Below are 144,179 nucleotides of genomic sequence, written 5' to 3' on the forward strand. Positions count from 1 at the left end.
AAGTTGGGATGACTGTAGTGAGAAATGAGAAGAATAACCTTATTCCTACACGAACAATCTTAGGGTGGCTAATGTGTATTGATTATCGGAAGCTGAAAGATGCCACCAGAAAAGATCTCTTCCCTCTTCCATTTATGGATCAGATGCTCGAGCGGTTAGCCGATCAATCATTTTATTGCTTCTTTGATGGCTATTTAGGGTACAATCAAATTGTTTTCGATCGTAAAGACCAAGAAAAGACTGCATTCACTTGTTCATTCGGTGTATTCGCTTATAGGAGAATACCATTTGGGCTATGTAACGCTCCAGCCACATTTTAGAGGTGTATGATGGCAATATTCACTGATATGGTGGAGAAATGCATCAAAGTGTTTATGGATGATTTTTCAGTGTTTGGCTCATCGTTTGACTGTTGTCTGATCAATTTGGAGTTAGTGTTGCAGTGTTGTGAAGAAACAAACTTAGTGTTGAATTGGGAGAAATGTCATTTCATGGTCCAGGAAGGAATTGTGTTGGGACATAAGATTTCTGTCAAAGGCATTGAAGTAGACAAAGCCAAGATCGATATCATAGAAAAATTGCCTCCACCAATCAATGTAAAAGGCATCGAAAGTTTCCTAGGACACGCTGGGTTCTATAGGCGTTTCATTAAGGATTTCTCAAAAATTGCAAAGCCATTGAGTAATCTACTCAACAAGGATGTTGTGTTTCAATTTGATGAAGAATGCTTGACAGCATTTGAAACTTTGAAGGATAGATTGGTGTCCGCCTCAGTGATTACAGCTCCTGACTGGAGAAAAGAATTTGAATTAATATGCGATGCAAATGACTATCCAGTTGGTTCAGTTTTGGGGCAGCGGAGGGAAAAAGTGTTTCACTCCATATACTACGCAAGCAAAGTCTTGAATGATGCACAGTTGAATTATGCTACCACTGAAAAAGAATTGTTGGCCATTGTGTATGCTTTGAAAAATTTTAGATCGCACTTGGTTGGATCAAGAGTAATTGTGTTTACAGATCATGCAGCCATAAAGTATCTTCTCATAAAGGCATACTCCAAACCAAGGCTCATCAGATGGATCCTCTTGCTTTAGGAGTGTGACCTTGTAATCAAAGACAAAAAGGGGTCAGAGAATTTAGTAGCTGATCACCTATCAAGGCTTATTAATGAAGAAGTAACACACAAGGAATTGGAAATTCGTGATGAGTTCCTTGATGAGTCATTGCTAGTTGTGAATGAGTGACCATGGTTTGCTAACTTTGCTAATTATAAAGCTGCAGGAATCATCCCCAAGGATCTGAATTGACACCAGAGAAAGAAATTCTTACATGATGTTCACTTCTATGTTAGGGATGATCCTTATTTGTTTAAAATTAGAGCTAACAATTTATTGAGGAGATGTGTGACCAAGGAGGAGTCTAGAAGTATATTATGGCACTGTCATAACTCTTCTTGTGGAGGTCAGTACAGTGGTGATAAGACAAATGCAAAAATCCTACAATCCAGGTTCTTTTGGCCTACAATTTTTAAAAATACACATGATCATATGTTGCATTGTGATCAGTGTCAGCGGACCGGAGGTATATCACGCAGGAATGAAATGCCTCTTCAGAATATCATTGAAGTGGAAGTTTTTTATTGTTGGGGTATCGACTTCTTTGGGCCTTTTCCTTCATCTTATGGGAATGAATACATATTGGTGGTTGTAGATTATGTGTCCAAATGGGTAGAGGCTATTGCTGCACCAAAGAATGATGCAAAGACTGTCATCAAGTTCCTGAAAAAGAATATATTTGCTCGCTTTGGGGTACTACGAGTCCTGATCAACGATGGAGGTTTGCACTTCTGCAATGCCCAACTACAGAAAGTGCTAGGGCACTACAATGTTACACATAAAGTGGTCTCACCTTATCATTCTCAAACAAATGGTCAAGCTGAGGTGTCCAACAGGGAGTTAAAGAAGATCTCGGAGAAGACTGTGGCGTCTACAAGGAAGGACTGGGCTGCCAAATTGGATGATGCTCTGTGGGCTTACCGGACTGCTTTCAAAACTCCTATAGGACTATCACCTTTTGAGATGGTCTGTGGGAAAGGCTGTCATTTACCAGTAGAGATGGAGTATAAGGCCTATTGGGCACTCAAATTTCTAAATTTTTATGAAGTCTTGTCTGGGGAAAAGCAGAAACTTCAGCTCTTGGAGCTAGAAGAATTGAGGCTCAATGCATATGAATCTTCCAAGTTGTACAAGCAGAAGATGAAGGCCTACCATGACAAGAAGTTGTTAAAGAAGAGTTTTCAACCAGGCTAGAAGGATTTGCTCTTCAATTCAAGGCTTAAGCTGTTTCCAAGTAAACTTAAGTCCAAATGGTCGGGATCTTTCATTATTAAGGATGTGAAACCTTATGGAGCAGTGGAATTGATGGATCCAACTTCAGATAATCCAGAGAAAAGATGGGTGATAAATGGTCAGAGGTTAAAACTGTATCATGGCGACAACATCAAGAGGCTAACTACCATCCTCAACCTGCAAGACCCTTAGTGGGTGTTCTTCGTCAAGCTAGTGACATTAAAGAAGCGTTTACTGGGAGGCAACCCAACTTTCTAACCCTTTCAACCATTTTTGTTTGTGTTATTTAATTATGTTGGTTTAGTTTCTTTAGGCTGTTTTATGGATGTAGTGCATAAGATTTAGGTGGTAATTGAATTCTAGAAGTTGGTGTTGGCTCATTGCATGCCTGGAGTTCTGGAATTGGCTGTAGGATAAGTCTTTGTTAAGACCTAACACATTCTCATCTCGCTAAGCGCATACTATACGTGATAAGTGCAAACTCCTTGCGCTAAGCGAGACATTCTCTCGCTAAGCCCCAAATTTCTCGCTAAGCATAAGAGTGCACTGAGCCCAAAAAACTTCTCTGGGTGGCTTTTAATGCAAATTGGGCTGAGCGTATCTTTCTCGCTAAGCCCAAAAACGTCTCTAGCATAATCTTTATGGCAATTACGCTAAGCGCACACCATGCGCCAAGCAACACCTTTCACTGCATCCACACTCATGAGATTTTAAGCCAACCAATTTCAAATCCTTAATTGACACAAGGCTCTTCATATTTGAAGAGTATCCTTGTGGAACTTTGAGATTTTTCAGACAATGACAATAACTTTTCTTCTCTGTCATTGACATTGTGTGACATGCTGGCGGCAAATATGTTCGATCACCTTGTGAAACTGGATGTAGCTAGTCTCGTATACCCATGTTGACCAAATCTTGACGACATTTCAAACAATCCTTTGTCTTGCTCTTAATGTTAAGAAGTGTGCCAATCAAACTATCACACACATTTTTCTCGACATGCATAACGTCCAAATAATGTTGTACATGTAGATCACACCAGTAACGAAGAACAAAGAATATTGACCTTTTCTTCCAAATGTTATTCCCAGATGCATCCCTTTTTTGTGTCTTACAAAAGGTAGTTACAATGTCTTTCACCTGATCATAAACTTCGTGTCCCCCTAAGGGTTTAGGCGCACTTTCAATCTGATTCTCTCCATTAAATGCTTTCTTCAATCGCCGTTACGGGTGATAAGGTTTAAAAAATCTTCGGTGTCTTGTATATACTGTCTTCTTTCCATGTTTCAGTTGGATGTAACTTGTTTTTTTCTCACAAATAGGACATGTGTGGTGTCCTTTCACACTATACCTGCTTAAATTCTCATAAGCTGGAACGTCATTAATGGTGCAAAATATCATTGCACGTAACCTGAAGGTTTTTTTAAGACTCCCATCATACACATCAACCCCGTCTACCCACAATTTTCTCAAGTCTTCAATCAATAGAGTCAGGTACACATCTATATCATTTCCTTGCTGTCTTGGACCAGCTATCATCATAGACATCATAATGTATTTTCACTTCATGCACAACCAAGGAGGAAGGTTGTAAATCATTAGCAAAACAGGCCACAAACTATCGCTGGTGCTCAAGTTACCAAAAGGACTCATTCCGTCTGAAACAAGACCAAGCCTTAGGTTTCTTGGATCCTTTCCAAATTCCGGATACAACCGATCAATTGTCTTCCATTGTGGATAATCAGCTGGATGTCAGAGCAACCCATCAATTATTCGACCATCTACATGCCATATAAGGTTTTTTGCATCGTCTGCATTAGCAAACATTCTCTTAAACCATGGTATTATTGGAAGATACCAACAAACCTTTGTTGGATGACTATTATTTGTGGTTGCATCATCACTGCTTTGGCCATTGTTCAGTTTGTAGCATGAGACCCCACATGTCGGGCAATTACGCATTTCTGCAAACTGATTTCTGTACAGAATACAATCATTATGGCATGCATGAATTTTCTGGTACTCCATATCCACAGGACATAATATTTTCTTTGCCTCGTAGTGACTTTTTGGTAACATGTTATCCTTAGGAAGCATAGTTTTCAATAACACCAGCAACTTAGTGAAGCTTTTTTCACTTCACCCAAATCTAGCTTTCAAGTTCCCCTAACCTAATACCACTGATAACTGAGTGAAGGTTGTGCATCCCAAATACAATGACATCTTTGAATCTATTTGTAATTTGCCATAATAAGGTGCATGAGCTTGCTGAAAACCCTCTTGCCCAAGATCACGTATCATGTCTTCCATACGATATGATGTTTGTACATTAACGGGGTCAGTGTTAGGGGCTGTTGACATTTATGGAAATTTACCATGCCATATCCAATTTGGGTAAGTCGGACTAAAGCCTTCACATATAAGATGTGATTTAATGTCCTCCAATGATTGACGTCTCCCATTCACGCAATTAACACATGGACACAAATATTTTCCACCTAATGATGCTCCATTTTCTTGCGCAAAATGCAAGAAACTTTCAACCCTATTTTGATAGTCATCACTTATGCGCGGTGCTTTAATCCAACTTCGATTCATGTTTTGTGGTCTTTGATACCAGCTACGTTAAGGTGTATGCATGAAAATCTCTTGTTTTCCATAAAAAGGTGAGGTCCCATTCAAGAACTCTTTTTTTTTTTACGTCATTCATGTGTACAAGTTAAGTATGTTATGGTAAATTTGATGAAATTTCGGCAGCATTTCGCATTGGTCTCCAAGTACATGAAATGAAAGCGGTCACATGAAATGACCATGATCAAGTATGCACCCGGAGAACAAAGCAATATGCACAAAACCGAAATTTCATCAAATATAACACAACATACTTAACCTATGTCTGTGAATGAAGTAATAAAATGAGTGTTCCCAAACTGTCCGAATGGACAATTCAAGATTCAATACAACGATTAATCCAAAATTTTTGTATTAATCATTGTATTGAATCTCAAACGAGAAACTAAGGTTCACTCATAATACATATAATTTTAATAGTAAACAACATTCATATATACACAAAAATCTAATATCCAAATAAGTGAGAGAATAACATACATACCTCGAAAGATGCTTGTGACTATAACTATCAAAGCGGCGATGGGAGCTTCAAATCGTATTAATTTAACTTCAATGAAGCAAAAACAAGATAAACACCCGTTCACTTCCTATGCCACTGAAATAGTCGTACCTACAATAAATTAAGAGGCGATATGAGTAGGTGAGAAACTTTAGCAGTAATTTTGAATAAATTGAAATGTAGCTCTTCATGTTTCTTCTTTATTTACTTGATTTGTATCATGATTTGCAGGTCTATTTAATTGTAATTTTCCCCTGTTTTTGTTTATGTCTCCAATTTATCATGTACAACTTTACCATGTTAACACCATTGCCCTATGCATATTATAATTATAATGGTTGCAACTTATGCCTCCATTTTTCGTTTATTTCAGTAGGGGATTGAATGTCAGCTTGTGTTCATTTCTATTATATACATACATTGCAGTGTTAGCAACACAAAAACAAAATAGAGGTCAATAGTGCTTGAAAAGGTAGAAACATTGATGGAAAATTAATGCCCACTGTTGTGAATTACATACTTAAGCTATACATGTGAATTGTGATGTTGGATTCATCTTTCAACTTCAAACCTCTGGGCCTTACACACTCAATTAAATAAGAAATTTCAAAGTTTTAGTCCATATATTGTACAATGGTTGGATTGGAACTCATACCCATTCTGCACAATATTGATTGTTGTAAGCAGCTAGGTTGTCAAAATATCTAATACAACAATCAATGATGTTATTCAAAAACAAAGCTTCAAGGTCCTTTCAAAACATCTGCTTCATACTGCACAAGTCCTAAAGGAATTGTAGCTTCGACACTTGAATGAGTCTGGAGCTGCGAGGCTTACTCTGGAGTCTCTTGAATCAAATGTCAAAAAGGCAAATAATTTGGTTCAGATGTTCATCAATCATGGCCGCTTCTACCTACTGATGAGGTGCAGATACACCGTCAAGAAAGTTCAACAAGTCATAAGGGACATTTGAATGTCTCTGCCTATGCTATATGTCACAAAACTGAAGTCCTATCAATAATTATTAATCAGGTTAGTAGGTTGCAAAATGAAATGAAAACGATAGAGTTTGAGGCTTCACAATCTCAACTTGCTATTATTCACAAGTTGAACCATGGAATTAGGGAGAAAAAACTGGATCAGGCTTTTGCAAATGACATGCTTGAGGAATTAGTAAAGGCAGTTGGGGTACCGGTCAAGGACAATGCAATCACAAATGTTGTGGAGATTTATGAGCACCCAAGGTCTTTGTTCTCTTCTTTCTTATTATCCTTTTCCTTAATTTTTTTGGTTCATAAATTGTTTGAGCAATCACTGTGCTCAACCCTCAAATAGAGCTTCTTACTAATGATTGATAAATTTATCAGTGGAGCTATTCATTTCATGGCTTCAAACAATGACTCTAGAGTTAGAGACTTTGATATGGAGAGATTTCATCTTTCGAAGCATTTCTACTTTCCTTGGCCAATAAATGTAAGTACTTCCACTTTGATTTTCCATGTTTTAAATAATAGGTATGCCATTTTTATTAGTATTGTTTTGATGGTTATATATATATTGCTTTATCAAGGCCTGGAATTTTGACAAATTATGAATTGGCATGACTTTATGGAAAAAAAGGCTCGGTTGTTGTTATGACTTTGCTAGTTTGCACTACTTTATTAATTATCAGGATACAAGAGAATGGGAACAATGATAGACGGGTAAAAACAAAATTATGTTTTATGAATGACAAATGCTTGATTACAATTTGATTTGAATTATGCCTAAGTTTATACATTTTTTTACCTCTATTCTTTTCCTTTTTTATTGCTTTGTAAAGTTCTAGTGTAGCATTTTAACTGTAGCATTATAGTTGTTGGGCTTTGTTGAACTGTTTGGTAATTGTAAGCTGCCTTTAATATTCCCCCCCCCTAAAAGAACAACTTTAATAATTTTATTTGTGAAACAAAAATATAATCTTGTTGTTCCTTGAAATCTAGTTTCTTTGAAGAATTTGCAGAAATTCAGTTTTTGAAACCTTGATTAGTGTTTTGATTTCACAGTGTTTTTCATGGTTGTCTGGACAAGTGCTTTAGAATATAATTTTGGTACCATTTAACCATCTTTTAGCCTGCATTTGTACATTTTGCTTCTAAAATAATTTTATTGTATATGTACTTGAATGTTGAAAGTTGAATATCCTTTTCTGGCCAATTGGGGTTGAAGTGGGTGTTCTTATGTTTAAACTCGGTGTTGTTTTTTTTTTAAGAAAGACATGTAGAGCAGCATGCCCGAGTATAATTCAGTTTAAAACTTGGTGTTAAAACTTAGAAGTATTATTATCTGGATGGGCAACCTACAACTATGTATGTACTAACCATAGAAAGGAGAATCCCTCATTTGGTGTCAATTTTCTTCATTCTTAAAACCTTTGAACCTTCCAACTCACATCTATATCTTACAAACTCCTCACAAAGACAAAATAGTGCCATAATGGGCAGAATAGATTCTCATGGTTAAAGCTTAAAAGGAAGACAAAATCGAGAACAAGTATACCTAAGGGCCATTTGCACATGTATATAACAAAAAATAATGAATTGGATTTGAGAAGGTGGACTGAAGGAGACATACATATGTATGAGAGATAGGAAAGTATGCTATCGTGAATTAGGATAGAATGGTGGAGGGAGAGTAACAAATGTAAATGTGGCAACAGGGTATTGGATGCAATGGTGAGAATAAAGAAAATGTGAATAAGGAGGAGGGAGGGAGTTTGCAATGTGGTTTAGTGACTCCACAACAATGAAAAAATACAAACAAGAAATCATTAACGTGGACTAACTCTAGCAAAAGCTACATAGGCATACTTAAACTTCCTTTGCTAATCTAAATAGTGTATTTATGGTATCCCACATACAGGACCTAAATAACAACCGCACCCACAACTAAAAAAACTGCTTTTTACTAATGCCAAACATGCACACGGTTTCACTTCCTTCTTTTCAGCCGAGTGCTATCAATGAGGGATGGCGGAACATGGTGGAAGGCCAAAATTCGACCATGTAAACATGCCATTGTGACTTATGATGTTGCCATGTTGGGATACCCTTCACAAAATGCCTATGGCGATTGGCAAAAAGTCAGCCATGCCATTCCACCATGGCAGCCCCATGGACGCAATTTAAAAACATTGTTTCAGCCTGCACTACAATAGTGGGGAGGTTATTGTTAACTTGGTCAAAACATTCCAACTCTGCCTTTTTTTCACGTTTCTTTTTCCTGAAATATGTTTGTAAGGGAAGTGTTATGCCATCACTCCCTCTTAGGAAAGACACCTTGTCCTCTATTAAACTTAAGAAGAGAGAGAGAGAGAGAGAAAGTAGTAAAGAGTAATTTCATTAATGTGAATATGAACTTGTGTAAAATGAGCCTAAGCAATGGAGAGGCTCTCTGATTGACTCATAACAGAAAATGTTATAGCTAACTGAATACATGTAACAATTATATCAGAAAGGTTTAGAACATGTAAGTGATACAATATATGTACATGCTCTAATACCCCCCTCCCCAAAGATCACACACTGAGTTTGGATCAATATGCCTCAAAATTGGTTGGAGAGAGATCCTTGGTAAACAAATTGGCACACCGTGCAGAGGCTGGGACATGATATATCTGGAGTTGCTTGCTGGGAACTTTCTCCCTAACAAAAAAGAGGTCTAGTTCTATGTGCTTGCTCCCCATGTGCAAAGTGGGATTGTGGGCCAAGGAAATTGTACTCAAGTTGTCACAAAAAACTTGAGGACTAATATGTTGCTCATGTGTACATTGAGTTTAGAGACAAGGGTTTGTAGCCGAATGAGTTCAGGAGCAACATGAGCTAGGCTGTGGTATTCATCCTCAATGCCACAACTTGTTGCTTCTGTTACCACCAAGATATGGGGTTAGGACTGAGAAAAAAACTCATCAAACACCTGAAGTGGAGTGCCTATGATCCAAATTCGAGGTTCAATTTGGGTCACAAAAAGCTTGAGAGTATGGAGAAGTAGAGGTAGATGGTCGTAGAACAAGAACCCAGGAGATAGTGTTGTCTAATGAAAGTCCAAAGTTCTGGACATGAATTAACAGACCTTATTGACTGAGAAGCTTAATTTGGGAGGCATCATAGGGGAAGATTCTGGTTTAGCTTAAGCTAAATTGGTCTTGCTCAAGAGGTCCCAAATGTATTTACCTTGAGAAAGCAAAAAAGAGTCATTGGCATTTTGACTTCAATGTCGAGGAAGTAATCAAGATCACCCAACTCTTAGAGAGAAACCAGAGTTCAGTCGTTGAGTGAGATGTCGAATGTGAGAGCTATGACTTCCAGTGATGATATCGTCCACGTAGACAAGTACATAAATAACAATAGAGTCTTTGGAATAAACAAAAATAGAAGGATATCACACTTTCATGTACAAAAGCCAAATTGAAGTAACATGACCTTAAGCCTATCAAACCAGGCTCCGATAGTATCATCCTACTTCCTACCAACCTCAATCGGCCGTTACATAAAACAAACTTAAATCACAAACTGCTACAAGATAGGATATATATTGCTGCAAGCTAAACCGGTTACAATATACTTTAAAATCTTCTATGGCCACTAAGTGACTAAAATAAATAATAAAATAATTTCCTTATGCATGTCAACATACTTGATTCATTTATTTTTGGTCTCAACAACTTGACGATGTTGATATGAACTACGAAGGCCACTTAACATGGAAAAACAAAAAGCATGAGTAATGCATGATTTAATAAAATAATTAATCCAACCTACAATTTGCTTTAATTCTGAACCCTAAATTGGGGTTGAGCTCTAGTAAGGATGTCACCACGGCGGAGCGGCACGGGAGACGGTGGAGCGGCCTGGGGTTGACGGACGGGACGATGATATGATTCACGGGAAACGACTAGGGCGCAGAGGTGTCGTTCTCAGGTTAGTGAAGGATGTCGCGCGCGAGTGAATGAATATGCTGGAATCAATAAGCAAACAAAGATGGGTTTTGGAAAAAAAAAAACGTCTTTGTACAAAAGCAAAAATTTACAAGTTTGCCATCGCTTAAATGTTTACGCATTATTTAAAGACGGTTATATACAAATGTTGTCGTTGTGTTCCTTTTTATTACAAAAATGCCACCACCAATCATTCTAAGACGATTCTTTAGAATCGTCTTAGAATCACCGACATAAATAATACATTTTTTAGTAGTGTAAAAAAAACCTTATACTTTTGGAGCATTCATTAATTAAAGGTAATATTGTTTTTTATTTGTAGGAATTGAACCAAGATATAAAAAGATTTACAACACTTATATACTCTATTCAATTAACTAAGTTAGACCCTTAGAAGAATATTATGCTCACTCTTAATTTGTTCTAAGTTCTAACACCTGCTTTGAAATTATTTAATGAAAAACAGATCACTACGTTCCAAAATCAAGGGACTACCACGAGTATCCAAACTAATGCTACATCAACCATCAACAACTTCTACAAAATTGGACACTTAAAAATTAAACCCCGCATAATTGTCATAATTTCAACCATTTTATACAGAGACTCTTGTATGGAGAAAAATAGCGACTCCAACCATTGTGACAGTGACTGATTTAGGACATGCAGTTGCGCATCTCATTCTCGCATGGGTAATGAATTTAAGAGGTGGCCTCGCAGTCTTTTCCGATAAGTCGATAACAATCATTTCATTTTCCATGTAACTTTCCACATGATAATTGAAGCACTTTCTGGCTATAGGTATAGCTAACAATTTCAGGCATATTTATGGCTCTAGGTATAGCTAGACACTTGGATGATGTGATTATATCACGTCTGCTTGCATCCCCGCAAGCAAATATGGAACTGCAATAAATACCATCCTAACTATATACCATGACAATGTGTTTTCAGATTTAGTTGAAGTGACTGCTTAGTCTAATGTTTTCATGCAATCCTTTTCTATGTATCCAAGTTAGAGTATTCACATAAAACAAAATTATTAGTGACAATTTCACCAGTAACTCATGGTGATGGTCTTATAGTCGAAGATACCAAAAATTGGGTATAGAATAACTAACCACCAAAACTGACTGAACAACTATCCAAAATTTGAGACCACTGGAACAAGAAATAAAAACTGTTGCAAGTGAGAATGCATGGCCAAAATCTGTTTGGAGAGGCGACAATTCGCACTCTTCACTGCGGCAGGTGAATACTACAGACAAGCGATCAAAACTTCGAAAAGAACAAAAGGACCGTTACATTATTCCGGGATAAGAAAATGATACAAAAATATGCATCATCCCAACCTTTAAAAAAATTCACTACTACGAAAGTGTGTTTTTGCGACAGGCGTTCTACGATGGTTCTTTCGGAACCGCTTTAGAAAACAAGGTAGTGGCACTTTTGTAATTATGTGTCTGAAAAAGCCTTTTACGATGCACATTCTAAGACGGTTATTGAAAACCGCCTTAGAATGTTGTTCCTTATAAAAAATTACGATGGGTTTTATTAAAAACCCATCGTTATCTCAATTGAATTTAAAAGCCCAATTAATATGAGTCCACGTGCAGGCAGCAAATTAACTTATGCGACCTCTCGAGCTCTTGAGCTTCCATGACCTCTTGAGCTTCCGTGAAGCCAGCTCGATCTCTCGAACTTTCGTGGCCGCCCTCCGTCAACAAGTTTTCCTTCCCTCGGTGAAGCCCTTCGTCGAAGTGCATCATCTCTCTCTCACTTGTGGCATCGTCTCTCTCATTGGGCAGAAACCCTAAGCCCCAAACGGGCGAAGGATCAGAAGCAGAGGCTCCACTTAGTTCTGTTATGATGCAGAGGCGCCGTAACTCTCTCTCTCTCACTCGCTCACTCACTCACTCACTTACTCACTCACTGCGTTGATTTTGTTCTTCACATGTTAGTACTTAATTTGTTAAAGTGTGTGTTGTGTTGATGATGTTGCATAAGAAGAAGAATGGCAGCGAAAACGGCAACAACAAGGAGAACGAAGACACCACCATCACCGATGTCTTGAAGGTCGAAGCGCACTACGACGGTTGCGCTCTCGTATAGCTCAGCTCTAACATACCTCCCGTATGTTATTTTCCCCGTTTCTGTTTGGGATAGGACTTGTCATTTTCTCTATATCTATCCTCTCACCATTATTGCCTCAATTTCATACTTTCTTTCATGATCACAGTTTAGGGACTGCAAATTCTCTGCTTCTGTACACATGGAGTCGGTGTCACGTGCTAATTTCTTTTCATTCGAAAGATTTTGGCTACCGTTTCAGGTACTTCTTAATTTAACTTCTCTCCGATTCCGCTTTCTATCGTTTCCTTTTCTCCTATGTAGTGGTAGCAGTAGCACTCTGTTTATTTGTTTATTTTTCATCCCCAAATTTCTGATAACAAAAAAGATATTAGTCTATTAGTAAAATCGAATGAGATGAGTCCGGCAGAGCATACTCTCAAAATCAAATAAAATGGTCCACAGAAGAATAAAATTCATAATTTCATCATTTTTTTTGTCAATTTTATAAATTGTTCATCTCACACAGTAGTATTTGATTTTTTTTAATAAAAATTCTGGTTAATTTTGTGTTGCATTAGTCATTTTTAATAAAAACACGGTGCCCGTATGGGCTGTTCTTGTAAGTGTTGTTTATGCTAAGAAAGCTTTATGGCATAGAAAGCTTTTATTTTGATGATAAGTTTAGATATCCTAAGAATTCTGCTCCTGGTCAACTCCCAAGAACAGTGGATGTAATTGCAGAAGACGACCTTGTTGATTTTTGCAAGCCTGGAGATCGAGTGGCAATTGTGGGGATATATAAGGCTCTTGCAAGGAAAAGGTAGTGTGAATGGAGTATTTAGGTAGCTCTAGAAAATATACTGACATAACTCCTTTGCACTTGCTTGCTTTCTTGAACAGAAACTTGATTGACTGATTTTCATGTAGGACTGTTCTCATAGCCAACAATGTTTCTCTTCTCAACAAAGAGGCTAATGTACCAATCTACAGTGTTGAAGATGTCAAAAACATTAAAGAGATAGCTGCAAGAGATGATGCATTTGATCTGCTAAGTAATTCACTTGCACCTTCTATATATGGGCATTCTTGGATAAAGAAAGCAGCGGTTTTGTTGATGCTTAGTGGGGTGGAGAAGAATTTAAAGAATGGCACTCACTTGTGAGGGTTAGAGTTTTATCTTGATCTCCTTTCTGTTAGTTTTTTTGTCAGCTCCTTTTCTGTTAGTTGAAGTTGGTATTATTGAAATCCAAGTTGGTCAACTCCTTTTCTCTTAATATAAGATTGTAATGCTAGTCTATCTTGCTTCTTTAGTGACATCAACATGATGATGGTTGGCGATCATTCGTCATGGACTATATATATGGAACTGTAAGTGGCATTGTGAGAGAAATTTGCTGTGAAGTTTAAACTTCCAAAGTTCCTGATATTGTACTGAACCTTTAATTTTTTTTCTAACTAGTGGCTTTTATTGTTCAATTCTACAGTATGATCCTTCATTAACTCCAACCAAAAATATCGGACTCCCAGACTCCTTGCTTTCTCGATTTGATCTACTTTTTATTGTGTTGGATCAAATGGATCCTGATATTGATCGTCGAATATTAGAGCATGTCTTTCGTATGCATTGATTTGGTTCTGCTGTTGATGGAGGTAGATAAGAAGTTTTCAAATGCTAAAGACATGCTTATACTACAAAATTCTTTTATTCTAATTAACTTGTAACAATGTAGGTGAGGCAGCACTTGATGGGAGCTCAAGATATGGAAGAGAAAATGAAGCTGATAAGGACTCATGTGTCTTTGTCAAATATAACAGAATGTTATAATTAAGTTTCTTAAAAAATTTATCCACTATATTCAACCTGAACTAAATGATGAGGTGATTTGCCTTTTTTGTTACTATTAGCAATTCCATTTTTCTTAATTTATAATGAATTTTTGCAGTTTATCCATGTTAATGGAATTTTGGTCTGCTATATGTTACAATTGCCATAGCTGAGTGCTTCTTCGGAAGTCTGATTGTTTCCAATGGTTGTTATGCTTCTGGTCCAATCCATTATTTAGAAACGTGACTAACTTCAATTTAACATCAGAAATTCAAGTTCAAATGCAAATGTTAGCATTGGGAATTGAAATTGACTCTAAACATTCAAGCCATTGTACAAAGTCTTTTATTGGAAATAAGATTCCTTTATTTCTTACTGTATTAAAATTTGAAAGATTGACCTCTATTCTTGTGACTGTTCTTTCACCCAATATGTATCTAACTTGTAGGTTTTATTGTATTTGAGTATTTTAGATTTTGATATTCCTTTTCCCATACTATCTTTCACCCTGTCACCACTGAGCTACAGGTAACTAACTCTACCTTCTTTCTTAACTCCCAATATCAATTTATCCATACTATCTTCCTTCTTCAGCTTCTGTTTCTCTTTATTTTTCTTTTTCTTCTTCTTTTTCGAATTGCCTTACAGTAGTAAGAAATAAAAGGAAAATTAAAATATTAATTCCTATACAAATTAAGTAATTGTCGGGTCTGATTTAGTGGGTGGTTAAGTTTCGTATGATGTTTGTAAGAAAATATCAATCCAAGTAATTTGTTTTCATCTAACTTTTCTTCTCAGCTTATGAAAATTATTTCTTTTTAACTTTATTCTAATAAAAAAAATGAAAAAGTGTTTGTTGTGCAGATTTAATTGGTTATTCTAAAATAGCAAAAATAAACAAGCAATTTTAAAAGTTGAAGAAAAAAATTATCAAATAATATTTTAATACATTTATAATTTGTTAGGCATGTACAAGTGGTATTAATTATTTTTTTTTTCATCAATAATTCTCTAAAACTGATTTCCAAATCTGAGTAAGTATATCAATTTTTTTTACACGCGGTTAGTTTTTTTTTTTATTAATTCAAATCAAGCAAGTCAACTATATTTCATAAAATAATTTTATCCAATCATAATTCAAGGTTAATTAATATGACTAATATATACAAAACTCGTGGGCCTTAATATCCTTAGAAGCCAGCTACTTCTATTTACACTTTCATATTATTTGCATTATTTTCTCTTTTTAATCTTTTCATTACAATATTATATCCATCACTTTATTTTCTCTTGATCTTTTCTTACTTTGTTTTCCGTAATTCCATCCAACTCCATCTTGAAGTGGACATAATTATTACTTAGAGTAATGATTGTGCTTCTTTTTTATTTATTTTTTCCTATGCCAACTTACTTAGAGTAATGCATGCAACAAGTACATATTCATTAACCGATAAAAAAAAAAGTCATCCATTAATTAATAAACTAATCAATTTTGTCATTACTTTTTAGTTACTCAATCCCACAAATTTTTTAGGGAACATTGTGGTTGAACATGATTATGCTGAGTGCACTGGATCTGCTATTCAAGCTTTAGTTTTGTTTAAGAAGCTATATCCAAGGCATAGGGAGACAGAGATAAAGAATTCCATTGCCAATGCAGTTCATGGTATGGAAGTTGGGGAGTTTGCTACATTTATGTCACTTGGTTTGCACTTCGTGGTCTTGCAGCGGCGGGTAAAACTTACACTGATTGTGTTGCCATTCGCAAAGCCGTTAAATTTCTACTTTCAACACAGAAAGAGGATGGTGGGTGGGGAGAAAGCTATCTTTCATGCCCAAAATAGGTTTGTAATTGAATGGTCATGGTAAACAGGATACTGTATGGTTTATTAAATTGTATTAAATATGCTTGTATGTATGTCTTTAACCTCATTTAGTTTGGATGAATAGAGCACATATTCTTTATGTGGGTTCAGAACATTTCACTTCTCTTCCCCTCGGTTTTAAATTTTAAGCTCTATTAGCTAATTCACTGTTTTTCGTTCACTTGACTTATCATGTGAAAAACTGACATGAGAACATCTATTTTTACATATTAAAATATGTGTTGGTTTTTAGTTTTTCTTTTTCCTTTCTTTTCTCCCTCTATTTTTTTTAATTCTTACTTAGGTGGCTAAATTACCTTTCTAATTAGACTCTATAATAAATTGAAAATATTTTTATTTCAACTATAAGGTACCAAAAGAATTCATTTAGTTTCTTTTTAATTTATTATTCAAATATGCTTTTCCATGGAAAATTTTAACAAATGTACTATTTAGAAATGGCAAATTTATGTTATGATGAACCCCTTCCATCTTTAAATCGTTAATCCATTGGTCATTTCCCTCCTGAACTCTATGCCAAACTCTCAAAATGTGAGTAGTTTGTGCATAGATCACCTTGCACTGCTTTGGCTTGCTCTCCCCCTATAGCCTCCCCGCAACAGGTTTTAGATCTCCTCCGGATCCAAGAAGAAAAAGGAAATTATAGATTTATGCAAGTCTAAATCATAGAGCTGAAGTAACGTAATTAAACGAAATGTAATTAAGATCTGTAAAGCTATGGGTTGGCAGACTAGAACAACAAGGAAAGCCTTTCCCACTATGGGAATTGATGCCATTTATTGTTTCCATTCCAAATCATTAGTTTGCAAGTGAAATTCTAAAACGTTGAAATTTAAAAACTAAGTAAATGCTTTAATTTTCCTAACGTGTCATAATACTGGAAAGTTACTATTTTTATTATCATAAAGCTTTTAGATCCTTTGTTTATTTTTTTAATGTTTTTGTGTCTACAGTAGTATTCAGTAAGTATTCCCTTCCTGATAAATAGATTTTTAAAGTATTTTTCTGATCTTGTTGTTCTTGCAGATCAACTTGATAACAATGACTTTGGTGGAAATAGCATTCCAGAATCTTATGGCAACATCTCAAAATTGTCAAAATTGTAAGTGCATTTTGTGATTCCATGTTTGGATGTACGATGCCAAACAAGTAGTGGAGCTTATGTGTTTGAGCCTTTATTTTAGTGTATGGTGTGAAATACCAGTCTACATGCGGTTCTTGTATATAGATCGTTCAATTAGAGAAAAACATTGGAAGGAGATTAAAAATAAAGGTCAAAACATTTAACTACAATTATAAATATTGCTTCTCATAAATGATATTTAAACAGTTCACCACTTTGTATAACATAAAAAAATGTCGTACATATTATATTTATTTCATTAATTCATACATATTTTCTTATGTTTTTATGATAGACATTTTTCAATTTTATTTTTTCTTCGTTTTCTAGTTTTTTGAATTTTTTTAAAGTTTTTTTAAAAGAACTGCAGATATAATGTTGTTATTGTCACTAACAAAGACATATGAAAAAAAACAATGATTCAACATCGGTTATTAGGACAACCGATGTTGAATTATGAATATCCTACATCGGTTAGCTGGAAAACCGATGTAGAATTCATGACATTCTACATCGGTTAATTAGACAACCGATGTTAAATTATGGAAATTTACATCAGTCCATGCCAAGGGACCGTAGTAGAATAGAAGCCAATCTACATCGGTCCAACCAAGTGACCGTTGTAGAATTCACACCATTCTACATCATTTCCCACAACCATCGTAAAACACCAACCCCTTTTTACATCGTCTTTTACAACATCGGTCCATAACCGATGTAGAATGACCGATTTAATCGATGTAGAATGCGCCTGCTGTAGTAGTGATTATTGCTAAAGGGATTCGCAACATGCATACAAAATTGAGATGATCCACGTTTGAAGCATTCATATCCTCACCTGTTCTCTGGTATATTCCCTTACAATTACAGGTACACTTGTGGGTGGAACCTGCTAAGTTTAAATTGTTAAATCTTCTACATTATCGTGACTAAGTGTTAAAAGTATAAAAGGAAAATGCTCCTTAAAACTACACAAAAAATGCATTTATTTAACCAGGGATAGAGGGCTTTATTGTTATGAGGATTAACCTGGTTTAGATTCTTGTTGCCCACTATTTTAATGTACCTCTTTCATCTATTATTTCTTGTTTTAATATTTAGGAGGAAGGATAAAAATAATTTTTTTATTATTTTTTTTATCCTTTCAAATTTCTTACTGTTATCGTAGTCCTGATTGTGTCATTCTACTAAAAAATTAAAAATGGTGAGACAGAACCATACTATACTAACAATCTAACATAGGGGTGCCCGGGACAAAGCATGCTCATAGGTATCTACTAGTAGCAACTAAATAAATCTTCAAATTCCAGCACTTACCATGCTATAATCTGTTATTATCATGGAAACATAATCTGAAGGTGTTGCATCATAGTTGGCATCAATAAGACAATGCAGGGCCAGACTAAGTAAATGACAATTTTGGCATTGAATTATGTAAATAAAAATGCCTCACATCTGGTTTAGAAGTTGTAGATTTTCCGTATTGGCCCAAGCTTCCAAGTGGTTGGCATCCTCTTTACTCTGAACTGTAGAAATGATGTTTGGATCACCTATAAGAAAATCAGAGATGCATCAACCTTTTTCCAGACATAAGGCAAGAGCTCACTATAAGGCTCATCATCTATCATTGTTTACATACCAAGTTCATTTATGCATATAGAATCATGCGGTACCCTTTCATGAAATTTATAAGCCTCACAACATACTAAAATAGGGACACAGAATGCAAGGGCAACCATTGCAACACAAGTAGTCCCAATTCCTGAATAAATTGTTCCATTAGACAACATTGATGAAGCACCCAGAAAGACTCGGGTAACTTCATTCATTATGTAGGAAACAACATTTATATGAGTGTATGTACAGATACTTGGTGAACAATCTTTCATTCAAAATTTTTCTAAAATTTTGTTAATATAGGTTTCCTGTGATAGACATAAAATACCTTCAGGTCTATCTCTATGAATCTTAATGTCAACGACATACGATGCATCACGCATATCCTTCATGTCAAAATTCTTAGAGAGAAATTGTTTCACCACATGTAACAAATCCTAATCATTGGCTGCAAGTAAAATATCATCTACATATAAAATAAAAAAACATATTTTACTCCCACTGACCTTGTGACATATGCATTGATCCATGGAATTTTCATGAAAATCAAATGAAGAAATTATCCCCATGAAACTTAAGATATCATTGACGAGAAGTTTGTTTTAAACCATATATAGATTTTTTAAGCTTACAAGCCAAATGCTCACCACTGCTAAAGGAGAAGCCTTTAGGTTGTTTCATATAAACCTCCTTCTCTAAATCACCATTAAGAAATGTTGTTTTCACATTCATTTGTTGCAACTCAAGGTCAAAATGGGCAATAAATGTCAAGATAATACGAAGAGAATCTTTCTTAAATACAGGAGAAAAAGTCTTTGTGTAATCAATTCATTCTTTTTGAGTAAATCCATTAGCAACGAATCTTGTCTTATATCTCTCAATGTTTCCTAATGAATCCCTTTTGGTCTTAAAGACCCATTTACAACCAATGGTCTTTGTCCTATTAGGCTACTCTACAAGGTTCCAAATTCCGTTACTCTACATGGAATTCATCTCACCATTCATGGCATCATACCATAAATTTGACTCTTTACAATGCATGACTTGATAAAAAGTTTTAGGATCATTTTCAAGTCCAATATTATAGTCAGATTCTTGCAAATATACAATGAAATCACTGGGAATAACTAATTTTCTTATTCTAGTAGATCTCATTAATGTTGCATCAATATTTTCTTGTGGATCATGTTGTTCAATTGGTTGTTCATCATTTTTTAGAATTTGATGATCAACTTGATCTACTGGATTATCAGCAACAGGTTGTGGAATGTCAGTAATTGATTGTTCATCATCCCTTTGAGCTTGAAGGGTATGAATTACAACCAATCTTTCACTTAATGTGGAAGGTTAAGACTCTATATGATCAATTTCAGAACCCAAGTCCCTCAATTGATCACTCCCACTGATCAAGTCATTTTCAAGAAACTTGGCATTTCTTGATTCCACAATCCTAGTAATATGATATAGACAATAAAACCTATAAACTTTAGACCTTTTGGCATATCTAATGAGATTGATTTACCTTTCTTCTCAAGCCATTCCTAGAATCTGGGGCAATTCTTCTTCATGTGTCTCTTCTTCTTACAGAAGAAACACTTTGCCACCTTCTTAATATCAGTTTGAGGTGGTACTCTACCATTCCCCTTCTAATTAGCTTGAGACTTAGTAGTTTTGTTCTTCCCACAAGCAGTTGTCAGCAATGCACTCTCAGTCATCTTCATTACAAGCCTTTCTTCTTTCTGAACACCAATGCTCATTATAATTCATTGATAGACCATTTGTCCTTATGTGTGTTGTAGGAAATCTTAAACGGTCCATATTCTGATGGAAGGATGTTCAAAATGAAATGCACCAGGAAGGACTCAAACATATCAACCTCCAATTTCTTAAATTAAGCCGAAATATCTCGCATTTGCATTATGTACTCACACACACCTTTTACACTAGTGAGCCAAAGAGAGAGGAAAACTTCATGATCAGGGTGCTTTCTAAAGCCTTATCTAAAGTGATGAATTGGTCATCAATAGCCTTAAGCAAGTCTCAAACCTTTTCATGTTGGTCGATAGAACTACGTATCACAGTCGAGATTTTGGTCTTAATGAACATGACAGTGAACCGGTTGGATCGCTCTCATTGCTCATATAGCGCAACATCAACTAGACTACTTTTATCATTGATTGTAGGTGGTTCGTCTTTTCTTATAGCATAGTCTATGTCCATCCACCCCAATTGTAGAAGAATTCTATCGTTCCATATCTTACCGTTATCTCTTTTTGAATTTGGGAACATAACATTGAATATCAGAAAAATTAATAGTTTGAGAATCTACAAAAATCCAAAGGCTTATGTAAAAATTTGAGGCATATTAATCTTTATGTTTTACCAATGTAAACATACTAGAAAATTGAATCTTGTGACATAAAAATTGCCCGTGGGCTAAATTTTTTAATTCAATAAGATACAATTAATGTTTATGATAGAATAATCAAATTGTATACTCAAATTTATGCTTTACAAGTACAACATGAAAATAATTTGATTTTCTATCGCAAATATTTACTTTATGATAAGACTGTCAAATTATATATTACCTCATGACCCCTGTGGGTAAATTATAAAAAATAATGACATTTTATCCTAATTAATTATACAAATATAATAAAAAGTGGGATAAAATTCATTATATAAATTACAATTAATCATCATATTATGTCTAATTCCTTACATAATCTTTAAACAACTTAATATATAATTTTAATCAAATTATAGATGTTGTGATTAATCCATAATTAATCAAAATTATAAAGATCACTTGAACATAAAACTTAGTCATATGAAAATAAATCATATTATGTACTTCAAGATTAAAATATAATACAATGATAAATAAAATTTTCATATATAATTACATAATTGAAACAAAATATTATACATAAAATAATTTTTTTTCAGAATATAATCATGCTTAAAATAAATCAAAACTGTACAAATTGTAAAAGTTAACAGAAAACACATAAGCATATATGGGAAAATGAATAAATATCAAAGAGCTTTAAATGGCCAGTGGCTCATGTGACATTTGGTAACTCTAACTCTAGGTCATTGGTTCAATACCTAAACAACACAAAAACCTTTCAACTTTTAAACTAGTGGAGCACTTGATCTTCTAAGTCCAAAATTATTACATCTTCCTTCCCAACCAATCTATTCGGCCTTGTTTTTGTGATTTGAGTTTCCCCTTGTTCGCAGTAAGACTCCTAGACCATCAATGATCGAGTTCATAGCGGTGGCAGCACTACGGAAGTAGCACGCCGGTGAGTCTGCACATGAGGGTCCGTTGGGTGTTAACATCTCGATGATTTCGTAAAGGGATTTTAGATCTCACCCGTGGCTTCAAGAACCATCATGACTCGGTGTTCTAGCCATGGCAAGAGAAGAGGGAGACGCAAAGGAGGGATTGTAGATTTCGTAAAGGTTTTGAAGGCTGTAGACATCCTTTTCTTACTTTCACATTTTACTGGTTGAAATTACAATTCATGTAGCTGGTAATTGCTTTGGTTCAACCAGTGAATAAAAGTTTTATTGGCCTATGGCATTGTTTATGATTCTCAATCTAAAAGAGAGTCATAAATAATGCTTTTTCTTTTGAAGAAAGTATGTTTAAGCGTGTAAAAGATATTGTTCTTAACGAGATGGTGGTAATGAGAAACTACCAAAGAAAACTTCAAAGAAATTGGGCAAGAGCTGGGCTTATTGAAATCATTAATATGTCATAGGACCACCACCTAATCTGGTATTTTCTTCCGTGGAAGACTACAAGCATGCTTTATTTGTTCATAAAATGATTATTTGTCGGGTTGACCCACTAAAATCTGCATTTTTTTAAATATCATCTCAATACTCATAAACTTCTATAGTTTAATTTTTTTTTTATTCAAAGGAACTATGTATGATATGTATTAAGTACTCATCTACTTTTTTATAGACAATTCTCTTGTTCTCAACAAATTCAACAAACAATCGTCAATATGACGCTTGATAACAAAATGAAATTTCTCAATACACAAACAAAAGACAATAATATTAAGAAATCAAATGCTTTAATCAATTATCAATATATCCAAAAACACAAATTAATCCTTCAACACAAGTCTACTATAAATTAGTCCTTAAAAGAAATGAAAATTAAATAATAAAAAAATCTAAAATGGTGAGTTGATCACAAGTCAATCTATTAAGCTAGAAACAAGCCAAATCAAGTGGTTTACTAGCTAATTAAGTGGGTAGAATTACATAACAATCCGCCCCATTATGTTTTACGAGTTATGTTGTTTGACTTGATGAGTTTAACTTTAACCTGTGTTTGTCACCCTTGTAATCATTTTTTTTAAATGATATCTATTATTCCTAAAAGAAGAAAATACTGAAGTGTGTATAACTTTGTAATATAGTTGTGTAAATTTTTCAATATAATTATATAGATAAATAAATAGATCATTAATAATAAAAGAAATGGAGAATGTTTAGAAAAATTGCTCCCAACTTTCATTTGGTATGATAATAACGAATTAGGGACATTAATTACTTTGATGACCAATTAAAAAAAATTAACAATTAAAACTGACCGATAAGAAAAACTTTGATGACCAATTAAAAGCTTCAACTTCACTAAAATAATATTTTGAGATATTCTTCTACTAAATTTTATTTAGATCATATATATCATTTTTTATGCTATACATTATTTTACAAGTTAAGAGATATTTATTTAGTTTTTTTTAATAACTATATTATAGAAGTACCTTTTAATGACGTTCTTAGTAGGTTTAATTTGTTGTATTTTTCACTTATATTATGCCAAAAACATATGCCATTTCTCATTTTTACTTTTGTCCACCGCATCATAGTTGGATTTGACTTTGACCTTACATCACTTGTCAAAGGCCAGGATTAGCAGGCCCATAGTTTTCTCTGGATTGAGGCTCTACTGCAATTCGTCTGCGGCTTACTGGACCTTACCAACATATTTAGGGTGATTCTATTTGATTTGTTTTTTCCACTTTACACCATCCAATTTTTAACATCTCCAAAAAAAAAAATTGAAATTATTTTTGTATATTTCAAAAATTATTTTCCAGATTGCAAAAAAAAATAAAAATGTACGTACATTGAGAGAAAATGAGTGAAAAAAATTCTTGCATTCTTATCCATACACGTTGCTGACGATTCATGTTTTCTTAAAGAAAAAATATTCACGATTTATCATTCATTCATCTTCTCTTCCATTACACTTTCACCTCATTTTTCTCTCTCCACATTTTTTAATTTTCTTCCTATCTCTCTTATTTTCATCCGATCCGCCCCATTTTGGGATGTACATGCATCATCGTTACTCTATCGTAAAATTCAATTTTTTTATTTTATTTTGACTAATGGATGCTTAAGAATAATTAAGTTTAGGAAAATAATATTTTACACCACTTTTCTATAGTTGACAACAAAACCCCATAAAATCTACTAATATTCAAATTTCAAACACATAATAATTGGATCCCTTATTCAGTTTTATTATAAAAAACATTAGACTTCATATGTATATATGCTTCACTCTGTAAAATTGTACTGGTGTACTTCCTGTCAAACTAGAATCTCTCAGTCATGATTGTAGCAAAGGGTCATGACGAGTAGTTTTGGCTAAATTAATTTTGGCTTTGCTAATAATGAATGATAAAGGAGATTTTCATCATGGCCTATATAGATAGCTAGGGTTAATGTTTCTAAATTTAAACTTATAAAAGGGTTGTACACCAAGACGTATGCTTTGGTCAAAATTGTCTGATAGTCAAAGAAAAATAAGCTACTATATATATATATATATATAATTGCTGTTAATTAATGTACAAGATGGGGTTCATATTAAATTAAATAAAGGACGTGCACGGTGGCTAGCAGCTAATTCTCGTTTTTTGTCAAAGTTACTTGTATATCAAATATATCAAATTAAGAAAGATAAGTTCTTCTACATCTACACCAAAAATAGGATTTATGAATATCATTTTTCTTAATTTTCTAGTTACGTTCGTATAATTTCAGGATTCGAAATAGCACAATTCAAGACAAAAACAAACACTTACAATTGTATACATGAGTGATTTCGAAATCTCAATATTAGCAAGCCCATACGAAAGTTATGTGGATTGAAAATCCATTGATAAACTTGGAAAACAAGGGAAATTTGTGTATAAAGGTGATTCTGGAATGCATTTTTACCAAGTCATAATTCGAGTAAAAAAGAGTACGTGTAGGTAAAAGTTAACCAAGGTGTGTAGGTAGGTAAGCTGGATTAGGTAAAGAGTGATAAATAACGTGGGGTAGCTGAGCTAGTGATCTTCACATTCTCCTAATTCACATGAGACCCAGAAAAATAGCTGAAGATAGGGATGGGTCATGAACTACGTCTAGCTTACACAAACCAATGAGACAGTGCTGCATACATGTAAACGTACCAATTTCGAAATTTCTGAAGAACATTAGTCAGAATAATATCTAAGAAGATGATTTTTACCCCCAATATAATATTAATAGCTTTGCCGTAGCTGTGTTCATCAGAACACCTTTGCAGGAAATTAATTTATATTTTATTCCTGTTATATACGGCCCAGAGAGAAAGAGAGACGTACAAATTCAGCAGCGGGGTATCTTCATGCCATGCACTGATCATCATTGTCAATGATGATATCTATAATAATTTTCTAAATTATAAACAACAAATTGCAAAAAACCAAAACTGGTTGAGTCTAGCTCAAGTTGTAACAAGCTGCTTGCATTTTTTAACTAAGTTGAAGGAGATTAACCATCACTTTGAATAATAGATATTTCGTACTATTATGATGGTAAACAAAATAATACAATAATAATTTGTAAAAACTACATCATAAATCATCCCCAAATTATATCCATCACTCTCTCTATCATGTATCAACACTAACTTTTTTTCCTATATATGGTATAGGGACCCAGAAACTTAGCTAGTAATGGTTGTTAGGTAGAGCATGCAGAAGAGATTACCAAAACATGCAGTAATCGGACACTTCTGCAAATAGTAAGTAACCTAACCTCATTTTCTATATACCTCTTACTGTTAGTACCCTCTTTGTTATCTCTGACTAGTGCTGAGGCTTAATTAGATCTTTATCTAAGTCTCACTCTCGCGAGGTTATTGCCACTGTTCTGCTTTCATACTGTTCTTTCCAGGAGTTTTACTTGAGGTTATTTACGTACAGCACCAGCTACTTCCATATACTGAATATTATGCCGCTTCTGTTCAGCAAGTTCTTCTTGTAGGTAAACTACAACATACGTACGTTTTAACTTCTTTCTCATTTAATTTGTTAATTTTCTTTGGTAAATTGTACGAGCTAATGAGATCTATCATCTATATATGTTTCAATATGTGTATATATTGTTCAAGAACTTTATTTCTTAATTTGTTTTGTGAGACTGTGAAGATCTAATCGTTGAAGCTATATATATATATATATATATATATATATAGCTAGATAATGTACTACATACTGGATGTTCAATCATGTTGCATTGTTTTACTTTGCCTCATTTTCTACTTATGGATGTGGTTTTACCAGGGTATTTTTTAAATCAATATGGGGATTGATGACAACTTCAGCTCGTTTCTTTGATTATAATGTATGAAATGTTAATCGATGAAGTAAAAACATTAGTTTTCAGTTTTCAGTATCAAGTGTGTGATAATGGATCCAAAAATACAAGCGGAGTTCTTATCCCCCACCCCCACCTCCCTGTATGAGTCTCTTTACTCTTCATTGATTTCATATGAGGATTCACAAGTTCATTGTCATTTTTTTTAATAAAAAAAACCCACATGTATGCATCCTCTAGGTAGTTCTAGGTCATCCCATGCCTATGATGTCAAGCAATCTTTTTGTACACATCATCTATTTAAGCTCTTCAATTCATAAGAAAAATTTAAGTAAAAATACTTATCATTTTTAGTCAAAGAAAAAAAATTATGAAATTGAAATAACTCATTTGGACCTTTAAAAGATTACACGGTACAATTGAATCAAATAAGTCCTTAAGAAATAAATATTCATTGATTATGTGTCAAGATTAATTGAAATTATAATAGCTCACTCAAGTTAAATATTATTATGAGTGATAATTTCTTTTAATTTTTAATATAATTATATACTCAAAATTTGAACTCAATAGTTGATACCACTTGTTGAATCAATATACAGTTTATCGTCATTCAAAAATAAAGAAAGGAACAATATTTTAATGTGAAAAATAAAAATTAAAAATTTAGAAATTATTTATATATTTAAATGATTGTATATATAATTTAAATAATTACGTGATTGCTAACTAATTTTAATTTTAACTATCCATACATATTGTTGTGTATTGCCCAACCTTATATTTTTAATTTAGATGATTATATATGAACATCAATATAATAATATATACATATTTTTTAAGAGAATAATACATACTCTTAATAATTGATACTTTTCATTGCTCACTATATTTTCTTCTTATTACATTATATAATATGTTGCATCTAAAAAAAATTATGTTCTATCTTTTCATCTCTTCCTTTGTAGATTAACCATTTAACCCAAAGTATCCATCTTGTAAAAAAAATATATCCATCAATAATTTTCCTTCTAATCACTGCGCAGACTCGATCTGTTATATTATATATGCTGTTATGGATTGATGGTATTTAAAGATCGATCTTCTAATTATTATGATTTTGTCTTACTTTCTTTCGTCACTAGCCAAACTGCAAATCTCTCTCTTACAACTTTTCAGGTGAAGATATTGACTTTTTGATGATAGAACGACGAGACAACAGGGAAGCGAGCCATGTATAAAGGTCACTGCAGCCATCTGGTAAGCAATGATTATCTTTTTTTTTTTTTTACTTAATTAAAAATACTTTATTCCATACTCATTTTCAGTTCAGTTTTTATTATACGTAAAATTAAACCCTTTTATGAATAAGAATCAAATTAAAAAAAAAAAGACAGGATGATATATGTATTAAATATAAAATACAGAATTATTTTAAAGACTTGGACGAGCAAATACTCTTTGGAACAATTTATACTGTTAAAATTAAAAACATCACACATATGGAAGAAAAGTTGAAACAAGCTATTTAATAATTGATATGTTGTGCACGTCAGGAGTTTGGTAAAGTTGTATGCTTTTATTACTGATTAACTGTCGCTGTCTCCGGTTTCCTACTTAATAAAATGTTAGATAAATTGAAATCAGTGTGAGTAAATTGTATTTTAGATTTTTAATTTATATTATAATTATAATAATATTACAATATTAGTTAATTAAGACCATGTTTTACCCCGTGTGATTTGGTTTTATATGTGCTGTTTATCGTAGTTCACTGTGTGTGTGATATTTTATATTGTACAAAGTACAATTAAACTGTGCATTTTGTATGGATGATGGTGGTTAGGTAGGATGCAATCCGAGCTAGCAATAGTAATCTAATGATTTTCGGTGACAATAAGATCATCTCGCCATCCTTACCTTTGAGTACCTAACATGCCTTCAATAGTACTGTACGTTTGTTGCAAACATAATATTTACCAATCTCCCTGTTCTAAATTAATATAGGCTAATGTTAAGTACGAATATCTTCATATATAGTGAAATTTTCACCCAAAAAAAAATCTTCATATATAGTGAAATCAGTCAATTTCTTCAAGCCTTCAACTCTCCATACTTAGCTAGTTTCTATATTCATGAATTATAATTTTTCAAAACAGCATCCTGGTAACACCGCATTCAGCCATATTTACACTAATTAAACCAACAAAAGAAGTATTATAAACAATCTGATGAAGATTGTCCCCGGTTTATATATGTATGTTAAGTACATTCCCACACTTCCCTACCCCATTTTACACATGCAAAATTGCTTTGCCTTAAACAGGATCTTAAATAGCTCTCTTACATGTGTAAAAGCAATTTAAATAGCCTAAGTCCTTAATGTTCTCCTTTATCATTAAGAGGATTGGTAAATCTGTATAGAGACATAAAAAGAAATACCAGGAAGTAAACCAAAAAAGAACATAAAGAGGGGCAAGCTTAGTTATGTAATTTGTAAAGAAACAAACGCTTGATGGTAATGAAAAGTAGTTTTGCTGTGAGGTATGCAACTAGAGTTCACATAAAGGTCTACAAACAAGCTAATACGTCTCAAACTGTGATATTATAACAGAATGATATATATTACTACTAATGTGCGTGTGTTAAAAGAGAGTACTTTTCTGTAGTAGTAGTATATCTACGTACCCTTCATGTTTTTAGTTTATGTACAGAAAATACTTAATTTGTTTGTGTCTTGTTTGGGTATTACTCTAGTAATAGTCAAATTTCTCTTTGATTATAAAAAACAGGTAGATTCTTTAATAGACCAAGTGTATTATTCAATGATTTATGATATAATGTCAAAAATGAGTATATAAGCACCAGTGTGCAAGTATGATGACCGTAAATCGGTAAGAAAAAAGAGAGTAAAATGGATGCCTCAAGATTGTAAGAGTACACTCCTTTTTGCATTCTAATTTTTGTTGTACACATACACTCTTTTTTATCTCTGGATACACTCTTTGGAGTGTCAAACAATTTTTTTAAAATTTTTATATCAAAGTGTATTGATAAAGTGATCATCATATAAAAAATTAATGATTTAAGATTTTACTTTAAGATGTGGTGCTAAGAATATTAATTGATGATAAGTCACTCTTGACTCTTTAATTGAAACAAATTTCGTGTTTTGAGCAGTGTTCACAATAAACCTTGATATTTTCTTTCTCTTGGATTTCAGCAAAACTTCAGATCCAGTTTTGAAGTGTACTGGCCTAAAATTCTGAGTTACAAACAATGAATGAGTGTTATGCATTGACATGAGCTCTACTTCTATCTATGTAAAAAAAAAAGCTTTATACTAGATATATATATAAAGAAAAACCTTTGTACTAGATTGAGTAGATTCTATTCTACCTATTTTCCAAACCTAGTGAAAGTTCTATCGCTTTTTAGGGTTGTCTAAAATATTCTATTAGACCTTTTTTGCTGGGATATCTAGAGAACATGTTTAGGTGACTGAGAATGTATATTGTATACACTGTTTTTTTCTCTTATAATTTCCTTACAGAAATGGACCTCTTTCTGTTTTTTTAGTCTGATGTGTGAATATATCTTTAGCGTAAGAAAATAAATAGTTAATAGAATACCTTTGTATGAGGCTAGAAAAGTTATAGGCACCCCTTTGAATGCTGTCTCTGAGCTTATTGGACGCCCAAGCTAATTTCTCCATCAAACGCAAACTATACTAAACTACAGGAAATCTTGATTGGAGAGTGGTATTGCTTTGTTAGAACTAGCATGCAGGGGAGATAGGCAAATAAATATATGGATTAATATTAGGCTTCCACTGATATAATTATTTTACTTAGATCTACAAAAACCAGACGTGGCTATAAATTTCTATATATGTAAAGACCAAAGAATTTATGCAGCTTATTGTATCAACCCCACAATTTAGTTTGTTACGCTAGGCCAAGTACTTAACAAGGAAATTTTAAAGTCCGCATTCAGAGTTCTTGAATGTGATCCAGATTCAATTAGTCAGACGGTGATTATAATTAATTTCTTTTTTATATAAGAAGAAAATTATAACATGAACCAGTTTCTGCCAGTAGGTAGAAAATCAGCATTATAGAAAATAGTCTGTCTGACCTGTCAGACAGTAAATTCTCTTAATTTGTAACATGAAATACAAATGCCTATAATCACTACATCAGTAATCTGCTAAAGCAATCTAAGTACATTTCACTTCTTGAAGTTACCAACCTATTATTAATGATTGGAAGAGAAATTAAATAAGATAAAGAAAGTGAATAGATCATTGCTGCTGTTGTAATGAGAAAGGGAACAAAATAAAGATTGAATAGTTGCATCTTGAGTTACCTCCTTAATTTCTTTCTCGTACTTAGTGAACAACCAGTCAAGGGTGTAGTACTTAATCAGATTGAATATATGATAATATTTATTTTGTTCACCGCTTGATATCGATCCATAAAAGTCTGATATTTTAAAAAAATTCTGACAAAGTCATTGTTAAGTCTTGAGTGCATGGACTCCGAAGTGCTAACCTAGTTATTATTTGGTTAGAATTACAAAATATGTAGCTGACAATATATCATAGTGGTTCATAAATTCAGTTCACTCTGTGAGAAAGAGATGTTGCAATAATTACGTACTTGATGCAGCCAAGTCTTACATAAGTTGCAAAGATAAAAACGAATGCAAACTTAAATAAATAGTTATGAGATCATCCTTCACCCTGCTCAATGTGCCCATCAAGAAATACATATTGCTGTCGATTTTTTCTAGCAATAGGTATCTTAGAATTCTAATGAAAAATAACTATTATGTATGGACTGTAGAGACAAATATCCTTCTTAATTTTTTAGTGAAAATGTGCCAATAAAATGAAGACTTATAATTTGCACATGGATTTAAGATGATTCACATGTAAGACATTGGTGGAAATATTTTTTTTTTGATAAACACAACTAAATTATGTTTTTTTTAGAGGAACAACTAAATTCTGTTAAAAATATCAAAATCATTTAATACTTGTTTTCTAAGTAATTGAAAAATTTGATAGTGTATTAAATTATTCTTAATAAATATACTTATGATACTTGTTAGCAAGTATATTAGGGTTGAAGTTTCTCTATTGCTTTAATTGGTGTATGCATTTAGCAAATTATCTTATACCACCAAGCCTTTGGATATTATATAAATTGACAATGATTAAGATGAATAAATTTATAATATGAAAACAAAAAGAATTGTCAGATGCTTTTAACTTGAACCTTTTAGAACAAAAGACTGTGTTTGAATGAAGAAAAAGATTGTTGAACAAAATTAAAAAAATATACAAAAAGAAGCTTACCTTGTGCAGATTAATTACTCTAGGTTTGGACGGCATTCCTGTGTGGTTTTTATTGTATCAGTTGTGAAATTTCTAGGTGGAAAATTTACATTCTTCCATGTGTGTTTCATTTATATTTAAGTGTTATACTATATATATGAATAGCTTTACATGAATTTATTGTCTGAAAATTTTGAAAATGGTTTCTTACAGCTAGGTTGATCGCTAAGGTAAATCAGCAGATGCATGCCTAACATTTATAGTTCAGTACTTCAATCAAAAGCAAAAAGATCTTGAATTTTCTTCTGCACATCCTTCTCCTCTTACAATGACCAAAGGATACAGCTACTTTAAAAGTTTCCAACAATTACTAATAAATATATATTGTTCATAAACTAATTATATAAATTAAAAACATTGAAACTTACTGGAAAGAAAGGTCGGTTATTGATAAATACAATAGACCCTTATATATAATATCAGCCACACTTAAAATATTGGTCAGAAATTATACACGCAGCATCCTTTTTTGCCAACTGTCACATGCCTTGGCTGAGATCTAGAGCAACAAAAAAATCAGTACATTGTAGAAAGGAAATATAGGACAGAAAAAGTTACAGGTAGAAAAACACAGAAAGATGCCTCCATGACCATGATATTCCTTGGCAAAACACTAGAGACAATCATCGGATAATACTGAAAACTAAGATATTAGCTTGGATGAGGATTGGTGCACTCCTCCCAAGATTTTCCAAAAATTTGAAGCCCTAAAATTCAAGACATATATAGGACTGTAAGTATCACAAAGATCACAAGCGGTTTCATGGGCTAAAAAAAATATCAGCTACTTGTTCATGAAAAAGAAAAACTTATGACTTACCTGTAGATAGATTCATGCTGGCTATTGCACAAAAGGTGGAGCGTCCATTAGCACCATTATTATTAGCTTCCCAATTTGGAGACAGATTGGGGAAGGAGTGGTAGTCACTGTTGTTTACACTTGCTTCCTTAGGGATCACAGCGTTTTGGTGATGAATGGAAGACATCAAAGTGTGTTTCAACTTTCTTCTGATGACAATGGATTCCTCAATAACATTGAAGTCATCATCTCTTGGCACTTCTCCACCCACATCTTGAGGATGAGGAGGCTGAAGGGGTGACCTTAATTGGTTCAGGATTTGAGGGTTTTCAGTTGCAGGGCATTTTTTCTTCAAGTCTTGCACCTTCCCTTCGCCACTTATGTTGCACAATACCTTGCTACTAGTCCTTTGCCTTGCTCTTGCCCTTGCTTTTTCCCTAGATTCCTTCATCTTTGCTTTAACACAATAAGCTGCAGGTTCTTTCAACTTTCCCTCTTCCAAATCTACCCCTTGTTGTTGGTGTAGGTCTTGGTGGATGGTAGAAACCACTTCACCATCCGAAGATGAGGAGAATTCGAAGCTATCAGCACTGTGCTTGCTTCGAGTAAGCTCCTTGATTGCCTTCTTGGACTTTGTGAAGAGCCAGTCAAGGGTGTTGCTGGCTTTGTCAAACCCTAACATGTCTTGAAGATCGAAGAACTTGCGTGCGATCTCAATGGACAACCTCACCCTTCTGTCCCTCAAACCCTGAGATGTGTGAATCTTGCTGTGCCTATCTTTTTTGGTTGCTTTCTTCTCTGGTTTATTGGTGATGCCATAAAGGGCACCACCGAAATCCTGATTCAGTATTGCACAATCTGCAACAGCCCAATTGGCTAGTGTTTCTGGGATTATTGGAGCATGGTAATGAGAGGGTATGTAGGTAAGAGCAAGTGGATCGCAAAGAAAGGTGTTGCTGGAAGAAGAATTTTCAGGATGAAGGAGAGTAAAAGAAGGGTAGGGTGAAGTGGAAGAAGACGATGAAGAAGGGAAACGAGGGTAAGAGCCTGAGGAGGTGTAATTAGTGGAAGGGAACATGTTTACATATGCAGATTTTGCTATTTCCAATGGGCAGAAACCCTAGACAGGTTCTGGAGAATAATGAGGACCACACCAAACACAAGAAGATGGTATCTTATCTATCTTCCCAGTTAGCTTCCTTAGCTCTAAGAATACACCTTTTTTTTTATACAATGTTTTTGTGTGTATATAAGGGAAATTAACTATTTGCTAAATTAATACTAAAAATCATCCGAGGGGGGGGGGAAGAAAGTGGTTTGAGAAAGTAATGATGGAACTGTGGTTTGCTTTGCACAGATTCCATTATACTGGCAATACAGCTCCATATTTATTTATCAGGGTGTGTGTGCTGGTCCAGGACCATGCTCGCTCAAAGGGGTGGGGTGGGGTCTGGAGAGAGAGAGAGAGAGTAACAGTAACACATAGGATAAGACACACATAATTGGTGGATTGTGTGCCTCATTATGTGGAAGCAACGTAAGCAAGAGAGGGTCAAATCATTCAGCTTTTGAGCCCGTTAATATATGTGTATACGTATATGGGTGATATGTGCGTTGGGTTTAGGGTTAAACGTGGTTTGTAGAGACTTTGAAGAAATGGGATAAAATTTAAAAGTAGGTTTAGGTAAACAATGATGATTTCCATTCATCTTTATTAGTCTATGTATATATACTATCGTTTAATCACGTATCTTTTGTTAATGCATGAAAAATTTGTTAAGTTTTACTGTAAGCATCTTAAAATTATATCAATAATTAATATTTTCTAAATAGTTGCACTACTAAAAAATACGCTTTTAACATTCATTATTAAAGACTTTTAACATCGATTATTAACCGATATTTAAACTATCAACGTTAATTTATCAACATTAACATCGATTGTTTAAAAATCTATGTTAAAATAACCAATGTTGTTTTACTCTTACCAACATCGATTTTTTTGAAAAATCGATGTTGTCAATAAACAAAACACAACATCGTAAGAAGAAAACATCGGTTTTTTTTTATTCTAAAAATCGATGTTGTTTTATGATTTAATTTTAAATATTGTATTTGTTTTTTTAATTAGCAACCTATAGTAATTTATTCTGATCACAACTTATCATTTAAAGTTGTATAAAAACGCATAAATCAGTCATGCACCAAAAGTTATAAACAAAGTATATCAATATATCATGTACCAAGGGTAATTATAAACATTTATAAACAAAATAATATATTATAAATAAAAATGTACAAATTGATAATATATGAGAGTAGTAATATACTTTAATTACAAATAAAGCCAGAATAAAACAAAGTTAGAAGTTGCATTTGCGAACTCAAATATAATTTGAGTTTCAGGAAAAAAATTTTGTGTTTGTGCAAAAGTCTTCCATTCATTTCCAATTTTTGTTGTCTTCCTATGATGATTATAAATTATTCTACACTCCATCCCTTCCAAGTTCAGATGAGTGAATCTTACAGTTTTTATAAATGAGTACACGGTACTTGACACATCCTGAAATGCAAAAGAAATTCATATTAGATAACTATAGTGGTACAAGGAGTGTCATTTAGGGAAAGCTTTTGGTTCAAAGCTGTTTTTGAAGATGGTGAGGAGAAAAACACTTTGTCTGGGTCAAGGTGACCTGACGATTTCTAGTGAGCCCGTAGAACTCTTTAAGTTGCGTCCATCCAACAAGTAGAGTTGGGCTCACCAAATCTTGGTTATATGTGACAGAGTGCATGTTGCCACTAGAGTGTAGTAAATGTCGTGTAAGCTCTAGTTCATCTTTCCATCTTATAGCAAATGACTTACTTCACCGTAAGGCTACATTTAACAAACAAATTAATATAAGCAAAAGTACTATTATATATCAAGTCATATTTATTTTAAAATAGTCTTAAAATAATTTATAACCTGATCAATAACATGAACATTGTTGAACATTTCATCTGATTCTTTGTTAACACTACTAGAAAATATAGATTTAACATCGCTAGGTTAACATCGGTTTTCGACAAAACCGATATTAACATAAACACGGTGACATAATTGTAAATAATGTGTATTAGTTCATATCGGTTTTCTGAAAAACCAATGTTAATGTATGATAAGTTAACATTGGTTTCTTCTAGAAAACTGATGTTAACGTTAACATCACTTTATTAACATCGGCTTTCAATGAAAAACTGATGTTGAACTTAAATTTAAAAATATCAGAACACGAGTCCTATTTTCCTCGCGCTCTCTTCTTCTTCGACTCAACTCTGTCTTCGCGGCTCTGCCTCTTCTCCGTATGAGCTCCGTCTTCGCGACTCTGCCTTTCTGTGAGTAGGTATTTTTTTGCTTATTTTTCAAATTTGTGTCTTTCTCTGCATCTTTTTGTGTTGAATACCATGGTTGAGTTTGGCTCACTTCGCATGGTTGAGGTTTTGCCAAGTGCCATGGCGGAGTGGCATGACATTGCCTCGACTATGGTGGCTGCAACATTCTTGGCTAGACCTCGCATGACTGAGTTTTGATAATTACATTTAGCATGTTGTTGTAGTAATAATGTTTGTGCAACAACATGTTTAGGCTTTAGTTATGTGGGTGTATGTTTCTCTTCTCTCTGTTTGCATAACATTAACAACCCCTCACTCAATCTTTTTTATTTCTAGGTAAAAAGTTTGAGTTAAATTGAGTAATTGAGTCTTGGTTAAAATATTTTTGGGTCTTACGTATTTGAAATATTGGGTTCTTCAATGTCTTTCACTACCTACTGTTGAAATTAGCATATGCATAAGTAGTATTACTGGGTTTTGATTGTATCCTTGCACTTTTATCATTGACAAACAAAAATGATCCATTGGTTTTATTTTATTTTTCAATTTTAATACATATATCAGCCTTTGTTGCTTGTCTGTTCAAGCTGTCATGGAAATTCTTGGTCTTCTACTTGTAGAATTTGGAATTCTCATAGGCTTCTAAACAGATCTCATCTAGCTCACTTAGTTGCAACTTCCTTTCCTCTCCAGCCTGATCAATAGAGAAGTTGTAGGTCTTTACAACCCAATAGGCTCTATGTTCTATCTCTACAGGAAGATGACATGTCTTGCCAAAGACAACCCGATAAGGAGACATTCTTATGTGTGCTTTGTAGGCAGTCCTATGCGCCCAAAGAGCATCATCCAGCCTGGTGCTCCAATCCTTTCTATTCGACTGCACAATCTTCTCTAAGATCCTTTTTATCTCTCTGTTTGAAATCTCAGCCTGCCTATTAGTTTGGGGGTGATAAGGTGTGGAAATTCTGTGCACGACCCCATACTTTTTAAGCAAGGCATACATGGATCTGTTACAAAAATGGGTGCCTTGATCACTAACGACGGCTCTAGGGACTCCAAACCTGCAAAACAGATTAGATCTAACAAAATCCACAACAACGTTAGCATCGTTAGTTCTGGTGGCTTTGGCTTCCACCCATTTTAAAACATAATCAACAACAAGGAGAATATAAACAAAACCAAAAGAGACAGGGAAAGGCCCCATAAAGTCTATACCCCAGACATCAAACACCTCACAGAACAACATGGGTTGTTGAGGCATTTGCTGTCTCCATGAAGGTGAGTCGCCTGCTTTCTGACAAGGCTCACAAGTGCTACAGATTCTCTACACATCCTTGAAGATGGTGGGCCAATAGAAACCACAGTCAAGCACCTTGCGAGCTGTCCTCTGTATGCCAAGATGGCCACCTGGTGTGGAAGAATGATATGCCCTAAAACTATACCGTGTTCTACAATGAAGTGACATTTTTCAAAATTCAGCACAAGGTTAGTTTCAATGCATCTATTAAGAACTTTATCCAGACTATCCAAACATGCATCAAAAGAGGATCCATAAACAGTAAAATCATCCATAAACACCTCTATGCAACTCTCTAAAAAATCACTGAAAATGATAAGCATACACCGCTGGAAAGTGCCAGGGGCGTTGCATAGGTCAAAGCGCATCCTCCTATAGGCAAAAGTGCCAAAGGGACAGGTGAATGTGGTCTTTTCTTGATCCTCAGAAGCAATATGAATTTGTAAATAACCAAAAAAACCATCAAGAAAATAGTAATGAGACATACCTGCCAAGCGCTCAAGCATTTGATCAATGAATGGCAGGGGAAAATGATCTTTTCTGGTTGCCTGGTTCAGCCTCCTATAATCAATGCAGACTCACCAACTGTTCTGCACTCTTGTGGGGATAAGATTATCCTTCTCATTCATGATCATTGTGAGGCCTATCTTCTTAGGAACCACTTGGATTGGACTCACCCACTAGCTGTCAGAAATGGGGTAGATGATTCCAGCTTGTAAGAGCTTGGTTACCTCCTTTTTCACCACATCTAGAATAACGGGGTTGAGTCGTCGTTGTGGCTGCCTCACTGGCTTAACTTCATCCTCTAAAAGTATCCTATGCATGCAGGTAGATGGGCTAATACCAGGAATGTCTGCTAAAGTCCATCCAATGGCTTTCTTGTGCTTCTTGAGCACTAGCAACAACTTCTCCTCTTGCTCAGCAGCAAGGGATGCAGAGATGATCACTGGAAAATTTTCCTTGTCCTCCAAGTAAGCATACTTGAGGTTTGCTGGTAAGGGCTTCAACTCTGGTGTGGGTGGTGGCTGAACAGTAGGAGACGAAGAAGGTTCCATAGCCTGTACCTCATAAAGCAAGTAAGAAGTATATGTACTTTATGCAACATGGTTAGTGCATTCTGACTCTAAAAAATCAACATCAAGAGGTACAACACCCAAAAATTCAAAACCTGACTCAAATTCAAATTTACTCTTAGCATAAAAATCAGAGACAGGATCAAATTCAAACTCAGATTCAGATTCATTGCATGAGGAATAACAAGTATGCAGATCAGATAAAAATGGATGTTTCCTACCATAAAGAGAATCAAAATCAAACACATAATCATCAACAATCTGATCAAGTATCTCAGCACGAAAAATAGATAGATCCTCAGAGGGGTGTTTGATGGCATCAAGAATGTTAAAATGAACAACAATATCACCAAATTCCATAGATAATGTGCCAGCATAAACATCTATCTTGGTTCAGGTTGTTTTCATAAATGGCCTGCCTAAAATAATTGGAACTAAACCACAGGAAAATCCCTCTTCCATATCAAGAACATAAAAATCAGCAGGAAAAATAAGTTCACCAACCCGAACCAACACATCCTCTATGAAACCTGCGGGGTAAGCAACACTTCTATTTGCCAAATGAATCACCACATCTATAGATTGCAAAGGTCCAAGAGATAAAGAATTGAAAATGGACAGAGGCATGACACTAACTGATGTGCCTAGATCTAGCATGGCATTCTCAAATTTGTTGTTCCCAATAATGCAAGGGACACAGAAAGTACCTGGGTCCTTACATTTCTCAGGAATGTGAGGAACAAATTTACTTATTAATGCTGACACATTTTTGCCCATGCTAATCCTTCCATTGCCTTTGAGCTTCCTTTTGTGGGTGCACAACTCCTTTAGAAACTTGGCATATCTTGGAATTTGCTTGAGGGCATCTAGCAGAGGTATGTTCACCTCTACTTTCCTGAAGGTCTCCAAGATCTCCTTATCCACTTCTTCCATCTTTTTTTTTGGAATTGCTCTAGGTGGAAATGGAAGAGGGACAGGAGGCTGCTGCAAGTCAAAACTACTAGAAGAAGGTCCACCTGCATGAAAAATTTTGTTAGCTCCCTCATGATCAGGAAGCTTTCTCTTTTGTGCAACTATCTCGTCCTATTTTTTTAGGTGTAGAATGAAGCTTGGCAGGTTCAGGTGCAGGTGTTGCTGCTGGTGGAGACACTTCAATTTGCTTGCCAGACCTCAAGGTGATGGCACTCACATTTTTCGGATTCTGCACAGTTTGTGAAAACAATCTGTCAGAATTTTGGGACTAAGCTTGGTTCAATTGAGTAGTCATCTGCCCCATCTGATTTGTCAGACTCTGAATGAAGGCTCTTTTTTCTTGTTGAAATTGCATATTTTGGATGGTAATTTGCCTCACTAACTCCTCTAAGGAAAGTTGAGGAGGAGCCTCGGTTGCTTGTTGTCTTTGTTGTTACTGCTGCTGCGTTGGAGGAAGAACATATGGCTTGCTTGGACCAACAGTATTCTGAAAAGGAGGGACAAACTATTCTTGTTGTGGAGGGCTTGCCCATCTCAGATTTGGATGATTCTTCCAACTTGGATTGTATCTGTTGCTTGAAAGATCATAATTATTATTCTGCTGTTGTTGGTTTTGCTGCTAAGGGGGTCTATTATAAATGTTTTCAGCATAAGCTTCAAGTTACTCATTGACTCCAGATTGCTGCAAAGAAGGACAAAGATTTGTATGGTGATCTGCAGAAGAACATAGACCACAAACTTTTGCAACAGGTGCAGATGTAGATTTCTGATTCATGGCAAGCTGAGTTACTAGGTTGACCAAGGCATCAAGTTTTCCCTCAAGCTTCTCATTTTCAGCAGATGAAGATGAATCCGTGGCCACCTCATGGACTCCTCTAAGGACAATAGCATCATTTCTTGCACTGAATTGTTGGGAGTTGGAAGCCATCTTCTCAATCAAATTCCTAGCCTCAACAGGTGTCATATCACTAAGAGCTCCACCACTGGCAGCATCAATCATACTTCTCTCCATGTTGCGAAGTCCCTCATAGAAATATTGCAGGAGTTGCTCAAAAATTTGGTGGTGAGGACAACTTGCACATAATTTCTTGAATCTTTCCCAGTACTCATACAAGCTCTCTCCACTAAGTTGTCTGATGCCTGAAATGTCTTTTCTGATGGCAGTGGTCCTAGATGCAGGGAAGAATTTCTCCAAGAACGCCCTCTTAAGGTCATCCCAACTGGTAATGGACCTGGGAGCAAGGTAATACATCCAATTTTTTGCCACTCTCTCCAGAGAATGAGGAAAAGCTTTTAAAAAGATATGATCTTCCTGGACATCAGGGGGTTTCATGGTGGAACAGACAATATGAAACTCCTTAAGATGCTTATGAGGATCTTCACCTGCAAGACCATGAAACTTGGGCAGCAAATGTATTAGTCTAGTCTTGAGAACATATGGAACACCCTCATCAAGATATTGAATGCACAAGCTTTCATAAGTGAAATCAGGTGTAGCCATCTTCCTAAGAGTCCTCTCACGAGGTGGAGGTTGAGCCATGTTCTCAGTATGAAAGTTAGTAGTCGAATACTCAAAATCAGAATGTTCAGAATCACCAGCAACAAAATACTCAGAATGCTTAAAATGCACAGAATGATCAGGATGCACACTATGCCTAAGTAATCTATGAAAAGTTCTATCTATTTCAGGATCAAAAGGTTGTAAATCACCAGGATTTCCCCTAGTCATGCACTATATGCAACAAATCATGTGTTTCTCAAACAAGCACCAGGGGAGGGTTAAAACTACAACTATAGTCAAACGATATCCAAATGAGCTGGAATTTTGTGAGCAACACCCTAAAATCATGAAAAGATAGCACAAAAATTTTCAGACAAAAATTCAAAGTCTAACTATGAATACTGCCTAAGGAAAGTTTAGAAAAATAGGACAATAATACTTGAAAAATAAAAAAAACTTGGTAAATTGCTGATTTTTTGAGTTTGGGAAGCCTCAACCGGCTAAAGCAGGTTGTCATAGTATGGGAAAATTTTTTCTACCCCAAATGCATATATAATAGTAGTCATTTTGATACCCGGAGCAAAAATTATGGTCGTTTTAAGTTTTGCTAAAAACAAGTTTCCAAATTTTTTGTCTCTCTCAAATACAGTCACACCAAGTGCTTCTGGTATTTTTCACACAAAATATGGACCAAAAGAACCCACCACACAAAAAATCAGCCAAAAATAACAACTCTAACTATCAAAACAAAAATCACCAATTAAATTGCAAAATCAGTCGCTAATTCTTAGTCGCTAAACACTGTTCATAGCATTACACAAAAAAATCAACATTACACAACATTACACAAAAAAATCAACATTACACAAAATCAGTCGCAATTTTGTGATCAACTGAAACAGGGAAGCGCTAAACAGGGGACGCGACTGAAATGCGAAACAGAACACTACACAAAACAAAACTACACACACTCACACACTAAACAACAGAGCTAGACTCTAAACAACTAAGCACTATTATGAACCTTTGGACCACTACTCCCCGACAACGACACCAAATTTGATTGAGGTCGTATCCGAATCAAATAAACATTAAAAATGCAGTATCTAGGAAGTGATCCTAGGTTGTCTCTCAGTGAGCAATGATAAACCAAACATTCATAACATATGTTAATCAAACAGTAACAAAGTGGGGGGGGGGGGTGTTTGTTTGTTTTTGTAAATTAAACAGCAAGCAAACTTGAATAAGAAAATAATAGAATTAAAATATGTTGTTTCCCCTTGATTCAAAAGCAAGTCTCTTATCCTAGATTACGAAAATTTATCCCTAATCAGTTCAATCACTTAATCCAACCCCAAATTAATTTACTAAGCAAAAATTAACATAAGGCTGTCATTATGTGATTAAGCAACACATACACCAATTATCACTCTCACATGTCCATTAAGCATGAACGAAATTGTTCATTAAGCATGAATATAAATTAAGCACAGAGACAATTAATCAAGCATTAAACATGCATGAATTAATAGCAACAAATACAAAGCAATTGGTGAAGGGGAAAAACTGAACAGAATTCAATAGTAATAACAAAACCTCAAAGAGAGTTGTGCTTGATCCTCAAGAGAAAATAACACTGGAAACTCAGCCTTCCATTAATCAGCAGAAAATGAAAACGAATTCAAGGGCAGAAGCAGAAAAATGAAATTGCAAATTGAGGCAGAAAATGAAATTTATTGCTACGTGAACAGTGTGCGTGAACAGTAACATGCAAAACCCTAAAATTCTTCTCCTATTTCCACAGTCTCCTCCCTACTAAAACCCTGGTGTTGTTATATATGCCCTCAGCCCCAAAGCTTATAAATCTGTTTTAAAGTCCAAGCCCAAAAATGAAATAAAATAAAACTAGGCCAAATAAAATAAAATTGGACAAAATAAAATAAAATTGTCTACTCTTTTCAAGTCCAAGCCGGTTCAGCCCAATTCCGGATCCAAGCCTAATTGCTTATAATTCTCCTGAAATTAAATTTAAAACACAAAATTAGTCAAGTAGGCCCAAATGATAAAACTGCATAATTAATTTGACAATTAAGGCTAATCAGTAATTAAAATGGTGACAAAAAAGGTTAAGAAATAGGAAAAAATAATGACACATCATAGGCCAAGAAGATACTGTGTCCGATGGGTATGGAGTATTAGAAGATTTATGCTAGCCCTAATGATTGCATATTGTACATACATGAGTTTCAAGAAATGCACAAATGCCCTAGGTGTGGGGTATCACGGTACAAAGTGAAGAATGATAACGAGTGTAGTAGTGACAAAAACTCAAAGAAGGGCCCCCAGTGAAGGTGTTGTGGTATCTTTTGATCATTCCAAGGTTTAAGCGTCTGTTTGCTAATGGAGATGATGCAAAAGACCTTACATGGCATGCAAATGGGAGAAACTGCGATGGAATGCTCTGTCATCCGGTTGATTCCTCCCAGTGGAAGAAGATTGATTGTTTGCATCCAGATTTTAGCAATGATGCAAGAAATCTTAGGCTTGGACTTGGCACTAATGGAATGAATCCATATGGCAGTTTAAGCACTCAACACAGTTTGTGGTCAGTTTTGCTAGTAATTTACAGCTTGCCTCCTTGGTTGTGCATGAAGTGAAAATACATGATGTTGTCTATAATGATATTGAGCCCAAGACAACTAGGATCGATGTTTATGTAAGTCCCTTGATTGAAGACTTGAAAAGGTTGTGGGACGAGGGGGTTTCATGTTTGATGGGTTTCGAAATGAGACTTTTGATTTGCGTGTAATGCTTTTTTGTACCATTAATGACTTTCCAGCATATGGGAATTTGAGTAGGTACAATGTTAAAGCCATCGTGCATGCCTCATCGGTGAAGAAGACACAAGCTGCATACAATTGCAACATGGTAGAAAAACAGTATACACTAGGCATCAACATTTTCTGAAACCTTATCACTCTTACCGACAATTGAAAAAATCATTTAATGGAAGTCAAGAGCATGAAAGTGCGCCGATACTGTTAACTGGTCACCATGTCTTTTAGCGGGTTCAACACCTGAATACTATATTTGGGAGGAAAAGGTCGATTTTGTTTGATCTTTCGTACTGGTCTGATCTAGATGTTAGACATTGTATTGATGTTATGCATGTAGAGAAAAAATTGTGATAGTGTCATTGGGACCCTTCTTAACATTCAAGGCAAGACGAAAGATGGTTTGAATACTCGTCAAGATCTAGCTGAGATGGGTATACGAGCCCAGTTACATTCAAGGTCTAATGGTAAAAAAATATTCTTGATACTTTGTCTAGAAAGGAGAAGATGAGTTTCTGTTAGTGTCTGCACCATGTCAAAGTCCTACAAGGATACTCTTCAAATACTAAGAGCCTTGTGCAGTTGAAAGATCTAAAATTGGTAAGCTTAAAGTCTCACGATTGCCACATCTTGATTCAACAATTGTTAGTCGTGGCCAAACGAGACATTTTTCCTAACAAAGTTAGGCTTGCCATAACTTGGTTGTGCTTATTCTTCAATGCCATATGTAGCAAAGTCTTTGATCCTATCAAGTTAGATGAGCTGGAAAACGAGCCTGCCATTATATTATGTCAGTTGGAGATGTATTTTCCTCCTGTTTTCTTTGACATCATGGTTCACTTAATTGTTCATCTGGTCAGAGAAATCAAATGTTGTAGTCCTATTTATTTACTGTGGATGTACCTGATTGAGTGATACATTAAGATCTTAAAAGGGTATACAAAGAATCTACACCGTCCGAAAGCATCTATTGTGAAAAGGTACATTGCAGAAGAAGCTATTGAGTTTTTTTTAGAGTACCTTGAAAAGGCAAAACCTGTTAGGCTTCCCGAGTCTCGGCATGACGAAAGAGTGGGAGGTAAGGATTAAAAAGGATTGTATGTTATCATTCCAAGTGTAGAAGATTTGCAACAAACTCATTTATATGTATTGAATAACAGTAATGAAGTTTTGCCATACATACTTCGCCATGAAGGTTTAGTGAAGGAAAGTAATCCAAAAATGTCGAAGAATAAGGTGTTGAAAGAGCATAACAAGACTTTCCTAAATTGGTTTAAGGATACAATCTTTGGTGACGATAATGCTTCTGAAATGTTGAGAAAGCTAGTAGATGGGCCTAAAAGAAATGTTATAACTTGGCAAGGATATGATATAAACAAGTATTCCTTCTATATAAAAGCACAAGACAAGAAAAGTACAATGCAAAATAGTGGGTTACCCTAAGGGCTGAATCTCAACACTTCGCTAGTGTACATGATGACAATCCCCGTGTAGCTTCTATCCCTTACTTTGGTTTTTTGAAGAAATTTGAGAGCTTAATTATGTCAAATTCATTATCTCTATTTTCAAATGTAAGTGGGTTGATAGCAATATTGGTGTGCGGACCGATGATGTAGGATTTATGTTGGTAGATCTTAAGAAACTTGCTTACCAAAATGACTCTTTCATCATGGCAAAACAAGCTAAACAAGTATTTTATGTTCAAGACCCTTGTGATGAAAAGTGGTAAGTGGTTATACACAGGAAGACAATTGGTTTTGATGTTGAAGATGATGATTCACTCATTGATACTTATATTAGTCCTTTGTCCACACAAATCTCGCCTAATGTCATCAGAGAAGAAGAAACTGACAACATTCATGCAAATCGTAATGATCATGATGAAGGAGAATTAATTAACATCGTCTAATGTAACTTTTTTTTATTATGTACTTCATTTTAGTCCATTCAACTGCATAAGCTATTGAGTTTTGTGATCATCTTGAAAATTAATGGTTTTTTTCTTTACAGGCAAATTACTACACCACCCAACTCTCCTCCTCCTCCTCCTACTGATGCAGCATCACATTCCCCTTCTACCTTGAAGCGGACAAGAAAAGCCACATGCCTGAGATCATTGGTTACTAGACCAGTTGGGGCGGAGAGACCCCTAGTCCATGTGGATCCTGTGACCGAGAAAACCGACGGTCCCCACAGAAAGAAATTAAGAACATATTTGGGGATCGTCACTTGTGATAAGGTGGATGTGACATACAGAGAATTGGAAACAAGTCCCTGCTGCCGAGAAGGATTTGATATAGGAGGATATTCAGGAATTTTACTTAAATGTTGCATGTTGTTGATTAATAATAAAATTGTAATTTAGTAACAATAAAATTTAATATCCCATTAATAATAATAAAATTTAAATGTGTCAGGCTGAATTTGATATCCCTGAAGCATCTGATTTGAAGACAAAAAAAGAAAATACAACATTAACAAAGAGAAGTGGACCCAATTTTGTCAAAACTGCCAAGACCCTTCGTGGGAGGTAACTTTGTGATTTTCATTGTTTTAAACTTTAAATTTACTTATTATTGTCAGTAATAATGATTTTGGATAAAGTTTAAGTTGTAAAGGATGTGCGAAAGAAGGCACGGGCCATTCATAAATAAAACACTTCCCCTCACATGTTATCTCGTGGGGGTTATGAATGTCTAGAAAATAAGTTGATGGAGGAGAAGAAAAGCAAACAACTGGATGAGCTGCTAAATCCGAAAGCACTGACACCATCATTGATCCTCCATCTTCTATAAAACGACACGTGAAGTGGAAGATGACTCGCACCAAGAAAACTGACCAAATGACGTCTGAGCCAGCAAAGGAAATTGATGACAAGATTGTAAGTCACTTTCAATTGTCAATTGCAATTATTTATATTTATTGTTTCATTGAGTAAACCAATAAATGTGTTTGTTACAGGATTCCTTGGAGGGAGCATGCCTTACAGGGTTCCTTTGTCGCCCATGGACGTCAGGATGTACTGACTGTTGTCATTGGGTGACCAGAACACTCTGGTCGTGTTCATGTTGCTGGAGCCAGTGTCACGATCAAACAATATTTTGGACCGGCTCTAAGGACCTCTCGCACGTCTTCGTTTATGGCTCCCAAAGCCTTGGAGCAGTTGACGCAAAAAATCAGGGACCAGCTGGAGGAGTCGATCACAAGAAAAGTGACTCGAAAACTAATGTTGTCCTTCAGCCATATACAATCCCAATTTCAATCGTTGATACAATCATAGGGACTCACAGTGCCTCCTGAGCCCGAGGTTGGTCCTTCAACTACTCATGTCAACACAAAGGAGAGTTGTGTTGATCCCTAAGGGAACGACCCAGACATGGGTGACTCAGAGAAATGTAGGTTGAACGTCGAAGAAAATCCTCCTCGCCTAGTTTCCCTAGGAAGACTTTATGAGGGATCGAGAACTGTTCACAACATCCCTTTGGGCAATGATCAACTCAAGGTTGGTGTTGAGGAAGTTAGAGATGCAGATGCTCATATTCCTATACCCACTCAAGAGGTTCAGTTAGTTGGGCAGACACTTAACACCTTTATTGCTTGGCTGACACATCTTGTGAAGCGTTTCTCAGAACATGTATTTCACTGTCACTAAATGTTTTTTTTCAATTATAGTATTCACTGTCATTAAATTATGTTAATCAACTGTGTTGGATAAACAGGGAGTTGTGGGACCGGTGAAACCTGCAGATAGGTCAGATCATGATGTCGATGATCCCCTATATCTGATGACATTGACCATCTCACAACTTTTTCTAAAGTCGTTGCAAGTTATGTGGGATGCTATCGTGTTTGGGTTGTTTGATGACAACTTCCCCTTGTACATAAAGCATGAAGATCTGTCTGAAATAGTACACGGTGGTCAATGTCTTAACATCTCTATTATACAATTGTGGATTTTGCAAGTCACTTTACATTATTTTTATTACCTAACTTATTGTTTTAAATTCATACATAATTTACTTTATTTTAACAACAATAGGCATATGATTGAGACAAGTCTGCGAGCGGGGAATTCCGATGTGTATGAATTCCTCGAGCCACAATCCATATAAAGATCTGGGCAATCACAATTTAAATTAGAAAGTTATATTAAGAACTAAATGTAGAATTCAAAGAGGGATGTGTACCTAGGAGCCTACTTAAATGGGTAAGTTAAATTGAACAAATGAATTTAAATAATGTATAATAGTATAATAACTTATATTTTTCTCCACTACAGTGCACATTGGCAAATGGTCGTCATTTTGCCTAAGAAAAATGTTGTCATCTAGTTTTGTTCATTGCACAATAGGCCAGACAACTACCTGAAAGGAATTATTAACAGGTTAGTTATATTTTTCAATACATTTACATTATCATTACTCGGAAACATCAATATTTTAATTGTATAATATGCATCCATGTTTGTATTGAACAGTGCTTTGAAAGGATTTGACGATAATCCACAAAGTAAATCCAAAGTTGCTGCTAGGTGGATTGTTGTTAAAGTAAGTCATTTAAACAATGCTTCTAATTATATTTTATTATTGTGTAGACTAATTTGTACTTAACATTGAATATCTAAATTTCATAATGTATTTAGTGTAATAGACAAAAAGGAAGGACCGAGTGCGGATATTATGTCATGCACTTGATGTCAACTATAATCTTAGGAATTTTCAAGAATAATTGGGAAACAGTAATTGTTTAATTCAAACGTATTTCATTTTGTTATAATTGGTATTATATATTATTAACTTATGTTTTATTATATCATGTAGTATTTCAATGATGCTAGACAATTGGAACCAGAGATATTGAAGGTGTTTCGCATCCAGTGGGCAAACTACTATTTGAAGGTTAAAATGAAACAATTAGTGTTTAAGTAATTTTGAAATTGTAGTTTAGTTAATTTACATTTTTTACAATTCATGTAATGTATGCACATTAAATATTCTTTTATTCATAGTAAATATTCAATTTTTATGGAATTTTTGCTAAAAATTGTCTGAAAACAGACTGAAATTTATCTGTTGTGATTCTACTTTTAAATTTGCAGGTTAATTTAGGATAATTAAAAAAACAGACAGTATATTAAAAAAATCCAAAAAACAACATCGGTTTTTAGTAAAAATCGATGTTAGTTTGGACTCACAACCGATTTTTAAAAAACCGATGTTGATTTGTACTACCCAACATCGATTTTTTTGAAATTGATGTTTTTCACAAAAACCAATGTTGGGTAGTACAAATCAACATCGATATATTCTAAAAACTGATGTTGTATGTATAAGTTAACATCGATTTTGGTATAAATCGATGTTGATTTGTGGATATTTGACATTTTTTTTATAATTCTCACTATACAACATCAGTTTTCAAAAAATCGATGTTGTCATTTTTATGTTAACATCAGTTTTCCAAAATCGATGTTAACGATATTACTTTCAATGTTAGTACTTTCAACATCAGTTACTAACCAATGTTGAAAGTCCTTAACAACCAATGTTAAAATCCTATTTTCTAGTAGTGTAATCTTCATCATTATGTTAGTCATTTTCTTTCAGTTCTGTTGATGTTCATTCGTGGTCGTTTAGAATATAAACATGACATTAATATGCATGATACATTTGACATACCAATATGATATTCCTATTTTGGGGGCCTAAGGCTGTGACATAATTCTCACTCCAGCACAAAGTCCCATTAACAAGCACATACACATAGAACCATGCAAACAAGAAACAAAACTGTGCAACCAAAGCCTATTTTCTAGTCGTATGTACATGAAGCTACTACCATATACATGACCCATAAGGCCACAACAAAAATAAAAAACAAACAGCAACATTACCTTAGCTTACGAACACAAGTTGCATTAGAGAATCACAATAACATTTACACCATTATCAATTTCAGAGACCAAATTTTTAGACATAAAGCAAACGCGTTGCGATGCCATCACCACCTCATCCATGTTTTGTCTTCTTGAAACCAAATAGGGATTATTTGTTGCGAGGTATGGAGAACATGAAATGCGGCTAAGGTGGTGATGATAGAATGTTGGAATGCGAGGAAGAGGGGGCACGAGGAAGAGGACGTGCTGACAAACTTACCTACTAATGGAGCAAACACGGTGAAAAGGCGCGAGGAGGCGAACAGACAAAAACACGAGGAAGAGTGCACGCGAGAGAAAATATGGCTCATAGAGGCACTTCAGATATTTTTAAATGTAAGTTTTAACATCGGTTTTTAGTAAAAACCAATGTTAACTCAATCATGTTAACATTGATTTTTCGAAAAATCAATGTTAACGAAGTCACATTATTTACAATTTTGCCATCACGTTTTTGTTAATATCGATTCTGTCGAAAATCGATGTTAAGTAACGATGTTAAATGTATATTTCGTAGTAGTGTTGACATTATAATTTTTTCACACTACTATGCATAGAGTTTAAACTTTATATTATAACACTTTTTGTAACTCTTATTTTATATTTTTTCTCTGTTATACAAGTATTTTTTATTTTCCCATATCTCTTTCTTAATTATAAAAGTAGCTATAAAATATTATTATAGCAAAAGTTTTTCTTTTATTTTTTTCCTTCACTTTTATTATATCTTTTTTAATATGTTTTTTATTTTAATTTTTTTAATTATTTTTTTAACTTGGATTGGAGGACATGCATGTTTACATGTCAAATATATATAAATTATACTTATATAAATATACAAATAAACATTAGTATTACAACTAAGCCACATATTGTAAAAAATAATGTTTTAAAAAAAGTTGTAGTTAAATTTTATTCAATAGCTTAATACAATACTCATGCATAAACTCTTTACATTTTTGTGCACTTCAAGAGTACTAAAATTAGTAATTATACAATTGATACTTTTACAATTTTTCCTTTATCAACCTCAAATGTGTTGAAAATCATTCTTAATGAAAGAAAGGGTGTGGCTACCGTGGACCAATCTTAAGTGATCCACCGGTAAACCACTTTATTTTACTGGTAATTCATAGCATAGAACATTGTAACTAGAGTTAGTTAATTGGTTAATTTCATGTAACTATCGTTAGTGGAGTTAGTTAAAAGTTAGTTATTCTTATAACTAACTATATAATTTGTTGTCATAACCAATTTCTGTAGGCCAATTCATTTTTTTATTCACTTGCTTTCTTCATCGTTTTCTTTCTCTGCAAGCTTCTTCCATAACTTAGCATTCATCCATGGAAGACATGTAGTTTATTATGGTATCAATGAAGAGCTCTGTTGTGCAACTCTTTGTTTTCATCCATTGAAGAACTCTATTGTGCAAATTTTTGTTTTCATTTCTTCTCTAGCTTCCTTTCGATTCCTTCATCATGACAGACAATTCATCAATGCAAGATCAATCTTTAAACATACATAGTCCATATTATCTTCATCCAGGAGAAAATCCTACAACAACATTGGTTTCTCCAGTGCTTAATTCAACAAATTACAACTCATGGAGTAGATCAATGCTTATTGCATTGAGTGCGAAGAATAAAAGTCAAATTTATCGATGGATCAATTCAAGGATATCCATCGAACCATACACTTCATACAACTTAGAAGAGGTGTAATAATAGGGTTGTTCTTGGCTTGTTCACTTAGTTTCACATTCGTTTAGATAGAGCATCCTTTGGATGGATGATGCACGAGACATATGGAAATATTTCAAATGGAGATATTTATAGGGGGATTTGCTGAAAATCTTAGAATTGCAACAGGATGTGGCATCCATCAGGCAAGGTGATCAAACCATAATTGATTACTTTACAAAATTACGTGTTATTTGGGATGAATTGGAAAGTTACAAACCTGATCCAGTGTGTTCATGTGATCCAAAGTGTATGTGTGATGTTCTCACTAGTGTTATGGAGAGAAAGAAAAAAGATTGGGTTATGCAGTTTCTTAGAGGTTTAAATGACCAATTTAACATGTTAGGTCCAATTTATTGATGATGGATCCATTGCTTAGCATAGCTAAAGTTTTCTCATATGTTCAACAAGAAAGACAACTAACGAATAATGATGTAATGGGAAACATGAGCTTGATAAATGCAGTTAATACCAATTCATCCAATTCAGGTAGCTCATGTACATATTGTGGTAAGGAGAATCATACTGCTAATAAGTGTTACAAGAAGAATGGTTTTCCTCAAAATTATTTTTCTAAAGGAGGAAGAGGAAACCAAGGTGGATTTGGCAGAGGCAAATCAAGGGGAAGGGGAGGCAAGCTTTGTACACATTGTGGTCTCACTAACCACACTGTGGATGATTGCTATAGAAAGCATGGTTACCTTCCTAGACACAAGTTTTATAAGTCCTAAGGATCTAACATCAATAATGTCAGTACTATGAAATGTTGGATCAAGTGGCATTGGAATAATTAAGAAGGGCGGGTTGAATTAATTATTAACGAACCTTTACTAATTAAAAAATCTATCCTTCTTAATGTTACCAAAAGTAAAAGCAATAATTAAAGTGCACATTGGAAATTAAAAGAGTAGGGAAGAAGAAGACAAACACAGGAGATTTATACTGGTACGACAACAACCCGTGCCTACATTCAGTCCCCAAGCGACCTGCGGTCCTTGAGATTTCTTTTCAACCTTGTAAAAATCCTTTTACAAGCAAAGATCCACAAGGGATGTACCATCCCTTGTTCTCTTTGAACAACCTAGTGGATGTACCCTCCACTTGAACTGATCCACAAGAGATGTACCCTTTCTTGTTCTCAGTCACAACAACCCAAGTAGATGTACCCTCTACTTGTACCACAAAGGATGTACCCTCCAATGTGTTGAGACAAAGTTCTCAGGCGGTTAGTCCTTTGAAACTTTGTGAAGGGGGAAACAAAAGAATTCTTAGGCGGTTAGTCCTTTGAAATCTTTTGTTTATGGGAAAGGGAAGAATCAAAAGAATTCTCAGACTGTGTCATTTTGAATTCTTTGACAAGGGAGAAGGGAGACACAAAAGAATTCAGGCGGTTAGTCCTTCGTTCTTTTGGAAAAGGGAGAAGAGAGACACAAAAAGAATTCAGGCGTTTAGTCCTTGGCGAATTCTTTTTGGCAAAGGGAGAAGGGAATGAAAAAGATGAATAGCACACGTTTTGTTTTCAAGGTTTGGAAAACCATAAAAATTTAGAAAGCTTTTGGCAAAGGAAGAAGAAGAATAAATTCAAGAGGATGCTTAAAGAGATTCAAAGGTTGTAAAGGATTGTAATGATTGTACTTAAAAATGCAAGTTAAGGACTAGCTTTTATAGATTCTTCATGTCTAATCAAGAAAACCATTAGAAGAGTTATAACCTTTAGAAAAACTTGAAAACCATTGGAAGAGTTACATCTTTTGATTTTTGTTCAAAACTTATCACTGGTAATCGATTACCAAATCATTGTAATCGATTACACAAAGCATTTTTGTGAAAAGATATGACTCTTCACATTTGAATTTGATTTTCAATGTTCAAACACACTGGTAATCGATTACCAATATATTGTAATCGATTACACCATTTTGAAATTGATTGGAACATTATAATTCAGTTGAAAGCTTTTTGAAAACAAAACTTGCCACTGATAATCGATTACAATAAACTGGTAATCGATTACCAAAGTGTAAAAACTCTTTGGTAAAAGGTTTTGTGAAAAATTCATATGCTACTCAATGTTTTGAAAAACTTTTAAGTACTTATCTTGATTGAGTCTTTTCTTGATTCTTGAATCTCGAGTCTTGAATCTTGTTCTTGATTATTCTTGATTCTTGATTCTTGAAAACTTGAAACTTGAAACTTCTCTTGAATCTTTCTCTTGATTCTTGAATTGTTCTTGACTCAATCTTGAAATCATTCTCATAGGCTTTTTGTCATCATCTTTGTTATCATCAAAACACCTTGAATCAATCTTGATTCATCATCATGAAGCAATGAAGCTTACTTCTACATGAAAGAAAAAGGTGATGGCTCAGCTCAAGAAAGAAACCAAGAAACACAAAATGAGGATGTGGAGTTAACCTCTCAACAGTACAAGGCTTTGATGGAACTACTACAATAGCAAAACATGAATCACAACAATTCACATGTGAATTAGATTGGTATTGTCAACAAAAAAGGTAGTGTACTGTCCATTACTTGTTGTGTAAGCAAGACCAATCAAGATGAGTGGATCCTTGACTCGTGTGCCACAAACCATGTCACAACCTTTCTATATTTGTTTTCCATATGCAGAAAGATAAATCTTGTGATTGTTAGACAACGTAATGGTCATAGTGTCACTGCAACTCATGCAGGCAGAATCCAGTTTTCTCAATTTTTATACCTAAAGGATGTTTTGTACATACCTAGTTTCCTATTCATTTTGATTTCGGTATCCAAATTGATATCTTTTTATCCTGTAAACTAATTTTCATAAATGACAAATGTTTCATACAAGATATGCATAACCTACATATGATTGGTACAGTTGATATATATGGTGGACGGTCTTTATAGACTTAAGATGGTTCCACTTAAGCCTAATAAGAAGTATAACTCAAATTCCGTTGATGTTTCTGTTAGTCCTAGAGTTTCTACTATCTCAACTTTTTCATGTAATAGGACACCCATAGATTTATGGCATTTCAGACTTGGTCATCCATCTTTTGAAAGATTGTTATTGTTAAAACAACCTTATCCCACTTTCACTTCTAATAAACAATTCATTTGTGAAACTAGTCATCATTTAAAATAGAAAAGATTATCATTTCCTAATAGTGATTCTCATTCTTCTTGTGCTTTTGCTCTTATATATGTGGATATTTGGGATCTTTGCAATGTAACTTCTTTGAATGGTTACAAATAATTTCTTATAGTAGATGCTTATTCTATATTTCTTTAGATTATCCTTGCAATGTAACTCCTTTTTAAAGAAATTTGTTGTCAATGTTGAAAGACAGTTTGAATTAAAAATAAAGGCCATTAGATTAGACAATGAATTAGAGTTCATTATGAAATATTTTTATAAGGATACTAGTATTATACATCAATGTTTTTGTGTTGAAACTCCCCAACATAATGTGGTTGTAGAAAGGAATAACCAACATCTATTAAATGTAACTTGATTATTACTATTTCAGTCCAATTTACCTCATATTTTTTGGTCCTATGCCTTACTCCATTCTACTATTATTATTAACCGTTCGCCAACTTTTCTTGGTAATAAAACTCCTTATGAAAAATTGTATGGAACCAACCTATGACATTGAATCCTTAAGAGTTTTTGGTTGTCTGTGCTTCTCTAGCACTTTAGAAGCTAATAGAAGAAAGCTTGACCCAAGGGCCGCAACTTTAGTCTTTTTAGGTTTCAAGCCACACACAAAAGATTATATCATTTTTGACCTTGAAACCAGAGCCATTTCTATCTTTAGGAATGTCATATTTTTTTAGGACTGTTTTCCATTCACAAGTTAGAATAAACCAAATCCTATTACTGTCCTACATGTGCCTACTTCTTCATTCCAGATCATTGATTAGCCTAATGATTCCCTTTTGGAGTCAAGAAGTGATTCTGTCAAGTTTGTACCCAATGATAATTCTAATTCTTCAACTCCTCAGCAGACCATTCATACACCCAGAAGATCCTTGAGAGAAATACATTGACCAAGTAAATATAAAGACATTCGTGTTACATATCCATCATCAATTGCTTCCAATCCCTCTATAGGTAATAGTCTGTATCCTCTTAGTTTTGTTCTTACTTATCATAGACTATCTCCCTCCTATCACAATATTTTTTCCTCTATCACACAAAGTGTTGAACCACAACCATTCAGTGAAGCATCTCGAGATCCTAATTGGATTGAGGCCATGAATGTAGAGATCAAAGCACTAGAACTCAATAATACTTGGGTTCTTACTGATCTTCCTAAGCACAAATCAACAATTGGTTGCAGATGGGTGTATAAAGTCAAGCATAGATCTGATGGTTCAATAGAGAAGTATAAAGCTAAATTGGTGGCCAAGGGATACACTCAAGTAGAAGGATAGGACTATCTAGAAACTTTGTCTTTAATGGCTAAACTAACCACAATGAGACTTTTACTGGCTTTAGCTGCCATTAATCAATGGTATCTCAAGCAATTGGATGTGAACAATGCCTTTTTAAAATGGCCAGACCAGGGCTGTTCTACAAGCCTCAAAGGTCATTATATGGTTTGAAGCAAGCTAGTAGACAATGGTATGCCAAACTCTCATCCTTTATGTTTTCACATGGATACAAACAACGTGCTTCTGATCACTCTTTGTTTATTAGACATGGTTCCAACAGAATTTTTGTCTTGTTAGTCTATGTTGATGACATTGTCTTATTAGGCAATGAATTATCTAAGATTCAAAGGATTACTTATTTGTTGGATGATACTTTAAGAATAAAGGACTTTGGAGATTTAAGGCATTTCTTGGGGTTTGAGGTAGCCAGAAGTTCTAATGGTATCAATCTTTGTCAAAGGAAGTATGCACTAGACATTCTTAATGATTCTGGCATCTTGGATCTAAGCTAGTGTCTACTCCTTGTGATTACACATCTAAACTGCATCAACACTCAGGACTTCCAATTTCAACATAGGAAGCATCTTCTTATAGGAGATTAATTGGGAGATTGATTTATTTGACTAATACTAGGCCAAATATCACTTATGCAATGCAACATCTAAGTCAATTTGTTGCTAATCCCACTTCTGATCATAAACAAGCTGCTTTTCAAATACTCTGATACCTCAAGAGGACTCTAGGTGCAGGGATTTTCCTGTCTGTTGCTAATTCATTTAAAGGGTGTTAGTGATTCAGATTGAGCTGGTTGCATTGATACTAAGCAATCTATCACTGGCTATGCTGTCTACATTGGTGATTTATTAATTTCATGGAAGTCTAAGAAACAAGCTACTATTTCTAGAAGCTCCACAGAGGTTGAATATCGCGCTTTAGCAAGTGCTACTTGTGAGCTACAACGGCTTACTTACTTGCTCGAAGAATTGAAGATCAAATTTCAGAACCCTATTGTCCTATATTGTGATAACAAATTTGCTCTTCATATAGTAGTTAATCATGTTTTTCATGAGAGGACCAAACACATTGAGATTGACTGTCATATTGTTCGTGAGAAAGTACTGAATGGTTTTGTGAAGCTTCTTCCTATTTCTTCTGCAAATCAGCTAGCAGACATTTACACTAAGGCTCTCATGCCTGGTGCATTTCAGTTTTTGTATTCCAAGCTATGACATTCCTAGCTTGAGGGGGAGTCTTAGCATATAACATTGTAACTAGAGTTGATTAATTGGTTAAGCTCATGTAACTACAGTTAATGGAGTTAGTTATCCTTATAACTAACTATATAATCTGTTGTAATAATCAATTTTAGTAAGCCAATTCATTCTATGGTGTTCACTTGCTTCCTTCATAGTTTTCTTCCTCTACAAGCTTCTTCCATAAGCTTAACATTCATTCATGGCATACATGGAGTTTATGAGTAATAGCAGGTATGTTAATCGGTTATCATATATTTGCATTAATCATTAAAAATAAATTTTAAAATAGTTAAGTAATTAACAATTAATTAAAGCTTTAATTGTTTTAATTTGAATTCTCTCTCTTTCATTCTCTCTGGACTCTTTCATTCCCGTTTCCTCTTTGGCACTGTGGTCAGCATCCCCTCTTTCCCCTTTTCCCTTTCTTCAGCAACAACACAAACACAAACACCAATAGAGAATCCAAAACACAACACACGCGCTGGAGTGTGACGATTTGTTGGTATTTTTTAATCCCTCTTTCATATTTTTTCTACTTTCTTCCTTCCTTTATCTTTCCTTGCTTTGTTTATTTTGCTCTTCTGTTACAGGGACGAACGCTACGGTGGGGCCGTGGTGCTTATGGGAACGGCACACCACTTGCGACAACGATTACTTTTTTTATTTTCTGATAGTGTTTTTTCTTGGATTAAAAGATAACCGGTACTTAACCTTTTATTGTAAGTAAAATAAAGTGATTAACCGGTTCACCACTTAAAACTGGTGCACGGTAGACACACGCTCAAAGAAAATCGGTAATCGTAAGAAATTGTATTCTTTTGACTAGGTCGTATTGTATCACCTACTGTCATTTTCAATCTAGCTAGAAAGCTCTTTCAATGCCTGACACACATACATTGCTTTGCTGTACAGCGGGGTGGGGGTTACTTCTTCCTTCTCTGCAGTCAACACAAATTACGAATATTTTAAGACTGAAATATATAGTCACAATAAGAAATGAATCAAATGAAATATACAGAGTAATACTTTTGTTTCCCAACATGAAATCAGAACTGTGCATTGGTAAATGGTACAAACTATAAATATGTTTGAGCGGATACAAAGGCTTTGATGCCATTGCACTAAAACCCAACTATCTAAATAAAGTAAAGGTATATATGAAGGATTTCAATTTTCATGTTACGTTTCTCCAAAGGCATCCAAAAACGGGATATAACGGTCTCGATCTTGACCTCATTCTTTTCCCTACCATTAGTAGTAAACTAGTAATCCCATTTTCACCATTCACTTCAGTGTTTCACTCTTCACTGTTAAGGGCATGCAGCTATCGCATGATTTTAGGGTAACAAAAAAAAAATTGTAATTTAAAACAACAGGTCATAATAGTAAATATCCATCAAGATATACATCTCTATCTTTCTTTTATATATATATATATATATATATATATATATATATATATATATATATATATATATATATATATATATATATATATTCAAGCTGTCAAAAAACAGTTCATTAATCATACATGACTATTTATTAAAATAACTTTGTGATAATCAACCATTAAAATATTTCTTAATATCCTTCCACTTATTTTTCAAACAATTAACCTTTTATAAAGTCTTAAAAACTTAAATCAACATATTTTAAAATATTTAAAATTATTTGAGTTACATAAAACTAGTGTATTAAGTAAACCTGTTTTTAGGTTTAAATTTTTTAACCTTATTTCTCCAAAACCTTACCCTAAATTTATCTTGATTTGTTGTCATGCCTAAATAATAGAAAAGTAAAACAAAATCGCTCCTTAAATTAATTTCTCTCTATTCGAGTGGTACTACTACTATTTATGAATCAGGAAAACCAAAATGTGCCCCTAGCTGATATGTAATGCTCAGCAGTGAGGCCTTTTTCAGCTTTTAGCTTTGACATTTTTATGTTAGGCTGATTGTTAAAAAGAACGTAGGAAAAAAAAAAGTGAAAGAGAAATAATAATGTATATTTTTAGTTAAAAATTGAGTTCAATTTCTTTTTTGTTTTATTTAATTTAAATTTAAATTTTATTTATTTATTTATTCATCTCAAACTTTATACACTGAAATAGATAGGATGAATAAGTATTGTTCCTTAAAAATACATAAAATAAAACTGGTTGGGTCCCTGATAACAACTCGACGTAATACAAATCGGATCATTGATACATGTTGAACCTAATTAAATGTGACCCATAATAAGTATGATCTCTTTTTAGGGCTGAATGACGTTGAAAATATACTACTACTCAATTTCATTGTCGGTAGCGGCGGGAAGGGCCCCGCTTCAATTTTTCTCTTTCAATTAAGGTTACTATACCTAACCAAAATAAGTAATTTCATTAAGACTGGCACATATCAAATCCTTATCATGGCAATGACTGATTTACAAAAGGTGCATTAAGACTGAAATACCTTACTCCTCTTCATTGGCGGATGCATGTATGCTGGGTGTAGGGGCAATTGTTTCTATTTATTTATTAATGTATATAAAAAAATTGTTCTCATAAAAAATTATATATTGTCTTTATTTGATTTTTTTTAACCTAAAGTCTAAATAAATATAAAACATTCAATATAAAAATTACATCTTCGAACCCAAATTATTTAATACAATTCTCATTATTGTTACAGTAACAAAAAAAACACGCACACACACCCCACACTCCTTAGAGAATATTGTTTTAGACACTAAATTAGTAACTTGTTGTACATGTTTGATTACAATGTGCATTGTACCTCACTACCATCTTTCATCTTAAATTATTCTTGTTACTTACACATTTTTATTCATTTTCCCTAAATCTAATTAGATTTAATTCTTAAACTTATTTAGTTATTCATGTTCACGAAATCACGATGGTCTCACTTATAGACGTGTGTGTTATGTGCATTGGTAGCATTGCAGTCTTTGTGGAATTGCAGTTTTTACGAAATTACGGTAAGATTTTTATAAAAAAAAAAGTATTTTATTCTTTTCAAATTTTGAATATAAATTATTGATGAGGCTTAACATAGTGTAAGGGGTTTTATTTGTAAGTAATAGGGAGATTAGCTTTATTTTGTTCTCTTTTTTTTACCTTAATTAACTTTATTTTTAGTATAGTATGCTAAAAATGAAGAAATTTTTAAAAAAGGAGTCCACAACACCATTAAAGTCATATGTGAAAAAAAGATTCTTAGAAGTTGATTTGGAATATTTTCATGCTAATCTAGGAGAGAGGAAACAAATATCATGTTATCATCCTAATAATTGGGATAACATCCGAAGAGTTTATTTGCAAAAAGAACCTTGTCAACCAAGAGAGCATGATTTTCCAAAACAACAATTTAAGACTCTAATTTGAAAGTTTAATCCTGATTGGTTTTTGAAATTTAGCAATTGGTTGGAATATAATATATCAAAAGATGCTACATTTTGTTTGTATTGTTATCTTATGAGACCTGGCATTAGAGAACAAAAAAATGTTGACTCATTTTGGGTTGACGATTTTTCATATTGGAAAAAAAAAGATAGGTTGAAAATCTCTATTGGAGAATTTGATAGTGTTTACAATCAAGCTTTGAGAAGTTGTCAAGCATTAATGAATAGAAAACAACCTATTAAAGTTGCTATTAACAGGCAACCAGACTTGGTGAAAAGAGAATATATTATTCATTTGAATATAGAAGTTGTTCCCACAAAATGCGTAAGAATTTGTTTTTTATTATTATTAATGAAGGAGTGACTCCAATGGCAGATCCAAAAAATTTCATATTGAATTTGTTAGAAATTATTTCTTGCCCCCACTAAGAAAAATTTATGGATTCACCACTGCTCCTTTTGGTATATAAATCCTTGGACTACATTTTATGATTATTTGATGTTTTGGGGGTATACTTTTTGGGATGACTCTATAAGTATGTAAGGAAGTTAGTACCGAGGCAATTTTTTTTTGCCTCTTATACTGTATACCTTGTACATGCTTATTTTTTTTAAAATTCTCTTTCTTATTAATGTGTGTGTGTGTGTGTGTGTATATATATATATATATATATATATATATATATATATATAAACAATTTTGCCTTCCAAAAAAAGGTAATTTCATTATCAAAATGGTATACTAAGGCATGATATTGGGGAAATGAATCCTAACTATATTGGCACCTCAATTCTTAAATTCAAAAGAGACACAACTAAAATATATTAATAAGCAAAGAAGGAACAAATACTTGGGGACTAATCCAAACCCAAGAAAGCAAAACCATTTGAACCTATAAGATGGGAGTCCTTAATTGCATGTACCTAAAGAGCTCATATCAATCAAAAGCCGATGGAAAATTCCACCAAGTGTAACCATTGTTCAGTGCATCAGATGACACCAACTTGTACAATTTAACCAACGATTCTGAAGACACCAGTTAGGGAACTGAACTGTCCAGGATTCACAAAATACATGTGGCACCCTACATGGCACTCTGAGATGCATGTCAACCCTCCACGCTAGTCCTGCAACAGGAACGCAAACACTCAGCCTTAGCAGTCGGTCTCCCTAACTGACAAGTTATTTCTAATCTATTAATATTTGAATATTTATATCTGTAGATGCAATTGGCTTTGATGTTTTGATGATGATCATGATGATGTGTTGCAATGATGCAAATGGGCTTTTCAAGATTAAAATTCAAGACAATACTTCAAGATTACAAGTCACAACATCAAGATGATCACTAGAATATTAGGAAGGGAATTCCTAATTGAATTAGCAAAGGTTTGGCCAAGTGATTTAAATTAAAAAGTGTTTCTCAAAGGTTTTACTCTCTGGTAATCGATTACCAGAGGATGTAATCGATTACCAGTGGCCAAATACGTTTTATAACAGCTACAAAAATTTGAATTCGAAATTTTAGACTGTGTAATCGATTACACAATTTTGGTAATCGATTACTAGCAGTTAGTAAACGTTTTAATTCAAATTTTAAAAGCTGTAATCGATTACACAATTACTGTAATCGATTACCAGACAGGATTTTCAGAAAAATAATTTCAAGAGTCACAACTTTTCAAAGGCTTTATTCATGACCACCAATGGTCTATATATATGTGACTTAAACACGAAATTGCTTAGAGATTTTCAGAACAACAAAGTATTTATCCTCTCAAAGAGAAAATTCATTTTATCCTCTTAAGAATTCATTGGCCAATTCAATTGCAATTCATTAAGGAATTATTTGAGTGCTCAATCTGTAAAATCCATCTCTTTCTAGAGAGATTTGTTCTTCTTCTTCTTCTCATTCTCTAAGGGATTAAGAGACTGTGAGTCTCTTGTTGTAAAGGATCTCTAAACACAAAGGAAGGATTGTCCTTGTGTGTTTAGAACTTGTAAAAGGAATTTACAAGATAGTGGAACTCTCAAGCGGGTTGCTTGGAGACTGGACGTAGGCACAAGGGTGTGGCCGAACCAGTATAAAACTGAGTTTGCATTTTCTCTTCCCTTAATCTCCTTTATTTATTATTGCTTTATATTCATATTCAAATTATTTCATTTGAATTAATATTTAAGAAGATTGTCATTAAGGGAATTCATAACTTGAGTAAAAAGTGAAATAGATTTTTAATTAGGGGAAACAGTTTGGAATATCTTAATTCAACCCCCCCCTTCTTAAGATATCTGAGGCCACTTGTCTAACAATATCTATTACCAGGTAGTTAATTATCTACAAAGTCACTCATTATCTACAAGATACAATTATCTTCTAACTTTTATTTATAAGCTACAGTTTATCTCTAACATTATCTGCAAGCTATCGGCTATTATCCATAAGTTGAGAATTATCTGCAAAGGCTATAACAGCTCCTACAAACAAGGACCCACAACTACGCTTCATTCCTATAAATACCAAGTTCCATTGAACCCTCATCACAATCCCACACACATCTATACACGAGCAACAAGTTTGTGCACATCTCTCTCTATTGCTCACTCGAGCTTCATTCAAGCATATACTTGCTTTATCTCCTAACTCATATATTTACTTGAGCGTTGGAGTCCTTTGTTTTGCAGGTCCCCCCCTCCTATACTCTCAACAATGGCCATCCTTAAAGCCGACTTGTGAAGTCCAAGAGCCCACTTTGGTCACGTCCACCTTGACGTGTCCTAGCTTCGGATTTTGGTAAGTATAGGGACCATATATATTTAATTTGAACATTTGAAAGCTTGAATAAAGCATACTTGAATTTGATTCTAACTAAAGACTCCTCCACCCTATTTTAGTTATTATTTCTATAACAATAATGGCAATCGAGATTTACAAATTGCAATTATATATAAATTCAATCAAACCTTCATCATTTACTACAGGTGTATTTTATATAATCTTATTGGATATATACACAATTGAAAAAAAATATAAATATCCCTCTTTCAAACTATAATCCATCACTTTGCAAAAGACTAGCTTTTTTCTATTACACTATACCTCATTGATTCAAATTATAATAAAATCTATATGCATATAATAAATAATAGGTTTAAATACATTTTTCGTCTTTTCAATTTAATGTTTTTTTTTCATTTTCATTCCTACAAAAAAAAATCATCTTAGTCCTTGCAAAATGTGTACGTTTTGTTTTTATCCTTAAAGTATTTTTGATAATGCTTTGAACAGTACAAAAATGTTTTGAAAAATGAAAAAAAAAACATTATCTAAAGTACTTTAAGGACAAAAAACCAAACAAACATATTTACAAGGACTAATATGGCAAAAAAATTGTAGGGATAAAAATGAAAAAAACTAAATTGTAGAGACACAAAAAATATTTAAGCCTAAACCATAAAAGGATAAATACAAATACCGCTCATGAGGTTTGTTAACATGACCACTATACCCCATTCTTAGACACAAATTGCATTCTTCCCATTTAGTAGATGCCATTCTTCCAATTATGCTTTTACTTACAAACTGTAACCAAACTCATCCACCTATATGGTTAGCAAAGTGACCCGCCTCATCACTACGATATCACTACTCTAAAACGTGTAAATTTTTCACGATACACTTTCATCAAACAACGCACAAATACTTAATTGAATATGTATGTATGTATGTATGTATGTTAACCCAATATACATTATTCACATGACGAAAAATAAATTAGTTCATACATATATTTAAATCTGTGATTTACATCCCCAAATAAAAAAAAACTACGAAACCAGCTACAGAGAAGTTGATTAACAAAACACAACTCTCTCCCAAAATAATCTCAACATCATAACGTTGGCTTGGTGGTTCCAACAAAAAGAATATCCCTTCATGTAATCTACTATTGTCCATTTTCTCCCACAAACGAAGGTTCGCGATCATTACAGGTACCAACTACATGGTACAAAATTGCAAGGGTGAGTTTATTATAAAAGAAACCAACAATTATCAAATGACTATAATTAGCAAGAGAAATAATAACTAGTACCATGGTCATACACAATTATCCATCAATTCAACATACACTTAACAACTATTCATCAACTTTTCCACAATTCCAATTAATCAGGCTTAGTATGATGCATACATATGACCTCGACTCTCAAATGCAATGTGATACCATTCGTCAGGAAATAGCCTAAGCGTGTCCACGCGACACTCACACTCAGGAAAATTAGGCAACAAGTGTCGAGGTCACCCTATCGTGCATAGGCACCTCCCCCCCCCCCCTCCCCCTGCCCCCCATTGTGATTAGCTTTAGTCACAAAGGAGTTCCAAACCAAGTGACATGCCCTTAAGTACAAGTATTTTCCCTCATGAAAAACTACAAGTACCTACTGACAAAGTTTATACTATTTTCATGTAGTATGAAGTATAACACATGGGCACCATCAATGTACTGACCATGGATAATTAAAGATTCTAAGTCATTCCTTCACTCCAGAGATGCTAACAACATCATCTCATGTCTATATTATCATAAACACCAACATCGTCTCATATCAGTTATGATCATTAATAACAACATCATCAATAATCACATTCCACACATACATACATATAAATTTCATGCCTAAAATTCACACTCCCTAGGTCTTTAGACAACATAAGTCTAATAAAATGATAATGCCATTTATCAATAATAGATGTATTGCATCTCATTAGTCAAAAACATTGTCTTTCTTGAAAACCAACATGCACATGGACAGACATACATTCTCATAATTGGCTTCCCTAACCCCAATTATGGTATCAAAGCCATAAATTATAATAAACTCCCCTCACCTATCATGAACTCTCTGTCAACTCCTCTCTCACGTTCACATTCGTCGATCCAAACATTAAGTTCTATATACCAAATCGAAGACAATTTAGTATAGGTTTCAAAAACAAGGTTAATATCAACATTTAGGGTCAAATACCCTTATCAAAATAAAAGGGGTTAAGGGGTGTTTCGAGTTCTACTACAAAGATAAGTCATTTTGAAATTCCGATCACGCCAATGTGATCGAGGTTTGACGAAGGTCACAAAAATAACATCAATTTTATAAAAATGTAACTTTTACAATGTCTCATTTTCAATGTATTTTCAAAGGAAGTGTAAAAATATCCTATTACAGTACCAAAAACACAAAGGATACTAAGATAAGCTCAAACTAACTAGGAAAAATGCATAAAAGTCAAGGTTACCTCAGAGAAACTAAGAATGAAAGGATTAAAAGCTTGCTTCTCTACAGAATCTAAGGATTCCGCTCCGATTAAAACATTCTTCTCTGTGCGGTGGTCTAGTGGCAAGCGATAGTGGGTTGTGGTGGCCACCGGTAGTCATGGGTGGTGGAAAAGGTGTTAAGGTTTGGGTGGGTGTTTGGAGAGAAGAAGAGTAAAAAATTGTGTTTTTCACACTTAAGAACATATTTATAATATGCAGATCTCACTTAGTGAGCTCATCTGGTTAAGAGAAATTCAACTTTGGGTTTGAGCGTAATTTCTCTTCTGGTTGGAATTATGCATAGTGCGCTTGTCTCACTAAGTGAGATGTCTAAAAGTGTTATTTTCCAAATCTCAACGGTCAAAGCATGAAGATGTGTGTTACAAACCTACAGTCCAAATTTTAAGGCGATCCAACAGTTAATAAGTCTGGGATCATAATTTTACTATAATAGATTTGGGTAAAACATGAAATCTCACAATTCCTTATGGGCATACACAATGTACTATTTTAAAAATGATTAAGGGGTATTAGCATAATGTATAAAGGAGTGTCAATGTATTGTTTTTGAAAAAAATTAAATAAATTTGTGTAAAAATAGTAAAAGGTAAAGTATTGCACTATTACAAATAAGGGATTCAATAAAGGTTATTTAGGGCCTTCCATGACGAATTTTAACCATCGTGGAAACCACCATCATAGAAAGTTCATCGCTTTCCACAACAGGTTTTAAACCGTTATAGAACATGTATTTTTTTATGATGTTTTTTAAAAACCGATGTAGAATTCATTGCGTTTTTACTTTAAGTCTTATTTATGTGTGTTTTATAATGATTTTCTTAAAAACCATCATAGAAAATACATGTTGTATGATGGTTTTTTAGAAAACCGTCATAGAAAATTCATGTTCTATGACGATTTATTAGAAAAGAGTTATAGAAAGTTCTTATTTCTATGACGGTTTTTAAGAAAACTGTTAAAATTACATGTTCTATGATGGTTTTTGGGAACCAATGTAGATTTGATTTTTTTTTCAAAAAAATTGTTGTACAGTCAACCCAACCTGTAGTTTAATATAGAACAGACGCAAGCAGACCATCACAAATAAATATTAAAGATACACCGAGATAGTCCAGACCAAATCATAAATAACTATTGATATTTACAACTAATTAATATCTCAATATCTAAATTACACTTAAGTTGTCAAGAACATTCTCAATATCTCAATAACAACAAAAAGGGTTTATTTGTTAATATAGACTAAACATCAAAATTATTCTACCGACTAAATAAGCAAGCAAACACTACACTACCAATACTAGATGAAAAGGTTTTCCCTACATTAAGACCATCTTTTAATATAGACTAAATGAGTTGCAAGTCCCTCAACCATATAGGTTTCAATTCTCTGAGAAGGCGCTCCCTGAATTGAGACCATCTGTTGGAGATTGTTTCTCATAGATGATCCTTCCACTTCATCTATTTTTGAAAGTGCAATTGCACATTCATAAAGCAACTTCTTGGGGTCTAAGAAATTTGTGATATTTCTTTGGTGATGACGATGTTGATATTGAAATATGATCCTGAGTTTGACTAATAAGCATCATGATGCCTTGTAGACATGAAAGAAGAATCAAATGGGTTATTGACAACCATAGAAGCTCCTGAACAGGCTTTGAGCTAGTAAGGAAAGTCTACATCAGGGTGAATTTAACTTCCAGAGATGTTTGAACTAGATGGTTATATCAGTTCTTTGGTTTATAAGTCATGGAAGTACTTCTCATAACTCTTGCCGGAGTAAGTATCAGTCATCTACATGCTCCTATGCTGATTAGGGCCAAAAATTTGGGAGGACAAGCCTAGACTACTGTTTGCAGGCTACATTGTGGCATATAAATCAACTATTGCTCTGCATCATGGACTTCTAGCATGTACAAAAACTATTTCCAAGTTAAAAAGTTGTGCATATAGTCATTTACCAGCCAATTCACACACATGGTAAAAAGAATTCCTAAGCAACTAAAATGTGAAATTAAAGCTGCATTTTACCAAGATTTCATTGTCAACTCCAAGCTATAGATAAGGAGTTCACATAATAAAAAATAATATGTGTGACAAGTAAACCTATTGAATATTTGATAATAGAGACTTACCTCATGAGTTTCTCAACACATGTAGCTACTGTTAAATAGTAATGAAGGATAGTTTGTTTCGTTAATAATAGCCATGAAGTTGTGACATGTAAAAATATGTATAGTTTTGTTTAAAAAAACATCACTCATGCTTGCACAAGATATATTAAGATCAAAACATTACATTAAATTGACACACAGAAGGAGAAAATAAAATGTGCTATGAGCCCTTCACATACAGTTTCAATAACCATAAAGTTTCAACTTCATAGAGCACTTCCCCGGGAGAGATTTTATCACCTTCTTTCTTCAACCATCTTGCAAGCAATTTTACCTTTCATATCATTGGGAAATAATTTAGGAGAAATCATGACCCATTATACAACAATTTCATAAGATTCAATAAAGTAGGAACATATGTCATTGTAGGTGAAAGAGAAGGCATTCCAATTTCCTGGTGTGGGGGAGATCTAAAATATATTCACTAGTGTTGGTGATGAAATCAAAAAGTACACTATTATTTATATTGATATTCTCAAAACTTTATCTCTTATAAAATAAAAGAAAAAGGAAGGCTTAATAAGGAGAGGTGTAAGACTGTTAACTTTTGGAAAGATACAATACCTGTATCTAAAAAATATATTATTAGGTAACAACCAATCACATGCATAGAATTTTCCATAAAGGACAGATACAAGGTTCCACACAACATGAATGGTACAAGGTTTTACATTTCTCAACTGCTGACAACTTAAAAAGAAAGGTTCACATTTAGTCGTGCAATGTTAGAGAAATGTAAAACCCTCCATTCTTGTATCTCCATAGGAAAAAAAAACTAAGGTTTTAGGAGAGTTGAACTTTGACATGGTGTTAGAACACCTATTACCAAGTGGTTAGGAGTGTGATTGTTCCACTCTAGTCTTCATAAATAAGTTAAATGTAGCATAAGGTAAAGCTTGTCTATGCACAGTGCGTTGCCATGTTTTATGCTAAAAGAGTTCTTGTGTAAGGGGGCACATTAGAGATATAAAACCATTCTTGTACCTTGACTTAACAACTTTTAGGGGACTTGGTCCTCGCTAAACCATGCCTCATATTATGAGATTATTATCATATTGTAAAAAAAAAAAAAAAAAACCCATTAAGAAAAGCCTTGGCTCATCCAAGGTCAAGGACATTGAGCACATTTCCTAGTAGTTAGAAACTAGGGTCACATATTTACTCAGGTAGCTATACATTTGCAAAGGCTTTTCTTAATGGGTTTTTTTTTGCTAGTGTTATTTACAAATAGAATAGGAAATGTGTATTACTTCATAAGATTCCAAGCATCACATAGGTATCCCAATAAAAAAAACTGCACATATTCCTAATGCATATTACTTCATAATATTAATATTTCACATACAAATAAGATTCCAGCAATTAAAATATAAACGACTAGTTAATAATTTTTATAAAATTATATATATATATATATATATATATATATATATATATATATATATATATATATATATAATAAAATCTAAATTGTTAACCAATAGTTACTGAAACATCTTAGTAATCTATGTCCATTTTTGCTAATTAAAGTAAATAAAGAGACTAATCTTAAGCTGAAACATAACTACGCATGTCTGAGCATAGCTACATATGCATGCCAGGTCAACCATTAATGCAAACTCATTGCATTTTCATTTTCTTGCCTTTAGCATGTTATAGAGCTCAAACCCAATGCTCAGACAGGTTCCAATGCGTAATCCTATCTGGCAAAAGTAACAAAACTAAGGGGAGTATGATTTTATAATAAAGAAGATGCAAAGATATGAGTTATATGATTAGGCTTTGATGAATCTCAGAGAGAGAATTTGAGGGTTAACTTTATATACAATAATCAAGAAATTATTTTGCTCCTAGTTTCAGAGATCGGAGTAAAATTATAGGTAGTGAACTTTAAGATGAAGTGCTCGAAAATAAGACCATCTATGGAATTTCCATTTTAAGGAGGGAGAAGCTATGTACCTTCTTTTGCTCGCGATGTGAAAAGGTCTATAAATGTTTCTCAAAAGTCCTAAAAAAATTACAAAAAAACTAAAATAAAATCAATAACTTGAGTTGTCAAGGCATATAAAACACTGCACATCCAAAACTGCAGTTATGTTAAAACAAAAATATTACTTTAGAAGATTAAACTTCAATTAACAAACTTTCAAACTCAATTTTTGTAATAACTAAAAGCGAATGATGATCCCAACTCGAAGGCCTTGTTGATTTCGATGATTGGTATAAACTAAAAATTAGGGAAAACATAGATGAAATTTATTGAAAGGTTGTAAATCAATTGACAAAATTTGCTATGACTTCAAAAAGGTCGAGTCCAGCCCCAATATAAACCAAATGAGTCCTATCAAATTCCTCCATAGTAGGACAACCTGAAATCAAATACAAATTTCATCACTTTGTACAACAACAAAAAAAAATCCCCATATATATGTGAATAAACTATTGAATTTTTTTCTTCTTCTAGAGATCACATATCACTTTCCACACAAAGTTCAATCTCGTCTTGATCATTCCCTGAAGAACTTCTTTGAAATCTCCTTCGAGAAGGAGTAAGAAAATTGCATAGATAACATCACCTTTGTCTCCTCCTCCTTCAATATCAAAGCCACTATGTGTTTCAACAAGCAAGAACTCCTTTAATAACCAAAACAAGCTTGTAGTTGCTATCTTTCGTGAGTCTTGTGTAAAATTCTTAAGGGGTTTCCTAGACTATCAATGATAGGAAACAATAGGATCTTGAAACCTATGGTTCTCACAAACAATTAATAAACAACAATAGATAATGATGTGTACCTTTCTCCATAGGAAGACTTGTACCTTTCTTCATAGGAACTTTTCTCCAGTGCACTTTGATTTCCTTGAAAGAGGAGAGAAATAAGATTTCACTTCCTTAGGCCTTTCTTTTCTGCCTCTCTCCATTCGTGATGACTATGGGTGAGAGAGAACACTTTCTGGTCAGGAAGGGGACCCTATTTCACGTTAGTGGGTATTAAGCCCATTTTATAACCACTACTCCCATCAAGTAGTAGTTAGTTCTAGAAACTTCTCCTATTAAGCTCAATTATAATTTAGCCCTTAATCGTTAATTATTTACTTATTAGTCTCTACATAAGTCACATGTCTCTCACATGAGACATTAATTCTTACATTCTCCCACTTGACTCATGTGACATTAATAAACATTATGAACTAAATAAATAAATAGATTAACTACCATAATGCGCATTAAAATTGACTAAATTGTTCTATACATTGGGTACATCATAATTTCATGATTAAGAATAGGAACCAATTCGAGTCATGGCGGTTGTATATCATCTAATCGACATAGTCCCTTCCATGTACTACAAATTAGTCTTCTCCTTAATATGACCATTAGTTAGGAGTACATAATTGGTCCAACATAATGTCTTCATTAAAGACAAAACCTGTTAACATTACTTTAACACAAACATGCATGCAAACATAGAGAACAAATAATCAGAAACATATCATAATTGAGCTCAAAGTGTCAGCAAAATTACATAAGGTAAATTACTCTTAATGATCATCAATAACAATAATGCCCATACTTTCAACATGTTCTATAATGTCTTGGACAATAATCCCTTATTCAAAGGGTCAACTATCATAAGGTTTGTGCTGATATATTCTATTGACACTCTTTGCTTCTAAACTTCTTCCTTCATGACAAAGTACCTCAATTTCATATACTTAGCACCTTTAGAGTACTTTTCGTTCTTACAAAAAATATTGTTGCGGAGTTATCACAATACATTTTCAGCGGCCTAGCAATACTGTCGACAATTCCAAGCCCTGAAATAAAGTTCCGCAACCAATTAGCCTGAATTGTAGGCTCAAAACATACTACAAATTCAGCTCTCAGATGCAACAACAACTGATGCATACAAAATTACTTTCATTTGTTTTCGTTCCATATCATTTCTAGGACATTATGCGAGACTAACTCTGTCTCATTTCTAAATTAGAATAGGCGATGTTAAACACCTTTCCATCTTGAATCTCTCTAGCACTTTATCGATATATATACTTTCTGAGATAAGCCTAATAATCCTTGTGATCTATTATGGAATATTTCTATCCCTATCGCATAGCTTACCTCACCCATATCTTTCACTTCAAAGTTTCTAGAGAGAAATTTCTTAGTCTCATGAAGAAGACCAAGATCGTTAGCTGTAAGCAAGATATCATCAGTATACAGAATTAGAAAATAACCTTACTCCCACTGACCTTCAGATACATACAGTGATAAACAGTATTTTCCTTAAATCTAAAGGAAATAATGGTATCATTAAACCTCAAATACCATAGGCGAGAAGCTTGCTTTAAGACTGTATATTGATTTCTTCAGTATGCACACCATGTGTTCATTTCCTTTAACTGAGAACCCCATTGGTTGGTCCATATATACATTCTCCTCTAAATCTCCATTTAGAAGGGCGGTTTTCACATCTATTTGATGTAGCTCCAAGTCATAATGGGCTATTGTCATGATAATCCTGAAAGAATCCTTTCGTGAGACCAGTAAAATGTCTCTTTATAATCAATGTCATCTTTCTAAGTAAATTCCTTAGCAACAAGTCTAGCCTTGTAACGTTCAAGGTTGCTATGAGAGTCACGTTTAGTCTTGAAGACCCATTTACAACCGACTCTCTTACAACCCTTTGGTAATTCTACAAGGTCCTAAACGCCATTATGTTCCATGGAATTTATCTCTTCTTTCATGACATTTAACCACTTCTCAGAATTATCACAACTTATAGCTTGTGAAAACAAAACTGGATCATTATCATTAATGCTTAAGTTTGATTATGTTTCATGTAAGTATACCACATAGTCATTCGAAATAGCTGGTCTTCTTTCTCTTTGAGACCTCCTTAATGCTACTTCTTGTGGTTCTTCCACAATGGGTTCATTATTGTGTTGCTCCTCTTCATTAATTTTGTAACAATAACTGAAGGAGCAATCACCTTACTGTTAGAGGCATAAGCTAAAAGGACTTACACTCTAACTTCTTTAATTTCCACTTCTTGTGGAACTGTACTCCCACTTATTTCACCATTTTCAATGAACCTTGCATTTCCAGTTTCTACAATTCTCATACTATGATTAGGACAATAAAACATATACCCCTTTGATTTTTCTGGATAACCAATGAAATATTCACTGATTGTTCTTGCATCCAATTTTCTTTCTTGCGGATTGTAAATTATTATTTCTGCCTGGCAACCTCAAACATGCAGGTGCCTTATACTAAGTGTCCTATTTGTCCACAGTTCAAAAGATGTCTTTGGAACTACCTTACTAGGAACCCTATTCAACAAATACATGACAGTTTTCAAAGCATACATCCACAAAGATACGGGTAAAGTCTAATTGATTAACATACTCCTAACCATATTCATTAAAGTTCTATTACACCTTTCTGATACACCATTTTGTTGTGGTGTACCGGGATATGTGTATTGCACACAAATGCACGTTTCTGAACAAGCTTAGCAAATGGACCTGGGTGTTTCCCAGTTTCATCATATCTTCCGTAATACTCATCACCTCTATCATATCTAATAATTTTCACATTTATGTCTAATTTCCCTTTTACTTCATTGTAGTAAATTTCTAAGGCATCCATTGCCTAAGAAATCTCGGGCAGTAAATAGACATAACCGTAACGTGAATAATCATCAATAATGGTGATAAAGTATCATTCCTTTCTAAAAGAACTAACATCAAAAGGTCCACAAATATCAGTATGCACAATTGCAAGAAGCTGAGTGCTTCTTGTAGCTCTTTTCTTTGTATATTTGGCTTGTTTTCCCTTAATACAACCCACACAAATATTTAGATCCGTAAAATCTAGATAAGGAAGAATTTCATTCTTTATTAATCTTTCTATCCTTTCTCTAGAAATGTGACCTAAACGTTTATGCCACAAGAAAGCAGATCGTTCATTCACTAAACTATGTTTAGTGCCAACATTATGATGCAGAGTTAAAACAGTTTCAGCATACAAACTGTTTAATTTCAATTTATATAAACCATCACAAGAATACCAGTACCAATGAGATGATTATGCTTAAATAAATTGAAACATCCATTACCAAAATTAAAAGAGTATGCAGTAACATCAAGTTTAGATAATGAAACTAAATTCCTAAATAAACTAGGTACATAAGGAGTTTCCAGTAAATCTAAACGATGTCCAGTGTTGAGTTTTAAACAATAAGTCTCAACTGTTTCCACTGGAACTTTCATTTCATTCCCCATGAAAATGAACTTCTCATTTGGGCTTATGGTTTGGATTGTAAGGAATCTCTGCATAATGTTAGAAACATAAGTCATACATCCAGAATTAATCCATCATGTATCATGGGAAACCTCAGTTAAGTTTGATTCAAAACATACATAAGCATTAAGCTCATCATTCTTTTCGAACCAAGACTTACACTTTAGGCAATCCCTTTGGAAATGCTTTGATTTCACAAAATTGACAATTATTTCCCTTTGATACCTTTCTTATGGATTTGCAAAGAGTCGTCATTATTCTTTAATGACCCTTTGCCTTTATCATGCTTCTTGATAAATTTCTTTTCAAGCTCCTTGATTCCCTTGGTGGTTAACATAATGAACTAAGTGACTTCCTTGATTCTTAAGCCTCGTTTCTTCTTGAACTAACATACTGTGCAATTCATGCACATTTCATTTATATTTCATGGTATTATAGTTCATTTAGAACAGGCCAAACTCAGATGATAATGAGTTTAGAATAAACTGAACAAGAAAGTTCTCATTCACAGCCATTATATTCCCAAGGTCTTAAGTCTTGTTGCAATGTTTTTCATCTTAATGACATGTTCATACATAGTACGTGAACCATCAAACTTCATGGTGGTCAATGTACTCATTCATGTCCCAACAACAGACTTATCAGATGTTTGAGAGTACTCTCCCATTGATATAAACCCTAATGTCACAAGGGCTGACTTAGGATCGTCTAGGATTAAACCTTGATGGAAAATGCGAAAATTGATTAAGGAAAGGATGACGAATAAGGTGGTTAATTTCGTGGGTCTTAATAAGGTGGTTCTTGGCATAAAATGGAATAATGAGATGAGAAAACGTAGGTTAAGTGGTGGCTGGACAGAAATATAGAAATGGTAAAAACTCAAGCTATAGGGCTCCAAATGAGGTGATTCCAAAACGAGGTGAAATGTCTCGTCTTGAAATTCAATTTAGGCTCAAGAATCACTTAATTTGAGTGCGTAAAACGGGAGTTATGGCCACGAGATAATTCTGGGCAGAAGTGGATTTTCTGGAATTGTGGTTTGAAAGAACAAGGTTGAAGATGAAAGGAAGGAAAGAATCACTCTTTTCGGCGAGGGCAACACACAAAGGTTATGAAAATCCTTTGATACAGCCAGGGTATTCTTGAATCACTCAAGAATTTAGGAGAATCACTCTCACTAAGATAAAAGAGATAAACTCTAATTTTTTGAATAAAACTCAACTTGTCTTTATTGATAAAATGGTTCAGCTTATATAGAAGCTTTACAGCAGATTTTAGTAATGACCCACTAACCTAGAATTAAAATAACTTAATGCCATTAACCTAGGGAATTAAAAAAAACTTAATGGTTGAGTGTAACTGAAATTGTGGCAACCAAAAGTCACCCCCAACAACCAACAAGTCAGCCACCATTTGGTCTCCCAAAAGGCTGATGCCTAGGTTACCAATTAGGCCCTTATTAGAACTTGAACTACTACCTAAAGCCCTTTTAGTTGATTAACCCAAAACATATTTTTGGTCAGCCAAATTTACAAGGATTGGGTCATTATTTAGACAAACTAAACACTCTAAAACTGAGACAAAGTGGTGTCATTTAGTCCTCCTCCATTTGGGCCATGATACAACTCACAACCTTGGACTTTTCTCCTTGAAGCTTGGGCTTGTATTCAAATGGTATGGACAACACTTGTTGAAGAGCTTCCTTGGCTTTCCTTGCTCTAGCCCTTGTCATAGATCCTCCAAGTCCTTCAAGTGGATCCTTGCCCTTGCTCTTGGTCACGTCCTCATCATTCTCTCCCTCTTGAGAAGGATTTGTTCTCAAATCGGATTCTCCATCTGCATCAAAAAGAGATAAATCAGAGACATTGAAGGTGGAACTAACATTATACTCACCGGGAAGCTCAGCTTTGTAAGCATTATCATTGATTCTTTCAAGCACTTGAAATGGTCCATCTCCCCTTGGTTGAAGCTTTGATTTCCTTTGTTCCGGAAACCTTTCTTTTCTCATGTGCACCCAAACCCAATCTCCGGGTTCGAAGACAACCTTCTTTCTCCCTTTGTTGGCTTGTTTAGCATAGCTTTTATTTTTCCTCTCAATTTGATCTTTGACTCTCTCATGAAGCTTCTTCACATAGTCCGCCTTTGCTTGACCTTCTTTATGCATAAAAACAGAAACATTAGGCATAGGCAAAAGATCAAGAGGAGTTAGTGGGTTAAAACCATAAACAACTTCAAAAGGAGAACAATTAATGGTGCTATGAACAGCTCTATTGTAACCAAATTCAACATGGGGTAAACAAGCTTCCCATGTTTTTAAGTTCTTCCTCAAAACTGTCCTAAGCAAAGTTCCCAAAGTCCTATTGACAACTTCCGTTTGCCCATCGGTTTGTGGGTGACAAGTGGTTGAAAATAACAATTTAGTGCCCAACTTGCTCCACAAAGTCCTCCAAAAATGGCTTAGGAACTTAGAGTCCCTATCACTAACAATGCTCCTTGGCAAACCATGGAGTCTCACAATCTCCTTGAAAAACAAATCAGCCACATGGGAAGCATCATCAACTTTTTTACATGGAATAAAATGAGCCATTTTAGAAAACCTATCAACAACCACAAAAATGGAATCTCTACCATTGCTTGTTTTTGGCAGCCCCAAAACAAAATCCATGGATAAATCAATCCAAGGATACTCCGGAATTGGCAATGGAGTATATAATCCATGAGGCTTTACCTTAGACTTTGCCCTTTTACATACAATGCAATGTTCACAAAATTTCTGCACATCCGTTTTCATATGAGGCCAATAAAAATGTTCTTGCAATGTTTCTAGAGTCTTTTGGACCCCAAAATGCCCCATTAAGCGTCCTTCATGTGCTTCACAAACAAGCAAATTTCTAGTAGAACATTTAGGCACACACAATTTGTTTTCTTTGAAAAGAAAGCCTCCATGTCTAAAGAAACCATTTTCTGAAATTTTTTCACAATTTTTAAAAATTTCTCCAAAAGTTTCATCATTTTCATACATGCTTTTCAAACATTCAAGACCAATCAATTTTGTTTCAAGCATAGAAAGTAAGGCATGATGCCGAGAAAGAGCATCGGCTACAATATTACCTTTTCCCTTTTTATGTTTGATAACATAAGGGAATTGCTCTAGGAATTCCACCCACTTCGCATGCCTTTTGTTAAGCTTGCCTTGCCCCTTGATATATTTGAGGGACTCATGGTCACTATGAATGACAAATTCCTTGGGATAAAGGTAGTGTTGCCATGTTTTCAAAGCCCGTACTAAGGCATACAACTCCTTATCATAAGTTGAATAGTTAAGGGTAGGACCACTTAACTTTTCACTAAAATAAGCAATTGGATGGCCTTCTTGCATCAACACAGCCCCAATCCCAACATTTGAAGCATCACACTCAATTTCAAAATATTTTTGAAAGTTTGGCAACGCAAGTATAGGGGCATTAGTTAGCTTTTGCTTAAGAAGATTGAAAGCTTCTTCTTGTTTCTCTCCCCATTTGAAACCAACATTTTTCTTGAGCACTTCATTTAGAGGTGCTGCCAATGTGCTAAAATCCTTCACAAATCGTCTATAAAAACTTGCTAAGCCATGAAAACTCCTCACCTCGGTCATGGACTTAGGTGTAGGCCATTCTTGAATAGCCCTAACCTTCTCCTCATCAACTTGCACTCCTTTTGAACTCACAACAAAACCAAGAAACACAACATGGTTAGTACAAAAGATGCATTTTTCAAGATTGGCATACAATTGTTCTTCTCTAAGCACAGTCAAGACAGATTTTAAATGATCAATATGCAAATCAAGTGAAGTGTTATAGATAAGAATATCATCAAAGTACACCACAACGAACTTTCCTATGAACTCTCTCAGGATATGGTTCATTAATCTCATGAAAGTGCTAGGGGCGTTAGTTAGGCCAAAAGGCATAACCAACCATTCATACAAACCATATTTTGTTTTAAAAGCAGTTTTCAATTCATCCCCTTCTCTAATCCTAATTTGATTGTATCCACTTTTTAAATCGATTTTAGAGAAGTAACATGCACCATGCAATTCATCAAGCAAATCATCAAGCCTAGGTATAGGATGCCTATATTTAATGGTGATGTTATTAAGGGCTCTACAATCGGAACACATGCGCCATGTCCCATCCTTTTTAGCGACCAAAATCACTGGGACAGCACAATGACTCATACTATTTCTTACCCAACCTTTGCTAATGAGTTCATCCACTTGTCTTTGAATCTCTTTGGTTTCTTGTGGATTACTTCTATAGGCTGGCCTATTGGGCAAAGAAGCTCCCGGAATGAGATCAATTTGATGCTCAATTCCCCTCAAAGGTGGTAGTCCACTTGGCACATTTGGTGGAAACATGTTTTGAAAATCCTGCAAAAGAGTTTTAACACTAGAAGGCACTTCAAAATCATCAAAAGTGTTAGTGGTCAAAATCTGATTTTTGCAAAACAAGATATACAGTGACTGTTTAGCACGAAACAACCTCTTGACCTCACTTTTTGTGGCTAAATAGCTCTCCCTCACTTCAAGTGTTTCACTCTTCTTTTGTTCACTCTTTTTTCTCTCAAGTGTTTCCCTCTTTTTCTCACTCTCAAGTGTTTTGCTCACTTTTTCTTTTTCTCTTTTCTCTTGAAGAAGTTTTTCTCTCATTTTCTTTTGATCCTCACACACTTCTTGTGGACTCAATGGCTTGAGCACAATCTTTTTGTCTTAGTGCATGAAAGAGATCTTGTTGGTGTAACCGTCATGATTGGCTCTTTTATCAAATTGCCATGGTCTCCCCAAAAGTAAGTGGCTGGCCTCCATAGGAACAACATCACAAAGTACCTTATCATTGTATTTCCCAATGGAAACGTCCACTTCAACTTGCTGCCTCACTTGCACCTCCCCATCCTTACTAAGCCATTGAAGTTTGTATGGCCTTGGATGTGGTTTAGTAGCTAAATTTAGCTTTGACACTAATCTAGCACTAGCCACATTGGTGCAACTACCTCCATCAATGATCACCATGGACACCTTGCCATTGATTAAACATCTAGTGTGAAAGATGTTTTCTCTTTGGCTCTCCTCCTCATGCTTCAATTGACCACCAAGTAACCGTCTAATCATCAACAAATCTCCCTCCGGAGTCTCCTCTTCCTCTACGTACTCACTCTCATCTTCCTCTTCAACATCAGATTCACTTATATATTCTCCATCTCTAAGAATCATGGACCTTTTGTTAGGGCACTCATAAGCATAGTGTCCTAGGCCTTGGCACTTGAAACACTTCACATCTCTACTCCTTTTAGAGGGTTTCTCTTGGGACTTTGAGCGAGTTTTTGATGGGATAGGTGTGGAACTACTAGAAGTAGCAGCCCCATCTTTCTTACCTTTGTCTTTCCAACTAGAAGAACCAAAGTTGGTAAAACTCCTCTTAGCCACTCCCTTCCTTTTTAATTGTTGCTCTACTTGGATTGCTTTGTGAAGCAAATCATCCATTTCAACAAACTCATGCAGCTCAACAATATCACGGATATCATTAGTCAAACCATTAAGAAATCGAGTCATAGTTACCTCCTCATCTTCTTCAATCTTTGCTTGAATCATGAGCACATCCATTTCCTTGAAATACTCCTCAACCCCCTTGTTGCCTTGGGTTAGTTTTTGGAGCTTGAACTTCAAGTCCCTTGAGTAACTAGCCGGCACATACCGCTTCCTCATGATCTTTTTCATCTCCGTCCATGTATCAACCATTGGCTCTTCATTTCTTGCTCTCTCCTTTTGTAGCCTTTTCCACCACACAAGAGCATAGTCGGAAAACTCCGTGGCGGCAAGCTTCACCTTTTGGTCCTCATCATAGTTGTTGCATGAGAAAACATGCTCTATTTTCATCTCCCATTCCAAGTAGGCCTCCGGATCATTCTTTCCTTTAAATGGATGAATGTTGAGTTTAATACCATCAATTCGGTTTTGTCTAGGAACACCATCATTCCCTCTTCTCATCCTTTCTTCTTCATTATGATCTCTATTCTCCATTTGATCCAACCTCTCATGGAGCGCATCCTCTCGTTGTTTCATTAACCTCTCCAAATGTTGCATCAAAGCTTGCATTTGGAATTGCGAAAGCCCAACTCCATCATTAGGATTAGTACCTGACATCTCAAACAAACAAATCAAACGTAACAAGACAATTATAGTTGTTGTTTGAATACCTCACCCACTCAAGTGTATCACACAATTATGGCTTTTCTCTAATGAAACACTCTTGCCTTTTACCACTCTAATTCCCCTTGAGTTCTTAGGCAATTCAAGAGATTATGGCCACAACAAAGAAAAATTCACCAATATGTGTAAGATAAGGCTAGAGAGACAAGGAAAAGGTTAACCAAGAAAAAGGCTAACAATGTTTTTAGGCACAAATGAAGGAAATAAAATTCAGAATTTAGGAATTCAAGTAACAATCCTTCATGCAACCAATATATTACCTTAAAGAGATTTTTTTTAAAAAGTTCTTCAAGCATGAACCATTCAGCCCAATTTTTTTTTTTTAATTTTTGCTTATACGAAATTCTACTTCTTCTTTTTTTATATAACAAAGAGATCAAAAGGCTTAACTTTTGCAATGGTTCAGCCTAAAAAAAAATATATGAATAAGAAGGTAATATAAATGGCAAAGAGAATAAAGAAGGATGTTACCCAATATTTCCAGCAAAGGAAGTGTTGATCCTAGAACTGGAGCTCTGATTACCAAATGATATAAACCCTAATGGCACAAGGGCTGACTTAGGATCGTCTAGGATTAAACCTTGATGGAAAATGCGGAAATTGATTAAGGAAAGGATGACGAATAAGGTGGTTAATTTCGTGGGTCTTAATAAGGTGGTTCTTGGCATAAAATGGAATAATGAGATGAGAAAATGTAGGTTAAGTGGTGGCTGGACAGAAATATAGAAATGGCAAAAACTCAAGCTACAGGGCTCCAAATGAGGTGATTCCAAAATGAGGTGAAAGGTCTCGTCTTGAAATTAAATTTAGGCTCAAGAATCACTTAATTTGAGTGCGTAAAATAAGAGTTATGGCCACGAGATAATTCTGGGCAGAAGTGGATTTTCTGGAATTGTGGTTTGAAAGAACAAGGTTGAATATGAAAGGAAGGAAAATATCACTCTTTCCGGCGAGGGCAACACACAAAGGTTGTGAAAGTCCTTTGATACAGCCAGGGTGTTCTTGAATCACTCAAGAATTTAGGAGAATCACTCTCACTAAGATAAAAGAGATAAACTCTAATTTTTTGAATAAAACTCAACTTGTCTTTATTGATAAAATGGTTCAACTTATATAGAAGCTTTACAACATATTTTAGTAATGACCCACTAACCTAAAATTAAAATAACTTAATGCCATTAACCTAGGGAGTTAAAAAAAAAAACTTAATGGCTGAGTGTAACTAAAATTGTGGCAACCAAAAGTCACCCCCAACAGCCAACAAGTTAGCCACCATTTGGTCTCCCAAAAGGCTGATGCCTAGGTTACCAATTGGGCCCTTATTACAACTTGAACTAAACCTACCTAAAGCCTTTTTAGTTGATTAACCCAAAACATATTTTTGGTCAGCCAACTTTACAAGGATTGGGCCATTATTTAGACAAACTAAACACTCTAAAATTGAGACAAAGTGGTGTCATTTAGTCCTCCTCCATTTGGGCCATGATACAACTCACAACCTTAGACTTTTCTCCTTGAAGCTTGGGCTTGTATTCAAATAGTATGGACAACACTTGTTGAAGAGCTTCCTTGGCTTTCCTTGCTCTAGCCCTTGTCATAGGTCCTCCAAGTCCTTCAAGTGGATCCTTGCCCTTGCTCTTGGTCACGTCCTCATCACCCACTAATCCCATAAACTTTTTAACACTTTCGATTTTAGGGAGAGTTATCTTAATATTGTCTGCAACAGTCATTCTCATCAACATTAGGCTGAGTCTGTTAGGTCTTTCCCAAGTTTTATAATGAACTTTCTCTTCATTGCTACTAACATCAATAATAGTAACAAACTTCTCTTCCAACATAGCAAGATTATGATCCAAAACACCGAGGTGAAATTGGATTTGCTCATTTCAGTCAGAAAAGTTAAGCCCATTAAAATTGGCTCAGATGATACATAAGAATCCAATGAATTCAAAACATGTATTACATAATAAAATTCACATAAGTGTTTTGAGACATAAAATACATGTCATACAAATGATTCATTCAGATAATGGACAATGTATATTGATGTTCTCCTTTGGGTGATACACCAACATACAACATACAAGCATAATGATGCTAATAAAATTTTAACATTATTTGACAATTAAATATGCACCAATTAGTAGTATTTATTTCCTTTGGGCATATAAATAAAACTAATGATACACACAAATTGCCTACAATTATATTCATTAATTATAAGAACAACTAATCAACCTTTGGGCGATCCATAAATGCCTTATAACAATGAATTTCAATTACCCATAAAGCAATAATCATATAATTTAGCATCCATTATTCTATGAGTAATTGGAATAATCATTAATTTGGAATTAAATAACCTTACAAATTTGGCCACTTTGGTGACTAACAAATTCAACATACATTTAATTTCAACCAAATATTATTGAAATAATCATTAATTTGGAATTAAATAACCTTACAAAGTTGGCCACTTTGGTGACTAACAAATTCAACATACATTTAATTCCAACCAAATATTATTGAAATAATCATTAATTTGGAATTAAATAACCTTACAAATTTGGCCACTTTGGTGACTAACAAATTCAACATACATTTAATTCCAACCAAATATGTATGGCATGCACATACTTATTGCTATTAACAATTCATAGCCATTCTATTAATTTCATTCCAGGCCATAAAATAATATTTGCATTTGTTCGTGTTTTTGCATTCAAACACGTTCAAGCAAATATGTAGCATATACATATATTTACTGCTACCAATAATTGCAAAACATTCACATTAATTTAATTACAGAACATAAACTTTCAATCCTTTAATCACGTTCAACAATAATTTTTCGGGAAAAAAAAAGATCAAGTGGGATTGGAAATAACAAACATAAGGTTGCAAATAGCAATTTCCAAAATTTCATAACGTACCTGCGCAGCTTTTCAAAATTGAAATTGAATCTTTACGTTTAGGCATGCTTCCTTTCTTTCGACATTAGAAGTAAAAACTTTCTCCAAATTTAATATATACATGTTGTGCAGCTTTCTCTTCGATAATCATAAGTTTTCAAATAATCTTTCTCCAAAAATTGGTATTCAACAATAATAAAATATTGCCAATAAAACAATACATGCAGCGAAAAATAAAATTCCTAAATTTCATAATTAGGATTTATGCATAAGTGAGAGAAATTAAATTATCCCTAAATTTCATAATTAGGGTTCATACATAATTGAAAGAAATTAAATTATCCCTAAATTTCATAATTAGGGTTTATGTATAATTGAGAGAAATTAAATCATTCTTGGAGAATCATAAATTTCATAACACATGCTCTGATACCACATGTAAAATTCTTAAGGGGTTTCCTAGACTATCAATGATAGGAAACAACAGGATCTTGAAACCTATGATTCTCACAAACAATTAATAAACAACAATAGATAATGATGTGTACCTTTCTCCATAGGAAGACTTGTACCTTTCTTCATAGGAACTTCTCTCCAATGCACTTTGATTTCCTTGAAAGAGAAGAGAAATAAGATTTCACTTTCTTAGGCCTTTCTTTTCTGCCTCTCTCCATTCGTGATGGCTATGGGTGAGAGAGAACACTTTCTGGTCAGGAAAGGGACCTTATTTCACGTTAGTGGGTATTAAGCCCCTTTTATAACCACTACTCCCATCAAGTAGCAGTTAGTTCTAGAAACTTCTCCTATTAAGCCCAATTATAATTTAGCCCTTAATCGTTAATTATTTACTTATTAGTCTCTACATAAGTCACATGTATCTCACATGAGACATTAATTCTTACATCTTGGGCACGACTCTCTCATCCACCCAAAACACGTGCCATTTGGACCATTCAAGAGTATCAACATAAGGCGATTCCAACAGTTTCCTAAGACCCCAACATACAACAACACATTCACATTAACCCTAATCCAATCCAATTCAATTGAATCAATCACTATTAGGTTTAAACCAAAAAACAATAACATTTAAAACCCTCACCAAAGATATCAGTGAACAGTGTAAGCCCCTCTTTCGAAAGTGAATTTGTTTGAGAGAACAACGTATTTGGCTAGGGACACGACAAGATCCTCTTTTTCGAAGACCTCGATGGCAATGTTGTTGTTGGTCTCTGCCATTGACGCTTTCATTGCGGGGGAGGTCTCTTGGGATTGATGGCGCTAACGCTTTTGAATTTGAGGGGGCGAGAGAGGAATAGGTGTGTGGAGGGTGAATTAAGAAGGAAGGTGCGGTTTGGAAGGAGGCGAGTGGGAATTAGAGTGTTGAAGAGGAGTGTACAATGAGTATGGGTGGGTGGGACGAAATTGGGAGCAAGATGAAGCGAGAGAAATTGAAAAGAAGGAGCTTTGACGGCGACAGCGGCACAGGAGAGAGCTTTGATGACGACATGAGATGGAAGGAGAGAGGGGACAAGAGATAGGCCTAAGAGAGTGAGAGATTAAGAGAGTGCAAGAATAATGAAACACTTGATATCTACGACAGTTTTATAAAATCATCTTTGAACACTTAATTTCTATGACGATTTTTATAAAATCGTCATTAAAAAGATTCAATTATTTACAAAAGTGTTACCGCGTTTTGAGCGATGACAATTTAAAAAAAAAAACGTCTTAAATCCAATGTTGTTTAAAAAAAAAAACGTCTTAAATCCAATGTTGTTGAAGATCAATGTTATAGTAGTGTTGTGTGCAATCAAGAAAAAAATAACTCTAAGATACAAGTATATATTACTCAATATATATAATATATATGTATATATTACCTTTAGGATTATGTACATATAATAACTCTATTCGATTTTATTTGTAAGATTGAATTACTTAATTAATTAAGATTAAAGAAAATAATAAATATGTCTAAAATTATAAATAGCCACTAAAAAAATTTATGAGTATTGATTAGGAAATTTTAGAATATTTGCTTTTAAGTTGATCATGATTACCTTTTGAATTTAACCGGGAGAGCAACTGCCTCCAAAAAGATATGCAAATACGGAAATGATAAGAACTAGACTTACTACAATTTGGACTTTTGGATCATGAGTATTTGTTATGATGAAACATATTCAATTTGGTATTGAAAATTGAAATAACGCCGCTATAGTTACTCATATAATTTTTAAAATGTTACAATTATATATAAAAACAATATAATATGACAACGTGTATATCAAGTTTTACAAAGTTATTAATTATTGACACTTGATATATACTATACGCACTTTAAATATCTTGTATAATTTTTAGACATATATATTTATAGATGTAAGAAAACTATATATGTGTATCAATTATAATCCTAAGCATGCATGCCAAATGAAAGTTGTCCTACTGGTCATTGGTTGAAAGAGACTGGTACGTTTTAGTCCTTGGGAGAGCAACGAAGAGAAAAAGTGGTAGACAGTGTTAACGGGAAAGAAAGAAGTTGTTAATTTCTAGCTTAGAATCTGCAGAGCACAAGCCAAAGAAGCACGGTTTTGTGCGTTTCATGTCATGTGCCAATGGCTAAGATATTTGGTTCTTAGAGGTAGAGCGGTCCCATAACAAAACTTGGATCTGCTAATCGATCTCTTGATTTGTTGTTGCCACTGCCATGCATGCATGCATGCATGCCCCACCAAGAAAGAAACCCCGCAGACAAGTATTCATGTGCAGTGAAAAAGCATTTCTCATGATCTGGAGACAGTTTGGTACGTTGGGACTTTTGGCTAGTGTCAGGTAGTTGTTTCATCGCATTCATGCTAGCTGGCTTCGCTACCTGCTGCATAATTAATTAATTAATTAATTACCCGCTTAGACTCACATCACATGTATCAAATATTCATTTAATGCCCAGGGGTCTTAGCATTGCATACATTCTATTTCTCAAATATTTTCTTTTTTCTCAAGTATTGTTCCGAAAAGCATTTAATGATATCTTCTGGGGACAAAACTTATTGAAGCATTGAATTGAATCCCCACAATTTCAACACAGAGAATATGTAAATTAAACAAAATAATGAGTGATCTAAAATTGATGAACTACATAATTTCCTTCCATGTAAAGATCAATGATTAAAAGATGACGGCAGATCAATGGCCTCCAAGATACCGTGGCGGTCATGATCATGGCATTGCGTTACTCCCTTAGCTGAGAGTCAAAGACACAGGCGTGGATTTTCATTGATAATGATAATGATAATTGTCATATGAAAAGGAGACTAACGTACGGAAACATTACCTAGTAGCTAAAACACTCCATCCTTCACTAAAGAAAACCCTTATTAATTCTTTTAAAAGTTGATTATGATAATCAAATGATGCAATAATAATTAATAGTTAAATATGTAATAAATAATTAATATCCAATCAATTCAAGTTTAATAAAATTATATTTCTTTTAAATCAATTCAAGTTTAATAAAATTATATTTCTTTTATATCAGCAAAAAAAAATTATATTTCTTCCTTACTTATATAATTATTATAAGAAACAATTTTTTATATAAATTTCAATTTGAATATAAATAAATTTTAATTATTTTAAAATTATTTGATAATATCATTCCAAAAATATCTTTAAATTAAATGATATTCTATTTCTAATAACTTTAGTAAAAAAATATATTTTAAATTTGATTAATAGAACTAAAGGATACTAACTAATTTTCTTACGTAGTACAAAAATTAATTTCGTTTATATTTAAGTCTCGGAAAGAATTTAATATTGTACTCCTTTTCAACACTACTAAATATCCTCTTTCAAGTCATGAGAAAAAATAAGAAATGAAGGGGAGTTTGCATTAACAAAGGACGTTTGTTGTTATTTTATAATACAATTGAGAGAAATCTATATAAGATAAGAAAAACTGATATTAAAAGTGTAACTTTATTAAACTTTAGAAAGTGTAAACATAACTATCCTTCACAATATCGATAACAATAATTATGACTTCTAGTGACAATAACGGTGGCAAAAAAAAAATAGTTAACAATTTCTTAATTTCAAATAAAAAGCATAGAACAAAATTAAATTTAAGAATAATTACATTAAATTTTTTAGTTAATACTATTTCTTTTATTTTTATTTTCACATTATACATATAATCTCTTAGAAAATACTAAAAAACATGGAAAATATAATTTTTTAAATGAGAAGATATAAAGTCATTAACACTAACACCAAAATAAATGGTATAGTTACCTCTTGAATTCATTATTTTAGAAATGATGTATTCTTAAATATTGTCCACAAAGAAACATTCTCAATAATAATAATAATAATAATAGTACTAATGCCCAATGAATGGAGACACAATTACTTTTACAAGCCCCACGCCTCCACCGATGGTGCGCCCGTGCACGCGCAGCAGGGTCCTTAATTTGCGATACTGATGTTTATAACAAGAGCTCCGCCAGCTTTTGAACTCTTAAACACGACAATCATTTTAAGAAAATTATCCTAAAATAATATTCAATTTTTATTTGGTTGCTACACTATTTTTTTTTATTAACTAGGCTTATATTAAAAGTGATTTATGTACATAGAGAGATTAAATCAAGGTACATACCTTATTATTTGGGCTGCTTGTGGGGGGTGTCCTAGTACATACCCATTATGTTAGAGTATGTGAATTTATCGCGTTATGGGAAAAGGTTCAGAAATTGGGCTTCTTAAAATGAGGGGTAGAATAGAAAAGAGGTAAAGGAAGGGGGATGGGGCGGAGGATGTGAAGAAAGGGATAGAATAAATTTCACAAAAGAAGAGAAAATTTGGGGGTATAAAGAGGAAAATGGAGGTGACAATAGCATTGTCTTGTTATCAATCTATCATTTGAAAGTTCCATGGATTATAATGACTCAAGTGTCCAAGCATCTGGACCAAAAACAAAGTGTCCAAGCATTGCCATAGGCCCAAGGTGTGAGGCTAGCGGGACACACAATCCTGGTGGGGAGTTGCTACGTGCACCCAGCATTATTGCTGGGGCACCCAGCAAACAGTGAAGTGACGTAACTGCCCTTCAATAATTCTTCTTCCGGAAGAAGTTTTTTCGGAAAATTTCTGGAAAAAGGTTTTCCGGAAAGTTTCCGGAAAAAAACTTCTTCCGGAAGAAGAATTTGTGACTTCCGGAAGTACCCACAAACTACTTCCGGAAGAACGTCATCCGGAATGTTTCCAGAAGAACCTTCTTCCGGAAGTTTCCGGAAGAAGATTCTTCCGGAAGTTAGCTTTTTTTTAAAAAAAAATTATTTTGTAATAATTTACTTTTAATGAATAAACTAAATTATAAAATAATTAATATTATTATACATAAATAATTAAATAATTAGTGAACATAATTATGACTAATATTTATAATTTGTTTTTTAAACTATAAAAATAAATTAATTCGAAAATTTTATTAAAAATATAAATTATTTATTATGATAACATTTAATTTCTATTACAAAAGTTAATATATAAAAAAATGATTATTATTTTATAACAAAATGAAGAAAAAAGAATTTTCATTTTATAATAAAAAGTAAAAATAAAATAATATTTAATGCATATGTAATGACGATTTTGCCTTTGTGTAATTTTCTTTAAATTAACGCGTACACGCTTCTTTTTACTGCGCTTTCTTCTCTGCTTGTTTCTTCTCTACTTTGTTTCTTCCATTTTGGTTGCTTGCTGTTGTTTCGGTGGTGGTCCCTTTTGCAGTTTCCATTGGTGGTCCCGTGAAGTATTTGAAGATTCGGTGGTCCCGTGTTCCGTTTTTGAAGTTTTGTTAGTGGCTGTTCTTCCTATTTCGTCGGAGGTACGCTTTTATGGGTATTTTTTTCGTTTTCCAGTTAGTTTTTAGAGAAGAAAAATAGTAAAAAAAGTGTATCCGGAAGAAATTTTAGGCACAGCAGGAGGAAGGTCCGGAATGACCACTTCCGGAAGACCTTCTTCCGGAAGTTACTGAGGCCTATTCCGGAAGAAGTGCTTCCGAAAAACACTTCCGGAAGAAGGTCTTCCGGAAAACACTTCCGGAAGCACTTCTTCCGGAATGGGACTTAGTAACTTCCGGAAGAAGTTCTTCCGGAATGTTAAATTATTAGCATTTTTTTATTTCTGTTTTATAATATATATATATATATATATATATATATATATATATATTTCTGTTTTATAATTTTTTTTATTTCTGTTTTATATATGTTGTGGATTATTGATTTAATTAGGTATAATGGTATAATATTAAATGATTTAGGTAACTTAAATGTATAATGGTACAAAAATGTTTTATTAGTTGTTTATTATAGTGATAAGTTTAGTTTAAGTAAATAATGTAGTTATAAATTTAGAATATATTTGTATTAGTTGTTAGTTAATAAGTAGTCAATTTATCGATGTGGTTATATGATAATTTTAATATAGTTGTGTATGATGCATATGTGCTATTAATATGTTTGTTATTTAAGGTGTAGTAAATTTTTGGATGTGGTTATATGATAATTTGAATGTACTTGTGTATGATGCATATGTCCTTAAGATGGACGAAGATCAATGGAGGTATGACTTTACGATGTCACAAGAAGTTCATATGGATTATGATTATGATAATCAAGAAGAATGTGGGGTGAATGAACCACATGTCGATTGTTCAAATGCTTTTAATACATCTCAGGTAATCATAGATAATTTGAGTCATTGGTTGAATTGATGGTTTGTATGAAAATTAATATGTTAGGGTTGCGTTGTAGGTATTCGCTACTCGAGATGATGTTTTGCAATGGGCTCGAACAGTTGCCCATGAAAATGGATTTGTTGCAGTGATTATGAGATCTGACACAGAGACCGGTAGTAGAGGAAGAAGTTCATTTGTCTTAATTGGGTGTGAAAGGAGTGGTACATACAAGTGTAGAAATAAAGAATTCGTTAGAAAAGACACCGGGAGTAGGAAATGTGGTTGTCCCTTCAGGCTTCGTGGGAAACCAGTGCATGGAGGGGAAGGTTGGATGGTGAAGTTGATCTGTGGGATTCATAATCATGAATTGGCGAAGTCCTTAGTTGGACATCCATACGCCGGGCGATTGACTAAGGAAGAAGAGAAAATTATTGCTGATATGACAAAGTCGATGGTGAAACCGAAAAACATCTTGCTAACGTTGAAGGAACACAATGCCGACAGTTGCACCACGATAAAGCAAATTTACAATGCAAGAAGTGCATATCGTTCTTCAATAAGAGGAGCTGATACCGAAATGCAGCATCTGATGAAGCTTCTCGAACGAGATCAATACATTCATTGGCATAGATTGAAGGATGAAGTTGTGGTGCATGATCTGTTTTGGTGTCACTCAGATGCAGTAAAGTTATGCAATGCATGTCATCTGGTGTTTTTTATAGACAGTACCTACAAAACAAACAGGTACAGACTCCCACTACTTGACTTTGTTGGAGTGACACCAACGGCGATGACATTCTCTGCTGGGTTTGCATATCTAGAGGCTGAGCGTGTTAATAATATTGTATGGGCTTTGGAACGATTTCGAGACCTATTTTTAAGACACGATCGCCTCCCTCTTGTTATTGTCACTGACAGAGACCTAGCACTGATGAATGCAGTGAAAACTGTGTTTCCCGAGTCTACTAATTTGTTGTGCAGGTTTCATATCGATAAGAATGTGAAGGCGAAGTGCAAATCTTTAATCGGGGAAAAAAATATGTGGGACTATGTAATGGATAGCTGGGGTACTTTGGTTGATTGTCCGTCCGAACACGAGTTCCATGAGTCACATCAGAAGTTTCAAGTTGCTTGTTCGCCTTGGCCGATGTTCATTGACTATGTTAACGACACATGGATTATCCCCCACAAGGAAAAATTTATTACAGCATGGACGAATAAGGTCATGCACCTAGGCAACACAACAACAAACAGGTATTAACAACTGATTTTATTTGTTAGTAACGATTAGTATTAAATGGTATTTAATTGTTGTATATTTTCATGTTTGTTGTGTATTTTAAATGTAGGGTTGAATCAACTCATTGGGCTCTCAAAAGAGTACTACAAAATAGCGTTGGAGACCTATGTAGTGTTTGGGATGTCATGAACAACATGATCACGCTGCAACACATCAAAATTAAAGCATCCTTTGAAACCAGTACGCATGTGGTTGGCCATGTATATAAAAAAACCTTATACAAGAGGCTTCTTGGGATGGTTTCGAGGGATGCTTTAAATCAGATTGCTTCTGAGATTGACCGTCTACGTTATCTCGGCAACAATCTCTCTTCTTGTGGTTGTGTGATGAGAAGCACGCACGACCTTCCTTGTGCATGTGAGCTTTCTAGGTATACTACTGGCAGCATCCCATTGGAGTCAGTCCATCTTTTTTGGAGGAGACTTTGCTTTTCAGACCAAGGGTTATGTGAGACGGAAGTCACCATCAAGGAAGAAATAGAGGTCATATCTAAAAGGTTTGATGAACTTGATGTGGCTGGCAAAGTAACTCTGAAGAGTAAACTTCGAGAAATTGCATACCCTGATCATAACTCTATGTGCCCTCCTCCGTCAAAGGTGAACACTAAAGGTGCACCGAAGAAACCGATGAAAAGAAGTCAAACATCCACAAAGCGTGATCCGTCTTACTGGGAGTATGTTGATGCTTTTCATTCTGTTCAAAGCAGCAACTCTCTAGTGAAACGAAGTGCATCATGTTCTCAACTGCGTCAGCCAACAAGGATCATCCCGATGTTTGATCAATTTGCGTCATTCTTTCAAGGTTTCATTCGTGACGTTGTGGATGTGAAAGCGGACGGTAACTGTGGATATCAGTCCATTGCCGCTTTATTAGGTATGGGGGAAGATTCGTGGCCGTTAGTGCGTAATGAATTGCTTAAAGAACTTGGCAGGTGGTCGCATGAGTACATGAACCTCTTCGGTGGCACAGAGAGATTTGAACAATTAAAGTTGTCCCTACTTGTTGATGGCTTTTCAAAGGTATGTTTTTAGGTTAATTTTTTTTAATAACAATGTTTAAATTACTTACATGTGTATGTTTGGTTCATTCAGGTTAGTGTGGACAAGTGGATGGATATAACAGACATGGGATATGTGATTGCTTCACGGTATAACGTAATCCTTGTATCGTTGTCCCAACAACAAAGCATGACATTTTTCCCTCTTAGAAGTCAACCACCACCTGACTCTTCTGGCCACCGCATCATATGTGTCGGTCACGTGTTTGGAAATCATTTTGTTCAGGTACATTGAATATAGTTAGTGTAACAATTATGCAATGACTTCGCTGGTTCGTTTGGCACGGTCAGCGCATGATATAATGTTTGTTCATGTACAACAGGTTTATTTGAAAGACCATTGTCCGTTGCCGCCTCCAGCGCTGTTGTGGTCAAGCAATTGTTATTCTCAGGCAAAGCAGTGGGCAATTCCATATATTAGTAGAATGCAGCAATACACAAGCTTGATGTCATTCAAAACACACTATGTAGACCTAAATGAAGACTAAACATGCATTGTTTATGTAATTGTATTCATTATGCGATATAATTTGTTGTAACCCGTTACTAACCAATTAATATTATCAAGTACTCGTTTGGTTAAGCAAGGAAATTGTTGGTCCAACAAAAATCATTTACGCGTGCAGCATACATCATTGTCATAATTGACAACACATAATGACATGCATGCGTATTACAGTTTGAGCACGACAACACATTGGTTGACTTCAGTACACATTCTGAAACTAGCAGTCGCTCGACAACACATTGGCTGACTTGACTACACATTTACGCGTGTCTATTTTTTTGTAAACAAATTTAAACAAAGGCTCGGTCACAACCATCTATATATATGGCAGACTAGGCTACTAAATCACACATTATCTTGCTTTCAAATAATCTCCCAACTGATACACAAACTATGGCATTTTTAGGAGAAACTAGCAGTCAGACGATTGTCAACTCAAGGTTGGCTTTCATTTATCCAAATGGATCGATTATTCACAATGATATTGGGGTTTACTTCCAAACTTCAACTCCGGTGCCCATTCGAGTACCAAATAGGTGTAATTTTGCAAGCCTAAAAACCAGAATACACAATACCCTTCAGCTATCCGACAAACAATTTTTGGATGAAATTCACTACCGGAAGCCATTCACCGATACAGGTAACCAAATTCGCTTTCAGTGTATCAAATTGATAAATGATGACGATGTCAACACAATGTTAATGTGTAATGATCAATTTTCTTGTGTTGGTCCAATTGAGTTATTATGCACCGTTGGAAGAACACCAGATGGAATAATAATCTTACTTGAACGCATTATGCCTCGTATTCATGACGCGATCCTGTATTACAACGGGAAATGGAACATGCCACCGCAGAACAAATTTGTTGGATGCGCGTTCACAGGAAAAAATCCTAAGAAATTTCAAATTCCTTCAACATGTACCATCGATGAACTGAAGAATTTAATCAAGCAAGTTGCACCTAAAGGGATTCCCCCTCTTGGAATTCACGAATCACAAACGGTAAGATGATTGTTTTTCCGCCAAACAGCTCGGTTTGAGTATTCAGATACGGTTATAAAATATGAAATAAATGAGCTGATTACCAACGAAGAACTGCTGAAGGTGTTAGTACAATCTAACTACTGGAAAAAAATATGGACCAATAGAAATTTTAGCTGTCTTTACTAAATATATTGAAGACGAGGTCAGTGGGACGTCGCTAAACAACTGAATGTGATGTTTAATTTTTTGTTTTTTCGTTGATGTAACCTTTATCTATTTACGGCGTGTTTAATTCCCATAATAAAGTTGAATGTGTTGTTTCAGTGGTCTAAAAAATTAATTGTTAAAAGGATCCATTTCCTATTTTTTTGGATTTTGAGGCTTTGTTTTGACGTGTTAGTTGACGAAACCGGGGAACGGGACTATTTTTTTTGGGTTCTTTGACGTCCAAACATGAGAAATGGCCGCCCTCCATTGACTCAGGGCACTGGCACACCCACGCAAAAAAATCCCAAACATGGGTACTTGAACATTGAAAAAGGGTCCATTTCCTATTTTTTTGGATTTTGAGGCTTTGTTTTGGCGTGTTAGTTGACGGAACCGGGGAACAGGACTATTTTTTTTGGGTTCTTTGACATCCAAACATGAGAAATGGCCACCCTCCATTGACTCAGGGCACTGGCACACCTACGCAAAAAAATCCCAAACATGGGTACTTGAACATTGAAAAAGGGTCCATTTCCTATTTTTTTTGGATTTTGAGGCTTTGTTTTGACGTGTTAGTTGACGGAACCGGGGAACGGGACTATTTTTTTTGGGTTCTTTGACGTCCAAACATGAGAAATGGCCACCCTTCATTGACTCAGGGCACTGGCACACCCACGCAAAAAAATCCCAAACATGGGTACTTGAACATTGAAAAAGGGTCAATTTCCTATTTTTTTGGATTTTGAGGCTTTGTTTTGACGTGTTAGTTGACGGAACCGAGGAACGGGACTATTTTTTTTGGGTTCTTTGACGTCCAAACATGACAAATGGCCGCCCTCCATTGTCTCACGACACTGGCACACCCACGCAAAAAAAATCCCATACATGGGTACTTGAACATGGATTTTTTTTAAAGTCAACCTTGTAGTATCTTATATGGCGATTTCATTGTCATGTAATTTTTTAAAAATATTTAGTTTTTGGTACAACCTTATATATTAATGGTGTAAATTATGAATTATGAATTATTAATGATTTTAAAAACTTTTATTTTTTATATAATTCTTACAAACAAAACTCATGATTATAGGTTCCCTTTTTTTAAAAATAAATTTAAAACAACCGTAAACTTCGCTTAAGGACAACAAACAATCGGAATAATAAACTATATTATAAAATAATAAACTGTGCAAAACACGTCAACTATATTAAACAAAAACTGTAATAATTACAAATATTCATGTCAACTACAACACAAAAAATAAATACAATGATCAATGGTCCGTGCGGCGTCTCTGACGAGCCCTGACCGTCCCATCAGCATTGGGTCCCCCTCTCGCGATCGTCAGGCAGTCCTGCATAATGTCATATAACTCTGTGCCTGCAGTGACTATCCTAAGGTTGAGCACACGCTCCAACCTCTGTGCAATCGCCTCATATCCCTCGTAATCATCCTATCAAAGTCATTAAAAACATTTATTATGAAATTTAAAATAAACAACAACTCATAAAACATTAAACGCGCAAATAATCTTACCACATGTGGAACTTGGGGGCTGGGCGGCTGTATGTAGTCCTCAGGGTTTGCAGCTGGTGCATCCCTCTGCTGGTCACCTGCCTGGGTCAGTGTCATGAAAGGGTGAGATATACGGAAAAACCACTCCATGTAATCCGCAGATACCTGCCCAAGCACTAGACAAAGCTGACCCGCAGGTAGTAAGTGATCCGCAAACTCCATCCACCTGTCATCTATCTGATCGTGTGACAATCGTGCACTAACAGGCGGCGGAGGGATGCTCTGGATGTAACCGAACTGGCGTACCACCCTCTCCAGTCGAACCGTGACGATCATAGGACCCCATCTGAGCTGACCCTAGAACGATGAAATCTCCTGAAACGCCCTAACCCCCCGATGCTCAGTGTACGACAACCAAGACACATCTGTGATGGTCAAAACATCACAACGTGCCCTGTACGGTGCTCCTGTGATGCCCTTCGTGTGCGCCTTCGACGTCAACCACCAGGAAGCACGTGGGGACGTCTCCTGGTATGTATCGTCAGTCACGCACTGGTGCACACTAGGGAAGTGCTCATAGATCCAGCACTACACAATAATTGAGGTTAACATAACATAAAAACATGTTTAAATCATAATCGAACCTAACATATTAATAAACACAAAATTTACCTAAAGTAGCGTCAAGTACCCCGCAAGCTGTCGGGTGGTGGTCCTACAAGCCTCATCTAACTGGTCATACATATGAACCAGCGCGGTAACCCCCCAAGCGTAACCACCACTATGAGCGAGGTCCCGGAAAGCGTCAAGGTGAACCACATGCACATATGTTGCACTCTTATTAGCAAAAAGAGTGCAACCGACAAGGTGCAGCAGATAAGCGCGAGCTGCGACAATCCACCGCCGGGCCTGACATCTGGTCTCATAAATGTCACAAACCCATCCTAATCGTACATATGCTCCACGTGTGAGTGCTGTCTCGGCTCTGGCCTCCTCGGCAAACACTTCCAGCAACTCCGTAAGCAAGAATCTGGCCTCCTCCGTAGAAAGAGCGTGGAAACTGTGCAAGGCGCCAGTGATGGGCAAATGTAGGATGGACGACACATCATCCAATGTGATCGTCAGCTCTCCTACAGGAAGGTGGAAGGTGCTGATCTCACTGTGCCACCTCTCCACAAATGCGGATATAAGTCCAGGATCGCCAGTAATAACTGAACAATCTATCAGTGGACTTAATCCTGTGGCAGCCACCAGGCCTTCAATCTCAGGCACTGGCCTCCCAATCAGTGTCACCTTCCTCCCATGTGACACTAACTTCAAATCAGGACGTTCCTGATTTGAAGTACAAATTATACAATTATTAAAAAAAATTAATCATAAACAAATAAATAAACAATGACAAATAATTAACAAATTAAAATACCTGTCCACTCCACACGGCATGTGCAACATGCTCGGCAAATGATGTGAGCACTAACGGGTCACGTGGACCACCAGGGAATCCCTCTGCAGCATCATCACCATCTGACCCCTCACCACTATCAGCACCCTGTGCGTCCGCACGCATCTCAGGTGCCTCCGTAGGCTGCTCAGGGACATCATCAGTCATGTCAGCGACGTCCTCAGCCATATCACGTCCCTCCGTAGTCATCTGATGAACGCGTAGCCTACGGGCTGAGGCAGTAGGCCTACGCCTCTCAGGAACATCGCCAGCATCCTCGTCAGCAGCTCTATCTCTGCCTACAACTCTACCTATGGCACGACCTAAACCTCTTGTTTTGGCCATGATCTGTAAATCATGTCGAACACGTATTTTTTTCGGTCAAAATATACACAATTTTCTTTATAAAAAAACAACTTTATTTATAAACAAATAAGACTAACTTAAATCAAATTATTTTCACACATACACAACCTGATTTTTTAAAAAAATTAAACAACTTCATTTATATAAAAAAACAACTAATGTAAAAAAAATTTATTAATAAACATGCACAACTTAATTTTTTTAAAAAAATTAAACAACTTCATTTATAAAAAAAAAAACACAACTAATATAAAAATAATTCATTACTAAACATCCACAACTTAATTTTTTTAAAAAATTAAAAAACTTCATTTATAAAAAAAACACAACTAATGTAAAAAAAATTAATTAGTAAACATCCAACTCTTAATTTAAAAAAAAAATAAGAAACTTCATTTCTAAAAAAAACACAACTAAATTACTTAGTAAACATCCACAAGTTAATTTTTTTTTAAAAAAAAATAATCAACTTCATTTATAAAAAAAAACACAACTAATATAAAAATAATTCATTACTAAACATCCACAACTTAATTTTAAAAAAAAAAAATTAAACAACTAATGTAAAAAAAATTATTTAGTAAACATCCACAATTTTTTTAGAAAATAAAATACTTCATTTATAATAAAAAAACTAATTAATTATAAAAAATTATTATTTTTATAAAACTTCCAAAACACACAACTTTAATTATAAAAATAGACAACTTCATTTTTAAAGAAAAAACACTAATTTAAGAAAATAAACAATAAACAAAAACAAACACAACTACTTTTATAAAAAAAATAATTTACAAATTAATATTTAGTAAAAATACACAATTTATATTATAAAAAAAACATGACATCAAAAACACAAACCTCATTTTTCATAAAATCTAAAAAAAAAAATAACCAAAATAAATACAATAATTCATTTTAAAAAAAACAAAACAATTTCTGTTTAAAAATTTTTTTAAAAAAAAAGCAAAAAACAAAAAAACAAAAAAACCACTTCCGGAAGAAGTGGTTCTTCTGGAACCATTCCGGAAGAAGTGGTTCTTCCGGAAAGGTCTTCCGGAAATTTGAAAGTTCTTCTGGAAGAGCGTGTCTTCCGGAATTCTTCCGGATGAACCACTTCTTCCGGAAAGTTCCCGGAAGAGGTTTTCCGGGAGTCTTCCAGAAGAAGTGTTCTTCCGGAAGCTGTTTGGTTACTTCCTGAAGAACACTTCTTCCGAAAACTTTCCGGAAAATGTTCTTCCGGAACTTCCGGAAGAACCCCTAACGGGTCTTCCGGAAGACACCGCCGTCATCCTTTTCCGCCATTTTTTCCGGCGTACTCTAATCTTCTCCCCTCTCGTCTTCTACCCTAAGGTTACTATCCTAAGGTTCCACTGCTGAATCAATACTGGATAGTAAAAGCAATGGAGAGTTAGGGAGACTAACCTCGAACGCTGTTCGTGGAGAAGACAGAGAAGAAGAAGAAGCTTGGCTCGTGGTGTCCGGAAGAAGATGAAAGCTTGGCTCGCGGTGTCACGGAGGATCAACAGGAATGGAAGAAGAAAAGAAGCAGCAGTGGTCTTCCGAGAAGAGGAGCGCGTTTTTAAATTTTTAACTTAAAGGGGAAAATGGCCCATTCACTAAAATTGATGGGTGCACCAGCAATATTGCTGGGTGCACCTAGCATATCCCATCTTGGTGTGGGATATGCTAGGTGCACCCAGCAATTTAGTGAATGGACCATTTTGCCCTTAAATTAAAATTTAAAAAAAGTGCAGCTCCCTCCTCCCCCACCTTTTTGGCCTCTTTCTTTTCTTCTTCTGCTCCTTCTTCTTCCTCGCGCCCCCACGCCTTCCTGCTGCCATTTTTGATCAGCTGTCGTTGCTGCGTTTTTGCCGTCAAGGTTAGTCTCCCCTAACTCCCCTCCCCTTTAATGTCTAATGGTCTTGTAGCATTTAGCCTAGGATAGTGGAACCTTAGGGTAGAAGACGTTGTCGGAAAAAATGGGGAAAAAGCGGACCTGGAATGTTTGGTTCGTCCAGAAGAACCTTCTTTCGAAAACTTTCTGGAAGAACCACTTCTTCCGAGAGTTCCGGAAGAAGTTGTTCCGGAAGTTTCTCCGGAAGAAGGTTCTTCCAGAAACTTTTCGGAATAAGTTGTTCCGGAAACTTTCCGGAAGAAGGTTCTTCCGGATGACCATTTGGTTCTTCCGAAAGAACCTTCCGGAACAACTTCTTCTGGAAGTTTTTTTTAAAGAATTTTGTTTTGTTTTTTTTAATAAATGAAGTTGTTATTTTATTTTTATAAATTAAGTAGTGTATATTTTAGAATTTTTTTTAAAAAAAATTAGGTTTGTTTTTTTTTTTTTGACAAATGAAGTTGCTTTTTTTATAATTTAAGTTGTGTATCTTTACTAATTATTTATTTTTAAATTATTTGTATTTTTTTTTATAAATGAAGTTGTTTATTTTTATAAATTAAGTTGTGTGTGTTATGGAATTTGTTTTTTTTTAAATAGTGTTTTTTTATAAATGAAGTTGGTTATTTTTATAAATTAAGTTGTGTATGTTTTAAATTTTTTTTAATTAGTTTTGTTTATTTTTTATATAATTTTAGTTCTGTATGTTTACTAATTATTTTTTTAAAATTAGTTGTGTTTTTTTGTTTATAAATAAAGTTGTTTATTTTTATAAATTAAGTTGTGCGTTTTGGAATTTGTTTTTTTTAAATAGTTTTTTTTATAAATGAAGTTGGTTATTTTTATAAATTAAGTTGTGTATGTTTTGAATTTTTTTATATATAATTTTAGTCGTTTATGTTTAATAATTATTTATTTTTAAATTAGTTGTATTTTTTTGTTTATAAATGAAGTTGTTTATTTTTATAAATTAAGTTGTGTGTGTTTGGAATTTTTTTTTTTAAAAAATAGTCTTTTTTTATAAATGAAGTTGGTTATTTTTATAAATTAAGTTATGTATGTTTTGAAATTTTTTTATTTAGTTTTGTTTTATTTTTATATATAATTTTAGTTGTGTATGTTTACTAATTATTTATTTTTAAATTAGTTGTGTTTTTTGTATATAAATGAAGTTGTTTTTTTTTATAAATTAAGTTGTGGATGTTTAATAATTAATTATTTTTACATTAGTTGTGTTTTTTTTTATAAATGAAGTTGTTTATTTTTTTCTAAATTATGTTGTGTGTGTTTTGAAATAAATTTTTTTAAATTAGTCTCTTTTTTTTATAAATGAACTTGTTTTATTTTTATAAAGAAAGTTGTGTATGTTTTGAAATAATCATATGAATAGTTTATTTGACCCAAAAAAATATGTGTTCTACATGATTTGCAGATCATGGTTAGAACACGAGGTTTAGGTCATGCTATAGGTAGGGTTATAGGCAGAGATAGATAGGATAAGCATGATGCAGTTGATGTTCCCCAGAGGCGCAGGCCTATTGCATCAGCCCGTAGGCAACGGGTTCATCAGATGACTGAGGATGTTCCTCACATGACTGAGGATCTCCCTCATATGGCTGAGGATGCACCTGAGATGACTGCGGATGTACAGGCGACTGTTGCAGAGGACTTAGGTCATGATGGTGCTGAGGGATTCCCAGGTGGGTCACGTGACCCATCAGTGCTGACTTCATTTGCAGACCATGTTGCACATGCCATTTGGAGTGGACAGGTATTTTAATTTGTTAATTATTTCTTATTGTTGATTTGTTTGTCATTAATTTATTTTTTTTATATTTGTAAATTTGGAATGCTTTGTATGTGGCGTCCCTAAATTAATGACTGGTTTAATAGTGATAATTTAAATAACAAAAACCATGGTAAATTTTTTTTTTCTTCTTTTTCTTTTTCATTTCTTTCTCTTTTCACCATAACTAGGTTTAGAAGGAAAATCCTCACTACAGAGTCCTGAATGGCCAGTTCACAACTCTATTCGGAGTCATTTCTTTCTTACCGCTCATAATCTCTAAACTATTTTGCTGTTTCAAAAGGAAGAATGTACCAGCCATTACTTTAGGTCGTCACATGAAAATAAAAGAATAAAATACGGTCGATAAACTCTTTTACAAATAAATTTGCTAATGCTTTCTTTTCAAATAACAAGATCGATCATAAACGTATTCATCATTTAAAGCTGTCCAAAATATGGGAGTTTTACAAAATACATAGTGTCATCCAGAGCAAAGGTGTCCATAGTGGTGGCTTCAGCCACAAGTATACAATAATCAAATTCCTATACATCAGGTCTACCCATACAAAACAAAAGAGTAAACCTAACAGTCAGTCCTAGATACACCCACCCTCAAAAATACACAAAACTAATCCAAGGAGCTGTCCACTCCACCGTGCGCTGAAGCGTCCGTGCAGGTTCATCTGGATGCACCAAAGAAGTAGCCGTGAATCGAATGGTGCCCCGAAATCGGCACCTCGTGTTGCCTTCGAGGGTCTCCCAAGCTCCCTCTAGGCACTCCATCTCTACTCGATCACGGATTAGCTGCGCCGCCATCACGATCTACAAGGAAGAAAAGAAAGGGGTAGACTCTTTCACAAGAATCTAACTGCACTGCACACCATTTGTCTCATAACCACTACATGCAAGTAAAAGGGGTATTTTAAGGCTTTCCATCTCTGGTAATCGATTACACAGCCTTGGTAATCGATTACCAGAGGCTAAACTTGAATTACACAGCCTCAGGACATGAAATATGCAATAATGCACTGTGTAATCGATTACACATGCCTGGTAATCGATTACCAGTGACCCATTCCTCTGTGTAATCGATTACACAGGCTGGTAATCGATTACCAGAGGCTTCCACCATCTCCCAGTTCCCTTTTTAAGCCTGGTAATCGATTACACCCCTTGGTAATCGATTACCAGAGGCTTCCCTAGCTTCCTGACCTCGTTTTCAAGCCTGGTAATCGATTACACCCCGTGGTAATCGATTACCAGAGACCATCTTAGCCTCCTGTCTTCATTTTTAAGCCTTGTAATCGATTACCCACCCTTGGTAATCGATTACCAGAGGCCATAACCCACATATCAATCAAAGTTCACAGCTGGCCAGCCACCACAAGCCTCCTTGCTTTGTGGTCTTTGTTCCTTTTATCTGTTGACTGCCAGGAGCTCGCCTGCTTAGGTACATCACAGGTTCTCACTGACCGACTATGCCCGGGTTGGGTCGGGATTGGTCAAGCTTGGTTTTGGGCAATAGCACCCCACCTGACGTCCCCAAGGTCTCCTGACCCCCGCGACATATCTCCAGGTACCACTCTGTGGTCAACAATAAAAGCAGGAAGTTTCACCCTTCAACACTTCCTCATCTCAAGCTTGTAGGATTATGGGGTACCCATCACATGTGGTACTAGGTGGCGGTCGGGCGATGGTGCACAACAAGTTTTCCACATCCACAATGCGCGCATAAACCCACCATCCCCTGTTGCCCACCTCCAACTGAGCTCACGTACTCCCACGTAGCCCATATCCTCGTTTCTCTCAACACCGGGTCCCCATCAATCCTCCCAAGCTTCCACAACATCCAAGCAAAACAACATTCAAACAGCACAAGCTGTCACAGCCAAGCAAAACAGAGCAAAGGCAGAAAACTCTGCTCAACACATCAACCAAAATCACAGCTTTTCTCACTTAAAGACCATAGTAACAATTCCTTCGATCCAATTCGTTAACCGTTGGATCGACTCCAAAATTTTACTGGAAGTCTATAGTACATAAGCCTACATTTTGACCGTTGGGATCTACTAGCAAACATCCAGAACTCATTCTGCACTAGACTTTCCACAGCCAACCACACACAAGCATTTTCTGCACCAAGCTAAAATCCTGCTGCACCTATTTTGGCAGCAAAATTCTGCATAAGTGCAGATTTCGAAAATCACACTTCCCCTCATCCAATCTTGCTCAAATCAAATCCTACAAGTCCCAAATCATGTATCAAACATGTCTAAACCAAAGCCAAGCTTCAAACTACAGCAACACAAAATCTAGGTGTCCAAAACCCCTCAATTCAATGGGTTTTCTAGGTTTGAAAGGTGAAATTTAGAATGAGGTAAATTTGAAGCAAACTCTCACCTCACACAAGTCCATAACATCAATCTAAACTTGCCCAAACTGGATTTACACCTAAAATTCCACCAAATCAAAATTTGACTCTTCAACACCCAATTTTGCCCTAGAAATGGCTCTTGGTTCACTTTGGTCATTTGTTTTTCTCTCTAGCTCAGCCTAAACTTTCTCACATGTCCTAAATGACATTTCAAGCTAGTATTAACTCACTTTAACCTCCATTTACCACAGAATTTAGACTTAGCCTTCCAACTCTCAAAGTCTCACTCTTTTTCCACTCATAACATCACATTCTCACTTTCTAACCCTAGGTTAGTTCTACCCTTCATCTCTAACAGTTTTCCATCAGCAATTTCAGCATATAAACATCATCACAAAAACCCTAAAACAGAATGGGTATGTCTAACTCATCCAAACATGGCAATTTCAACAAGTTTTCAGCAAATGCCTTCACAAATAATCATCACACAGCCGAAAACTAACAAAACCACCCATCATATCTCCCAAAACCCCATACCCACGAAATTTAAGAGAGAAAGAAGTCCACCCAAACCTGAAATTTCGAAGTCCCACTCGCCACGCACTTCACGACTCCAAAAATGCCCTCCTTTCGCGATTTGGAGCAGAAATGAGCACCAAAGGTTGAAGCTTTGTGTGGAGCTTCAATGGAGAATGAAGAAGAAGAGAATGGCAACGTGAGGGAGAGAGAGGGCTGTCTGAAATTTTGTGGGGCTGAGTGAATAGAGAGAGAGTTGCTTTTTAGTTTTAAAAGAAAGGGTTTTCCCTTTTTCCATTATTTTATTTGAGCAATGCCACATGTCTCCATTTGAGTGGAGCAAGAAGGGCCCACTTTCCCTTTTTGACTGTGACCCATACTCAGTCACAAAAGTGAGGAAAATCTGACCTTTGAAACGCTAAAATCTTGCCTCGGTTTGCGTGCCGTTTCTCTGGTTCCAATTCCTCGCGTTTCTCTGCGTCCGTCGGGGCCAGTTTTCGAAAGCAAGCAATATATATATCAAAACGCTCAGAATAAATCCCCGAGCGTGGTTGAGAGGTTGGTTTCGTTAAATTCTAAGCCGCACGCAAAACGATGATGTTTAAACTAATTAATTAAGAATTAACCCATAACCTCCCAGTTATGGATTTCTCTTCTTTAATTAGTCTAACCCGCGTATCTTGCCCCCACTATTCCTACTTCTACCAAGAACATATAGGCATAGACACTAAATAATACTTATATATATAATCATTCAAAATACATCGTCTTCAAAAATTCTGGGTAGAAATTTCCAGGATGTTACATTGTACATCAATTCAGGAATGTCCTGAGTTGAATTTGGTGTCGCACGGGAGGAAGGTGACATTAATTGGGAGGCCAGTGCCTGAGATTGAAGGACTGGTTGCTGCCACAGGATTAAGTCCATTGATCGGGTGTTCAGTTGTAATTGGCGATCCTGGACTTATATCCGCATTTGTGGTGAAGTGGCACAGGGAGACCAGCACCTTCCATCTTCCAGTAGGAGAGTTGATGATCACACTGGATGATGTGTCGTCACTCCTCCATCTGTCTATCAGTGGCGCCTTCCACAGCTTTCATGCTCTTTCTGTGGACGAGGAGGTATTTTTGTTGATAGAGTTGCTTGAGGTGTCTACTGAGGAGGCTAGAGCCGAGACAACACGCTCACGCGGGGCATATGTACGGCTGGGATGGGTTTGAGACATCTATGAGATGAGATGCCAGGCACGACGATGGGTTGTAGCAGCTCGTGCTTATCTGCTGCACCTGGTGGGTTGCACTCTTTTTTCTAACAAGAGTGCAACATATGTTCATGTGGTGCATCTAGAGGCTTTTCGCGACCTGGGTCAGAGTGGTGGTTATGCCTGGGGAGTTGTCGCGCTGGTTCATATGTATGACCAGTTAGATGAAGCTTCTAGGACCACGACACGGCAGATTGGGGGGTACCTGACTTTATTACAGGTAAATTTTGTGTTTTTAAATATGTTACATTGGATTATTATTTAAACATGTTTTTATGTTATGTTAACCTCATTTTTTTTGTAGTGCTGGATCTATGAGCACTTTCCGAGTGTGCATCAGTGCGTCACAGATGATGCGTACGAGGAGACGTCCCCACGTGCTTCCCGGTGGCTGACGACAAAGGCGCATATGAAGGGAATTACAGGAGCGTCGTACCGGGCACATTGCGATGCTTTGATAGTCACAGATGTGCGCTGGTTGCCTTACAGTGAGCATCGAGGGGTTAGGGGGTTTGAGCTAATTTCATCATTCCAAGGTCAACTGAGATGGGGTCCTATGGTGGTCACAGTTCAACCGGAGAGGGTGCTATGGCCTTTTGGTTACATTTAGAGCATCCCTCCGTCGCCTGTTAGCGCTTCATTGTCATATGATGATATAGATGGCAGGTGGATGCATTTCGCGGACCACGTACTAGCTGTGGGTGAGCTTTGTGTAGTGCCTGGGCAGGTATCTGCAGATTACATGGAGTGGTTTTTCCAGATATCTCACCCATTCATGATACCGACCCAGGCAGGTGACCAGCCCAGATATGCACCTGCCCCAGATCATGAGAACTACATGCAGTCGGCCATCCCACAGGTTCCAGTGGCATTTGACCCCCCTCGACATACAGTGGTAAGATTATTTGTGCGTTTAATGTTTGATGAATTGTTTTTTATTTTAAATTTTGTAATAAATGTTTTTTATGACTATCACAGGATGATTACGAAGGCTATGAGGCGATCGCAGAAACGTTGGAGCGTGTGCTTAACCTTAGGATGGCCATTGCAGGCACAGAGTTACATGATGGTATGCAAGATTGTCTCACGATCGCCAGGGGGGTGCCAGTGCAGATGGAAGTGTCAGGACTCGACAGAGACGGCGCACAGACCGTTGATTATTGTTTTTATGTTTTGTAGTTGACATAATTTTATGTATTTGTTACACTTTTTTGTTTAATATAGTTTACTTTTTTTGCACTGTATATTATTTTATGATCTTAACTGAAGTATCGATTCTGATTCCGATCCTGGTCCTTAAGCTAAGTTTTGGCCTCTTATGAATTTTTGATTAAAAAGTGAAGCTAAAATCATGACTTTCGTTCATAAGAATGACATTAAAATTATAAATTTTTAAAAATAAGATAAGTAATTGTTTGTCTTTTAAAGTAAAAAGATGAAAATGATATTTAAGCCGGAAAGAACTTTTAAAGTAAAATGATGTAAATGATATGTTGTATTTATGTAATTTTCATCCTATTTGTTATTTAGTTGTTATACGTTTAAGAACTTGGAGGGGCACTATTTCTCATGTTTGGATGTCAAAGAACCCAAAAAAATTAATGTCGTACCCCGGTTCCATCGAATAAGACCTCAAAAAAGAGGCACAAAATTGAAAAAAATAGGAATCAGACCCTTTTTACATGTTTAAGTACCAATGTTTGGGGTTTTTTTTTATTATGTGCGAGTCGCCTAAGACATTGGAGGGACGTTGTTTCTCATGTTTGGATGTCAAAGAACCTAGAAAAATTTAATGTCGTACCCCGGTTCCATCGAATAAGACCTCAAAAATGAAAAAAAATAGGAATCAGACCCTTTTTACATGTTAAAGTACCCATGTTTGCGGTTTTTTTTTGGATTATATGTGAGTCGCCTAAGACATTGTGTCATACCCTAATTTCGTCCGGGGACCATCTGTTTGTTGGGATGCGACCCTCGCTTGACCACTTCGAGGTACTTGACACCCATCGTTAGGCAATCTGTGAAGTTCCGCGACATGTTGGGAGTTAAAAAGAAGTGTTAATGCGCAATCCGTAAAGTTCTATAACATTCCGGAAGCCAAAGAAGGGACGATTGCATAATCTGTAAGGTTTCGTGACATTACAGAAAGAAAACAAGTATCGTTACGTAATTCGTAAAGTTCTGTAACGTTATAGAAAAAGAATCAGCAAAAAAGGGCAGAGGGGGGGTGTATTTAGTAAACAGGGGTGTGCAAATAGCAATTAGGCTCACTTGGGCCTTTCAGGATGTTCCAAACGAAGGCGGTGCCTTCTAGTGGAAGCAACCCAGCTCGCCTGGGCGAGCTGGGCGGCAACCATCACCCTCTTTTCCCCTATTAAAAGGGGAAGGAGGGCAGAACAAATTCGTTCAACCCTCCTGGTATCTGAGAATCACTTAAAATTAGTGAGAAAAATTGTTTCTGTGAAGAAAATCCAAACTGAGGCACTTCCGTAACGCTTCCAAGACGTTTCCGTGGGCGATTTCACGAAGGTTTTCCTCCGTTCTTCATCGTTCTTCGTTCGTTCTTTGTCGTTCTTCGGTCTTCAACCGGTAAGTTCCCAAAATCGAACCTTTCAATTCATTCTATGTACCCTTAGTGGTCCCCACTTTTTTCGCATGCTTTTATTTTTATTTCATTTACTTTCCGTACCCCCTTTTGACGTGCTTTAGTCATTTATTTAAGTTACTTTCTCGCCTAATCAAAAATAAAATAAATTTCCACTGATCATTTGAGTTGTAATATCTTTTAATTTCTGTTAGAATAAAATCCGGCCGATCTTTCATGCCGTAACCACGTTTAAAACCAAAAAGAGGCAAAATAATAATATAATAATAAAAAAATATCTTTAAATAAAATAATCAAAAAAATCAATCAGACGTTTTCTTCTTTAGGATTTTCTTTCTTAATCGAATTGACTAATAACCAAAGTAAAACTAAGACTAAAATCAATTCATAAACCAAGCTTTTGTCATCACCTAAAAACCGTTTTTAAGGTCCAACACCTTGAAATGGTCTTTTTCACTTTTATTGGTTAGACGTGGATTTTTAAAAGCCTAAAAACAACACATAGCTTTGTCACCTCTTTCAAAAAAACAAGAGATCATTATGGTCCAATGCCTTATTGTTTTCTCTCCTTTCAAAAGAATCGAAAGATCGTTTAATGGTCCAACGCCTTAAATGACCTTTCATTCAATCAAAATATCTTTCAAAAAAGGATAAAAACAATTTAACCAACGTTTAGTTCTCAAAGAACTACGTAGGTCTGATTTCCTTATCACAAATGAGGAATACGTAGGAGCAAGGGAAACACCCTTGTCGACCACAAAAAGATAAAAAATACAAAAAGGTGTAAAAAGACATAAAAACGTAAAAAAGGGAAAATAAAACAAATTGAAGTCATGTTTGCACACTTGATTAAAGGCTGCCGTCCCTTGTAACGGACGCGTGAGGTGCTAATACCTCCCCCGTGCGTAAATACAACTCTCGAACCTTTCACACTTAAATTTCGTAGACCACGCCTTTTCTGGTTTTTTTGATGTTTTCCTCGAATAAACGTTGGTGGCGACTCTGGGCGTTTTCCTTCCTTGGAAGATGCACCCGCGAGCCCTGCGTCACCCTCCCGCCGAAGGGTAGGTTGCGACACATTGGACAAACATTATTAACTCAAATGAACCAGGGAAGTCATTTCATAATTTTTATACTAATTATCTTCAATGTACCTAAACAAAATGATTTTCAAACACGTGACCGACACATATCATGCGGTGCCTAGAAGAATCGGGTGGTGGTTGACTTCTAAGAGGAAAAAATGTCATGTTTTGTTGTCGGGACAACGATACAAGGATTACGTTATACCGTGATGCAATCACATATCTCATCTCCGTTATATCCATCCACTTGTCCACACTAACCTGAATCAAGCAAACATACACATGTAAGTTATTTAAAGTTTGTTCTTAAAAAAATAACCTAAAAACATACCTTGGAAAACCCATCAACAAGTAGGGACAACTTTAATTGTTCAAATCTCTCTGTGCCACCGAAGAGGTTGATGTACTCATGCGACCATCTGCCAAGTTCTTTAATCAATTTGTTACGCAGTAACGGCCACGAATCTTCCCCCATACCTAATAAAGCGGCAATCGACCGATATCCACAATTACCGTTCGCTTTCACACCACAACGTCACAAATGAAACCTTGCATGAATGGCACAAATTGATCCAACATTGGGATGATCCTTGTTGGCTGAGGCGGTTCAGAACATGATGCACTATGTTTCATTGAAGAGTTGCTGCTTTGAACAGAATGAAAAATATCAACATTCTCCCAGTAAGAAGGATCACGCTTTGTGGATCTTTGACTTCTTTTCATCGGTTTCTTCAGTGAACCTTTAGTGTTGACCTTTGATGGAGGAGGGCACATAGAGTTATGATCAGGGTATGCAATATCTCGAAGTTTACTCTTCAGAGTTACTTTGCCACACACATCAAGTTCCTTAAACCTTTTAGATATGGTCTCAATCTCTTCCTTGATGCTGACTTTGGCCTCACATAACCCTTGGTCTGAAAAGCAAAGTTTCCTCCCGAAAATATGGACTGACTCCACTGGGATGCTGCCAGCAGTATACCTAGAAAGCTCACATGCACAAGGAAGACCGTGCGTGCTTCTCATCACACAACCACAAGAAGAGGGATTGTTGCCGAGATAACATAGACGCTCAACCTCAAAAGCAATCTCATTTAAAGCGTCCCTTGAAACCATCCCAAGAAGCCTCTTGTATAAGGTTTTTTTAAATACATGTCCAACCACATGCGTACTGGTTTCAAAGGATGCTTTAATTTCAACATGTTGCAACGTGATCATGTTGTTCATGGCATCCCAAACACTACACAGGTCTCCAAGGCTATTTTGTAATACTCTTTTTAGAGCTCAATGAGCTGATTCAACCCTACATTTAAAATACACAACAAACATGAAAATTATACAACAATTAAATACCATTTATTAATAATCCTTACTAACAAAAAAAATAAGTTCTTAATACATGTTTGTTGTTGTGTTGCCTAGGTGCATGACCTGATTCGTCCATGTTGTAATAAATTTTTCCTTGTGGGGGATAATCCATGTGTCGTTAACATAGTCAACGAACATCGGCCGAGGCGAACAAGCAATTTGAAACTTCTGAAGGGACTCAGCGAACTGGTGTTCGGATGGACAATCAACCAAAGTACCCCAGCTATCCATTACATAGTCCCAGGCATTTTTTTTTACTGATTAAAGATTTGTACTTCGCCTTCACATTCTTATCGATATGAAACCTGCACAACAAATTTGTACACTCCGGGAACACAGTTTTCACTACATTTATCAGTGCTAGGTCTCTGTCAGTGACAATAACAATAGGGAGGCGATCGTTTCTTAAAAATAGACCTCGAAATCGTTCCAAAGCCCATACAATATTATTAACACGCTCAACCTCCAGATATGCAAACCCAACAGAGAATGTCATCGCCGTTGGTGTCACCCCAACAAAGTCAAGTAGTGGGAGTTTGTACCTGCTTGTTTTGTATGTACTATCTATAAAAAACACCAGATGACATGCATTGCATAACTTTATTGCATCTGGGTGACACCATAACAGATCACGCACCACAACTTCATCCTTCAATCTATGCCAACTTAAACCTTGTGGCCTCAATAATCTTAAGAGGGATAGGCTTAGAATGTAGAAGAAGCAACAACAATCAATTTAACAGGGTTCTTTAAACATGCAAGACACAATTGATTGCAACAAAATAAATAAGATAAGGGAAGAGAGAATGCAAACACAGTTTTATACTGGTTCGGCCACAACCCGTGCCTACGTCCAGTACTCAAGCAACCCACTTGAGATTTCCACTATCTTTGTAAAATCCTTTACAAAGTCTGAACCACACAGGGACAACCCATCCCTTGTGTTCAGATGCTTTACAACAAGAGACTCACAGTCTCTTAACCAATCTCATTGAATAAGAAGAATGGAAGAAGAATTCTCTCTTCAAGAGAAGAATATTACAATGAAGATCATGTAAAAATCCTTATAGATTTTGCTAGTGTTTGGCCAAGGATTTCTTTTGAGAGAGCATTTGACAATGAAGTTCTTTTGGAATCTCTCTCATTGTCTTTTGAGAGGATAAGACATTTTTGCCAAGCAAAACTCTCTGCATAAAATTCATGCCCAAGTCACCTATTTATAGGCCTTTGATGGCCATTCACAAATCTAATGAAAAGATGTGACTGTTGGCAGATTTTCTGAAAACTTTCCACTGGTAATCGATTACAATGTTTGTGTAATCGATTACACAGTTATAATTTGAAGGGTTATGACTTTTGAATTTGAATTTCCAAAGTTCCGTTGCTGGTAATCGATTACAAACATATGGCAATCGATTACATGTTGAAAATTTAAATTCAAAACTTTTTTCAACAGCTATTTCTCAATCCTGTCTTCTGGTAATCGATTACACTTCCTGGTAATCGATTACCAGAGCCTTGCATGTCTTGAAAGCACTTTGTTTTAAGGCAAGGCTTGGTCTTTAGTGAATCTTGAAACAAGGCTTTGTTTGTTGAAGCAATCTTGAATTATTCTTGAAGCAAATGCTTATCATTTGAAGCAGCCTTGTTAGATTCTTCTTTGACATCATCAAAATCATGTATACATACATTCACATTCTCCCCCTTTTTGATGATGACAAACATGTGATTTCTTCTCGACACCATCAAAGCTTGCATGATTTACATCTCCCCCTTTCTCAAGCAAATTCTTCTTGATATCATCAAAATCTTCATGATTTACATTCTCCCCCTTTTTGATGATGACAACCACCTGTAGGTTAGGAGCAACAACAAAGAAAATATCTATTTGCATATAGTTTACTCCCCCTTGGTTTTACATTGATTGCTTATATGAGACAATTGAAGATTTCATATTTTTCATATATAAAAAGTTGTCTAAAAAAACAATAGATAATTTTTCTTACTATTTTATCTTTTATCTTTCTCTCCCCCTTTGTCAACATCAAAAACAAATCATGAATAGAGAGGAGAAAGATGTTACCACTTGTTGCAATGTATGAGAATCAAGTGATACCAAAAGGCATTAAAACAATCATTCAATATTAATCAAGCAAAAACAAGTACAATAACACATCAATCAAACACAATCAAATACAATCAATAATCAAATATTTCAAATCAAATTAATTAAATTAACAATCAACTAACTATACACAATAATTTCTATTATTAAAAAAAAATTCAAAATTCAAAATTCAAATTTCAAATTTTAAAATTTAAATTTTAAATTTTAAATTCCAACTTCCAATTTCAACTTTTAGTAACTTCCCCTTCCAACTTCCAACCTCCATTTTCAACTTTCAACTTCCAATAACTTTCATTTCCAACTTCCAACTTCCAGTAACTTCCACTTCCAACTTCCATTTTTAACTTTCAACTTCCAATAACTACTTCCAACTTCCAACTTCCAAATTTTAATTTCAAATTTCAAATTTTAATTTTCAATTTTCAAATTTAACTTTTCAAATTTCAATTTTCAATTTCAAATTTCAATTTCAAAATTTCCTTTTCTAAATTTTAAATAGTTTTCTTAAAACATGAAACTAATTTGAAAAGTTTAATAGATTCTTTAAAAACAATCAAAAACTCAATCAGGAACAAACATCAAAGACAATCAAACACACAATCAAAAATACAATCAATCAATCATCAAACACAGTCAATCAAATTCAATCACAATCATCAAGGACAGTCTAAACTCAAAACAAGCATCAAAAGTAATCAATCAAAGACAAGTAACCTGTTGGTATCATTTGATATTACTTGTTGCGGTTGTTGATCAAGTGGCATTTGTTTGTTGTCTCCATAAATCGCATATTCACTTTTCTTGGGGAGAAATGTGGCCTTCGTTTGTTGTCTTCATAAATCACATATTCATTTATCTTGGAGAGAAATATGAATAAACTTTAATGCATGCCATGTGTTTGGAGAAATTGCTATCAATGTAACGACTTTGCTCTTCTCCATTTTCATAGTCTTTCATCATGATACCCAGACTTATGATTTTCTTCTTTGAATCACTTGAATAATTTATGACATTATCTTCCCAAGTGATATATCCTTTCTTTTCTTTCTTCTCTTTGAAATTCATCTTGTCGGATTTTTCCATTCTTCTTTTAAACACGGGACAATTGAATCTCATGTGCCCAAGTTGATCGCACTCAGCATTTTGGGGCTAAAGAGGAACCTTCTTCTTTCTTCTTTCTTCTCTAGTTTTTTTTTATGTAGTTGCATTTCTCTCAACCATTGTAGGAATGAATGAATCAAATTCAATGGCTTCCCATATCTTTAGATCTATGGCTTCTATAAAGATCTGCATTCGGATTTTCCAATAATGATAACCCTCACCATTGAACATAAGAGCCTATTGATAGAATTTTCCTCAGAAAATGGAAATTTGGTTGAGGCCATATCTATTCTGGAAGTTTTTAAACTTTATACAAGAATCCCGCTCTGATACCACTTGTTAAACCTTGTGGCCTCAATAATCTTAAGAGGGATAGGCTTAGAATGTAGAAGAAGCAACAACAATCAATTTAACAAGGTTCTTTAAACATGCAAGACACAATTGATTGCAACAAAATAAATAAGATAAGGGAAGAGAGAATGCAAACACAGTTTTATACTGGTTCGGCCACAACCCGTGCCTACGTCCAGTACTCAAGCAACTCACTTGAGATTTCCACTATCTTTGTAAAATCCTTTATAAAGTCTGAACCACACAGGGACAACCCATCCCTTGTGTTCAGATGCTTTACAACAAGAGACTCACAGTCTCTTAACCAATCTCATTGAATAAGAAGAATGGAAGAAGAATTCTCTCTTCAAGAGAAGAATATTACAATGAAGATCATGTAAAAATCCTTATAGATTTTGCAAGTGTTTGGTCAAGGATTTCTTTTGAGAGAGCATTTGACAATGAAGTTCTTTTGGAATCTCTCTCATTGTCTTTTGAGAGGATAAGACATTTTTGCCAAGCAAAACTCTCTGCATAAAATTCGTGCCCAAGTCACCTATTTATAGGCCTTTGATGGCCATTCACAAATCTAATGAAAAGATGTGACTGTTGGCAAATTTTCTGAAAACTTTCCACTGGTAATCGATTACAATGTTTGTGTAATCGATTACACAGTTATAATTTGAAGGGTTATGACTTTTGAATTTGAATTTCCAAAGTTCCGTTGCTGGTAATCGATTACAAACATATGGCAATCGATTACATGTTGAAAATTTAAATTCAAAACCTTTTTCAACAGCTATTTGTCAACCCTGTCTTCTGGTAATCGATTACACTTCCTGGTAATCGATTACCAGAGCCTTGCATGTCTTGAAAGCACTTTGTTTTAAGGCAAGGCTTGGTCTTTAGTGAATCTTGAAACAAGACTTTGTTTGTTGAAGCAATCTTGAATTATTCTTGAAGCAAATGCTTATCATTTGAAGCAGCCTTGTTAGATTATTCTTTGACATCATCAAAATCATGTGTACATACATTCACAATTTTAAAACAAATTTCCAAAAAAATTTAAAAAATTAATATTCCGAAACAACTTCTTCTGGAAGTTCACAGTTCTTCTTTCGGAAAAAGTTTTTACCATTTTACTGTTCACCTTCTCTAACAAATCTACACAAAAAAATGCAAAACTAAAAAAACCAATAAATGCGTACCTCCGACGAAACAGGAACAACAACTACGACCGAATACCAACAACAACGACAAAATGCGTACCACCAATATTTAACCTTCACTTAACGGCTACTTCAAACACACAAACGGAACCACCAGAACTTCGAAATCTTTTTACGGAAAAGGAATACGAAGAACACCGGGATGAAAGTGAAAGCAAAAAGGTGTAAAATGGAAAAGCAGCGCAGTAAATTTAAAGAAAACAACACAAGGACAAAATCGTCATTAAATATGCATTAAATATTATTTTAATTCTAGTTATTATTATAAAATGAAATCTATATTTACTTCACGTTGTTATAAAATTAAAATTATTTATTTATTATATATATTAAGTTTTGTAATACAAATAAAATGTTATCATAGTAAATATTTTATATTTTTTAAAAAAAATATACGAATTAAGTAATTTGTATGATTCAAATTATACTCAATTGTTACAAAATTTATTATTCAAATTTACATGCACGTAAAATATGAATTACAAATATTAGTCATAATTATGTATACTAATAATTTATGTATAATAATATTATTTATTTTATAACGTAATTGATTTATTAGAAAAAAAATTCATTTAAAAAACAACTTCCAGAAGAAGGTTCTTCTGGAAGAAGAAGTTGGTCTTCCGGAAGAACCTTCTTCCGGATGAACTTCCGGAAGACGTTCTTTTGGAACTTCATCCGAAACCGGATGAAGTTCTGGAAGAATGTCTTCCGAAAGAAGGTTCTTCCGGAAGATGGGATTGCATAAGGGCAATTTCGTCCATTCACTATTTGCTGGGTGCACCAGCAATGTTGCTGGGTGCACGTAGCATGTCCCTCCTGGTGAAGGAGATATGTAAATAAATAAGGGGGCTGCTAGGTGCATCCAGCACTATTGCTGGTACACATTTTATGGTTTTTCTAGGTAACTGATATTCTAGTAGAACTGTTAAATTCGTAAGTTGTAACATACGAAAGAAGTCCTTCCGTAAGCTTCTTACGGAAGAAGTTCCGAGCTTATGGAAAAACTTCTTCCGTATTTAGTAATTTACACTTATGGAAGTAGTTCTTCCGTAAGTGTAATTTTTTTTAGATTATTTTTAAATTTGTGAATAATTTATATTTAATAATATTATTAATATGTTATATTTTTTATTACATATTTTTGAAATTTTGGATAATTTCTTTATTACAAATTATTTATAGTGAATGTAAAAGATTAAATAATTTAGGTATAATAATTGTATTTTGTTGTAGTAGTAAAATGTTAAATTAGTTGTTAGTTATAGTTTTATATATTTTTATTGTTAATTAGTGTGCAAAATTTGTATTTATTTGAAGTATTTTTTTTTGTCAAATTAAATATTTCGTAAAATTTATTATTATTGTGTTTTTGTAGTCCGTATTGTGTAATTTGTTGTAGAAATTAAAAATTAGTTAGTTATTACAAATTAAGTATAGTATAAGTCAAAATTGAAATTATTTAGGTCCAAAATTTCTATTTAGTTTAAGTAAATTATTTAGTTATAAATTTTGAATGTAGTTGTATTAGTTGGTAATATGTATGTAGTTATTATTTTTTTATGATACTTATCAAATTATGATGTTAAGGGCTAAATAAAAAGTACCACGAGGGACTAATTTTAGTTTTGCTAATATTGTGTGCACTAAAAGATTATGTAGACTTGTGTATGATGTATAATTTTTTTATTTGTTGTTAAGATGGACGAAGATCAATGGACATATGACAATACAATGTCTGAAGAAGTTGATATGGATTATGAAAATGAAGAAGAATGTGGTGTGAATGAACCACATGTTGTTTATGAAATTCTCACCCACCCGAACTCGTGGCTTTTGCTTCTCTCTAGCTCGTCGTGGACCTCGTGGGACTCGCGGCTTCCAAGTAAACTCGTAAGAGTCTACGAGTTGACTCTAGAGTTTGACAACCTTGCTCATGAGTGCATTAAGCTCGCATGTTTCACATGAACTTGCTTTCAAGAAATGTATTTAATATCATGTTAGGTTGCATTTAATAATTTAGTGACCACGAGAAAATGTAACCAAAGAAAAGTAATGATACATATCATGTTAGGTTTACCCATTCGAGGACCATACACGTCTTTTTTATTTTATTTCTATCATATACTTTTTATGTTATATTTTTTATATTTCTTTTTAAGATAATTTTATCATCATATTATTATTTATTAAAGTTACAATTCTGGAAGGTGTGTGATATAGAGTGCACAAAAAATAAAATAATGTAACAAATACTTTCAATAAACGTTATAACCAAAATAATGTAATAGCTACAAAAGTTTTGTCAAATACAAGACATAAAAATGATCTATGAATGATCTATGCGTCGTCTTCATCGCGTCCTAACATACAGATTTCCATATAAGGTGACACCCCTAGCGATCCTGAGGTAGTCTTCCATGATCTCATGTAACTCTATGCCTTCAGTGACCATCCTTAGGTTGAGCACACGCTCCAACCTTTCTGCGATCGCTTCACAAGCATCCTATGACATTCATAAAAACACATTTATTACAACATTTAAAATAACTAACATTTTATAAAACATCAAAGCAACTAATCTTACCACTACATGTCTAGGGGGATCAGATGCCTGTGACAGTCCACCTTCTGCTGCCACTGGGACCTCCGAGATAGCTGGCTCCACGTATGCCTCATGCTGTGGGACAGGTGGATGTCTGGGCTGATCACCTGCTGTGTGGTTGTCATGAACGGATTAGATATCAGGAAGAACCACTCCATGTAATCTCTTGAAACCTGCCCAGGCATAAGACAAATCTGACCCAAATCCTCTGCTAGATGGTCTAAGAAGTGCATCCACTTGTCGATATCATCATATGACAATGTGGCACTAATAGGCAATGGAGGGATGGTCTGAACATAGCCGAACTGTCACACCACCCTCTCTGGTTGAAGTGTGACCATAATAGGACCCCATCTAAGCTAACCTTGAAAGCATGAAATGAAGTCAAACGCCCTAACTCCTCGGTGGTCACCATAAGGCATCTAGCACACGTTAGTGATTGTCAAAGCATCTAAACGTGTCTGGTACGACAATGCTAGTAATCCCTTCATACAAGCCTTCGTAGTAAGCCTCCGGCAGGCACATGGGGACGTCTCATCGTAGCCATCATCAGTGACGCAGTCATGCTTATTGGGAAAATGCTCATATATCCAGCACTACAAACATGAGATGAACATAAAATCAATATCAAATACACATAAAAAAAACATATTTACATCATAATCCAATTTAATATATTACAAACACAAAATTTACCTGTAATAAAGTAAGGTACCCAGCAATATGTCGTGTAGTGCTCTGAGAAGCTTCATTTAACTGGTCATACATATGTACCAGCGCGACAACTCCTCAGGCATAGCTCCCACTATGAGCCAAGTCTCGAAAAGTGTCCAAATGCACTACATGAACATGTGTTGCACTCTTGTTAGCAAAAAGAGTGCAACCAACCAAGTGTAGCAGATAAGCACAAGCTGCAACAGTCCACTATCGGGCCTCGCATCTTATCTGATAGATATTCCATAGCCACGACAGGCGTACATATGCCCCATGACACCGAAAGGTCTCAGCTCTAGCCTCCTCACCCGAGACCTCAAGCAACTCCACCAACATGATGATCGCGTCGTCCATAAGTAGAGGCTCGAAGATGTGGAAGGCGCCTATGATCTGCAGATGGAGGAGTAAAGCCACATCATCCAGTGTGATGGTCAGCTCTCCTACTAAAAGATGGAAGCTACTAGTCTCCCTGTGCCACCTCTCGACAAAAGTGGATATAACTTTCGGATCGCCGATGACTACTGAACATGCGATCAAAGGAGTTAATCATGTGGTAGCGACTAGCCCTTCAATCTTAGGCGCTGGCCTCCCAAATTTCTCAACCTTCTTTCCGTGGGAGACCAACTTCAATTCAGGACGTTCCTGAATTGAAGCATAGATGATTCCAAATAACAGTATATAAAAAATTAATTATCACAAACAACTCAACAATAACAAATAACTTTACGTAAAAATTATAATACATCTCCACTCCATATGCTATGTGCAAAATCCCTCAGCATCATCAGCAGCTAATCCCTCGGCACCATCGCCGGCTAAGCCCTTTGCACTAGGTGCAGGTACGTCCGCACTCATCTCAGCAACATCCTCACTAACCCTACCCATACATATCTTCCATTTCTAAAACTCTGAATAACATACCAACATATATATTAAACCCTAATGACTAAACTAAACCATTAGCTTAACCATAACCACTAAAATAAATCCTAAATCCTAAACCAAACCCCAAGCTTAACCCTAGGCACTACAATAAACCCAAACCACCAACCCTACCCATTTACATATCTACCATTTCTAAAACTACCTACCAACAACATACCACAACATATATTAAACCCTAAGCCCCACACCAAACCCTAATGTCACCCCTAAGCCCTAAACTAAACCCTAACAACCAACCCTAACTACATACCCTCATAAATATTAAACCCTAACATTTAAACTAAACTCTACGCTCAACCCTAATCCCTAACATAAACACTAACCTCTACCCCCTAAGCCCTATGCCCTAACCACATACAGCCAGTCCTAGGCCCTTAACTAAACCCTAGCCACTAACCCTAATATCTATTTTGATGCAAATATATTAAACATAAAAAACAAAAATGTTACCTAATATATACTATTAAAGTTTAAATTTTTTTCATACCACCATGCAATCATATATATTTTATTTATTAAAAAACAAAACATTCCTATTTTTAATACAAAACAAACAAATACAACTAAGTTTATAAAAAAATTAACAAAATTAATAAAAAAATTTGCAAACCTTCTTACAGAAGAACTTCTTCCGTAACTGTAAATTATGAAATACGGAAGAACTTCTTCAGTATTAACGTTACAACTTCGGAGGCCATTAATGGAAGAACTTCTCCTAACCTAAGTTCTCTAAGGTAAGTCCTCTACCCTAATGTTGCAAGCCATTAATGGAGAGGAAGGTCATACTAACCTCGACGACGAAGAAGAAGCAACAAAATGCAGCTCCAAATGGCCACGAACAGGGGAGGACAAAGATGCGCGGAGGAGAGAAGACGGCAACGGAGGAGAAGAAAAACGCAGAAGAGGAAGCTGAACTAGTGGTGGGTGCGCGTTTTAATTTTTAAATTAAACAAAGGGCATTTTTACCCATTGAAGTGAAATGTTGGATGCACCAGCAATAGTGTTAGGTGCACCTAGCAACATCCAATAAATAATAGTGGCTTTGGGCCAATTTAATTACCAACAAAAGTGGAGCACTTTGAAACGGCAAAATCGAAATAGTTAGTTTCTGTTTCATACTCTAGGTCTAGGAACTACTCTTTTTAACTTTAAAATCTATGACATGTACTAAAATGAGCTAATTTGTATCTTTTGGCTGTAACTACATATGTACTGAATAATACATAAATATTTAATAAAAATTAAGTATTGTTGTATCTCTATTTTGAAGCTGATAAGATTCCAGACAAACACTTAAGAATAATGAAGACTCTTTTGGTATAAGACGAAGTGATGATAGGAAACACTTACAAAATATTTTGATACTCAAGTTTGTATTTGACCCAATAGTGTAACTGTGTTCATAATAGTTACGTACTTGGTATATTACCAATCGCTTATTCATAGTACTAAGCTATGAGTGAGACACAATTAGTAGTTAGGTAGGTTCCTCTAGGCATGCAATATTGTGGAATGCAATGGATACTAATAAAAGAATACTTTTGGAGTAGAAGTACACCCATGAGAACAAGTATGTGTGTGTGTAATTTCATAACCAAATATTATCCACAACTTCTTAATATTTTTTATCATATAAAAACATAGACAATATTTAATACATATTTTCCTTAAGTATTATATAAAAGCATTTTTGTACAATGAAAATATACTTTTAAATTTAGATCGACTTTTTTAGTTTAAGATGAAATTATATACAAAAAAGAATATCACCATTGTCAAATAATGGTGAAACTATTTATCTTAAATAAAGTTTATTGAAAGAAAGGTTTACGTAGCAAAATTCAAAATTTTATTTTACTATACATGAATAAATTGTGTAGTAGTTTGAAATTAAAGGATAAGTTATAAAAATAATTTGTGTAAATTAATTATATATGATGCGTCAAAATTTAAATAATGATTATCAAATTTAATTATGAACATGGAAATAAATTCAAGTAGTTGTATTTAGAGAGAGAGAAAAAACTAATAAAAAAATATGAGGAGAAGTAAATAGTCAGTTTACTCCATGACAGATCGAATGTTGATTATTTTAGTGGTTGAGAGGCTAAAATCATTCTTGAGATTCCTGAAATGTGAATCCTAATGTTGTCCCATAACATCAATTCATAGTAACAAAAATACATAGGTGTCATGTTAACAACATGTCACGATGTGGATATGCGTAATATTGCTCTTATGTTTTAGGTCAAAAAAATGGTTTTCCACTTCATTGATTTTCCTTCTACTATTCTCTTATAACCAATTTCCCATTTTCCCTCATTAAACTCGGTTAGTGGTTAATACCTAAAGGTGAGTGTGAGAGAGAGTATAGTAATAGTAATTAGCAATGAAAAGACAATTACCTATAGTCATATGTTAATCAACATCCTTAAAATGATTTCAATTATATTAGGTGCAGCTAAATCTGTATGGCAAGAGGATCGTGTCCCATAATTTTATGTTACATGCTGGTGCTTATGTCTTGTTGGCTTTTTACTCTCCCTTTTATCTTATGCACAAATAAAGTTGTTTTCACGAGTAAGAAGAAGTAAGATGAGTCATTCATGTTCATGAGTCCATGATTTTAGACAAATGAATTGGGTTGGAGATGTGTCCCACATCTATAAGTAGTGGGCCCAGGCTTTTTGTATTGTGAAAGAATCAAAACAAAGAGTAATGGGGGGTGGTATGATGAAAGCGACCACGGGTCAATGTAGGGGTGTAAGTGTGTGTGAGTAAGCATGTGGATTTGGAGTGCACATGTGCATCATAAAGCTGCCACTTTGACCAATCAAACCTTTTCTCACTGGTTAACTGAATCATGAGGTTTCCTCTGTTCATAGGGCCCTATATCGGATCAAGATTTTCCATTCTCTTTTTACAGATATAGTATTTTTTTTTTAAAATTAAGTTTATTTTTAATGTGAACAAATAAATATATTTTAAAAAAATATAATTTATTACATTGTAGATGTAAATATACTAGTAATTGTTTTTTTAAAAAAATATTTTTTCTTCAAAGAGTATATAAAAATAAAGCAAAGAGTGAGAGAAGTTTAACAGTATTTAAAATCTGATCCATCATCTATAATATTACACGCATGGCACTAGATTACACGAGTGCAAGAGACTGAAAGAGTTGTGTTTGAACTTTGATGCTATATGAATTCTTTGTTTTCCCTTAACAAAGTTGGGAGAAGGGGAGTTTTTTTTTTTTTTTTTGGGTAGACTGTAGACAAGATTTGAGTGTTTGTCAAAAGAGAAGCCAAAATTAACTATCATTATCATAATATCAAAATGATTAGTAAGAATATTAGTTGTTTTAAATTGTAAAAAAAAATTAACTTATTGATTATGAATTAATTATTTTTGAAAATAAATGAAATTTAAAAAATGATCTTAAAACTATTTTTTATATACAAAATAAAATTAAATTTAAAGTATAAATATATTTTACGAACTATATATAGTATATATGTATTCACAATTGAATTTTAATAAATGTTATTTTTTAACATTGAAAAAATAATTCTATTTATCATGAAATTAGTTTGAAAAGTAAAAAAATAAATACAATACAGTACAAAAAAAAAAAATAGATTGCTATCATAAGCCCACAACCGGATTTTGCTTTCTGTACGAAATTACTTGTCTCTTTCTTAATTATCTACAAATATAAATTTATATTTAAACATATTTTAAATAATGATGACTAAGTTGAATAAATTAAATAGGCTAATTTGACAAGTCAATCCACCTTGTCTTGTCTTCAACCCGCCGAGCTAGTGAATTAAGCGTGATAAGTTGGTTGAGTTGGTGGGCTAAATCATCCTAACCCCACTTTAATCATTCTAGCATTTACTAGTGAAAATGATTGTATCTAAAAAAAACTAGTGAAGGCTTGAACTATATCCCCGTAGCATTTATTCACCCTCACACAGATAGTTTTTCAGCTAATCATTTTATAAACATTTTAAAAATTAAAAAAGTAGTTCTTTTCCTAAAATGATCTATTCTCAAATACACATTCGGGCATTTTTTTCTATCTCAAATATTAACATTATTAAGCTCTAACTATGTAACGTTAAATTATTTTTTATTGTGACAATGTTATAAAATATATTCACTTTATTTATGATTAATTTTTATTGAATAACTAACTAACGATTTTTAGTAAAATTTGTTCTCTCTAAATTTAGTATCACTTAGATCATAAATTAAAATTTTCAAGTATGAAAATTTATTTAAGAAATTACCTTCTCACATCAAATATTTTTTCATAAACTTAAGAATCAATTCTCAAATAACATATTTAAGAAATATAATTATTTGTCAACTATACAATACCATAATGATAAAATTCACATTGCATATATGTTGCATTTATTTTATTTGGATAGGAATTGATGGACATGCAACATACATAATCTGACTAGACTTAGAGAACAAGTATATTCATAGAGAAACATGTATTCAAAAAAGAGACATCAAGTCCGAACAAAAGTGTGCACAAGAAGAATGAACCTCAAATGCTGAAGATATTCTTCCGGTGCCCTTTCGGCCACTAAATGCAAATATATATATATGTTCTGAAATATGAAGATCAAGCAAACTACGTTGGTAAATATTAGCTCCAAACATTAGATGAAAATCTATAGTATACCGTAGAAATTATAAACTAAGTTATGAATGGTCACTTAATATAGTTTAATCGCTATGAATCTAAAAGAATAAAAAAATAGTAAATTATACTTATATTTTATCTGTTTTTTTTAAATTGCACTCGATATTTTTGTTACATTATTTTTATTCCCCTTTTGTTAACATTGTTGACTAACGTAAATTAAAATATGTGAACAAATGAAATTATTTTAATATCTTTATTACATTCGTATTTCTTTTATTTTTCTCAAATTACACTCGAACTCCTTCCCTTTTTTACATTAAGTTTACTCTCCTTTTGTTAACGTTGTTAACTAACGTCAATTACAATATATGAATAGATGAAATTTTCTTAACATCTTGATTAAATACTCTAACAAATTCACAATTAATTTTGTGAATGAACTTTTATTAAGACAATAATACTTTTTTCTTTAATATTTAACTCTTACTTCATTGTTGTTAACACTTGAAGAAGATATACCTCTTAATTGAGACATTATATCAAACACCTAGTCATATATCAAAAATAAATATTTTAAAGAATTAGAAGGTATTTGTAGGATGAAAAAGGAAAGAATGTCATGTGTAATTTGAAAAAAAAAATATAAAAAGTGGGAGTTTAATTTACTCTAAAAAAAATTAAATTTCTTATTTAGTCGAGCTTAATTAAATGGATAATTTTTTAAATGACGTAAAGAAAGAATATAACATTTAATTTCATGTTTTGCGCATTCAACGAGAATTTTGAGGATGTAAGATATTTTTAATATATATTAAAAAAAGTATCATATTAAAATGATTTGATACTAAAACTCTTGATAGTATAATTATTTATTAATAAAAATCAATCTATTAATATAGACATTAAAAATTTATATTTATAAATAATATATCATATTAATAATTATTTTTATTATATAAAAAAAATATTTTCTATCCGTAATCAAGACCTCATATCTCAAAGCTAAATTGGGGTTAGAGACAAGTAAAAAAATAATAATGAAAAGAATGAAAGAGAAGGAAGAAAGCTGCTACTAAACAGCTAGTTCAGCTCAATATCTATTAAGCATATTCCTACAATATTCACCACACACACCACTAATCGATTAAACGTATTAAAGGAAGTATTTTTGTGATTTGACAATTTTAAGGAGCAGATATATATATATATATATATATATATATATATATATATATATATATATATATATATATATAGAGACACAAATGTTATCTATGTTTGACTAGTGTCAAAGAGGAATATTAGAGCTTCATATCCATTTCTTTTTCTAAATTCATATTTATTTGAAAGAGTAGAATATTACAGCAGCTGAATATGGTCCTCAGGAATAATTCATACTATACATTTCTTAAGTTCTCACGATTGTCAAAGGGAAAAGAAATCAACAATATAGCCTACACGTAAAAGATGCAACAGTAAGGAAGACAAATTTACGCCGGTAAAAAGTGTGGAAATAATAATTAGTGCGTTTGGTATAGCATCTTTATGCCATGTTAACGCATAAGTTAGTATGGTTAAGTATATTGAATGTACATTTTTTACTAACAACATATAGTGAGTGTCTTTGCATATTACCAAAATCGTGACGGATAATTCGTAAATTTTCTGAAGCAATTTACGATCGAGTAGCTAGCTTTAAAGACACTGTGGTATTAAAATCAAATTTGATTCATTGCACCACCATTCATAGCATATCATTATATCTAACAGGTACGAAGGAATGCCATAGATGAACTCAAATAAAGAAGAAGAGATATCTTGTGAATGAAACTATTATAATAGAGAGAATATCTGATAATAGAAAAAATGGATTAGAATTGTGTTTATTATTGATTGATGATTGTTGGTGTAGTCTTACACCATAATCAATTAGAGTAGAGACATGTTTGCTTCCTAACATGCCTGCATCATGCAATATATCAAGAACATATTTTCTTTAATAAATATTGATCCCTTATTTATTGTGAGCCACTTCAAATCCAAGAAAAATTTTCAAGTCATCAAAGTCTTTGATTCTAAAAACTTCATCCAGAAGCTCAGTGATGGATTTAATCTCTAGAAGATCATTGCCTAACAAGACAATATCATCTACATAAACCAGTAAAGCAGTAGAAGACTGAAGATGTTGTTTAAGAAACAAAGAATGATCAGAGGAATATTGTCTATAACCATGTGAGGTGAGGAAAGTGGACAATCGAACATACCACAATCTACCGGCTTGTTTAAGGCCATACAAAGATCTATGTAATATGCAAACTTGATTAAATTTGGTTGAGTGCATAATAGGAGGCAAATTCATGTAAACCTCCTCATTAAGGTTTCCATGCAAAAAGACATTATTCACATCTAATTGCTTTAAATGACAGTTGTTAACAACAACTAAAGCAAGTAATAATCTCACATTAGTTATCTTAGCCACTGGGGAAAAAGTATCAAGGTAGTCTTGACCTTCAATATGAGTATACCTCTTTGCTACTAACCTAGCCATATATCTTTCTAGTAACCCATTAGCCTTGTATTTAACTTTATAAACCCATTTGCATCCAATAGAAAATTTGTTAGGAGGGAGGTCAGTCAAAATCCAAGTACGATTATCCTTTAAAGCCTTAATTTCAGCATTCATTGCTTTGATCCATTTGTCTGATTGGGAAGCTTCTTTAAATGACTTAGGTTCTGTCTTAGAGGATGTAGCCATGATAAAACTATGGTATGTAGGAGACACTTTTGTAAGATAAAACAGAGACTAAAGGATAACGAGTACTTGAGGATTGACCAGTAACAAGTGATGTGAATGTAGTGTGAAAGTCTTGAAACTTCTTTGGTATAGTTCTTTCCATGTCAGATCTTCTAGGAGCAATAATAATTGGTGAATTTGATGGATCAGAAGAAGTGTTTGAGGAGCCCAATTGTGAATGATCAACAAAAATGTTAGGTGACTGAGAATTATCAGGGATAGTAAAGTGTGAAGATGATGAAGAAAAATCCAAATCCTTACCATGATCATAAATGGTAGGATAGGAATGCACAAGGAATGTGGGAAAATATTGAAAGGCACTAAGAGAGGCATAAGGGAAGCAATTTTCATAGAAAATGACATGTCTAGATACCTTTGTGGCTCTAGTGGAAAGATCAAAGGTAATGTACCCTTTAGTGTGAGGCTTGAAGCCTAAGAAAACAGAAGCAAAAGCTCTAAGATCAAGCTTTTTCCTGTTATTAGTGAGAATGCTAGTGTAGCACAAGCAACCAAAGACTTTTAAGGAAGAAATGTCATATACAGTGCCATATAATTTTTCAAAAGGAGACATATTATTAAGAAATGGAGTTGGTAAACAATTGATAAGTAAAACAACATGTTGTAAAGCAAAAGACCAAAAAATTGGTGGTAACTTGGACTAAAAAAGAAGTGCTTGAGTAACATTTAAATGCTGATGTTTTCTCTCTACTATTCCATTTTGCTGTGGAGTTTCGACACGGGAAATCTGGTGTATTATACCGATAAAATTGTTTCATGGTAAACTCAACACCATTATCTGATCGAATAGCTTTCACTTTTGTATTAAATTGCCTCTCAACATACGAAATAAAGGCTTGTAAGTGAGTTTGAGTCTTAACTTTAAAAGTCATTATAAAAATCCAAACAAATATAGTGTGATTATCCACAATGGTAAGAAAATACTTGTGTCCATTCAAAGTAGTTGTGGCACAAGGCCCCAAATATCTACATGTATCAAAGCGAAAGGACTAGAAGCATAAGAGTCACTATTGGGAAATGAAAGTTTTCTCTATTTTGCTATATGGAAAGTGTCACAAACAAAAGTTTTATCACAAATCAACAAGTTTGTTTTAACAATTGCAGCATATCATATGAAGGATGACCTAAACGAAAATGTCAAACATCAATGATTTCTTTATTAACACAGACTTAACAAAAATGAAATTGTTGCTAGCCTTGGGAAATGAATTGGCAGCAAGTACTCTAAGCTTGTATAGACCTTCCACTACATCAATTGTACCTATCTAGCTACTTATATCCTGAATCAAACATGAATTAGAAAAGAAAGTTAACTTGATATAGAGATTAAATTGAAATTGAAAGATGGCAAGTATAACACATCTACTAAGTGTAAAAATTCAATAAATTTGACTGTTCCAGAGTGTATGGCTATGACTTGTTGACTAGCAGGCAGGCGAACTACTATGGGATTTATTTCTCTATATGTAGAATAACAAGTCAATGAGGATGCAATATGATCTGTAGCACCAGAATCCAAAATCCATGTTGTAGCCTCAAGCTTGTGAGCATTACAAATAAGGGATAGTATATATTACCTATGCTTGATGTATGAGCAGAACTTGTACCAATCTAGTTAACTTGTGATCCACGAGAGCTATTATTGCTGGCAGCCAGTAAAGACGTAAGTGCTTGATACTGTTAATAAGTGATTTTAATATCTTGACCAATATCATTAGTCTATGAAGTTGAAACATTTTTTTCCCTTAATTGTGTTATTAATTGAAGCTCCTTGAGGTTTATAGAATTTGTGACCAGGTGGATAGTCGTGCTTCTTATAGCACTCATCCACTGTATGATTAGTGATACCACAATAGGTGCAAACTTTACCATTGTTGTTTTTGCCTCCTATCCCCCTCTACCAAAACCTCCTCTACCTCCTCTATTGGAGAAGAAATTAGGTGGAAAATCATTTTTCTTATAACATGTTTCTGTTGTGTGATTATCTCTACCGCATTAGCTGCAAGAATTAGATGATCCTGTATTAGTAGCAACATTAACCAAACTTAGATTGCCAAGTGCATTAGAACTTGCAAATTGACTTTCTTATTGTGCAGTATAAGAGAAAACTTTGTTAATCGATGGCAAGGGATCCATCATGAGTATGCTTGATTTAACATGATTGTACTGATCATTGAGACCACAAATAAACTCCATTATTCTATCTTGATCTTCCTTTTCTTTACTTCAACAACAACATCACAACCACATTTAGAAGCACATGTACACACAGGATCGGGTCGATAACTCTCAAGCTCATCCCAAATTGTTCTTAGCTTTGTAAAATAATCATTAATATTCATGTCTCCTTGTTTAATAGAATCTAATTTGTGTTGTAAATTAGAAATTCAAAGCAAATCACCTTGTGAGTATCGTGCTTTCAAATCGTTCCAGATATCAACAATGTTGTCCATCCATAAAATGCTTTGACAAATGAAAGTTGCAACTGAGTGTATAAGCCATGAAACCACCATGTTATTCACTCTTTTCCAAGCTGCGTACAATCTATGATTCGAGGCTAGTTGAGGAAGGTAACCATCAACAAATTCTACTTTGTTCTTCACACTCAAGGCCGTGAGAGCTCATCTTCTCCAATAATTGTAATTTATTGGATCCAGAAGAGGCAAAACTAATGCGATTGCTGGATTTTCACTAGGTCATAGGTAGTAGGGACTATGAACACTGAGAGATTCATCTTGTTCTTCACTCATCTTTAAGAATCAACAGAGTACTAAACGGATTGAACAAACAGACATGAAAAATATGAAGGATAGAGTAGCGCAGCAGAGCTCTTCAATTAAATGTCATGGATGAACTCAAATGAAAAAGGAATATCTTGTGAATGAAACTATTAGAATAAAGAGAATATCATTATAGAAAAAATGGATCAGAATTGTGTTTATTATTGATTGATGAGTATATAGTATTTTGCATTACTTAAATATTTTTTATAACAGAAAATTAATTACCTCTAACTAATTATAATAGACTTAATTAGTTAGGTAACTAACAACTAAGTCAAGATAAACCAGCAAGGTTAATAATATCAACCTACCCAAACAAAACTATTCCGAAGAAATTTAAAAAAAAAAATTGCAGTGTGGAAGTCTTATGAAACAGTGACTCAGAGGAGACAAATCAAGAAGTGGATAAAACTGTAAAAAAAAAAAAAAAATCATGTCCAAGCAACCATGATAAAAAAATGGAAATAAGGGTCATATCATCGGGCGCACCCACAGGTGATGCACAAACTCTTTTTCAAAATGCAATATAATGTAACTTTGAGTTGACAAGACCTCAACAAATAGAGCCTACGTAAAAGACACAACACACTCATGAGCTCATAAGCACCAATTTGTGCCCTTCTTTTGTAGGTATATAAATATAGGTCTTAAACATCTTCATTTTTAACTTTTACTTTGACCTTTAAAGGCAACATTCTCCTCCATTTAATCGAGAAAATGTTCAATTATTTAGTGTTCTTTTTTTTTTTTAATCACTACAAGCTGAAAACCTTGAAACTTACTAATTAAAAACTATAGAAACACCTTATTATCATTAGCTTATTCTCAATGGTTTTTGTAGCATACGTACCCCATACAAGATGGACAAAATAAGCCAATTATAATTTATTCTTTCAAACTAAAGAGTTCTTGATTCAGAATCAAAAGAAACAAATCGATCTATATCAAGTGCAAAATAGAAACTGAATTTTTATTCACTAATTTCACCATTTGCACGTAGAGAACATACATTTTTTAGGCATGATATGAAGGAAAATTGTCTCTAACGTTACTTTCTCTGCTATTTACATAGGGAATAATAATAATAATATTAAAAAGAGCTAGCAAAACATTTATCTTTTTTCTGCATGCTTTAACTTTGATCCTTGGCTATGGCTTCTAGGACTCTAGTGTGTGCTGCTGATCCACGATCGATATGATGAGCAAAGAAGAACGTCAAACACTATAATGGTTGTTGATGAGAATGATTCTAGTCATGCCAGCAGAGAAGCATGACTACACATCTTCTGATAATGTATAGTCTTCCTTTCTGCTCTTTGAGGTACCCTCCAAGCCTTCTGCATGAAACTTTCTTCTTTGAACCTCTCGTGGAGTCTTTGCTCATCTTTGTGTCTATGCTCCTTCCTTTCTTTTTGTTAACTTACACTTTGGAGTGTACAGAGACAGTGTGTGTGTTGAAATTAACTTGAAACCCCTTGAAGCAGTGTTACAAATGGGGCTCCAAAAGGGCTTCTTATAGAGCGAAATGTGTGGTCCATGGTTCCGAAAGAAAATGTCTATAGGCCCCCCAATTCAGATTCCATGCTCCCATTCTTTCTCTCTCTGCACCAAAATTTATGTGGCATCAACCACCAAAATAAGTGGTCGGCCATTGAATTAAGCAAAATTAACAAATAATACTAATGTTTAGGTGATGCTAAGTAGTAGAAGGCCAATGTTATCTTAGATTTTTGAGCTTTCCATTCCATGGTTTCGGGATAATATAAGAACCTCATAATTAGGCCTAGAAACAATGAAGCTTCCTTGTCATGTCGTTTTGACTATATTCTTCAATTATTTGTGACACCTATATCCGTGTGAAATTTCCCTCTTCAAAATTTAATCAATGACACATTTGAAAGAACTTCTAATAACTTATCTGAATACATTCTATCTTATAATTAAGTTTATTTATAATGATTTCTTACCTTTTTTTTATTTCTATATTTGAGCTTTATAGTTGTTGTTTTAGCACGGGTAAAATATGTTGTACACTATAGTTAGGTAAAAAGCACAAATATTGCCTAGAGTTAATTTAATTTGGTCTTTAGCCATGTTCCTGTTGGTTCAAAACTAACAGATATGCCACCTTTTCTATCTTACACTAGATCGTCCGAAAACTGTAATGGCAGGCTAATAATAGTCAAAGTTAGGCATGTGATTTCAAATATGGGATATAAAGACAAAGGTGTGTCAGAGAAGGTTATCTTAAAGGACATTAGAGTATAAATGTAAAATGGCTGTGGCTCCACGAGTTATGGCCTAATGTGCTTAATCGTGTGGCAATGAGCAAGATTCTCTCACTGTCTATGTAAGTAAGTCCACAAATATAATAAAAGATCAAAGATATTTAATGACTCCTTTATTTTTATCTACTACCGTCTACCTTTTTAGCCTATAAGTTTGAAGCCGAAAAATGTATGTAATAATAAAAGCTAGAAAATTAGTACTGCTAGCTGAATCTGAAATTAATCCGAGAGACTTCTTCAAACCCGACAAATTGTTACATATTTAGGGCTTCATCTTAATTTAACACGAAGCATAATCCCACATGTTGTGTCTTGTGCTTCACCCATATCACTTAGAATTGCAGCTTCCGTTGTTTATCTATTTTATTTTATTTCTTTTCTCTTTGGAAACATAAAGAAAAGTTTTGTCGTGCTCTATTAGGCCCTTAAGCTGTGGCATCATCGAAACACTATATATTCCTTCAACTGAACTTCTCTTACATGATGACAAGATGCAAAATGTCAAATTAGTGATTTCCCCCCCTCTTTATATACGATATAAAAATTAAGTTGATGTTCCAAATAGCTTATCCTTTTGAAAAAACAAAAAAAGTTAAAGGCAAAATAAGATAGCTTATTTATCCTCGATATAAAAACTTGGATCTTTTACATTTATTTATCCTCGATCACGTTAAAAAAAGAGTTAAGGATATAAAATCATTGAAAAATGAAGAAACAAAGAAAAAGAAGAGGTTGAAAATTGTAATGTAAGGTTGGTGAGTGTTGATGAGTATGGGCGTGATTTAAAAATGTGATTTTCATGCTGAATGGGATCCAAAGAATTGAACCATTGTGTTAGCTCTACCCGAAGGTGTGGGAAGAAGGGGTCTGACCATAAGGGACATGGGAACTTTAAATATGTCTAGAAGGCCTTCACTATCAATTTTGTCTGAACCATGTTCCTTTCGGGCTTTCGTCTAAGAATATCTTAATGGAGCAAAATGCAAAGCTGTAACGCACTAAGAAGACATGCCAGCACGTGAAATGCTCGTGAGTGGGCATGGTTACTGCCTTTGATACTGTAGACAAAACCATGATTTTTTGCTTGGCGTTCACAATTTGTGACTCTCTTGTCCACTTCATGTTTCTATAAAATCCTAATTGTCCATTAACATTCCGAAATTCTTTTCCAGATAAAATAATAAAAACAAATGAATAACTGATCTTGTAAATTTCTTGGTTTAATCAAAGATTATGCACATATAACCATATATCTCATTAGTACGGTTCAGTGTACTTGGTTTTGCCATGATTACATACAAGACAATGTACAAGAAGAATGCTAGCTAGCTAGCAATTTGATTTAAATATGGCTTTGTAGATCTTACTGAATTTATCCGCCATTACGTTGAGTCTCATACCTTTGGGTGAGATTAAGAATCTTAATAGCATTTGGCCAATATTGAACACAACAATAATATGGAACTCGGAAGGTTTTTTTTTTTTTTTTTTTTTTTACTTTTTTATATATAACATCTCATTTGATTTCTTTGTTTTTCTTCAATATAGATTTTATTATGTCATATCATATCATATTCATTTTTCTAAGCTATATTTGCAAAAATTCTTTAAGTTTGAATTAAGAGAGCATTCTTATAAAAATGAGATAATTACATGTTTTCTTTTGAAATTAATAATAATTACACTATACCATTTTCTTGACTAGAAAATTATAATTTCCTTACTTATTTAGTATGTTAAGGATATTGTGTGTATAATCTTTAAATACAAATAAGAAATGTATCTATAATTATTTTATTATTATTCTGATGTATCTATAAACTTTTAAATAAATAACAGATGATAGTTTGAGAGATTTGTACAAATAAGAGAAAATAATGTAGCTTTTCCACCAGAAAGATATAAATTTAATTAGCATTATTATCTAGAGAGGTTAATGTAATTAGCCTATAAAAACTTTTATATTCATTAAAAATTTAAAATTCCGCAATCCAAGTGATATCATTGGTTGCAATGCTACGTTCACCGATATTAGATTTCTATTGATGTTTCAACAACTGTCTATGTTCAAATTTCTAGTTTATTAATACCGAGTGTCATATATAATAGGGGAAATTATCTATTATAATAATAAAATTAATGAAGTCGTGAATTTATTTTAGAATATGTAGAATAGTAACGCAGTAATACCTTATGACCCAAAGATGATCCCAATTAGCTGGCAAGAGAAAGGCCCATGGGGATAGAGAGATATTGTTAGACCAAGTTTTTTAAGTGGATATTGGGTCAATCTATTCCTTATTGAACTTCCCTTTTTTGTTCAAGGCTGTTGCTAGGTGCACCCAGCAAAATTGCTGGTGCACCCAGCAATTCATTGAAGTTACAAAAATGCCCTTCGTTTAAAAATCAAAAGTTAATAAACTTAGAAAAAAACCTTTCTTCTTCCGCGCTCCTACCTCGTCTGTGCACCCAACATTTTTCTCCCCTTCTTCGCCTTCTTCTTCTTGGTCCAGAGTCTTCTTCCGCGCTCCTTCCTCGTTCGTGTTCTTCAGTGGTCTTCCTCGCAGCAGTCTTCTTCTCGCCGGCACAAGCTTTGGTTCTCCATTTTGGTTCCATCGATCCCTTCGTCTTCTTCATTGGCTTTCTGTTAGCGTTTCTTCCGCCATCGAGGTTAGTGTTCTAACCCCATTGGCTTTGGTTATCTGTTAGAATCGCGTTAATGGCCTTAGGATAGACGACATTGCTGTTGTTTGGTGCTGGAGGTTGAAGACGAAGTTCTTCCGCGAGAAGAAGCTTCTTCCGCGCTTGTGTTAGGGGATGAAAATGGAGCCAGCGGAAGAAGAAGGTGTTCTTTCGCAGGCTCCATTTTTTTCTCGCGGAAGAACCTGCGGAACCTTCTTCCGCAGGCTTTCAATCCTTCTCGCGGAAGAACCTGCCAAACTTCTTCCGCTGGATACATTTTGCTGTATATTGGTTTTTTTTTCTTGAAAATTATGTCTGAACCAACAATTTATTGATATTATTAGTTAGTTTTATTTATTTATTAGGTGTTACAAAGTGTATATGGTATTTAAGTTACACAAACTCCCTAATTTTGTGTTTTTTAGTTGCTATTAGGATGTCTAAATTGAATTGTTATTTGCTGTCATTTTGGTGTGATTGATTTATGCATTAGGATGTCTAAATTGAATTGTTATTTGCTATCATTTGGTTAGGATGTGTAAATAACTGTATACACTGCATAAATTGAATTGTTATGTGGAACACAACATGAAAGAGCAAAATTAAATTGGTTATCCAATTCCTTTTCACAGGAAATATGACACTATGGTGAGGAACCTCAGCTACAATTTAAAAGAAATGTTGTGCTATGCCTATTACGGGACAGAGATTGAGCATGAGACGAGTTTAGCTAGTAGAAGATAATATTGTAAAATACAACATAAATAGCTAGTTAACAAATTGAACACGGAATGATGGAGCATCTTGATTCCTCTAATTTGATGTATTGAGAATTTTGAATACAAAATGATGTGTTGAGAATTTTGAATACAAAATGATGCACTTGGTGATTACAAATCCAAGCACCCACATTTGTATTAGTTACATGTATTTGTATTAGTTACAAATCCAAGCCATTCCAAACCAAATGCACTCTAAATGGTATGAAAAAGTTTAGTAGGAATTTCTTTACAAAGCATATACCTTGACATAATTAGCTTAATTAAAATTTAAAAAATAAAAATAAGGCTAGAAATTGGCAGGAATTATGGGTAATTAGTATTACTAATACTCAATACAAACCAAATATCCTTATTTGCTTATAAAGCCTAGTTGTCTATTTCTGACCGTTAAATCCCTTCCTTGACAAGGATGAAAAGCTCTTATTGAAAGAATAATAGACAACTAGGAGAAATTCAATGAATCTAAGCACCCACAACCATGAAAAGCTCTTATCAAAGCATATACTTTCATTGTAACTAAGATTCATGTGCAGTTGGTGATTACAAATCCAAGCACCCACATGGATCCCCAAGCCGTGTGCCCTTTTTGAATATTTTACCATACTCTATATTTTTATAAATTCTCAATTCAATATCAATCAAAGTGTTTGACTCCACATGAATCTAATTCAAAAAATCCACCCCTAAGTAATTTGAGTTTTACAACTCATGGCGTCCAATCCAAGCTAGTCCTTTCAGTGGACACGAGCCCACTGAATCATAGCCACAAAACAGAACAAAAATGGTGTAAACCTACCTAACATGAATAAGATCAAGTGTCTCATCATTCTCTGAGGTCAGTATTCACATTCTTTTGTTCTTGGACAAGCATGTTACCATACTCCAAGAGGTTGGTCGAAGTCATCTTCGGTTGGTCAAAGGTTGGAGGTCCAATGAAGTCATCGTCAAATTCACAAGCTTCTTCCCAATGAAGTCAACACCAACAACAGAAATCCACTTCCTCACCTCATCATCATATACTCTAGCCCTGAGTGAACTAAAGAAATCTGCAATCATAAATTGCATACCATTAGTCTTATTGTAATGTAAGGACATCTAAAAGCTAAATGAGACCTAGAGAAAAGTGTTATTTAGTTGCTATTAAAAATTGCATTTATATGTAAATTGAATTATATTTGGTGCGATTTATATATGCATTTGTATGTCAATTATTTGGATAAATTATGTTGAACTAAATATATAATCTGTGGATTTGGATAAATTATGTGGATTAGTTAGGATTCGAAAGCTTTGTTACAAATTATTTGAATGTTTAATTTGACGAATAAAAGTAAATGTTCTTCATGATTTCAGATCATGGTTAGAACATGAGGTCTACGTCGTGTGGTAGGCACAGGCAGAGGCAGAGACCTTAGTCAGGATGTGGCTGAGGATGTTCCTCGGCGTCGTAGGCCCACTGCCTCAGCACGTAGGCAACGGGTTACCCAGAGAGTCGAGGATGTTCCTCAGTTGGCTGAGGATGTGCCTCATGGGTCTGATGGTAGCCCATAGAAGACAGCAGCTGCCGATGATGCTGAGATAGATCGATTGGCTAGTGATGGTACAGTTGATGATGATGAGGGGTCCCCCGGTGGGCCACGCGATCCATCTGTTTTGATAGGATTTGCTGATCATGTGGCACACAGCATATGGAGTGGACAGGTACGTACTTATTTTATTCCAGTAATTAGAAAGTAGTTTCTTTTATTTTGAAATACACAAATTTATAAACTGCTATTCAATTTAGGAGCGACCCGATCTCAAGTTGGTCTCCCATGGTAGGAAAGTAGATAAATTTGGGAGACCGGCTGCTGAGATCGAAGGTATGATTGCGGCCACCAGATTGGATTCATTGATCAGGTGTTCTGTGATCACCACTGATCCTGGACTTATATCCGCCTTTGTTGAGAGGTGGCATAGGGAGACGAGCAGCTTCCACCTCCCAGTAGGGGAGAAGAGGATCACTCTAGACGACGTTTCGTCACTGCTGCACATTCCGATTACTGGCACGCTGCATTCATTCGAGTCGCTGGTTACATCTGACGCAGTCGCCCTGTTGACGGAGCTACTTGAGGTCACCGCAGACGAGGCTACAGCTGAGACACGTCAGGCAGATGGGCCTCATGTTCGGTTGTCCTGGCTTCGGGACATGTACCAGAGTAGGTGTCGGGCTAGGCAGTGGGTTGCTGCAGCTCGGACGTACCTACTTCATTTGGTTGGTTGCACTCTTTTCGCTAACAAGAGTGCAACCCATGTCCATGTTGTGCACTTGCAGACATTCAGAGACCTGGGCTAGGCAGGGGCATTCTCTCGGGGAGCGGCCGCTTTGGTCCACTTGTACGATCAACTTAACGAGGCATCGTAGGGCCCTACACGGCATATGGCTGGTTACATTTCACTACTTCAGGTGAGTGTCGCTGAAAATTCAATCCATGTTTGATTGCTGATGTTGACTTTGTGTTTGTAATGCTAGATTTACGAGCACTTTCCATCAGTCCACAGGTCTGTTGTTGACGATGGTTATGCTGAGGCTAGCCCACGTGCCTGTAGGTGGCTTACAGGTAAGGCCCAGATGACCGGGATTAAGGGAGCCCCTTACAGAGCACGTATTGATACCCTGATAGTGACCGACGTCTGTTGGATGCCGTATGCTGAGCATCAGGGAGTTCGGGGCTATGACTTGATCTCCTCGTACACGGGGCAAGTCAGATGGGGTCCGATCATTGTCTACCTTTGACCAGAGAGGGTGGTTCAGCAGATGGGGTACATTCAGACCGTTCCTCCGCCACCGGTTCGTGATTCGTTGACAGGTACTGATATAGACGACCGGTGGGTACACTTTTCAGATCATGTGGCACCTACAGGGGAGTTCTGTGTAGTTCCTGGGCAGGTGGCCCCAGACTACATGGAGTGGTTTTTTCAGATTTCGCACCCCTTTGTGACGCCGACGGAGGACACTGTTGAGCCGAGACCTGCGCCTCCCCCTCCCACTGGTGATGACTTCGTCGAGCCACCTGTCGTCGAGGTTCCAGTCGCATTAGATCCCCCTACGCATTCTGTGGTAAGCTCTGTACTTTTTGTTAACTTAATTATTTTTTATAAATTCATACTGACTTGTTATTTTCACTGAGACAGGTTGATTGCACAGCATGTGTCAGGATGAGAAGGATTGCTGAGCATTTGGAGCGCGTCATCAACCTCAGAATGGTGACTGCAAGGACTGAATTATATGATATCATGGATCTTTGCTTGAGGATAGCTAGAGATGACGACCCAGATGATAGTCTTAGGCCGCGACAGAGACCCCACATAGATTATGATTTATCTTTTTTATTGTATTTGTTTATGTATTTAAATTTTAGTATTTGTTTTTGTATTTGTTAAAACACATTGACTTAGATAATGTTTCTATTTCTTTATGTATTTAAGTTATCTTTTTACTTAAATTGTTAATTTTAGTATTTGTTTATGTATGTGATAAATATAAGTTAGAAATTTTTTAAAATAAGTTACAAATTTTAAAAAATAAGTTAGACATTTTAAAAAGTAAGTTAGAAATTTTAAAAAAATAAGTTAGAAATTTTAATTGATTGAAACAAATAAGTTAGAAATTTTAATTAAATGTAATTGATTGGACAAAATAAGTTAGAAATTTTAATTTATACTGAAAATTATTATATAATTTAAACAACAATAAGTTAGAAATTTCAAAAAAATAAGTTACAAATTTTAAATAAATAACTTAGAAATTTTAAAAAATAAGTTAGAGATTTAAAAAAATAAGTTAGAAATTTCAAAAAAACAAGTTAAATTTTTTTAAAAATGAGTTAGAAATTTGAAAAAATAAGCTAGAAATTTTAAAAAAATAACTTAGTCATTGAAACAAATAAGTTACAAATTTTAGTTAAATGTAATTGATTGGACAAAATAAGTTAGAAATTTTAATTTATACTGAAAATTATTATATAATTTAAACAACAATAAGTTAGAAATTTTTTTGATAAAAGTTGATGATAAAACTTTTATTCCTTTTTGATACATATTACACGTTACAAACGGGTCACAAACATAACAAATTGACACACTAAGACATATTACATCGACTACAACATCATGGACACAAATTTAATTTGCACGAAACAGCCTAACATTTAACTAGCATTCAATCACGCAAGGACGTAACCACATCGTCCTCATTTTCCATAACCACTTTACTAAAGAGAGCCAAAATTTCTATTGGCACAAATTGTTTCATGTAATTGGACTCTACCAGCACCTTTAGCACGTCGTCGTCACATTTCAGCTCAATAATTTCAAATTCTAAAACTTTCTCAGAATGCTCCAAATGACTAGGTTGTCGATAAAACAAATGCCTATGAGGAGGATTCCCTTTAGGTACTACTTGCTTGATCAAATCCTTCAGTTGATCTATGCTACATCCTTTTGGAATATCAAATTTTTTTGGATTTATTCCGGTGAACGCATAACCCACAAAGTTGTTTTGGCGTGGCATGTTCCACCTTCTGTTGTAATACAAAACCGCATCATGTGTAGGGATGCTGGGGCGTTCAAGTAAGTTTAAAATTGCATCTGTTGTTCTACCAACGATACATAACAACTCAATCGGTCCAACAAATGAAAATTGATCATTATACATTAACATGGTGTTCACATCCATGTCATTTTTCAATTGCATACTTTCAAAGTGAATGTTGTTACCTGTATCTTCCACTGGTCGCCGGTAATGAATTTCATCCACAACTTGATTGTTGTTTAGCTAAAGGCTGTTGTGTATTCTGCTTTTGAGAGTTGAAAAATCGCATAGGTTTGGTACTCACATGGGCACTGGACTAGAACTTTGAAAATAAACCCCACACTCGTTGTGAATGACGGTTCCATTTGGAAAAATGAATGTCAACCTTGAGTTCACGATCGTCTGGGACGAAGTCTCTCCTAAGAATGCCATTGTTTATCAAAAATTAATTTGACAAACTCTAAATACCAGTTGCTGTTGAGTACCATGGACATCCCCATCTATCATTTATATAGATGGCCCAGCCAGGCACATGGCTTCACTTTTACCAGACCCGTGACTATTTTACATTGTGAAGCGTAAAACTAAAGCAACCCCTTGTCACGTCGTTCACTGTCGGGTCACGTCAGTCATTGTCGTCTGATGTCATTAACTATTGTGTAACATCAAACCCAGTTCACAAAACTGCTTATTTCATCAAAACCTTGCGTGGAAGAGTCAGCAGAAGGAAGGCCCAAAACCCAAAAAAGTTGGTTTCGGGGCATGTAAAGTTGCATAAGTACCCCTGTTCGGGGATTTTTTAAAATTACCTGGGAAAGCCGCGAGACTCTCCAAAGGTGGTTTGTCTCATGTTTGCACGTCAACGAATCCAAAAAAAATAACAGGAGACACTGGTTCATTCGAATAGGGCCTGCAACGGAAGGCCCAAAACTCAAAAAAGTTGGTTTCGGGGCATGTAAAGTTGCCTAAGTACCCTTGTTCGGGGATTTTTTAAAATTATCTAGGAAAGCTTTGAGACTCTCCATAGGTGGCATGTCTCATGTTTGCCCGTCAACGAATCCAAAAAAAATAACAGGAGACACCGGTTCATTCGAAAAGGGCCTGCAACAGAAGGCCCAAAACTCAAAAAAGTTGGTTTCGGACCATGTAAACTTGCCTAAGTACCCTTGTTCGGGGTTTTTTTAAAATTATCTGGGAAAGCCGTGAGACTCTCCAAAGGTGTCTTGCCTCATGTTTGCACGTCAACGAATCAAAAAAACAATAACAGCAAACACCGGTTCATTCGGAAAGGGCCTACAACAGAAGGCCCAAAACTAAAAAAAATTAGTTTCGGGCCAACATTTCCTCTTTAGGGACGACACGTGGCCTGCTACTTTGGCCATTATCTGGCATGTCCATCCTTCTTGGCGTGGCATTTAATTCGTCGTCAGAAAAAACTGAAGGACACCTCACTTGTTTATCTTTCGGCCGCCACCGGTCTTGTTGTCGTCGAAGGCGCCCTTGCGCTTGCCGTCAGAACCTTTTCAGGAGACCTCCTTGCCTTTTCCTTTGGCCTTGTTCGTCATTTCTACAAAGAATGCAATGAGACCAACGCCAATTGCATGGTCAGAGTTAGAGAAATGGAGAGAGGAAGAAGTGTGTGACTGGAGTGTGTGTAACTGTGAAGAACGAGGAGTCCAAAATGAATTTTACTGTAAAAAATTTCAGGAAAAATGTGACCGACACATATCATGCGGTGCGTAGAAGAATCGGCCATTGGTCAACTTCTCAGAGGAAAAATCATTTAACTAGTACAAAATAATCTTAAAATTAACAAAATAATTTAACTAAGTAACCCACGAAAGAACCTTCTTCCGTGGGACTCCACGGAAGAACCTTCTTCCGTTGAGTCTCGCGGAAGAAGGTTCTTCCGTGGAGTCCCACGAAAGAAGGTTCTTCCACAGTTCTTCTGCCGTTGATAGTGGCGGAAGAATTCTTCCGTGGGACTCCACGGAAGAACCTTCTTCCGCAGTTGACATTATAACTACGGAAGAAGGTTCTTCCGTGGAGTCCCACGGAAGATTTCTTCCACCCCTGTCAACGGAACAAGTTTGCAAAAAAGCATGAAGGGCATTTTTGGGAATTTTAAAATTTGTTGGGTGCACCAGCAATTCTGCTGGGTGCCCCTAGCAAATCCTTTTGTTCAATTGGAATTTGGGCTCTTCGATTAAGCCCAGCACCAGATTCCCATTTTTTGGTTGGGTGTTGTTTGGGGCACCAGCTTTTTTGCTGGGGCACCCAACAACTTTCAAAAATACCAAAAATACCCTTATGGTATTTTCGGTTAAATAGCAGCTGCCTTTTCTCATTTCTATAGCGCCATTTTTTTTTTCTGCAGATTTTCCGTAACTTAGTGTATCTTGCTTCCATTAAGGGTGGTTTGGAAGCTATTTATTCTCCGATGGTGTACGTGCGTTTGTGAGGAGCATACAGGTAAGGCGAAAAATGTTATGCACATACGGATCAACAATCTGTATGGTCATACGGATCAGCAATCCGTATGGCCATACGGATTGACAATCCGTATGTGCATACAGATTTATCTATTTTTTATTTTATTTATTAAATTATAATCATTAATTTATATTGATTTTGTGTTATTTTTAGATAAAAATTGTTAATTTAATTATTATTATGTTTGTTTATTTGTTTTGTATTAGTTTTAGTAATTATAAAAAATTTGATTTGGTGATATTAATTTTTATAGTGATATTAATTTTTTTGGTGATAGTTATTTTTATAGTCATATTAATAAAAGAAATTTATATGTCAATGATGATGTATTTACATGTATTAGATTTATGACATTTTAATGAAAATGTACAGTAAAATAATTTTGTTTGTAAACAACTATATTTGTGTCAATTGAATTGAATTTGTTATTGTTTTATTAAGATGGACGAAGAGCAGTGGATGTATAATAGTATGATGTCTGAAGAAGTTGATAGGAATGTTGAAAATGAGAAAGATGTTGGCATCAAAGTAGAACACATTGATTGCTTTGATGCATTTAATACTTCTAAGGCATTTGTCTAACTTGTTGTTGGTGGTGGTACAATAATTATATTACATACATGTTTACTAATGTCAGACCTTATTTGAATTGTGCTATAGTTGTTTGCTAGTCGTGATGAAGTTTTAGAATGGGCTCGATCATTGGCTCATGACATTGGGTTTGTTGCCATTATAATGAGGTCAAACATTGATACTGGTGTTCGAGAAAGAACCTCATTTTTGTTGATATGTTGTGAAAGGAGTGGTGAGTATAGGCCTAAGAAACATAATTTGCTAAAAGCATGCACTGGCAGTAGGAAATGTGGATGTCCGTTTAAGTTGCGTGTGAAGACAGTTTTGAGAGGAGAATGATGGATGGTGAAGTTAATTTGTGGGGTTCACAATCACGAAATGGCAAAGTCATTAGTTGGACATCCATATGTGGGTCGACTAACAATGGATGAAAAGAATGTTGTTGATATGACGAAGTCGATGGTGAAGCCAAAAAATATTTTGTTGACGTTGAAGGAGCACAATGCCAACAATTATACAATAATCAAACAAATTTACAATGTCAGATTTGCTTATCGTTCTTCCATTAGAGGCAGTAACACCGAAATGCAACAACTGATGATGCTGCTTGATCAAGATCAATATATTCACTGGCATAGGCTGAAGGATGATAATGTTGTACGTGACTTGTTCTGGAGTCATCCTGATGCAGTAAAGTTAACCAATTCTTGTAATCTGTTTTTTTTTTATTGACAGTACCTACAAGACAAATAGGTACAAACTCCCGTTGCTTGATATTGTTGGTGTTACACCAACAGGAATGACAT

At 34.7% G+C, this 144,179-nt stretch overlaps 4 protein-coding genes and 1 non-coding gene across 5 annotated transcripts; 3 read left to right on the forward strand and 2 right to left on the reverse strand.

Moving 5' to 3' along the window:
* Positions 1 to 32,422: 32,422 nt before the first annotated feature.
* Positions 32,423 to 34,298, reverse strand: LOC114424268 (transcription factor DICHOTOMA-like). The gene is made up of 2 exons (XM_028391104.1): positions 32,879 to 34,298; positions 32,423 to 32,765 (listed from the first exon to the last, which is right to left on the reverse strand). Exons 1-2 carry the CDS (start codon positions 33,933 to 33,935, stop codon positions 32,710 to 32,712), a joined length of 1,113 nt encoding a protein of 370 aa, XP_028246905.1. The 5' UTR covers positions 33,936 to 34,298; the 3' UTR covers positions 32,423 to 32,709.
* A 6,328-nt stretch (positions 34,299 to 40,626) lies between these two features.
* Positions 40,627 to 40,733, forward strand: LOC114424793. The gene has a single exon (XR_003669093.1). It is a non-coding gene; the product is annotated as a small nucleolar RNA R71 (small nucleolar RNA).
* Positions 40,734 to 57,469: 16,736 nt separating this feature from the next.
* LOC114424040 lies at positions 57,470 to 105,567 on the forward strand. The gene is made up of 4 exons (XM_028390909.1): positions 57,470 to 57,492; positions 57,852 to 57,891; positions 101,193 to 101,438; positions 105,169 to 105,567. Exons 1-4 carry the CDS (start codon positions 57,470 to 57,472, stop codon positions 105,565 to 105,567), a joined length of 708 nt encoding a protein of 235 aa, XP_028246710.1.
* Positions 105,568 to 130,926: 25,359 nt separating this feature from the next.
* On the reverse strand, positions 130,927 to 131,615 carry LOC114421416. Its single transcript, XM_028387312.1, has one exon. It carries the CDS (start codon positions 131,364 to 131,366, stop codon positions 131,232 to 131,234), a length of 135 nt encoding a protein of 44 aa, XP_028243113.1. The 5' UTR covers positions 131,367 to 131,615; the 3' UTR covers positions 130,927 to 131,231.
* A 5,539-nt stretch (positions 131,616 to 137,154) lies between these two features.
* Positions 137,155 to 138,069, forward strand: LOC114424042 (protein MAIN-LIKE 2-like). The gene is made up of 3 exons (XM_028390910.1): positions 137,155 to 137,202; positions 137,286 to 137,435; positions 137,521 to 138,069. Exons 1-3 carry the CDS (start codon positions 137,155 to 137,157, stop codon positions 138,067 to 138,069), a joined length of 747 nt encoding a protein of 248 aa, XP_028246711.1.
* The last annotated feature ends 6,110 nt before the right edge of the window (positions 138,070 to 144,179 follow it).

This window comes from Glycine soja, chromosome 8 (genome assembly GCF_004193775.1).
Source record: "Glycine soja cultivar W05 chromosome 8, ASM419377v2, whole genome shotgun sequence".
Lineage (NCBI taxonomy): Eukaryota > Viridiplantae > Streptophyta > Magnoliopsida > Fabales > Fabaceae > Glycine > Glycine soja.

Bases quoted from the DNA above. Each gene is read 5' to 3' on its own strand.
- LOC114424268 (XM_028391104.1), bottom strand. From the start codon at position 33,935: ATGTTCCCTTCCACTAATTACACCTCCTCAGGCTCTTACCCTCGTTTC. The intron at 32,766-32,878 runs GTAAGTCATAAG...CTTGAATTTTAG, and splicing joins CAGCATGAATCTATCTACAG to GGCTTCAAATTTTTGGAAAA.
- LOC114424040 (XM_028390909.1), top strand. From the start codon at position 57,470: ATGGAGTTTATGAGTAATAGCAG. The intron at 57,892-101,192 runs GCACACCACTTG...GATGTTCCCCAG, and splicing joins CCGTGGTGCTTATGGGAACG to AGGCGCAGGCCTATTGCATC. The intron at 101,439-105,168 runs GTATTTTAATTT...ACATCAATTCAG, and splicing joins ATGCCATTTGGAGTGGACAG to GAATGTCCTGAGTTGAATTT.
- LOC114421416 (XM_028387312.1), bottom strand. From the start codon at position 131,366: ATGAGCAAAGACTCCACGAGAGGTTCAAAGAAGAAAGTTTCATGCAGA.
- LOC114424042 (XM_028390910.1), top strand. From the start codon at position 137,155: ATGTGGCTGAGGATGTTCCTCGGCGTCGTAGGCCCACTGCCTCAGCAC. The intron at 137,203-137,285 runs GTAGGCAACGGG...GGTAGCCCATAG, and splicing joins TAGGCCCACTGCCTCAGCAC to AAGACAGCAGCTGCCGATGA. The intron at 137,436-137,520 runs GTACGTACTTAT...TATTCAATTTAG, and splicing joins ACAGCATATGGAGTGGACAG to GAGCGACCCGATCTCAAGTT.